This window comes from Mustela lutreola, chromosome 5 (genome assembly GCF_030435805.1).
Source record: "Mustela lutreola isolate mMusLut2 chromosome 5, mMusLut2.pri, whole genome shotgun sequence".
NCBI lineage: Eukaryota > Metazoa > Chordata > Mammalia > Carnivora > Mustelidae > Mustela > Mustela lutreola.
The window spans coordinates 122,122,628-122,266,806 of NC_081294.1; the positions used below are offsets into that span (position 1 = coordinate 122,122,628).

At 36.9% G+C, this 144,179-nt stretch overlaps 1 pseudogene; it reads right to left on the minus strand.

Moving 5' to 3' along the window:
* Positions 1 to 4,875: 4,875 nt before the first annotated feature.
* LOC131831178 (cytochrome b5-like) lies at positions 4,876 to 109,948 on the minus strand (annotated as a pseudogene).
* Between the last annotated feature and the right edge of the window lie 34,231 nt (positions 109,949 to 144,179).

A 144,179-nucleotide genomic window follows, 5' to 3' on the forward strand; every position in this document is an offset into this window, starting at 1 on the left:
TAGAGTCCAATTAATAGTGTCTTGTGGTTTTATAATATGAAGTCTGGCTTTATGAAAAATGCTGATATATTTAATAGAAGATATTTTGTTATATGTAGTGATGCTTTTTACCAACTGTGCTGTGTTAAATCCTATCTTGAATATTAAGTATTTAGTCCACGTATTGCCACAATATACTCTAGTCCTGTAATCATTTACAGACAAATTGGGTGAAATGAATGTAATACAAATCTGACCAGCCCTGGGGGTATTAATTATATTGCAGAATGAACTCAAGCTCAGATATATGTTTCCAAATTGCCCTTTTCATGGAAAGTGATTACTCAAGATTGGAAATCATATGAAATGCTGTAGTTCATTAGATTTGTTATATTATGAAAACTGATAAAAGAAAATAAGAAAATGGATTGTTTTCCATGATTCATGGGACAATAGCACATTAATATCATTGAATTTTAAATCTTATTCTTATATGATTTAAAACTATATTTACCAGTTTAAAAATTTTTTTAATTGGTAATAAAATAGACATACAGTTAAATGCATGGATATCAATTTTATAGTTAATAAACTTTGACAATTGTAAGAACCCAAATAACCATCACCCCACCATAGACCAGCACTATCCAACAGAACTTTCTGTGATGGTGATAATGTCCTGTATCTGTGCTGCCAATGTAGTAGCCACTACACACATGTGATTTTTGAGCATTTGAGATGTAGTAGTCTGCCTCAGGAACTGAATTTTTAATATAATTTGAAGTATTTTAAATTTAATTTGTATGACCACATGTACTAGCGGTTACAGTGGTTACTAGTGGTTACGGTATGGGAATGTAGGACCCTAGATAGTTCTCAACTGGGGCTGTAGGAGAGAATTAAACCCTAAAGCTGATGGCGTATACTATTTCTAATGAATTAACTTACCTCTTGTGCATCTAGGTTGGCATTGTGCATCTCCTAATATCAGGAGAACTGGAACAATAGTCACTCAGATAATTTTATGTGAGACTTGATTCTTTCACAGCACTCAGTTGAAGAGAGTGTCTTAGAAATTTTCCCCATTTCCTTTTCCAGTCAATACCAGCCCCAAATGACAACCATAATTCTTTTATTTATCTCCATTAACTACTTTTGCCTGTTTATAGATTTTGTATAAATGGAAATAGATACTGTATTTTCTTTTGTGACAGTCTCTGTCATTCAATATAATGTTGTATCAATAGTACATTCCTCTCTCTATTGCTACATATCATGTAATACATCCATAATGTCAGCATAACAAAATATATTTATCCATTCTCCAGATGTGCCCATTTTATCAGCATAAAATTTTTCAAGCATCTTCTTATTAACCTTTCGAAGGCTGTATTATCTGTAATAATGTCTTTGTTTCATTTTTGATGTTGGTAATATACTTAATTGGTCTTGTTAGGACATTATCAATTTATTAAAGAGACAACTTTGGTGTTCTTAATTTTCTTTATCTTTTAATATTTTACTTATTTCTGCTTCTATCTTTGTTATTCCTTCCTTTCGTTTATGTTTAAAATAAAATTCATTAAAACAAACTAATTCTATTTTTTCTCCTGCCCTTTCATTTACTATATAAATTCTTAGCTATGCTTTGAAATATCAGTTCCTTCCATTTTTTAAATTGATTCTTCATATTCATCAAACATCTGGCTACTCCATGGAAGGTACTAGGTAGGATAAGCAACAGTGAACATGATAGACATAATCCTTGCCCTTTTGCATTCATAATTTTGTTGAACAGGTGGAGATCAGAAAAGAAATTGCAAGGATGGTAGTTACCATGATGGAGAACTGCAGAAAAATCTGAGAGTTTACAACAGGGGACTTACATAGATTGGGAAAATCATCCTGAGGAAATGCAGCTTGAGATGAGCATGGCTGGGAGTTAGCGTGATGAAAGAGGAGGAGAGAGGAGAACACTACAGGCAGGAGGAACAGATGGGCAAGACACTGGAGTGAGAAGGGGCATGGACGAGGAGTGAAGGAAGGCCAATGTGGATGGGATGTGGAAATGAGAAGGTGTGCAGCTTGGGATGAAGCTTGAGAAAGAGGTGGGGCAAGATCACATGGTCTTACAGTCCATGTGGATAATTTTAGATTTACCTCAATTAAGGATAATGGGGAATCACTGAAAACTTCTAAGCTGAGGAAGCACATCTGGTTTGCATTTCATCACTCTCATTCCAGTTACTGTAGATGTATGTTGAATGTAGACAGAAGGCAAATATTTATGAATAAAGGCTAAATGGGAAGCAATTGTAGGTGAGACATGATGTGATAAGGATCAGAGTATATTCAGAATTCCTTGTGCCCCAGTAACTAGTTCCTGTAAAAATGGAACTCAACGTGATGTAATACCATGATTTTTATAAAATGCTTCCTTTGAGCTGACACTCCTTTCAAGCCAGATACACTAGGCAGTCTATTTCTTTCATCTTATAAATGTTGAATATAAAGTGCTCAAATATGAGACTAACACTTTTATTCTGTATTGTGAGAAGTCAGATGGGGGTGACTGCAAAATGTAGGTCACCTATAAAACTCAACTTTGTAAGATGACTTCTGAAATAAAAAGTAGAAGAAAAATTCTGTTCTGGGTTGACAATTGAATTGCGTCGTTTTTCTGACAGCTTCGCTTTTACGTGGAATTTTTGAACATTTAAAATTGAAGTGGAAAGTTTGTTGGTGTCTCAAATCTTTAATAAAAATAGTTTTTTTTTTTTAAAGATTTATTTATTTATTTGACACAGAGAGAGAGAGATCACAAGTAGGCAGAGAGGCAGGCAGAGAGAGATGAAGGGAAGCAGGCTCCCTGCTGAGCAGAGAGCCCGATGTGGGACTCGATCCCAGGACCCTGAGATCATGACCTGAGCCGAAGGCAGCGGCTTAACCCACTGAGCCACCCAGGGGCCCAATAAAAATAGTTTTTTCAAATAAGTTTTGAATGTGAATTTAAGCATTAACTTATTTTTTAAATTGCCAAAATTCAATATTAGCACAAATTCAGTTATTCATACATATACCTAAAGTGTTGTATCTATTTCTCTCTCTCTCTGTCATCTGTTTATCTATATGCCATCTATCTTAAAAAATTACCATAAAGTTTGTCCTTAATGGTTATTTAATGATTATGCTGGCTAGAAATGAGATTTCAGCAATATATTTATATTTGAAAAGTTGTTTTTAATTTTTTATAACTTACATTAACAATTTTTTATTTTATTTATTTATTTTTTAAACAGAAAGCCTATGAGTACCATTTAAATGACTTTTTTCTTTTTGATATGAATGGGAAATTGAGAACATCTAGCTCATTCTTATTTAGGACAAAATGGGAGCTAAATAGATTAGTTTCTCAGTGGGATTTATCATCTTCAGTACATTAAAGCACAAAGTAAATGGTCAATTTTGTCTAAGAATAAGTCAGCAGATTTTAATGTTATCAAGCTATCATTGATTACTCAGATTTTAAAAGATGAATAACCTTATGATCATTCCATTTTCTAGAGATTTTTTAAAAATACATTTTGAAAGGCAGATCTATATATATAAGTAAATTATGTAGTGATAGGATATTAGAAAATAGATGATGAACAAAAAGGCACATTCTAGGAGTTCAGGAGTAGAAAGAACAGAAGAGTTCTTTTTAAAAAAGATTTTATTTATTTATTTGACAGAGAGATGAAGAGAGAGCACAAGTAGGCAGAGCTATAGGCAGAGAGAAAGGAAGAAGCAGGCTCTCTGCTGAGGAGGGAGCCTGACATGGGGCTTAATCTCAGGACACTGGGATCATCACCTGAGTGGAAGGCAGCGACTTAACCAACTGAGCCACCCAGGTGCCTCAGAAGAGTTCTTTTTGGTTTGTTTTTAATATAGGAGAAAAGGGATATAGATGTATTAAAATTATTTTCATAAGTCAGAGAGAGACAAATACCATATGATTTCACTCATACGTGGAATTTAAGAAAAAAAAAAAAAACAAAAACAGATGCACACAGGGGAAGGGAAAAAATAGAGAGGGAAGCAAACCATAAGAGACTTTTAACTATGGAGAATAGAGTTGCTGGTGGGAGGCAGTTGGGCTAAATGGGTGATGGGTATTAAGGAGGGCATTTGTATGGAGCACTGTGTGCTACGTGAAAGTAATTATTCACTAAATTCTACTCCTGAAACCAGTATTATACCACATATTAACTAACTAGAATTTAAATAAAAATTGAGGCCCCCCAAATTAATAAGGTCAATCCTCTAACTCTCTCAATTGTATTTAAGAAATAATTGTGTTTATAGAAATACCTTCAAGTTGGTTTCTATGCTTTTTGATTTTACAAACTTAATTTACTTTGTGTGGCATTCATCTAGCAAAGTACATAAATATAAACAGTAAAGTTTGACCTGTTATGTTGTGTATAGTTGCACACCTGTTTGTGTTCTAAAAAACTAAGGTTATACACCTGGGTTATTTTTTTTAACTATACATAATCATGGAAACTAAACAGGAATTAATCAACACATTTCATTAAGGCCTGATACCCAGTAAACCTTGCCTCTGGCTGGCCATGAGTCAACGACTATGAGTTAAAGACTATAAATTCTTATTACCATCTAAGTACCATTGGATGGATGTTTTTGTAAGTAGTTCAACTGCATTTTCCCAGCAATTGACTTGAACAACAAAAGTAATCTTTAAAGAATTAAATAGTAAAACATAGTATGCAATTAGAAAATAAACAAAATTATCTTTCAGGGAAAGGTTTCTGTCAGTTGAAACAGTTAACATTGGCTTCTTTCTCCCTGCTCCAAAGCATTCTTGTCTTTCATGGGCTTCTGAGAATGTGTTTAGTCTTGAACTGTGTAGAGGTGAAACAACAAGACTACCAGCAGCGCTGAGATGGCTGGGATCACCCAGTTGGTCCACCTCCTGGAATTAGAAACAAGTAGTAGTGAGAGTTTCTGGAGGCTTGGTTATCCTTGATCTGTCATCTGGATGAGTGGTGTATGATTGGACATTTCTTGAGCATCTGTAATGGGCCTGACATCCTCAAAAATTTTCAGTTGCATCCTCTCCAGCTTGTTCCCTTAAGACTTCTTCCCCACCAGGGTGCTCCTCTGAAAGCTTGGTCAAATCTTACACCTTATGGTACAGGATCAGCCAAGTGCTTTTGCTGTGGTTGTGCTTCTGGATATTTTCCAGGGAGTAGTACTTGATGATCTGGTCCAACTGCCCAGCCCTTTCAAAACAGCCAGCCTCAGGCAGTGCAGAGACCAGGCCGCCCCCACCCGCCAACCCTGGTGCAGCAGAGTATGCATCTCAGCTAGCTGGGCCCCAGACATTCCTGGCATTGTAGCCCCACACCCAGAGCCCCATTTTCTAGAAGTTTTGCTGGTATTTTTTTTTTTTAAGATTTTATTTACTTATTTGATAGACAGAGGTCACAAGTAGGCAGCGAGGCAGGCAGAGAGAGAGATGGAAGCAGGCTCCCCACTGAGCAGAGAGCCTGATGTGGGGCTTGATCCCAGGATTCTGGAATCATGACCCCAGCTGAAGGCAGAGGCTTGAACCCACTGAGCCACCCAGGTGCCCCTTTTGCTGGTATTTTTAAAGAACAATTCAGAAGAGCAGAATATTGACAAGTCTCATTTCAGAAGATTTTTTTGAAGATCAAATATTAAGATATTAATTGAAAATTATTTTATATTGCTTTAACATATTCAAAGTTAATGATTAGCTTACTTAAGTATTAGTGATAGTATAGCCTTTATTTTTAGCAAACACTTTGGATTTTGCATAACCCTTAATACAGAAACAAGCTACATCTAATTTCTTTCTATGACTGTAATGTAGAATTGCATTCCTGGAGTGTGTGATTTTATGGATATTTACTAATTCAGTATTTCTTAAATGTCATCCTACCATAATACATTTTCACTAGTTCATAATACAGTAAAACAGGACACTTTCATAGTCCTACTGTTTCACAGTCCTACTTCCCCTAATTATACATTTAAGAAATAGCCTCTATTTTGAGATTGTATGATTTAAGAAATATGATTATATGATTAATGAAGTAGTCTCTATTTTGAGATTATACTCTTACTGTTATGAATTTCCATAGTCCTGTTACTTAGAAATTATGGTAATTATAGGTGGTGGTTAGCATAGATTTATAAGATATACTTATTTGACCAAATAAAATGTCTGTAACACTTGGTCAGACCTATAAATATTTAATTTTGGAATTTCACCAGTCCTTCAAACTTAGAGGATTAAGAACTACTAATTCAATTATTATGTAGTTCTTCAAAATCCTAAGCAAAGAAAAAAATTCTAAAAAGCTCACCTAAAGGAAATCTGTGTTCACATAGTGATAAAAATGTAATCTGTTTGAAAATAAATGTTCAATTCTGATTCTAGTAATTATGAGCCCTCATTTTTATCTCCATCCTTAGGTAGAGTTGGTCCTCTGTGCTGATGTAGTTTTTAATTAACTAATTTTTAGATTTTACTTATTTGAGAGAGAGAGAGAGAAACAGTGTATGAGAGAGAGAGAGAATCAGTGTATGAGAGGGTCTGAAGGAGAAGCAGACTCCCTACTGAGTGGGGAGCCTGATGGGCTCCATTCCAGGATCCCGGGAACATAACCCAAGCTGAAGGCAGATGCTTGGGCTAACTGACAGGGCCCCCAGATGCCTCCTGATGCAGCTATTGGTCAGACTTCTGGATTTCATTTAGGTTGATCGACTTTGTTTTGAAATTTAGGTGCAGTGGATTGAACTAATGCTATTTTTCAGTCCATGGCTTATCTTTCTCATTGGTCTCTTCAAAGCTTTCTCTCTTTCCTTCTTTCTCTTTTTTCTCTCATACATCACTTTCATTTCCCCCTCTTTGAAAACTAAATTTTTTAATCTATGTATTTTAATTTTGAATATGTTCCCCCCAAAGCATATTGTCCTATATGAATATATTCTCAATTAATATAAGTAGTATTATCTTATATTTTTCATTTTCTTTCTTTTAAAATTGAGTCTTCCTTTTTGAGATTGTTCATGTTGTTAATTGTACATCTAATGTAGCTTCTAACCACTGCTTACAATTCCATAGTCTGTGACAAGAACTTAGAAGATTTCTTAAACTTAAAAACCAGGAATGAGGGGCACCTGGGTGGCTCAGTGGGTTAAAGCTTCTGCCTTTGGCTCAGGTCATGATCCCAGGGTCCTAAGATAGAGCCCCGCATCGGGTTCTCTGCTCAGCAGGGAGCCTGCCTCCTCCTCTCTCTCTGCCTGCCTTTCCCTTTCCGCCTACTTGTGATCTCTGTCTGTCAAAAAACAAAACAAAACAAAACAAAAAACTGGGAATGATAACATTGCCTGAAATTAAATATTCTGTTCAATTAGGAACTCCTTGGACAACAGTCACTGATTGGAAGTAGAAAGCTTCTTGCAAAATCCAATAATAACTGAGGTTTAATATTTAAAATATGCAAGTGACTCTTGCAAATCAACTAGAAAAATACACCCCAGGAAAAAGGTAAAAATAGATTGACACAAAACTTAAAAAGAGCAAACTTAGAAAATTAAGAGGCCTGTGACAAGGTGGTCATAATAATGAGTAACATAAGAAATGCTAATTAAAGAAACATTGAAGCTATGACTTTAAATCACTAAACTAGCAGACATTAGAAAGATGGATACTAGCAGCTGAGACCTGAAGGTGTAAGAATTCTATTGCACTCCTGGTGTTTGTTAGTGGAGAACAATGTAGCATGACTTATTTAGAAGAAGCGTGAGTGTAAACTCAACCATTCTACTTCTGAGTATATATCTAAGGAGAACTGAAGGGATATTCTTTGGGGAAATGTTTGTGGAGGTGAGCTGGAAGCACCCTGGATGTCTATTATCTGGGCAGGGACTGATAAACCTGGATGTCATCACTAGGACAGTGGGTACATAAAATGTGGAGGATATGGGTGTTCAAATGTCAGCCATCATAAAAGAGTTCTCTGATATTTAAAATAGTTTGTATTTTTCTGATTTTAAATTTGAAGTCCTTTAAAGTGCTCATAGGTCACATAAGAAAATAAAAGTGCTATATGTGGGATTTAAACAAACCAAAAAGTACAAAAACCAAGCTCAAAGATGCAGAGAAGAGATTGGTGGCTGCCAGAGGCCTGAGGGTAGCAGGGGTGGGGTGGTGGCAGTGGTGAAATACGTAAAAGAGGTCAAAAAGAACGAAATTCCAGTTAAAAATTAAATAAGTCGTGAGGATATAAGGTACAATGTGGTGACTAAAATTAATAATACTTTATTGTATATTTGAAAGTTGCCAATAGAGTAGATCTTAGAAGTCCTTATCACATATCCCCCAATTTTTTGTAACTACGTATGGTGGTGTATGTTAACTAGGCTTATTGTGGCGATCATTTCACAATATATACAGATATCAAATAATTATGATGTATACCTGAAAGTAATAGAATGTTATATGTCAGTTATACTTAACTTAAAAAAAAGAAAGAAAATGAAAGTGCACTTTACCAAATTTTTAATGTCTGAAGGCTACAGAGTAAGGGCGTGGTTAGGGACTCCTGTGATCTGTCCCTTATCTTCAAAAACTTTCTAAATAAAAATAAAATACATGGAACAGTACTTAATAAAGTGTAATTGTATTAAAAAGATTACAACTTAAGAATGCAGTCTCCTGCTGTATCTCTTTTAATCATCAAAACAGTCTTCCCTGTTGGTTCCATTTTCAACTCTTAGTTATTTTTAAATATTTACCTCCATATTTTAAAATTATGTAATCATACTATCCTCAATTTATGATTTTGAGATATATATTTAAACTTGAATATGCTATTTTGGTTTTTTCTTTTTCAGGCAGTTATGCTGTATTGGAACCCCGTATTCCCCATATTTCATTCTTCTTCCCCCTCCGCCACCCTGCTCCCCTTCCCAGCTATCCACCGTGGTGCCTGGTGTCTCTGATTCTCTCGTTCATCAGGTACAGAGAAGGCTGGTTTCTTAGGATGGTCAGTGGTGGTGGTTACAATTATTCACTTAGAGTTAAGGAGCTAATGGTAGGGGCCTTAATATTTAATTGTTCCTTTTTAGACTTTCCACCAAACTTCCTGTTTTCATTCACTCCTCACCAACTTGTTTAATTCTATCACCTCTGAGTTTGAACTATGAACATCATCATGGATCTGTGGAACAAATTTCTTCCAAGTATTATTTTTGGAAATCTCGGAGGTATAACAGTGACCACTTTGCTAAATGCATTACAGGTCTATTTTCTTCTTACATTGTATTTTGGGTTTGAAGATATCTCCCTATTTTATTAAACATTGTACTTCTAATTTTTTCTACTTGTAAATTTTGGGAGATTACCTATCAAACGATAGAACAGTTTATGTAGAAATTGTACATAGGATTTTTCAAGCATGAGTCTATAGAAACTTTTTGGTCATAATCTTCTAGGACTAGGTTTCCTTAGAGAGCACTTTGTATAAATGTTCTCATAGGGCATTATTATTTCACACATACTTCCTTAGTTGCTCTTCACAACATCTCTGCTTATTAAATTCTATTACTTTCCCAGTTTGACAGATGAAGAAATAGAGACTTAGAGGTTTAGTCATCTGCCCAAGATCACAAGACTTCTAAGGGGGCAACACTAGCATTGGAACTTCTAGCTCCATAGCCCAGCCTTAAACTTCTGTGCTATCAAGAGCAAAGATGATTGTGACTTCTTGCAAAACCAGGGCCGGTGGGTAGATTCAATGAGCTACAAGGTGTATATTATGTAGCTCTCAAAAAAAAAAAAAAATAGCTTCCTCTACTTTCATCTTTATTTTACCATTTAACATGGTATTTTTTAAAAAATACGTGTATCTTATTTCCTTAAATAGATAAACTTGTTTAGTGAGAAATTATTCACCCATTTTGTAGTCATGCTAAAGCCAAACCCATTGCTTTTTAGCTGAATATAGAAGTTACAGCTCAGTAATTACTTTTATAATAAATATTTAGAGATTGTCTTTTGGTATTTAAGATGTTTCTATTAATATAGGTTATTACCCAGGTATTTTTAATATGCTTAAAATATCAATTTTGCAAAACTTTTTTACAGAGCCTGTATTTATTGGTTATTATTAGAGAGGGATAAAACAGATTTGAGTATCATTGTGAAAATTCTGAAATAAAATTAAATTTTACAAGACTCTCTGTAATTATAAAATGTAAATTAAAATAATATTTTTTAATAATTTCAATGTACGAAAGGAATCCATCAAAATCCTTGAGGAGAACACGGGCAGCAACCTCTTCAACCTCTGCCGCAGCAACATCTTCCTAGGAACAACGCAAAAGGCAAGGGAAGCAAGGGAAAAAATGAACTACTGGGATTTCATCAAGATCAAAAGCTTTTGCACAGCAAAGGAAACAGTTAACAAAATCAAAAGACAACTGACAGAATGGGAGAAGATATTTGCAAACGACATATCAGATAAAGGACTAGTGTCCAGAATCTATAAAGAACTTAGCAAACTCAACACCCAAAGAACAAATAATCCAATCAAGAAATGGGAAGAAGACATGAACAGACATTTCTGCAAAGAAGACATCCAGATGGCCAACAGACACATGAAAAAGTGCTCCATATCACTCGGCATCAGGGAAATACAAATCAAAACCACAATGAGATATCACCTCACACCAGTCAGAATGGCTAAAATCAACAAGTCAGGAAATGACAGATGCTGGCGAGGATGCGGAGAAAGGGGAACCCTCCTACACTGTTGGTGGGAATGCAAGCTGGTGCAGCCACTCTGGAAAACAGCATGGAGGTTCCTCAAAATGTTGAAAATAGAACTGCCCTATGACCCAGCAATTGCACTATTGGGTATTTACCCTAAAGATACAAATGTAGTGATCCAAAGGGACACATGCACCCGAATGTTTATAGCAGCAATGTCCACAATAGCCAAACTATGGAAAGAACCTAGATGTCCATCAACAGATGAATGGATCAAGAAGATGTGGTATATATACACAATGGAATACTATGCAGCCATCAAAAGAAATGAAATCTTGCCATTTGCAACAACGTGGATGGAACTAGAGCGTATCATGCTTAGCGAAATAAGTCAAGCAGAGAAAGACAACTATCATATGATCTCCCTGATATGAGGAAGTGGTGATGCAACATGGAGGCTTAAGTGGGTAGAAGAATAAATGAAACAAGATGGGATTGGGAGGGAGACAAACCATAAGTGACTCTTAATCTCACAAAACAAACTGAGGGTTGCCGGGGGGAGGGGGTTGGGGAGAAGGGGGTGGGATTATGGACATTGGGGAGGGTATGTGATTTGGTGAGTGCTGTGAAGTGTGTAAACCTGGTGATTCACAGACCTGTACCCCTGGGGATAAAAATATATGTTTATAAAAAATAAAAAATTAAAAAAAAATAATTTGAAGTAAAGAAATAATAAGGTACACTTGACTGGCCTCTTAAATTTTGGGGGTGGGGTCATCATTGTCTCACAAAGGCACTTGATTATGTCTTAGGTCCAGATTACATGCTGAGTCTCTAACTTAATTTCCATGGAGATTAAAAATCCAGAGTGGGGAATTCAGTCAATAATATTGTAATAACATTACAGTAATGTATAGAATTATTGAATCAATATGCTGTATGCCTAAAGCTAGAGAAACATTGTATGTTAATTAAATTTCAATAAAAAAATTCAATCCAGAACAACATTCTTGGCCCTTCAAAATATGGTTCAGTATGCCTTTTCAATTATATTTTTACATTTTTCCCTACTTGCTATTGTTATCTTGGCTCTTTCCTCCCAAACATGTCTTCTGCTTTCTTTCTGGCTCTACTTGTGTGGATCCTCTGCTGAAATCATGTGCATCTTTCCAGGTCTTTCCCAAATTTTATCTTCTCAGTGAGGACTTTCTTAATCCTTTCGCCTATTTTCCTAATTCTTACAGTCCAGGTTGAATTGGCAGAGCCATTTTTTGTATCAATATTCCAATATTATTGTTATATATTATAGCAGTATAATTCTGATACATATTCTATTTCTTCTTCCCATCTCTCAATTTCCAACTACTCTCCTACTCCATGCTTCCAGACTCTTGAAGCAGGAGCCAAATAATAAATGAATCCTATTGGTCTTTGTGTAATAATAGTGACAGTAACTTTTATAATAATAACAAGAACAACAATAACAATGATACCGGAAATTGTTGAGTGTTTACTAGAGGTAGATGGTATAGTTTTGTTGCAAAATCATAGCTCTTTTGTCTACACAACTTAGAGTGACATAGGTATTATTTTTACCACATTTTCTAGATGGGGAAATCCAGACTTGGAGAAGTAACTTGCTCCAAGACCACACAGCTAGTGAGTGGTGGGATCAGGATTTCACTCCAAGCATTAGGATTCCAGAGCACGTGTTTTGAATCACTACCCGTAATCTCTACAGCTTTATTGCCAATAGTAGAAACTCAGTAATTTTTTTAAGTTGAATTTATATTTCCAAAGAAGTATACATTTACATGTCAAAATATGATGCAACATGGTTAGTCTATTTTACACATGTGCTTTCTTCAGAAACATGCATTGTAAAGGGTATTCACAGTGTATTACTTTTTATGGAATATTACTTTTATAAGAATGGATATAAAAACTCTGTAGTATAGAAGATTAGACAATATGGCTTGAAAAGCATTGAAATCATTTGACTATCATATGACTTGAAGAAATGACTTTTCAAATCTAAGTTAATAACTTTTCCCATTAAAAAGCATTGTTCTTAGAAATTATCAATGATGCATATTGTTATTGTTTATTACTGACCATTTTTGGACTTATCTTTTGCTGAACAATACAAGCTTATTTTCTTGCCTATTTACTTCAGTCCAGGGAGGGCAAATAGATTTTATCTCAAGGATCACCTGTGTTTGTTTAATTAGTAGTAGCTACTTAGAACACTGAGTTAAGAAAAGAATCTTTTTTTTTTTTTTTAAGATATTTTTTATTTATTTGACAGAGAGAGAGAGAGAGAGTGGTCACACGTAGTCAGAGAGGCAGGCAGAGGGAGAGGAGGAAGCAGGCTGTCTGCTGAGCGGAGAGCCCGGTGTGGGGCTCGATCCCAGGACCCTGAGATCATGACCTGAGCCGAAGGCAGAGGCCTTAACCCAGTGAGCCACCCAGGTGCCCCGAAAGAATCTGAATCTTTGCCCAGGGGCTCAGTTGAGTGTACTATGATCAGTTAGAAATATCTGATATGAACGTAGGACTGGTACAAGCACCACCGAACCTGCCACACACTTGCCATTCCTGCTGTAGGCTGTTGTCTTTTAGTGCCCTATAGATACATGCTGGAGTGTAAATGAATTTTGGTATTAAGTAAAACATAACTGATAAGGAAATGCTTGGAATACAGACAGTGATTTGTTCAAAGCTAGGTATTTTTGAATAGGTCACACTTTATATTAATTTATAATGTATGTAAGGTATAGATTTTTAGCATTATCTCTGCTAATGTCTCTGTCATCACGATATTATGACCTATATATTCTTATTATGTATCTTGGCACTATTTTCTTACCTTTTTATTAGGCACTGTTACTGGAGAGCTTTCAGCCACTCTGGGTAATGCCAAAGATACATTTCACTAAAACAGTAATTATGCTTCTGGCTGGACCTTTGCCTGGTAAAATGGAAAACATATAAAATATGTGGTAAGTTTATTAAATTATTATCCAGCTTTTCTCCTCTTGGATTTTTTCTTTTGTTCTTAGAGAATAAGGTAGTCAGTAAAGGTATTGGGTTATAGTGATGACAGTCAATGTTTGTAAATAATCTTACCTGCTGTTTCCTGGGTCCCTTTAAGTCATAATTCTTGGTTAGCTTGGTTAGTCTTTCCTACCCTCCGTCTAATAGTAGTTACACTTAAAGTCACTTTTACTTATAGACTTCGCTTTTTGTTAAGGATGTTGTCCATGTTTTGAGTTTTTTGTTTTTGTTTTATTTAAATTATATAAGAATTTCAACCTGAATGTGAAGATAAATGATTACCTCTTGTTTTTAGGAGTATCATGTGCATTGTTTACGCTTATTAAAGATTAAATCCTACCGATTCACAGACCTGTACCCCGGGGGCTAATAATATATGTTAATAATAAATAAAAATTTAAAAAATTATATAGCTAATTTGGGTTTTGTTGGAAATATACCTAAATTTTGCCACAAGTCTCTCATGACATGTTTCTCTGCCTAGAAGTTTTCATTCACATTAACACACATATTTACCTATTTGAATCCCAGTGACAGAGATTTCCATATGAAGTTCTAATAAATGATAAAAGCCTTTAGAAATATTTACCATATTAATGTCTACATGGCTTTAAGAAGCTGAAACACTATTCCTCATGATATGGGTTTGTTTTTTGCCTAGGGTAATAAAAATTTCAATAAACATTCTCTCACAGGTAACTTTTATCTTCATCCTACATTAGACTTTAATTATGTATAAAATTATATATGTGAAATTAACTTTGTAATAAAAATGTTATTCTCCTTGTGTTCAGGGTTCTTAGCTATAGGCACTTGGACTCACTCTAGCTAGTTTAAACAGAAAAGGATTTATTCAGGTTGTTAGATACCTTGTGGGATCACTGAGGGAGCTGAAGGAATAGACTTAAGAGAAGTAAACTGCTAAGGGAAACTGCTGGGATATTCTACAGGCTAAATGCCCCAGGTTTTTTGATAGATAAACTATTAAGGGCAGAAAGGGTGAAGGATGAACCTATAAATTAAAAAAATACTTAAAAGACACAGCAAAATTTTAAAAGGGGGCTAAGATTAAACTATGGTGTCTAGGGATACCTACTGTTAAAAGATAAATTGAGACATATTAAAAATTTTAAGAGTTTATTTGATCAAAAATCCATTCCAATTGGGCAGTGCCTAACTGGAAGTGGTTAGGAGAAATCCATCAATAGGTGCTGGGATGAGCACCTTTTATAGAGAAAAGGTGAAAGCAAAGTAAGAAAATTATTGAATGGTTATAGCTTAAAGTCTAGTTGGTTATTTGTGACTGGCTGTCTTTAGGTTTCAATTTCATAACTGTGAGACATTTGCAGGGTTAGGCGTTTTGGTTTGCTTACATTCATAGGTCTTAGCATTAGAGTCGTTTTGATCTGATGGTCTCCTTATTTAATTAATTAATACTTAGATGATAAAAATACAATGAAATAGAAGGAAGTAATTGTTATAAATGTTAGGATAATGATAATATTTAGGGGAAAGAGGGACTTGTTATGGTGATGCATCACATGAAGGGGCTTCTGAGTGGCTTGCAAAATTCCATTTTATGATCTGGGTGGTAGTTACAAGTGAGTTTATCTTAAATGTTATTCAGTTTTTCCTCTTTTCTCATATCTGTGTGTAATTTGAAAACAAAAAAATGTGAATAGAATTAGAGGGTATTTGCTAAGCGAAATAAGTCAATCAGAGGAAGATAATTACCATGTGATCTGTGTGGGATTTAAGAAACAAAACAGAGGCTCATAGGGGAAGAGAGGAAAAAAACAAAACAAGATGAAATCAGAGAGGGAGACAAACCAAAAAAACTTTTTTTTTTTTTAAGATTTTTATTTTTTTTGACAGAGATTACAAATAGGCATAGGAGATAGGCAGAGAGAGAGGAGGAAGCAGGTTCCCCATTGAGCAGAGAGCCTGATGTGGGGCTCGATCCCAGGACCCTGGGACCATGACCTGAGCTGAAGGCAGAGGCTTTAGCCCACTGAGCCACCCAGGCGCCCCCCCTAAAAAACTCTTAATCTTAGAAAACAAACTGAGGGTTGGTGGAGGGATGGGGTAACTGGGTGATGGGCATGAAGGAGGGTACATGATGTAATGAGCACTGGGTATTATATAACACTGATGAATCACTGACCTGTACTCCTGAAACTAATAAGATAGCATATGCTAATTAATTGAATTTAAAAAGAAAAGTTAAAAAAATAGAATTCAAAATAAAAAAACATGTCAACATGTCAGTAGTATCAACTTCTTACTGGACAAAGATTACTTATTTAAACATGCTATGTTTGCATATATTATGTTTTCATTGGAAAAGTTATACTGAAGAACTTTTAAATTTGATTTGTACCTAAAAACCATTTTAACATTATTGTATACACCAATGTACTCAAATATAATGTACAAATCTGTTCAGACAAAAAGCAAATACATATATTCTTCTAGTCAAGTTTGAATCATTGAATACCCAAGTATTGAAAGTTAAAATACGTAATGAATATGATTGACTATCAAGATTATTAAAATAGACTCAAAATGGGTGAAGGACGTCAATGTGAGAAAGGAATCCATCAAAATCCTTGAGGAGAACACAGGCAGCAACCTCTTTGATCTCAGCCGCAACAACATCTTCCTAGGAACATCGTCAAAGGCAAGGGAAGCAAGGGCAAAAATGAACTATTGGGATTTTATCAAGATCAAAAGCTTTTTCACACCAAAGGAAACAGTTAACAAAACCAAAAGACAACTGACAGAATGGGAGAAGATATTTGCAAACGACATATCAGATAAAGGGCTAGTGTCCAAAATCTATAAAGAACTTAGCAAACTCAACACCCAAAGAACAAATAATCCAATCAAGAAATGGGAAGAAGACATGAATAGACATTTCTGCAAAGAAGACCTTCAGATGGCCAAAAGACACATGAAAAAGTGCTCCATATCACTCAGCATCAGGGAAATACAAATCAAAACCACAATGAGATATCACCTCACACCAGTCAGAATGGCTAAAATTAACAAGTCAGGAAATGACAGATGCTGGTGAGGATGCGGAGAAAGGGGAATCCTCCTACACTGTTGGTGGGAATGCAAGCTGGTGCAACCACTCTGGAAGACAGCATGGAGGTTCCTCAAAATGTTGAAAATAGAACTACCCTACGACCCAGCAATTGCACTACTGGGTATTTACCCTAAAGATACAAACGTGATCCGAAGGGGCACGTGCACCCGAATGTTTATAGCAGCAATGTCCACAATAGCCAAACTATGGAAAGAACCTAGATGTTCATCAACAGATGAATGGATAAGGAAGATGTGGTGTATATACACAATGGAATACTATTCAGCCATCAAAAGAAATGAAATTTTGCCATTTGCGACAACGTGGATGGAACTAGAGGGTATCATGCTTAGCGAAATAAGTCAATCAGAGAAAGACAACTATCATATGATCTCCTGATATGAGGAAGTGGAGATGCAACATGGGGGGTTAAAGGGGTAGGAGAAGAATGAATGAAACAAGATGGGATTGGGAGGGAGACAAACCATAAGAGACTCTTAATCTCACAAAACAAACTGAGGGTTGCTGGGGGGAGGGGGGTTTGGAGAAGGGGAGTGGGGTTATGGACATTGGGGAGGGTATGTGCTATGGTGAGTGCTGCAAGTGTGTAAACCTGGCGATTCACAGGCCTGTACCCCTGGGGTAAAAAATATATGTTTATAAAAAATAAAAAATTTTAAAAAAGGATTATTTATTTTTAAGAGTGGACTAGTGGCCTGAATTCAGATACTGATTTTTTGTACCTTTTTAGGAATGGCTAGATAACTCACATTAATTGATTTAGATGTAAAATTAGACATTATAGTGAAACCATATTTTCAGTCTGTCCCAAAGTTCTTTCCTTCCTTCTCTTGTAACATGGTAACCACAGGATTTCCTTTAGGGGACTGATCCTTCTCCATTCCCATTCTGGTGAGTTTGTGATGACAGTACACTACCTCTTGCTCAAGGATCAGCCCAGGAACAGGTAGTGGCCAAGATGGACCAGAGGCCTTCTCTGGAGTTTTGTATTTTCCCTTTCAAAGGGCAGAGATCTCTCCTTGCTTGTGGTCATTTGATGAGTTGGTATGTACGTAGAAAAGAGAGTTTACTAACACTCTCACAGAAGTGGTTCTGAGCCCAGGGAGAGAGGGTAGCTAGAGGGTCTGACAGTGTTATTTGAGGTCCCATTTCATATGAATCCAGATCCACTCTTACAGTTCCCAGTTACATGGACATTGCATTTGTACTTACACTAGTTTAAAGTAAGCTTCTACCATTTGTGGATTAAAGAGTTTCAACTACTTTAGGGAGCATGATAAAATATCTTTTAAAAAATTCCTTAATATTAGTTGAAAATGGCCACAGTTATCATCTTTACACACAAAAATAGGACAGAGAAAAATTATATTAATCAAGCATCTGAGTTCTAAACTACCAGCTAACCTGATTTTTTGGGGAGGGGGTGGCGTGTTCAGTCTTTTGGATTCAAGTAAACATTTAATAAAGAAATTTGTCAAATTTAGTCAGTGAACCTGGTGATTGTCTATTAAGCTATCCTGAAATATCTCCTTCTCTTTAGCACTTCTTACACATTCACTTAAAAAAATATATATATATTTATACATATAATCATATACATATTTGCTTATCTATCTATCTCACATCACCTACCATGTACAGAGATTTGCTAATGACAGAAAGAAAGGAGGTTTTACCTTGAAGTTAATCACATATTTTCATCTTTCAGATTTGGAAATTAAGCATGTTTAATTCTCAAAAAGGAAAAAAAAAGTTACTGCATCTGAGGGGTCCATCCATATATAGACCTGATTTTAATGATGAGATTCTGGACTTTGAGCGTTGACCATTGACCATAGTTGAGCTTCTTTTCATATGCCTATCTGCCATCTGTATATTTTCTCTAGTTAGATCCTCTGCCTAATTTTTTAATTGGGTTATTTACTTATTGTTGAGTTTTATGTCTTTTGCTCAGCCTTAAAGCTTTCTTAACAAGGAGTCTGAATGTAGGAAGGGTAAAAAGAGAAGTAAATGAACAGGAAGTTGAGGATCTAACAAATATTTTTTTGAGTGGTTGGTTTTGTTTTCTTGTATGCATCTTAAGAATCAAACATAGGAGAAAGTACCCTGGAGCAGAATAGAGGATATTAGAAAACAAGTGGTGGGGCCTGCTTTAGATCCTGCTTCCAAATCATAGTTTATTTTTGGCACCTTTCATGTACCCCAAAAGTGGGACAGAGAGGTTGGGAGTCAGTGTTGGAAAAGCACCCTCTCTTTCTGAGGTTATAAGAGAAGTGAATGGTAAAGCAAAGTAATCAAATAGAGAACCTGATACTGAAGATATAACCAAGCCAACATCAGTTTGCTTCTTGGTGAGTGAGATACACTGGGTAGAGTTGTCCCACAAAGTCAACCATATTGAATAAGGCAAATAAGGTGACCACTGGGAATAGCTTCCAACACAGTGACTCCCTGGGGGAGGATGAATGAGTACCTTTTGTGTAGGGTAAAGATAAATTTTTAGATAGGGAAGCCTTGGCATGGTACGTAGAGGGGGGCATAAGGTCACGCATGTACCTTAGGGAAACAGACCTAGATGTACAATGTATGCTATGTAAATGAGGATAAGGCTCCTCCTTGGGCAGGGTTTAGTATTAGAATGAGGTAAAGGTAATGGTTGATCATTCCAGAGGTCACGCACGCCATTGTTCATCAGTACAGGCATGAGTGGGAGGTTTAGCTCAAATGGTCTGGGTGGTCTGTGCCAGAAGGAGGTCTCGTCAGGGCAGTCACTTTCACCTGAGGGGTGGTTTCAGGTGTCACTTGTCTGAATTAAGAAGTAAACCAGAAAATAAGAGCTTAAGGAAAAATATAAGACAAAGATTAGTGAGTAGAAGAATGTGGACAGTAAAGGTCAGGTTTTGGGGTCTAGCTGGTGACAAAGGTAGCTGAGGAGGAAATGCTTCCTGGAGGACAACAACAATCTGAGGTTGCTGATGACAGGAAATTAATTCAGAACTTGGGTTAAAACATCTGGTTTTAATCCCTGCTGCTTCCACCAGTATCAGGGTCAGCAACCACTTCAACTCCCAACCCCTAGAACAGCAGAGCTTCTGAGAACTTTTCCAAGTCATAGGATTTCTTGCCTAATCAAGCCAATCAGGTGAAGTTGCAGCAAACATCATTTCTGAACCAGTTCTAACAGTTTACTTCTCCTCCTCCTCCTCCTCCTTCTTCTTCTTCTTCTTTTTAAATCCTGTCAAAAGCAAAGATCTGTTGTTTCTCTCTTGAAAACCTAGAAAATGCTCTTCACCTTTTTGGATCTGTGACCTATACTGAAATGTTATGCTGAGCTAAAAACCATTAAGGTTTAGATAATGTTTTAAATGTTTTTAAGTAATGGTCAAGATGAAAGGTGCCAATATAAAATATTTTTAAGAAAAACATTCTTGTGTTTGATAAGAAATACAGTGTAATATTTATAAAGAATATAGTCTATCCAAATTTTATTTTTTAGGGTGTTTTCATCATACAAAGCATATATAAATTATAGGTAACCGATCCCATGATATATGCTATATGCAATAAGGAATATGGTATATCCAAATTTTATTTTGGGGGATAAATATGTCAGAATATATGTATTCATAACATGTCTTCTATTCTGCTCTATTTTGTCTCTTAATTCTAAAATAAGCTGTATTCCTTATTGCATATAGACCTGTAGCATAATATCTACTACCTATAATGCAAATGTACTTTGTATGAAGAAAAAAATGCCCATAGGAATAGTATTTTTATTGTCCTGGGCAATAATAACACTTAATAAAGTTTTATTCCTGAATTTTGGTCTTATCTCTTAGCTTAGTTTTCTCTGACTTTTAACCTTTCATGTTAACAATTTTTTATCTTATTTTTTTTAAAGAATGTATTTATTTATTTGACAGAAAGAGAGATCACACGTAGGCAGAAAAACAGGCAGAGAGAGGGGGAAGCAAGCAGAGAGAGGGGGAAGCAGCTCCCTGCTGCGCGGAGAGCCAGATGTGGGGCTTTATCCCAGGACCCTGAGATCATGACCTGAGCCAAAGGCAGAGTCTTAATGCACTGAGCCACCCAGGTGCCCCCAGTTTTTTATCTTAAAAAATGAGGCTATCTTCCTGTCTTCCATATACCATATACAATAATCTTGGATTAAAAATAGTATTATAGGATGCTTTCATCTCTCTCTGAGGAAAGATTTCATTTTAAATGAAAGTCTGTATAGGGCCATAATTTGAGTCATAGACTTTCTGGTCCACAATAGAGTAAGATGGCATTTTTACATAAATTCTCCCAGATATTTTACAGCAGGGGATTCTGAGATGATTTCTACCTTGTCAGAAAATTCTAATGAAATTGATTTATTGGGAATTTTTATAAAATTTTATTTTTTCTAAGTAATTTATGTTGAGTAGTATAAAATTCCTTATGTTTCAGGTCTCAAAAATATTTTAGATAGAAAATATGAGGTTACCATGTTGACATAAAAAAAACCAAAAGGGCATTTCTAGTTTCCATTGTGTCAAGTGGGTGACCTTTTGAATCTGAACTAAAACAAATTGGCAATGACAGCTTCAGATTTTCACTGATCTCTCTTGAAAAACATTATTGCAAATTGTATCTTAGCAGAAGTGCTTTTAAAAAAAATAATGAATTATTCATGAAAAATCACTTCATCTCATAGTGCACCTGCTGAGAAGGTTTTGCATTGCCTATTAAAAGTGTATGCAAAAGCTGTGCAATTAAACCTTCAATATCAGATTTATTTTGCTTTGCTAATACCCTGTAATGCATCATAGGAAGAGCAAGACAAACATGTATTTGAATCATAGATCATTAAAAAAATAATTAGTGTTTGAAAAGGTCACAGAAAAGATCAAAGGAAGACTTGTGGTGGCATTTAACCAGAGTTTGAAATGGGGAGGACATACCTTTTTCTTTTGATATGTACTCTTGTCCATTGCATTTGTACTCTTAATAGTATTTAGATTTAGTTCAGACCACTGCACCCAAATTTTGCAGCACTTACACTGATGATGACCCACAGAAGCTATCACAGAAGACAGGAAGACTACCTCATTAGTTGATCAAAAAGGCAGAAGAAAAATCTCATGAGCAGGAGTTTAAAAACTCAACCATAACATGGAGGACATTAGGAGAAGGAAAGGAAAAGTGAAGTGGGGGAAATCGGAGGGGGAGTTGAAACATGAGAGACTGTGGATTCTGAGAAATAAACGGAGGGTTTTGGAGGGGAGGGAGATGTGTGAACCTGGTGGTGGGAATTAAGGAGGGCACGTATTCATGGAGCACTGGGTATGGTGCATAAGCAATGAATCTTGGAACACTGAGAATATGAAATAAAATAAAAAAAAAATGATTGGAATCCTCCCACTTAAAAAATAAAAAAAATAAAAACTCAACAATTTTGTACAGAAAACTTGGGCATCCTCAAAAGACCTTTTAGCTTAAAAATCAAAGCAGTTTTAAAAATTTTTTTATATGAGACTTGTCCCTGGATTTTAGAATTGTTAGAGAAAAATTCTAAGAGAAATTTTAAATTGCCACACTATGGAGTATGAGAATTAACCAAGTATGATGTAAACTGAGAAAACAGGGAAGATAATCTGGAAAAATATCCATGTTTTTAGATATCTTTGTACAAATGCATGAAATTATAGTTGTGATAAAACTCTGATTTTTATAAAAAAAGAAATGTAAGCTCATAATTATTTAAGTTGTTATAGGATGAGAGATATAAGAGTAAATAAGTATGATGGAAAAAAAAATCAAAGCAGTTAAAGTCCAGGTGAAGTTTTACTATAAAACATGTTCCCACAAAATATTTCTAATCCATAAATATACTTCCATTTTGCAGTAGGTAATACATAGACTCAAAAATTGCATATTTCTTGGGGTGCGTGGTGGCTCAGTGGGTTAAAGTCTCTGCCTTTGGCTCAGGTCATGATCCCAGGGTCCTGGCATTAAGCCCCGAATCAGGCTCTCTGCTCAGCAGGGAGCCTGCTTCCTCCTCTCTCTCTGCCTGCCTCTCTGCCTATTTGTGATCTCTGTCTGTCAAGTAATAAATAAAATCTTTTAAAAAAATTGCATATTTCTTTTATCAGGCTTGTGTAACAAAATCAATTCTTTGATCCCTGTCTCTATAATTATATTTAAAAATATGTCTTCTGTTGCATTTGCATTATAGATGTTCATTCACTTATTCATTCTTTCATTTATTCAGTTTTAATCATTTCTTCTTTTATTCAACAAGTATTTATTGTGTACAAGTTTTGTTTTAATTATTGTGCTGGGCTTCAGTGGTGCAGAGATGAAAGTGGGCTCTTACCCTTAAGAAGTGCAATAGACATGTATATTTACAGTTATACTGCAGTTGGGAAAATGCTGTGATTGATTTATGCCCCAAATGTTTTGAGAACTTAAAAATGAGGCATCTAACACCTCCAGGTGTTGGAGGAAAGTCAGTAAAGACTCCCCAGAAAAGACTGCACTTGAGGATATCTTGAAAGGTGAGACTAAGTTAGCTACATGGTAAGGAGGAAGAAGGCATTCTAAGGAGATAAAATATGCAAAAAGGCAAGACACAGCATTTCACCTAGAAGAAACTGCTTACAGGGTGCCAGGGGGTTGTGGTGGGAACTATGGTTGGGGGCCAGATCATGTAGTATCTGGTACTATTGGACTTTGTCCCATGGCAGCAGTCGGCCATTGGAGGACTTCAAACTGACAGATAATGATCAGAACTACCGTCTTAAAAGTTTTTTCTAGTGTAAGTACATGTTAGATTTAAGGTGAGAATAAAGGTTGGAAAATTATTAAAGTAATCAGAATTGGACATGGTAACTGCTCCAGTTAGATCAACAGCAGGAAGGATAATGAGGAGGGAACATACTGAAACATATTTAAAAGTAATTAACAGGGCGGATAACAAATTGGATTTGTAGGACAGAGGATGCTGGAATGACAGGTATTTGGCAAGTTAGGTGATAATTTTCTTCAAGATGGCATCTATAGAATGAGGCAATTCAGGCAATATCTGAACTATGCCAAATTTTGGTCAACAGTTGTATCAAAAAATAACAGCTAATTATATCAGCAAATTACAAAAGTGCAAAGAAAATTATATTTTGAGGAGATTTGGATTTTATTTCTATTTCTTGAAAAAGCTTAATGCATAAACTTGTGGGCCACTTAAATGCTCAGAGCCTCAATTTACCTTCAGATGCAAAAAAATGGGAGGTTTGGTTACATGGTCCATAGGGTCTATAGAAGTATTTCAACACTAGAATTTTGATTATGGAAAATTTCCATATCAACAGTCTCAATTAAATACACCTTTGTTCCTGAATAGCCATCCAGAGGGGCCAAGAGGAGAGGGCTAGGGAGTATGTGACTTTCTGTATGGTAGTCTTTTCTTATAATTTACCAATGTATTCTAGAAAAGGCTGATGTTTTCACCTTTATCCCGGAAAAAAACCGAGGGTTTTGGAGGGGGTTACAGGGTGGGGTGAGCCTGGTGGTGGGTATTATGGAGGGCATGTATTGCATGGAGCACTGGTGTGGTACATAAATAATGAATTTTAGAACACTGAAAAAATAAAATTAAATTAAATTTTAAAAAAGAATGCAATGTTACAGTAGTATTTAGTTTTACCAAATTTTAATTAAACAGTAAATTTAGAAATTTAGAAATAATGAGGTATTTCTTTGCTACAACATTAAAAGAAAAATTAAGATATCTTTAACTATATACCTGTATTAAACTTTTAGAGAAAACAGCTCAAGTATAAGAAATATAAAGCCCTAATATTTAAATGTGAGTACATATTATTATTCTTTAATTATCACTTCTCATTCATTAGGACTTAGATATTCCTTTTTCTGGGCAAAATTTCTGACTACCCTCTCCCTTCCTCCCTTTTCTGACATCCAGGTGACTGCCCTATATTCTGTTTTAACACATTATCCAGTTGCTTTAACCTCTCTTGGCCAGTGCCCTTATTAGAATATGAGCTCCCATGAAGGCAACAACTTTATCTCCTTTATCTCTATTTTGTTTTTTTATTTCTATTTTATTTTTTTATTTCTATTTTATTTTTTACTTCTATTTTATTTTTATTTCTATTTTATTTCTGTTTTATTTATTTCTATTTATCTAATACTATATCTGGCATATAGTGAATGCTCACTAAATATTGGCCAAGTAAGTGAAGGAGTAAGTGAATGAGTGGATCTTCCTGGATCTTCCTAGGAAGCTGTGGCGCTCTCATTTCACCTCCTCTGTTAAAGAAAGATTCTTCAACATCCCTCAGAAGGCAACCTGGATGATAATTAAACAGCAGTACAATCTTTATATTGACCACATTTAGTTCTTCCTGTCCCTCCATTCTAGATGACTAGAAATTCAATTATGTCGCTAACTTTCTCAATCAAGAGATGGAATCAAATCAATGTTGTTGAAGTTACATCTCTATAAACCAGGTGATATTACTGACCTGCTACATGATTGAACCCACAATGGCAAGTTTTTCTTTTACTTCTGAGTTTTGCAATAAATGGATTTTATGAAATATACACACACTATCAAATTATCTTAGATTGATATTCTCTTCTAGTTCTTTGTGACCAGTCTTCAATGTTGTAATTAATATCAAGATTTGAATACAGAAGATACATCAAAGTAAAAACAATTGAGTAATTAATTAGATTTAATAATGACCTATCTCTTGCCCTCTTTTTATTATATTGTCATTCTGCTAGTCCAGGTACTTATTAACTTTCATTTCAATTCTTTTTTTTTTTCTTTTCATTTCAATTCTTACAGTAGGTTCATCACTAATTGTACTGCTTTCTGTCTTATCTATACAAAATCTGTTCTTCCTACTGACCACTAGAGTGATCTTTGCATAGAAAAGACCCAGCATGTAGTATCTCTGCTCAGATTCCTCTTCCAGGTACTTAAAAAATAAAGTCTTGGGGCGCCTGGGTGGCTCAGTGGGTTAAGCCGCTGCCTTCTGCTCAGGTCGTGATCTCGGGGTCCTGGGATCGAGTCCCGCATCGGGCTCTCTGCTCAGCAGGGAGCCTGCTTCCTCCTCTCTCTCTCTGCCTACTTGTGATCTCTCTCTGTCAAATAAATAAATGAAATCTTAAAAAAAAAAAAATAAAGTCTTCAGCTTGGTGTACAAAGAAAGCCAGGTCTGGACTAGGATTCAAACCCAACTTATCTTTATAGCCTCTTCTCCTGTTATGCATCATAGTATCAGTTAAGTTTGAATCTCTGAATTACTTAAGCATAGGCAACGCTTCACTCATGGTTTTCTTTTTATTTTAGCTTGGCATTTTTTTTCCTGCCACTCTGTCGAAATTCAAATCTCAGTTCAATGCCACATTACCTGAAAAAAATTCTTTGACTGATTAGCTGATTCCTTTATGAAGCGTCTCTTATTCCTTCAGTAAAATGTATCTTTTCCTTCTTGATGTTTTCATGGTGCTTGAATATCCATGATAGACTAATCATTCTGTTACAGCATAAATAACTAACATTTTAAGTTCTCTAATAATGTTTGAGCTTGCTGAGAGGTGACCTCTGCATTGGTGACTTTTGGATGCACAATGACAATAAGAAATAACATGAAAACACAGATCCTGGGGTGGAGGAAGGGTCTTTTGGGCTACCTTTCATGATGTAAGATTTCAAGTTCAGAAAATCAGAAAATAATGTTGTTTCTCCATGGGCCTGGTTGAATCAGTCAATTCATATTACCTGAACTCATCGGAGAAGGTTTTATAAGTTGCAGGGCTAACATTAATTTGTTATGGAGATACATTTGTATCTTATAACTAAGACATGACCTTCTAGATGTGAAGGAAGTTGGAAAACAAAATTGACAATTGGAAGGATGCTCTGAAAAATAAGAGCAAAAGGTTTGTGACGATTTAGGGAGATGTTTCATTCACCCTAGGGGAGAGCTTGAAAGAAGTGATTTATGGTATCGAATATAGCTATTTAGTAGCTGAACAGTTTCTCTGGAGAAAGCAAGTATGTATCTCTTAGATATATGGACCATGGTAGACATAAACTTTTTTTTTCTTTACTCATTTTTTCCCTAGATTCTGCAGCTTTTCTATTTTAACAAGACAACAATGATCTCAGACACATTATAGTAATATTAGTAACTGCTTAATTCCCTCTTTGCATTGATCAGTTGGCTTAAGTTGAAGTTGAAAGGCATATTTGTTAAAGTGACAGATTCCTAGAGACAGCCTGGGCTACTCCCTCAAGGTCTGGGGTCATTTTGGTCTCATTTGTAAATACGTTTACAGGAAATCTTTAAAGCTTGCCACATTTGGAGATGAGTATATTTATCTCTTTCATATTGGGTCTTCTTTTGCATCTCAGAAGGTGATCCCTTCTTCTTGGTCATACCTTCTGTGAAGTTTTAGACCATGGTTCCCTTTCCATACCACCATGGCCAATGATCTATGAGTTGTGTCTTACACACCATGGATAATTAGGAGTCTGATCAATAAAGTACTATTAGTTGGTTTATATTCTGAAGCAATGAAATAATTACACATAGATAAAAAATTAGTATAAAACAAAAAACGTACTCTTAGTTAAACTAACTCTATTTGATTTTTCTTAAAAGAGAAGGAATTCTGGGGTAGACCCAGGAATAGATTTCAGCGCATTCCTTTCTGCCATATATGTCACAAAATTATTTTGCAATTTAGTAGAACACTCTTGACTGTTGGAAAGGTTTCTTTAACCTTCCTTTACTAACTCAGCATGAATTTGTTTACCCTTACTTGTAACAACCTCATTGCGTATACTTACCATATTATCTTGAGCTTTTTGAGACCTTTAACAAAAGGACTTTGAAGTTGAGATGGAAGATAACTTTTTTTTTGTGACTCTAAAATGATATAAATATTGCTGATTGCTAAAATTAGTTAATAAATAATAAATTGGACTTCATTTTTACTTATAGTTTGATTAGGAATATCAGCAGTAACTCATAAAATAAAATGGAGAAAAGCCCTTGAGGCATTTAATAATGTATTTATATTGTAGGACACAGCCAAATGAAATAAAAACAAGTAAACAAAGAAAAAAACCTTACATTCCCATTAGCTAAAACATCAAGTAATGATCACAGATAGTGAAACAAAACCATCCTATCTAGTTTGGCATATGTCAGAGCCATGTGTTGATTTGTCTGGAATGGATAACATTTTGAGGCTTAGGCTACTGATAGAAAATGCCCTTCTTTTCCCCTTCACTATGGGGTGAAGTTCTGAAGACCCCAGAATTGTCATGACAGGGCATAGAGCAACAGATGGTCCCTTAGGCAGACTAATTCCATGTTATTTAATGCCAAAAGCAAAACTGTCAACTGTTTCATGGAAAACATAGAGTTCAAAACTGAAGAATTGATGAGTAAACATGAAACTGATTTTGAAATATTTAGTTTGAAATATATTTTATTTTTTCAACCTAAGCATATATTGTTACTGATTTGAAATCCTAAACTGCTGTTTGGATTTAAAAATAAGTTCTCTGGAAATTGCTGGGAAGGAAACTCTCAGGAGGCTTTTCACTAAGAGTTTTTAAATGATCCCCCCCCCCAAAAAAAAAGAATTATAACATTAGCTTCAGTTATTGTTTGAGTGTTCATGTGTTTGAGCAATAGGTCAAAAGAAGTAACCTTTTCAGAAATTTAATAAATGCATTTGAAGCCTATGGCATTTTCATAGAATTTGATATACAGTGGATTCGTCTTGGACCTCTGTGAGCAAGTTTAATTGCTTATTAAGAGGAGAATCTCATTATATTCATAATGTTATGGTGAGATTCTACTATGAAATACTTTTGCTTTCTACAAATAGGCATTCTGCTTTTCATTAAGGTTTCTTTTTTATACAAAAATATTCATAAATTTAAAATAGGAGGAATATATGTGCCTTATGAAAAATACAAATGGCATGAATATTTATAATGTAGGAAATAAACTTCTTCCAGTCATACTCCCCAGAAATCATTACCATTGCCAATTAGATGAATTGCCATTCAACTTTCTTTCCTACATGTGCAATATATGTGTCCTTACACTCACATAACTTTTTAAACTAAAACATGGTGGTGTTGGAAATACAGTTTTGAAATTTGAAATATCAAAAGTTTTAAATCAATTGAACTGAAAGGTAGATTTTAATCTATGGCCAAAACAAACAAACAAAACCTGTCTTATTTTCTAGGGGGTTATCTTGAGGAGGAAAATGAAAAAGAGAGCTATTTTGGTTCTTTTTCATATTATAATACAAAAATTTCTGGGGCACCTGGGTGGCTCAGTCAGTTAAGCGGATACTTCTTGATATCAGCTCAGGTATGATCTCAGGGTCCTGAATTGAAACCCAGTGTTGGACTCCATTCTATGCATAAAACTAGTAAATCATATATATACATATATATGTATGTATATATATGCTCAATCAATCAATCAATCAAATATATAAAGGAAAGGGGGATAAATTCACCAGCTGGCATTCCTTATGAGGATTAAGAAGAGAATTAACACAAAATTATATTAACACAAAATTCTATTTTGTGTTATGAGTACCTAGTCTAAGGGCTGCCAATAGAAGAAACTTTATAAACATTTGTTGAATAAATGAACAGATTAGAGAGTAAAAAAAGGCTAGAACTAAAACTGATTAATATCAATTCATTCTATTCTAAGAATTTGTCCTCATAAAGGATTGAATAGTATTGCTAACATGTTTTTGGTTTGTTATCATGGTTGGAAACAGGGTAAATTCAGAGGCTATTTGGAATTATAAAATATTTTTTAATTAAGTTAACGTGCTGTGAAGTGTTAGACTTACTGAAACCCAACATTCATTTTGTGTTAATCTAGTCTAAAATTGAAATTACCTTAATCTTGTGTGTGTTTGGATTATATTGTGCAGTCTCCTAAAATACACAGATGTACCACATAAGTGTCCCATCCCACTCCAAAGTAATAAACACTCTCATAATGTTTGACATCCCTGCCTTGAATCCAAACAGAAGGATTCGGGAGTGCAGAGTAATTAAAACAGTGTTTATGAAAGTTTGCAAATGTTGCACCCAATTGCTTATTTTACTTGAGACAGAATTTACAAATGCAGAATACAAATGAGATAGAAGTCATTTTATGGATGTTTTAGAATGTACCACAGCTTACATAGCTATACAATGAGAAAGCCTTTAAAATATAATTTAGTTGCTGGGCACCTGGGTGGCTCAGTCGTTGGGGATCTGCTTTTGGCTCAGGTCATGATCCCAGGTCTTTGGATTGATCCCCACATCGGGCTCCCTGTTCGGCAGGAAGCCTGCTTCTCCCTCTCCCACTCCTCCTGCTTGTGTTCCCTCTGTTGCTATCTCTCTCTCTCTATCAGATATATAAATAAAAAAATCCTTAAAAAACATATATAATTTAATTGGAAATACATGATTTAGCTTTCACTGGTCTTCTCCTTTTCCTTTTTTTCAAAAAATTATTCTTTCCCATATATATATTTTTAATTTTTAAAAAAGATTTATTTATTTATTTTTAGAGAGAGAGAAAGAAAGTGAGCAGGGAAAGGAGCAGAGAGAGAGGAGTCTTAGCAGACTCTGGGCTCAGCATGGAGCTCGATGTGGGGCTCAAGCTCATGACCCTCAGATGATGACCTGAGCTGAAACCAAGAGTAATTACATTTTTTCTTCTATTGGAGGATAACACAAATTAACCTTTTCCAGGTATTTCTAAACATATAGAGCTTTTGGTTTAATATTCTGTTTGGGGGCATCTGGGTGGCACTGTGGGTTAGGCCTCTGCCTTCAGCTCTGGTTATGGTCTCCGAGTCCTGGGATGGAGCCCCGCATCAGGCTCTCTGCTCAGCAGGGAGACTGCTTCCTCCTCTCTCTCTGCCTGCCTTTCTGCCTACTTGTGATCTCTCTCTGTCAAATAAATAAATAAAATCTTAAAAAAATATATTCTGTTTGGTGGTCTTTGCTAGGTGACAAAGTCACATTTTTTTGTTGTTGTTGTTGTTCTTGGTTTTGATGTTTTGTTTTGTTTTAGAGAAATTAGGGCTGAGATATTTATTGAGGTTGATAAGGAATAAGTCACTCAGTATAAATTCTAAACCCACCCTGATGAGTAAATATTGAAATAGACCATTTCTGGTTTTATCTTAAAATTTTCTTTAAAAAATTAGAAAAAAATCCCTTAATGTAAGCTTTTTACAGGAATCTTTAAGAATCGCAAAAACTTACTTTGCATTATTTTAAATGAAAACTGAATTGACACTAATTTTCTGCTGAACTTATCAGCAAAGCAGTTGATTTTTTTAGATCATTAAGATGATTTCCCATTTGTTCCACTGCATATAAGCTCTTAATAATATTTATAGAACATTTTGCTTGATGAAACAAAATACTATATCTAAATACTTTAAAGAATTTCTCTCCTTTTTGGGGGGGATTGATTAACTGGATTGACCTAATGATTATAGTATAATATGGGAATGCTACTGTGCTTGTACTGTAGACATTGAAATCCTTATTTTAAAGTTTTATATTCTACCTGCTTTCAAAAAGTTTGGAGGCAAATTGTAAAATTTGGAGGAATGGAAAGTATCACTCAAATGTACGGTGACCAGAATTTTTATTACAATCGAAAAAAATATTTGTTTCAAACTTTTAGATAGTTTTCATGGATAAACTCTGCAAAAGTATGCATTTATTTATTTATTTATGTTTATTTATTTATTTTTTTTAAAGAATTCTTTGGGGTGCCTGGGTGGCTCAGTTCTTAAGTGTCTGCCTTTGGTTCATGTCATGATCCAGGGTCCTGGGATGAAGCCCCACATCAGGATCGCTGCTCAGTGGGAAGCCTACATCTTCCTCTCCCACTCCCCCTTCTTGTGTTCCCTCTCTCGCTGTGTCTCTCTCTGTCAAATAAATAAAATCTTAAAAAAAGAGAGAGAATTCATTAAGTTACAGTTATTAGAGTTATATAACCATTAACATTTCTCTCTTTCTTTCTTTTTTTCTTTTTTAAAGATTTTATTTATTTGAGAGAGAGAGAGGGAGAGCACAAGAGCAGGAAGGGTCAGAGGGAGAAGTAGACTCCCTGCTGAGCAGGGAGTCCCATGTGGGGCTTAATCCTGGGACTCCAAGATCATGACCTGAGGTAAAAGCAGTCATTTAACCAGCTGAGCCACTCAGGCACCCTCCATTAATATTTCTAATGATGACATATATTTAGAACTTTTATAGTATTTCATAATAAAAATTTGGTATTTTTGCTTTAGTATGGCACTATATTCCTTTTATCACTGATTTTTATTAATTTTAATTTTAGTTTTTTAAAGATTTTATTTATTTATTACAGAGAGAGAAAGAGAGATTGAGAGAGTACAAGCGGGGGGAGTGTCAGGCACAGGGAGAGAGAGAAGCAGACTCCCCGAGGAGGAGGGAGCCCAATGTGGGGCTTGATCCCAGGACCCTGGGATCATGACCTGAGCCAAAGGCAGACACTTAACCAACTAAGTCACCCAGGTGTCCCTAACATTGATTTTTAAAAAGAATAAGTAATGCATTGTTTTTGCTAGTTATTCTTATATTAATTTATAGATAAAACCATTAGTTTTCACAAATTTGGATTAAATGTAAAATTTCTTTTTAAAAATAAGCCCTAGAAATAATAAAATATGCCGATTTTAATCAGCATTTTGACTCTAAAGTTAAATCTAAACAGATGACATACAAAAGCTGGAATAGTCAGTTGAGTTCTTCCAGATCTTTTTATTAAGTATTAGAAAAGCACTTGAAAAATAGTTGGATTCAAATGCCTTTTCTGGATCTCCTTAACTCTATGGTCCAAATTCTCTGACTCAAAGTCTATAAATTAAATTCTATGATCATTCGTTTCTCCTATAAAATGGTTCTAAAAATAGCTTCCCCTTAGTGCTGTGAAGATTAAATAAAGTAGAAATTTTATAGTGACTAATATGTTGGTGGCTTTCAGGCAATGTTAGTGCAGCTGGAGATTATGAACAGATTGGTGACGGTAGAAGGGCCCTATTTATTGCATACCATGCCACAAAGACAATAAGACTGTAGATTTGGACTTTCAGAGTGTTTGACAAGGACCACCACTTCCAACTGCTAGTGTCCTTGTTTCTTTGGCTGAGAATTTTTTTCCAAAAGGGAAAGCAACTCTACTTCTAAAGCTGGTCAAAACACAGGGGGAATTAACACTTCTGGGCCAGACCTTTAGGCATTGCCAATGGGAACTAGGGTACTATAGCTGCCCCATGGTTTGGGAGGACTCATGTCCTAAGTTCGAGTTTCTCCAGGGCTATCTGGCTCCACGATGTGAACTTTATTTGCTGTTTTCTTTTGCTTTTCTTGGTTCACTTCTCTACTCTGTATCTGTGATTTCTGTACTTTTCAAATGAGCTATGTGTGCACACACCCTTATCTCAGGGTTTGTTTCTAAGGGTATCCAAACCAAGAGCGGTTAATGTAAATTGAACAGTCACTTCTGCCATTCAGCTAAGCTCAAAATGCATTACGCTAATTTGATAAATGCTGTAAGAAAGGTAGACCAAATCTAATCAGGACACAGATGAGGGTAAAATTAATTATTAAATTTGCCTGAGGCTCAAAGAGATCTATAATATCTGTAGGGACATTTGAATTGTTTGGAGGATGAGAAAGAGTCCATAAGCATCAGAACTAGAGAAAGGCATCCCAGATAACAAGAAATAGCATGAGTAAAGAATAAGAAGTGAAGAGGCATGTCATATTCTGAGAATGATGAGCGTCCTGGTGTGACTAAAGAGAAAGGCAAGATGGGTCCAGGGAAGAATGATTGCTGATGAGGCTGGGGCCGTACTGAAAAAAGCATGAAAGTTTTTGAAGATAACAACGATGATTACAGTTGTGCTTTAAAAAGAGCAGGGACAGTTGTTAAGTGTCTGTCTTCTGGTCAGGTCGTGATCCCAGGGTCCTGGCGTCAGAGCCCTGCATCGTGCTCCTTGCTTGGCGGGAAGCCTGCTTCTTCTCCCACTCCCCCTACCTGTGTTCCCTCTCTTGCTGTGTCTTCCTCTGTCAGATAAATGAAATAAAATTCTTTTAAAAAAGCAGGGAATGAACTGGGCTAGGACATGACGTGGGCAGGAAAACCATTTAGGAGGGTATTGCTATAATGTGGCAAAATAATGACATTTTAATCTGGTACAATGACAATTTGAGTGGAAAGGAGCTTATGGATGTTAGAGATGTTTTAGCTAAAAAATAGAGGATTGGAACAAAATGTTGAAAGAAGAGTTTAAGATGACCCTAAGGTTTCTAGTTTAAACAAATGGGTGTATTGTAACACTTCTATTGCCATGTTAGGGAATTCAGAAAAAAGTGAAGATGTAATCATGAACTGGTAATGAATGCAATTTTGAGTGTGACATATACAGGTAGAGTAAATTAAAGGTAACAGTGTGTGGGGGAAATCCATTATCACCAACAGACCAGGGAAAAGAAGTTCCCTATCCCTGGGTCCTGTGCTTTAGACTGTCCTCCATCTGTGATCCCTCCATTGGGCCAGGGGTTGGATCCATCTACAGCCTATATCCCTTGCCTTTGGGTGCCTAGAACCCCAACTTCTCTGTTCAAATGGCCCCAAACACATTTAAGACCTTTAACTCAAGTGGACAAGGATGAGCAGAAAAGAAAGATATGCTTGTGGCAACCAGAAAGTTTTAAGGTCTTTCAAGTTGTATAAAATGGACCTGCAGAAATGTTTAAGTGTTCTCAGGATGCAAAGTTGGAGCTGAAATGTGATATCAAACCAGTTGCAAAAAGTGTACAGCAGCCATCTCTTGAGGTCAAACCTGGTACCAAATATGCAAGAAAGCTTCAGAACACATAGCTTGTTGGCCTTGTCCCATATCATCACATAATCTGATCACGTGTGAATTTCACAAAAGATTCATATTGTTCTGCTAGTTTGGTATTGAGGATTTGCTCATACTCCTCCTGAATTTTATCTTCATAGACTTTTAAGAGACCCTCACATATTATTCCAACTTGTCGGAGGATAAAGATGGGTCCACCTCCTTCTGAGGGTGGACCTTGTTGCTTTATTCACATTCGTATGTCTAAAGAGTGATGCTATTTGCTGTTGGCACGAAGGGACAGAACGAGGACACACAGGCTAAAGTATCTACACAGGGCACTTCATGGTGCAGTTTGGAGCTGCTGATAGGGGGTTGCTGGATGAGGCTGTGTGCTGGAAACCAGGTGTTTGGAATGAGCTCTTTCTATGCCTTCAATTTCTGGTGCAGAACTTTGAGGAATCCAAAAATTCTAAATTCAAGTGTGGCTTATCTGATCGTTATGAAATATATTTTTCAAGGTAGCAGTAAAGTAAATATTTTATTTAATAATATGTTAGCTTGATATATGGCTATTAATACTTACATAGATAGTGTATGGGTTTTATTTGTATTCTTGGTTCAGGCTTCACAAATTTTAGCAACAAACCTAATCAACAGATTTGTGTAACGATATAAGCTCAAGTTAGATTATAGCAGTTACAATGGAAAGGAAAAGAACCTAAAAGTCACTTTTTAAAAAATTTATTTTCTCTCTCCATAGCACATAACATATACCTTTAAGGATGCATTTTACTATCAATCTTAGATTTATTTAAAGATGAACTTGGGCTTCAAAGTGTCTTTAATCATGGCCAGCAACAAAGAGCAATGATCATTGAATTTTAAAATGATATATTAAATTGTTTACTTTTCTGTCCTTAAGTCACATTTGTATGTTTTCTGTCAAATTTTCTTTTTATTAAACAGTTTGGAACAGAATGAGCACCATGGTTAGTATGATAAAGATATATTAATCACTTTGGGCTTCTGGGGCTACCAAGCAACCTTTCAAAGTTTCTGTTACAGAATTAAAGGAAAGAGGCTTTTTCAAGCTAGATTTATAAATTTCATCTAAGAATATAAGATAAAAATATTACTTACTTTTACAAGATAGTGCAGAAAAAGTAGAAAATTAGGTGTTTTCACATCTGGCTGTGTACAAGTGAGAACCCTACCTTGCTACTCAGTAACAATATGTATCATATCTGGTACCCATTTAGCTCAGGGAAGAAAAAGCCCAGCAATAATATAAAAGTATCATTATACAGTGAGGTTTTTCTCTTCAAAGATAAGTTCAATTATCAGTATTAGGATCTATATTGGTTGGAAAAAAATTTTTTTGTTTTCCTGTGGAACTCATTTTCATCATATTGTATATCTAATTTTTCTAGATTTATACATTTACACATGTGAGTTTGTTTTCTTGGATTTGACTTCATAAAAAGTACTAACAGATCTTCAAAATAATCTCTCATTTTAAGTAAATTAAAGCAGGCTGCCCAGTTTACTGTGTGTCCAGCTGGCTAAAGGCTTAAACAGGAAAGACTCAAGGAGATTCTGTGGTAGGTATAAGATAAACATGCTCTTGTTTATGTTTTGCTGATACTCTCTGATTGTTTAGAAGTTGGGGAATTTTTTTCCTTGCTTTGGGCTGTTCTTTTAGAAAACCAAACAATCATCCAGTGTGCCTTGTGGCTTTGATCTTTGTTTTTATATTTTGTTATACAAGGCTCAAAGTCTTACAGTTTTTGTGTTTCATACTTTGCCAGATCATCCCCTTTCTATATATATTGCCTACAGATGGCTGGAAGTAAAAATAAAGGAAAGGTAGAGTGTCTTAAAAACTGACATCTCCCATAAATCCCAGGAGAATGTTGTATAAATATTGGCATACTTTTGCAGGTGCTAAAATAGAATTCAGTGGCCTTTCACCTGGTGTAATTAACTTCCTTTTATTACTCAGTATTTACCATAGCTTTTCCTAACCTTTGTTTTTTTTCACAGGAATGCCCTTAGGACCAAACCTAGTAAGTTGTAGAGACACCTGCATGCCACAAGGCAAACACCAAACTTCAATCTAGACCCAGAACAAAGGTCCCACAGACTGACTCTACAGATTCTCTAAAGCGCTAGTGTGATGAATTATGTGAGGCTATGTAATCAGTCTCAAAAGGAATGTTACAGTGATTTGCTAATTTTGACACTCTCACAGAAACATTAGTACCTTGGGTGACTTGATAATGCAAGCTTATGCTTTTAAATTTGGTTATGAAACACTCTGTGTATGTGGTTGTCTAGGGCACATATTTTAGTTGTCTCTGGAATCTGGTAGATCTTTAACAGAATGTGGGCTGAATTATGACAAATCTTTTGAAGGTTTGTGTCAGGGAGACAAATGATGTTTACGTTTAAAGTATGCAAAGTCAGTGACACTGGTTTATTTCTTGAGCATACACTTATCACCCGCATGAAAGCACAACATTATCTGGATTTAAAATATTTAATTATAAATTTTAATTTAATATCTTCTCATTAAAAATTACTATACCTTGTCTCCCAAGGTATGCTCATGGGAACACTGATGAAGGAGTAACTTTTGTGAACCCAAACTTTGAATTAAAATTGCATTCCTAAATATTTTCCCATTGTAAATGGTATCATATAAATGTTTGAACTTCACACTCAGTATTTTCCCCCAGCAGTGTCCTATTGAGATAATGTAATGGGAAGGCTGCTGATGAGGCAATCTTGAAAAAGTAGTTTGCAAAGTCATAGCTTAAGTATCAGAGTTGGAGTAACAGAGGGTAAAAGTCTCTTGGTGTTTTCAGAAAGGGAGCTACTGATTCCTACAATTGCATGATCCATCTCAGGGCAATAGTTGTAAAATCCATCTCAAAAGAGGAGGACTCATTACAGAAGAAGATATGTCTTTGCTCTAAAAACCCTATGCTTCTCAGTCCTGTCAGAATTTCTACATAGTATATTTTTGCCATTCTGAGTACCGTTAAATCTTCAGAGTCATAAGGCCCAAGTAGCAGGACATCTTGTACAGGGCCCCGCACCTGCTATAGAATCTTCCCTTTCTCTGAACGTCACTGAAATGTGGCAGCCTGTGGGTTACTCAGCCCATGGATTGGAGCTGGACACTCTAATATGTTACATGATTATAAAATCAAACGAGTACTGTAGATCCTGGTTGACTCATTTATAGCAATAATCAGTGCAGGTTAACAACTAGTCTTTTACTTGATTTCCAGGCATGCTTCAGACCAGTAGACCCCTAGAAACTTCATAGTGACACTCTCTGAGTTTTCATGGGCTTATTTCCCGTCTTGTGGCATGTTTGCGTCTTACTTGCTACTTTTTGCTTATCTGTTCCAATCAGCATGATATCATCAATGTAATGGACCAGATTTCCGGTGAGATGCCAATGTGATTAAGATCTCTGAAGACTAAATTAGGGAGCATGAGAAGTGAGATAGCCTTGAGATGAGACAATACAAGTGTATTTGAAAAAAATTTTTAACTGAAGTATAGTTGACATACAGTGTAACATTACTTTCAGGTGTAAAACACAGTGATTCAACCTTATGCTATGCTCCCCACAAGTCGGGCTACCATTGTTACCATGTGACACTGTTATAACACCATTGACTATATTCCGGGTGGTATGCCTTTAATCCCTGTGACTTAATTCATTCCATAACTGCAAGCCTATACCTCCCACTCCCATTCATCCATTTTGCTCATGTCCCCATCCCTACCCCTCTGGCAACCATCAGTTTTTTTTCTGTGTATTTGTGGTTTGTTTCAATATTATATTATTTGCCTCTTTGGGGTGAGAATGAACTGTCTAATCTTACTCTAAAATTGGTAGAGAAAAAAGAATTGTCAAATCAGTAGCTGTGTACCAGGTGCTAGATTTGTGTAAGAAATTCCAGTAGTATCTTAGAGCTGCAACTGGAGTTAACGCCTGATCAAGTTTTAGTCTCCCAGATCTGTCTGCCGTCTGCACAGACAAAATAGCAAATTAAGTAACAAAAGTCACCACTTTGCATTTTTTAAGTCTTTGATGGTGGCACTAATATAATCAGCTTATTCAGATATGGGGTATTGTGTTTTGTTTTCAAGCCTGATGGGAAGAGGAAGTTCCAGGAGCTTCCATTTTGCTTTTTCTGACATAATAACTCTCTCCAGTTTCCATGTGAGGGGTGATTTCAGCCAGTTGATGAGTATGTATATTTCAATGATATATCCAGAAACTGAGGAATAAGTGACATTATGCTAGGAATATCTGGCATTTTGACTTAATTTATAGGCCGTGATTAATTTTTACTTATTTTCATCAATCAACCAAGAAAGTTGTTAAAGCCATTTCTCAGCTATTTGAGCTAACACATTAAAATCCAGAATCTCTAGTAAGTGGATCTATATCAATAAAATGAACCAATTTAATTTAAAAAAGTAATTCTATTAAGTTATAGTTTATAAAAACAAAATTCCCTCGTTTTAATCTACAAATAAATGACTTTTGACAAATGTCTATGACTATGCAACCAGCCCGATCAGGAAATTTCTCTTGTGCCCTTTGTAGTTAATCTCCCCAACTCCCTGCACTAGACAACTACAGGGAGTATTTCTATCACTACTGGTTAGTTTTTCCTGTTCTCAGATTTGATTTAAATGGAATCATATAATATATTTTTTGTTTATGCTGTGTTTTGTTTTTTGGTTAGGCTTCTCTCACTCAGCATAATTTTGTGTTTTTATTTTGTTTCTTCCTTCTTATTGTTGAGTAATGTTCCACTGTGTGAATATACCAGAACTGGTGTAGCCATTCACTAGTTGGTGGACATTTGAATTATTTCTAGCTTTTGGATTTTCTCTTTCTTTCTTTCTTTCTTTTTTAAGATTTTATTCATTCATTTGACAGAGAGAGAGAGAGAGATCACAAGTAGGCAGAGAGGCAGGCAGAGAGAGGGGGAAGCAGGCTCCCTGCTGAGCAGAGAGCCCGATGCGGGGCTCGATCCCAGGACCCTAAGATCATGACCCGAGCCGAAAGCAGAGGCTTAACCCACTGAGCCACCCAGGTGCCCCTAGCTTTTGGATTTTCTGAATAATGTTGTAACCATCCATTTATAAGTATGTGGGTCTGCTTCAATTATAATATTTGCCCATTTTGGGTGAGAATGAACTATGTCTAATCTTACTCTAAAATTGGTAGAGAAAAAAGAATTGTCAAATCAGTAGCTGTGTACCAGGTGCTAGATTCGTGTAAGAAATATGGGAATTTCCCAAATTGGGAATATTCACAAACATAAATTTTTATTTCTTTTGATAAATAATTTTAGATGTGGAACTGCAAGGTTGTATGTTCATTGCATGTTTAAATATATAAGAAACTCAAATTTAACACAGTGTTATATTCTATTTACCTTAGTCTAAAATATTGAGAATCCATATTCGAACATGTTTTTTGGTTTTCTACCCAAATATGCTAGAAAATTCTTGCAACTCTTTCAGAATATATGCAACCAGCCTTTCCTGACGTTTGCTGGTGTCCACTCTAATTATAGGTACAAATATCCATTCTAACTACAGGTACAAATAGAGATTATAATAATTACTAAGAGAATTGATATCTTCTTAGCAGGCAGCTTCCCAATGTGAGAGAATTTATTACAGTATTTAATAAGAGAAAACTGGTCTTTTCAGATTAAGGAGAAGGTGCTGGTAAGAGCGGCTAATGGAGACTAATTAAATGAATTCCTTGCCCTAAGGCTGTGCCACTATGAAGCTCTTCTTCACTAGGTAATTATCCCACTTGGCTCTCATGACAAATGCTATGGAATAAGTTGAGTTAAAAGTTTCTTCTAAGGGGGGCACCTGGGTGGCTCAGTGGGTTAAGCCTCTGCCTTCAGCTCAGGTCATGATCTCAGGGTCCTGGGATCGAGCCCCACATTGGGAATCTCTGCTCAGCGGGGGGCCTGCTTCTCCCTTCTCTCTGCCTGTCTCTCTGTCTACTTGTGATCTGTCAAATTAAAAAAAAAAAGTTTCTTCTAAGGTTTTTATTTTATTTTTAAAGTTTATTTACTTAATTCAACCTTAGACAATAAAACGGTTGTGAGTTCCTTTTAATGCCTTTGTCAGGTAGTGTCCCAGGCACTGAAGAGAAAGCACTGAACAGAATAATGTATCCCCTGACCTTAAAGAATTTACAATCTAGCATGTGCGTTAGCTTCAAAACACATGAACATCCAAATAAATGCACAGATATGAATCATGGTAAGTCCCATAAAGGAAAATTAAAACATATCAGTAGAGATTATTACTGGGGAATTTACATTGAAGAGTGTTGGGGCAGAGCCAGCTCTTTTGAAGAAGTGGTGATTAATCCAGAGTGGTAAATTAAAGCTAGTTGAAGAGGGGGGACGAACATCCAGGCAAGGTAAAGGGCAAGTGCGAAGGTGCTGAGACAGGAGAGACTTTGTACTTTCAAAGGAACTGAGAAGTCCTGTTTCGCTAGAATAAAGGAAAAAGGCAAAGGGAGTGTACTGAAGAGCTAGGCAGGAGTCAAATCTTGCAGGGTTCATAAGCTTTGTGAAAGCATTTGGGTTTTATTCCAAGTGCAGTGAGGAATGATTAAGGGTTTGATGCAGAGTCATGATTTTAAGTTCAATACTTTAAAATATCATCTAACTGTAGTGTAAAAAAAGGGCTGAAAAGAGCCCAGGCCGGAAGTGGATCATGTGGTAAGCAGTTCAAGGTACGTTAGAGAAAGAGTGACACCAGCAGGATGGAGAGATAGGTGGATTTGAGTTGCCCCTTGGGGGTAGAATCCATAGGAACTGATAACTAATTGGCCATGGGGAGCTGATAGAAGGGCAGTTTCTGAGGATCACTTTGGGTTTCTGGCATGAGCAGCTAGAATTGTGGAGATATCAGTTACTGCCACGGGGAAGGCTGAAAAGAAAGCAGTTCTGAAGAGATGATCAAAGCTTAGTTTTTCACTACATCAAAAACTAAGGATATATTGTATGGTGACTAACATAACACAATTAAGAAAAAAAAACCACTTAGTTTTTGAGTTTGCTTCCTAATGGGATGTATGAGTTAGAAATGGAAATTTTTCAATAGATGAATATCACCTAAGTCAGAAGGAGAAGCAGAGGGGTAATATAAGACTAATGGCTGAATACATGAACCATGAAATGCTACTATAAATGCATCAGCAATTGACCCTGTCTAGTGAGTGTCTCATCACCTTAACTCTCAAAGATGACCTGGTCTCCTGCTTTCCCAAGCAATGATCTTATATCAGATCTTCCCAGTCTTTACCCTATTCCATTGGGAATCAAAACACTCTCAATGCTTTCCCCCCAAATTTCTCTCCACTCTTGATTTTCATGGAGTAAATCCCTCTGGTTCCTTTTATCTTATCTACTTTCTCTTGCCATTTGAGCCTGAAACGTTCATTTCTCTGAGTTTCATCCTGGAACTTCTTATTTCTTACTGTTTATGCTTTCACACCCAGATATAATAAGCATGTAAACATGATACAAGTTAAAATAAAATTCTCAGTTTTTCACTGAGGTTACAGATTTCAAGAGCAAAACAAGAGCTACCAAATACTTAAATAACTCAAATTGAATTGTTAGACCACCTATTCTGAATATATTAAAGATTATGAATTTCCCCCCGTGTTTAGTGATCACATTTCTCTACCCTCCAAGAGAGTGAAGTTTCTGAGGTATTGGAAGAGAATTTTCTTGAAGATGGTTGAGGAATCACCATTGTGGTGCTGGAAGATGGGTGTTTTCTCTTTTTACCTCAAACCAAATGAGGTTCTTTGCCATGTACTGGTAGAATGTAATCTCATAATACATTTAAGAACATTAGATACAATAATTCTTAAAGTAGTATAGTATTAAAAGAAGGAAAGTATTATAAATGCAGGAAGTTGCTATGTCTGGAAGTATGTGAAATGTTTTTGGCTGTCTTAAACACCCTTTTTGTTTTATAGGTCACTACAGAGGCTAAAATAGCTTGCACCGCCCTCCTCCTTTTTAGAGCAAGGTCTTTTCTCTGGTGATGTGTGAAATGATTGGTATAATTCATTGACTGGTATATAAATTAACAGACGTAGGTGCCATTTTCAGTAACTCATTGTTTACAGATGTTGTGCTTTTGATTTTTTTTTTTTTTTTACTTAGTATGTAGAATAACATGATAGTGAGGTGATTGGTTTTTGTATTTTCCTATTTCCTACTTCCTGTGAATGAAGATCTGTAGCTTCATTTCACCACTGTAAACAGGGCTATTATATTTCCTCTCTGTAAATAGTTTCTAAAACAATTAAGATTTTCAGAAAAGTATAGCTGCTTAGACACAGAGACATCTGTCAGTCTCAAAGGTGCCTTCCCTCTAAAAAATCAATGAACAATTTTTGAACTGTCAACTTTAAAAAATAATGATATGTAGTTTCATTTCTTTTTCTGTTGAATCTTGGAAATTATTTTAGTGTTTCATATTATACAGTATTTTATTTACTTATTTTGAAAGATTCATTTATTTGAGAGGGAGAGAGAGAGAGAGAGAGCACAAACACATGAAGGGGTAAGGGCAGAGGAAGAGGGAGAGAAAAAACAAGCTGACTTTGTGCTGAGTGCAGACCCCAGTGCAGGGCTCAAAACCAGTACCCTGATCTCAATCTGAGTGGAAACCAAGAGTTACATGCCCAACCAATTGCACCACTGAGGGGCCCCATATCACACAGTATTTTAGACTGATTGATAGGGAATTACATTAGCCTACAAATTACATAGTGATTTCAGTGATTATTTCAAATATTTAAACCTAAAATTAGATTGACTGACTTTTATTAAAGAAAAAAAAAGCAAGAACCATGGATGGCATATATTCAGGATACACACTCTTTGCAATGTTGCCTGTACCAGTGTTGCTCATAGAATTCTAGGCATTTGAAGGATATTATTCGGATAAACCTGATTCTTATTCAAAATATTTGTATATATAATTTAAATGTTATGAATATATATTGGATTTATAATGCCATAACTGGATTGAGTTGTGTTAGCATGTCTTATATGCATGATTATTTCAAATATTTAAACCTAAAATTGGATAGATTGATTTTTATAATCTTACTGAAAATGCAGGTGGTTTTCTATTCATACTCAAGCCTCAGTAAATTTTTCCCTGATTTAAAAAAAATATCATTTTGTTCTTTTAATATTTATGATGCTTAAACTACTCTTTTCCTTTCTGGAAGCAATGATGATTTGTTTAAGCATGATATCTAAGCCAGTTTTTAAACAACTATACTATATCATAAAATTATTTTTAAGCATAAGCAATTTCTGTGAGAGGAAATCCTATCTCTCTAAATCATACAAATTGCTTCATTGAATATTGTTGTCAAACCCAAAGCATTAAATCATGCTTGGTTTCTTTCTCTCTGAATATAATGCAAGGACGTTTCCTTTAGCTAGGGCAAGCAGAGAAGAAATGACAGAGTAATGTGAAGGCCTTGCAGTCCCTTCCTTGCATACCCAAAGGAGAAAATTCCATTGAATATCCTATTGTTTGGTCATATCTTCTTTTATAGAAAACTCCCACCTTATCTCTTATCCTTTCTTTTTCGACTAAAGACTGAAAACAACTAAATTCATTTAGTAATGTGATAGCAAAGCCCAGACTATATATACAATAGATAAAAATATATTAATATATTACATATATAATTAATGTATATAATACAATATAATGAAGTGCTCAGTACCTAATAACCTTTGGAAGAGATTGCAAAGTGAGTAAGTGGATGTTGTCCTACAAACTGCCTAATGAAAAGCTAGGGAAATTTAATTTTTGTCTTCGGCATTCTCTTAACTATTTCTTTATCTCCAATCCATTTTCTGTCTCTCTCGGAAAATTTTCTCGTTGCTTCTATATGTAAACATTTTGGAATCTGGTGGTGGGCTCTGCACTGACTACTTGCTGATTATGAGGTGTATCTTGGCGCCGTGACTGACGCCTGTAGAAAGCCATTGGGAGGTGTGGATTCAGAAGACTCAGTTAATTCCTTGAACTCCTTCCACAACCAGACTGTCAGTGTTGTAAGGAAAACCATAATAATGAGACAAAAACTCGAGAATTCCAAAGGATTTGATCTCTCCTCACTCCCTCTCTTTCCTCATTCATACTCCAAGCTTTTATTTCCTCACTGACTTAATTTTATTTAAACTGATGCATGTACTTCCATATTCTGGACTCTAACGTTTCTTAGAAGAGGAACTGCGTCTGAATAGGCAACGCAGCATAGTAGTCAAGAGTCTGTCCAAAGGCAGACTGCTTGGGTTTAGATTCTCATCTACTGCTACCTTGCTTGGTGACCTTACACAAGTTACTTAGCCACTCTGTCTCTCAACCTCAAAGTGTGTTTGTGAAAACTATATGGATTAATATGTACAGGATGCTATATGAATTCCTGGCTAATAGTAAATGTGTGAATATTTATAGTATTATCATTAGTCTTTGTCACCTCTGAGTCCAACATGGTCCCTAGCATTGAGTAGGTGTTATAAAAAGATTATAGAAATATACTGTTGAATCCTATTGGCTAGTATTTTGTTGAGTATTTTCGCATCTGTGTTCATCAAGGATATTGGTCTATAGCTCTCTTTTTTGGTGGGATCCTTGTCTGGTTTTGGGATCAAGGTGATGCTGGCCTCATAAAATGAGTTTGGAAGTTTTCCTTCCATTTCTATTTTTTGGAACAGTTTTAGGAGAATAGGAATTAGTTCTTCTTTTGTTGCAACATGGGGGCTTAAGTGGGTACGAGAAGAATAAATGAAAGAAGATGGGATTGGGAGGGAGACAAACCATAAGTGACTCTTAATCTCACAAAACAAACTGAGGGTTGCTGGGGGGAGGGGGTTTGGGAGAAGGGGGTGGTATTATGGACATTGGGGAGGGTATGTGCTTTGGTGAGTGCTGTGAAGTGTGTAAACCTGGTGATTCACAGACCTGTACCACTGGGGATAAAAATATATGTTTATAAAAAATAAAAAATTATATTTAAAAAAAAAGATTATAGAAATAAATGGAGGAATTGAACCCAGAGTGCCTTGCAAAATTTCATTGTATAATCTCTTCGCTAGAAATGTTATTATTCCCATGACGTCAACAGAAGCAGATGATTCTGAAATTGGAGCCAGTTGTGTTGGGCTAAAATATTTGCCTTCATATCAGTTTCAAAAGCTAAAATAGAGGTGAGGAAGGGCTATTAGACAAGTTCTAATCATACAAATTTTGTGAATTTGTATATCTTCTGATATCCAGAACCATATTCCGAACAGCCTACTGAGGCTTTTATATCCCATATTTAAACTGAATCTATCTTTCACTGATGTGGGGAACAAAGGCAGAAGGAAACATAGATAAAATTAAATATCCTTATAACCTGCAGCCTGTTGACAAATCCTTGAGGCAAACAGAGTAAAATGTTCCTTCAGGAAACACCTGTTTTTTGTGTGTGTGTGTGTTTAAAAGATTTTATTTATTTATTTGACACAGAGAGATCACAAGTAGGCAGAGAGAGGGAAGGGGGCTCCATACTGAGCAGAGAGCCCAATGCAGGGCTCAATCCCAGGACCCTGAGATCATGACCTGAGCTGAAGGCAGAGGCTTAACCCTCTGAGCCACCCAGGCACCCCAACTCCTAACTGTCTTAATGGTAATGCCTCACTAGAGGGAAAAACCTTAGCTTGACAATAGCAAGACCTCCAATATCCTATGTCTTCTTTAGCAAATGAAATTCCTTTTGGAACTTCCCTTATTCTTCCCCCAACCCCAAGGTATATAATTAATTGCCCCTCACAATCCTCTAGGAGCAGCGGGCAACAAAAGGCAACAGGGAGCAGCAGTGGCATTGGCTCTTTCTGCCAATGGGTCCTGTCCCTGTGCTTTAATAAAACCACAATTTTGGGGGTGCCTGGGTGGCTCAGTTGGTTAGGCAACTGCCTTCGGCTCAGGTCATGATCCCAGTGTCCTGGGATCAAACCCTATGTCGGACTCCTTGCTTGGCAAGTTGCCTGCTTCTCCCTCTCCCTCTGCCTGCTGCTCTGCCTGCTTGTGTTCTCTCACTCTCTGTCAAATAAATAAATAAAATTTAAAAAAAAAAAAACACGATTTTGCACGAAAGACATATCCAGAATTCTTTCTTGGTTGTCCACTCCAGACCCTACCAAACCTCACCAATATTCAAAAACTACATCATCACTACTCAGATGAACTTAAGTTCTTTACGGTTTCCTTCTATCATTGTCTTAATTCAGCTGGATCATCCTCATCTGGACACTTGTAATGGCCTTCTAACTGATTTATTACCTGCCTCATGACCCCGAGATCTTAATCTGAGCTGAGGGCAGATGCTTAACTAATTGAGTCATCCAGCACCCCCTGGAAAATACCAACTTTCAATCCTATTCTGTCCACATGTATTACACCATATTCATTTTTTTGTTCATTAAATCAGAAAATGCATATTAAGCATCCAGAATAGACCATAAATTGGGCTAAGGATAAAAAAAAAATTAGTGGATGGGAGGAGACATGGTTCTAGTCCTTAAAGAGCACACAGTGCAGTGAAGCACCCCAGTAATCCCCTGAGTACAATACTATGATGAGCACTGTGTGAGAGTGAGTTAAGAGTACAGCAGAGGCACCTGCAGGGACACAAAGAACCAGACATAAGCTGAAGGATGTCTGGAAGTGGCTAGCTTGGATTTAGAAATGTTCTAGGTAAAGGGGCACCTGGGTGGCTCAGTGCGTTAGAGCCTCTGCCTTTGGCTCAGTTCGTGATCTCACGGTCCTGGGATCGAGCCCTGCGTCGGGCTCTCTGCTCGGTGGGGAGCCTGCTTCCTCCTCTCTTTCTGCCTGCCTCTCTGCCTACTTGTGATCTCTGCCTGTCAAATAAATACATAAAGTCTTTAAAAAAAAAAAAAAAAGAAATGTTCTAGGTAAATATCTTGAAGGGTGTGAGAAGGCATACGGGAAAGCATGGAATACTTAGGCAGGGTACAGATCTGCTTGGCAGCTGATTTTTGCCACCTCAGGTATAAAAAGAGTAGACATAAGGTTGGACTAAAATTTTGGTTTCAAAGAGGAGGCAAAATAGAAAGCTGAATGTGAAATTCTTTGAGAGAGAGGGCTTGAAGTGATGTCTTGATATCTGTGCTGGTGAGGAAGTGAAACTGAAGGGAATGGTAGAATGAACTGGAGAAAGGAACATAGTTAAGGGATTTGAAATGTCCTTATCTTATTCGGTGCTTACCCTCAATTCTCTCCATTTCTCATGCTCCAGCCATCTGTTTCCCAAATGTAACACCTGACTCTTCCAAAGTTTTGGTCAAGATACTCCCTTTACTGGAAAGTTTTCTTTTTTTGGAAACTTTGTTAAAGCCAAGCCCTACCCAAGCTAAAAAATTCCACCTCCTCACAGGAAACGTTGGCTCTATAATTATTTACTTTATCCCTTCCTTCACATGATATATGTTTTTTTTTTTTTTTTTACTCATTTTTATTCAGTTCTTCCTTTTTATTTTTTTTTTATTTTTTTTTTAAAGATTTTATTTATTAATTTGACAGAGAGAAATCACAAGTAGACAGAGAGGCAGCCAGAGAGAGAGAGAGGGAAGCAGGCTCCCCGCTGAGCAGAGAGCCCGATGCGGGACTCGATCCCAGGACTCTGAGATCATGACCTGAGCCGAAGGCAGCGGCTTAACCCACTGAGCCACCCAGGCGCCCCCAGTTCTGCCTTTTTAAAGATTTATTTACTCAAGTAGTTGTTTCTCTCACTAGATCATGAGTTCATGGTAGGTAGAAATTTGGCTCATTTGTCTTTGTTTTTGCCTTGACGAACTCTATACCCTCTAGTGTAGTAAAGAAAAATAATTATGGTCTCTGGCTCATAGAACTTATATTCTAGTGGAGAAGAGAGACAATAACTGAGCAAATAGGTGAATAAGATAATTTTCTATTTTGATAACTGTATGCCAGAAGGGAGAGTGGGAGGTGGTTTTAGTTAGGGTGGTCTGGCAAGATGTCCCTAAGGAGAAATAACAGGACTGAGAAGGAGCCTTAGGAAGAGCCCATGGCAGGAAAAAGAATGGCAGGCACTAAGGCCCAAAGTGAAAAAGAACGAGGTAGGCTGCAGCTTTCAGCTGGGTGTGGGCAGAACACTGACCCAGAAAGAATTTACTTGGTTAATGGTCCCAGTGTCATGTCAGTGAAAGAAGTTAACACTGGACAGGAACATTGGCGACCTTGGACACATCACTTTACACTTTTGAGCTTAAGTATTCTTCAGTAATACCTAGCAGTTGGTCTTCATGTCTAACATTAAGGCTCTTTTGGTATTTGATTCCTCTTCATTCTGATAGGTGGAGTAACCTTAGGATTTCTGAGAAGTGTGTGGCCTGGACAGGAAATTAGATTTTTCTCCTTTCCTGTAACTTTGAATCCCCTGTTTGAACACGCTGGCATCTGTGTGTGTTTTTGGAGTACAGATAGGGACAGAGGGAAGGGGAATCCGTAGGTACGCTTCTTTGACTCAAATAAAGCTTCTTTTTAACCTGCAGAGAAGAGTCTGGCTGCTGTTCAAAGGCATAGATGTATTCAGAACAACCAGAGCAGTTTCAAGGAATTTGGGGGTAAAACAAAGAAAGAGAACACATGATCTTCACCTTTGCTACCTGTGAAGATGAACTGGGAAGTTTTTGGTTTAAATTTTTAAGTCTCCCATATTATTCTTCCGCTGATAGACCAGACGGGGCATTCCTCCTAAATAGAATTACCATTGCATTGGTGAAATGCTACCCCAGCCTTACCTCTAATGAAAAAATTCTGATAGATAGATAAATAGTCCCAGGACAGATAATACCATATTTAGCTCCTTCTCACAGATTTGCAGAAAATTAGATCTGAGATGGTACATTTGCTCAAGAGGATAAAAATGAGTGATTGCAATGGTTTATATTTTTGAAGTCAGTGATGAATATATTTTTAAAAGATTTTATTTATTTATTTGACAGAGAGACACAGCGAGAGAGGGAACACAAGCAGGGGGAGTGGGAGGAGAAGCAGGGTTCCCCCAGAGCAGGGAGCCAGATGTGGGAGTCGATCCCAAGACCCTGGGACCACGACCCGAGCCGAAGGCAGACTCTTAATGACTGAGCCACCCAGGCGCCCCAGTGATGGATATTTTTTATCTTAACTTCTTAAATTCAAATTGCAAGGGGTCAGAGACACTTAGTTTTGATTAAAGATTAATATAAATTCAACCATAGATTGAATTTGGACCCTTTTTTTCCCCAGAAAAATGGTTACTTTGTCCAATTAGTATTTGAACTGTTATTTGTGTTAAAGATGAATACATGACAATATATATTGTGTGAAAATGATTTATGAGATGTGAATGCAAATAGACTTTATTTTCAGACATAAAGAAAAACACTTTGTGTTTGGAGGAAGATGATGAGTTGGGATTTTCATGCTGTTCTGATTAAAAGACTGTTCCTTTGATGATTAAAAAGATGAGATATAAAATGATATTATTTGAGATAGTTTTAATTTTCATAATGAGGTTAACATTCCAGAATATAAATTGCCATAGTAATTACAGATCTTTTATTTGTCATTTTCATGCAAACCAGTTAGCTATGGGATAACAAGAGGGTGCTTTGAATGTAGTTCAATTTTTTTTAAAAGATTTTATTTATTTATTTGACAGAGATCACAGGCAGAGAGAAAGAAGGGGAAGCAGGCTCCCTGCTGAGCAGAGAGCCTGATGCAGGGCAGGCCTCCATCCCAGGACCCTGAGATCATAACCTGAGACGAATGCAGAGGCTTAACCCAACTGAGCCACCCAGGCGGCCTGAATATAGTTCATTTTAAGGAAGGTATGTTGCAGGAGAAAATTTTTTTATTCATTTGTACACTACTTTTGTGAGAAGTGAAGATATTGAAACATTTCTGTTTTTTCAACAAAGAAAACTTTCCCAGTCCCTTTTTATCTTAAGATAAAGTAAATTCAAATATGTCTCACTAAATTTTTTTATAGGGTTAGTATTAAATTTTGCCGAAAAGTGATATACCAGGAGATTTAAAATTTCTGCTACTGCAAACCTAATACTGTTATTCAGCATGTAAGTATATTGTTAGCTGAGTTTTTTTTTAATCTTCTGAGTTAAGTAGAGAAATTACCCAAATGTTTTAACTTTTTTGGCTTATGTCTCCACTGGATTATTTTCAGAAAAGAGATGTTATCAATTGTAAATCTACCATCAGAACTAACCGAGAAATGGTGGTATGGTGGTGTCAGTGTCAGTGTGCTTTTAGAAAGACTTCATAGACACATATATTGAAGGCTATCACAGAAGATGTTAGCTTAAAAAAAAAAAAATCTATAGGGGAAGAAACAATTTCATCCCTCAAATACTGAACCTGAAAACTTTAACAGACTAAAAACTCACATTTAAAAAACTTAAAACATAATACTTAAAATCAATAAGAAAAGTAGAAACTACTGAATAATGCAGAGATCCCTATTACTTAATAAATAGAATAACATTTATTTTATAGAAACTTGAAATAGAAACTTGACAGGCCACTGAATCAAATAAAACACATGGCTATCTTGATTAGAACAGTCAAAAATGAATGATTTTAATAGACTTGCCTATCCTTCAGTGTTTCCAACACTTTGTCACCTTCCTTATGACTTTAACACATGTAATGTCTGTCAAAAGTGGTTCATCCAGGACTTCAGAAGAGCAACTTGAGAAGGTAGAATTATTCTTTCAGAATCTACAATGAACTGTGTTCAGCAACAATGGTTGCTTTATGACACCATTTAATTAGTATGTTACGGGGCGCTCAGGTGGCTCAGTTGTTAAGTGTCTGCCTTCAGCTAGGGCCAAGATCCCAGGGTCCTGGTATCGAGCCCCACATTGGGCTTCCTCCTCAGCAGGAAGCCTGCTTCTCCATCTCCCACTCCCCCTGCTCGTGTTCCCTCTCTCACTGTCTCTATCTCTCTGTCAAACAAATAAATAAAATCTTAAAAAAAAATAATTAGTGTGTTACGGAAATTGTAGCCTAATATAAAAGTCAAACATGGCACTATTGTGTCATGTACCTCCTTTTAATTGAGGCTAATATTGATGAGGGATGACCCTATTTATGAAAAGAAATCTGTCTTAGGGGGTGCCAGGGTGGCTTGGTAGGTTAAAGCCTCTGCCTTCTGCTCAGGTCCTGGTATCAAGCCCGGCATCAGGCTCTCTGCTCAGCAGGGAGCCTGCTTCCCCTCTCTCTCTGCCTGCCTCTGCCTACTTGTGATCTTCTCTCTGTGTCAAATAAATAAATAAATAAAACTTTAAAAAAGTCTGTCTTAGGCATATGATTTCCTAGATTGTTCTATTAAAATTTTAATGAGTTTAGAAATTTGGTTTTATTAAACTCCAAGATCTTACGCACTATATCTAATCTACTATTTGTTTCTGAAAGAATTATGTCAATTCTGTAAGGTTAGAGAGATCTTTTTTCCTTCTGTTCCCTAATCAATAAATAACAAATTTTGAAAGGAAGATAACTCATTCCTGCCTCATCTTGATAAAATGAAATATGAGAATTTTATGTATTTGTGAAGATCTATATTATTTATATATATATATATATATGGAATTGGCTTTTATTTTTTAAAGGAATGTTTTGAGAGGAAACTGGCATATATCATGGAACAGAACGGCTTTAAGAATGGGAGATAATACAGTTATAGTACTCTAGAAAGGAACACCGAACCCATCCTTGCTTATCTGTGCATGTGAATTGTAAATTTCTTAGTATAATAAAATAGTTGTGTAACTAAAATTTTGAATGTAAATTAACTCTTTAATTAAGGTCAACATTGAATATTAAATATGTAATATAGTTCTGTGAATATTTTAAGATCATGAATTTAGTACAAGCTAGGTTTATGACCTGCTTGACAATATTTCATAACATATTAATTTTGCATTTACAGTATTTATTCCTAGTTAGCAATTATATATTTATTTGGCTGTGATTTTGTTTATGCCAGTTTTTCTTGGTATGTTGTACTCTCCATGAGGCCCTGAACCATGCTAAACTTGTTTTCTACAGTATGTTCCAATGTTGCCACAGTAGGCATTTAAATATTTGTTAAATGTTGTTTTTATTACATAATCTGTGGTCAGTTGGAAGAGATATGTAGGAAAAACATTTTTATATAGCATGTTGTTGAACCTATATATAGTTTTCTATTTTATTTTATTAAAGATTTTATTTTTTTCAAGGTTTTATTTACTTATTTGAAAGAGTGAGAGAGGCAGAGAGACAAAGAGAGACAGAAAGACCAAGCAACAAGTGGAGGGGGATAGAGGGAGAGGGCAGAGCGCCTGACAGACACTGGATCCCAGGACCTCGGAATCATGACCTGAACAGAAGGCAGATGCTTAACTGACTGAGCCACCCAGGTGGCCCCATACTTTTCCATTTTAATATATTGTCTTTAGGACTTTGTATAATTTGACTCTCTAAACATTGTTTCTCTTGGAACTCTCAGTCATATTTATAATTTCAAATTTATAATTCATATATTCAAAGATATAATTCATATATATATTCACAAATAAACTCTCTCTCAAATTTTAGAACATTTTTTAATAACTCTTGACTATCCTGTCACCTAAACTCAGAATGTCTAAAATCTGATTTGTCATTTATTTTTCAAATTTACTTTGATAATTTTGTCACATATTTCTAAGATCTCAATCAGAAAACTATACACATCTTAACATTTTTCTTTTTGCTTCTTTTATCTGTCCATAACTATACCTAATTAGTCATAAAGTTGTATTGTTCTGTCCCTTGTTATATCTTTTGCGTCTTCATTCCTTTTTCATTACTGTCTTTGAAGCCCTTATTTTTTCACACCTACCATAGCCTTGTTCCCTTCTCTTCACTTTCTCTCCTTCCCAAAGTTCTGGAAATTTCATCACCATTAAACTCCCTGAAGCACCATGATCAACTAATTTTCTGTCCTTTTTTTTTTACCCTTTAGTGAAAAATTATGGAAGTCACTCAATAAATTCTTTAGGTCAACTCATTCCTTCCCCCCCATGCAAAGAAAAAATGAATTTAGACTGAACCACTTTCCTAATATCATCTTCCGAAATTGTCTTGGAAGTTTCTGCACTTTGATCCTTTAAGAGAATGTTCATATTTAGCCTGGTATTCAAATCTACCTACTGATTTTTTTTCTTTTTAGGTTTACTGAGATAACATTTGATTTAATCATTAAACATAGAGACTTGCACATAGTAGATATTCAACTAATATTTATTAGTTTTGTTTGGCACATGGAAGCTAATGTGTGTCAACTTGGGATACTGCTAAAGAACAGTTCTATTTTCATTAAATTAGCACAAAAATTTCTAATCTCTGTGTTTGAGAATTCTTTATGGATGGATGAGAGTACTTGTTTCCTTAGTCCTGGGCAGCCTACAGTGATAGGGGTTATGGAGTCAGTTATCTCACTGGGTTATCTCCCTGTGTGATACAAATAGCATTGTTTTCTACATGTGCCATCTGTGACAAAAATTGAGCAATGCTGGGTAGCAATGCACTGATATGTTCAGTTTATAATAATTCAACTGTTAATATTGCCTTCTGATTTTATTATGGAGGTAAAGCAAAATAAAATTGGTTTATTAAAGGTTGTCTTTTTGCTGTCAAATGTGCCATTTCTGGTTCTTTTCCAGTGTCACCTGGAGGCATCATTTTGGCTACTTGTCCCCTTGGGGATTGTTGCTGTCAAGAGATTAGCATTTCCTCATTTTTGTGATAAACTATTTTGTATGATTTCATGCTTAGTGAAAGACTCTTATGGAAAACATGCCCATGGCTTTTATAAGTGAAATAATATCAGAAGCAATTTTACATATTTTATAAAATATCTATTTTATATCTTTGTCAATTTTATCAGTTCTATGTGCTCACATAGAGAACTTTTTTTTTTTTTTGAAGGCATCTAAGAAGAAAGTACACTTACCATGTTTTGTCTCCCTCTCTGATTTTAGAAACAAACTGAGGGTTACAGAAGGACGGTGTTGGGGGATGGTGTAGCTGGGTGATGGGTATTAAGGAGGGCATGTGTGGTGATAGGCACTGGGTATTATTATTATTTTTTAAATTTTATTTTATTTTATTTTTTTATAATTTAAAAGAAAAATTTTTTTATTAAAAAGCAATTTTATTTTCTACAGATCTTTTTTTTTTAATTTCTCATTAGGGAACAACTATTCATTTATTGTTGCATTACTTTTCCTATATGTCTTCTAGACAGAACAAAGACTTCTGTGGGTTTTTTTTTATAAACATATACATATATATATATATTTTAATTTTTTATAAACATATATTTTTATCCCCAGGGGTACAGGTCTGTGAATCGCCAGGTTTACACACCTCACAGCACTCACTATAACACATACCCTCCCCAACGTCCATAACCCCACCACCCTCTCCCTCTCCCACCCCCAGCCACCCTCAGTTTGTTTTGTGACATTAAGAGTCTCTTATGGTTTGTCTCCCTCCTGATCCCATATTGTTTCAGTTAGTCTTTTCCTACCCCCCAAGCCTCCCATGTTGCATCTCCACTTGCTCATATCAGGGAGATTATATGACAGTTGTCTTTCTCCGATTGACTTATTTCGCTAAGCATAATACCCTCTAGTTCCATCCACATTGTCGCAAATGGCAAGATTTCATTTCTTTTGATGGCTGCATAGTATACCATTGTATATGTATACCACATCTTCTTTATCCATTCATCTGTTGATGGACACCTAGGTTCTTTCCATAGTTTGGCTATTGTGGACATTGCTGCTATAAACATTTGGGTGCACGTGCCCCTTCGGATCACTATGTTTGTATCTTTAGGGTAAATACCCAGTGGCACTGGGTATTATATGCAACTAATGAATCATTGAACACTACATCGAAAACTAATGATGTTATGATGATATGTTGACTAATTGAACATAATAAAAAAATAGAATGCTGGTAAGAACTAGGACAAAGTTTTTCAAATGTTTTTGACATTTGAAAGAAGTTTCACAAACTTTCTATATGCAATTCCTTCTGATATTTCCTGCTCCATTCAATTTTACTTTTTAATATATGGATATGATCCACTAAACTGATTTAATTACTTACAAATATGTTGCAATCTTTAGTTTGAAAAAATCTAGTCTCAGAGTTATGGTATGAGGCAAGGGAAGAAGGCATGGTGGGCACTAAATTCAGTCAGATGCAGTGAATATTTGCATTGTTGGTTGTTCAACAGCTATTTCTATCTTTAATTGTGCCCTCATTTTCTTTTGGAGACTGCCCCTTTTCCACTATGATTGTTTGTGGTGGGCAATTATTTCTAGGTGGCAGGCTCTCATCCTGATAGCCAAGAGGGCAGTCAGATGACTTAAGCTTGGCCCGTAGGGATCTGTCTCTCCAGGGATAAGTGTTGGGAGAGTGACTGAGGAAATGGTCAGAAATGACTGATCTCAACAGCAAAGTCCACATCATCCTGGATCAGGCTGTTCCGATGTCCTGTTTTCCTGCCTCTTGTGCCTCCCTGGGTTCTGGCCAATCATATCTAGCCTTCCAGACTTGGGCCCCAGTGAGTATTTTATTTTATTGATCAGTGAAGTGGCGCAGTCCACCAAATGCTTGTAATACTGTAGTTTTTGCTTTAGTGTAATTTTTTTTTTTTGCTTAATTTAACCAGAATTAATTAGAATGAATTAGAATTTAATTAGAATTAAGTTCTGTTGCTGGCAAATAGGAACTTTAATTGATTCATCAGCTAAAAAGAGGAACTGTTCATTAGGCTGGTATCTTCTTGCCTCCAGGTTATCTTTTTGATATATATGTTATGGAGAAAGAAGGGTGAGTCAAGGAGAAGTTGGAAATCAAACATTTGATATGAGCATGCTACTTGACAGAGGGCATGGATATACAGCACGGTTTCAGAATGTATCATGTTTTGACAGTAATCTAAATATAATGCCAAATGGCAAAGAGGACAGTTGAAGCTGGCTAGGTTATTCAAAGGATAAAGGGCCAAGAGAGATTTGTTTTACCTCTATAAACATTCCTTTCCTTATTAAATAGCTGTTTCAATTAATTCAACTGTTTTTATTTTGTCTTGTTGAATGCAGTTGGACCGGGTTTTTATATGTGGATAAATTTTGTACTTAAGGGAACTCTGTACTTAGAAACCGACAATTTGGTTGTAACTCACAATAAAATGAGTTGATACTTTATATAAACTACCACAACTGAACCAGGAAGAAATAGAAAGCCTGAACAGACCCATAACCAGTAAGGAGATTGAAACAGTCATTAAAAATCTCCAAACAAACAAAAGCCCAGGGCCAGACGGCTTCCCGGGGGAATTCTACCAAACATTTAAAGAAGAACTAATTCCTATTCTCCTGAAACTGTTCCAAAAAATAGAAATGGAAGGAAAACTTCCAAACTCATTTTATGAAGCCAGCATCACCTTGATCCCAAAACCAGACAAGGATCCCACCAAAAAAGAGAGCTATAGACCGATATCCTTGATGAACACAGATGCGAAAATACTCAACAAAATACTAGCCAATAGGATTCAACAGTACATTAAAAAGATTATTCACCACGACCAAGTGGGATTTATTCCAGGGCTGCAAGGTTGGTTCAACATCCGCAAATCAGTCAATGTGATACAACACATCAATAAAAGAAAGAACAAGAACCATATGATACTCTCAATAGATGCTGAAAAAGCATTTGACAAAGTACAACATCCCTTCCTGATCAAAACTCTTCAAAGTGTAGGGATAGAGGGCACATACCTCAATATCATCAAAGCCATCTATGAAAAACCCACCGCAAATATCATTCTCAATGGAGAAAAACTGAAAGCTTTTCCGCTAAGGTCAGGAACACGGCAGGGATGTCCATTATCACCACTGCTATTCAACATCGTACTAGAGGTCCTAGCCTCAGCAATCAGACAACAAAAGGAAATTAAAGGCATCCAAATCGGCAAAGAAGAAGTCAAATTATCACTCTTCGCAGATGATATGATACTATATGTGGAAAATGAGTTGATACTTTTAGTTGAATGCTATTTAATTATCCCAGGGTACCCCCTCCAATTACTACTATGATTGCTGTAATTATTGTTAATTATTTTAATCTCTGGTTTCATATGGTGGGGATATTTTCAATGAACTATTTAAAAAACTGGTAATATGCAAAAATGCATAAAAGACTAATGGTCATTATAAAAAAAATCCCACTACATGTTCTTCATAAATAACTGAGAAGAGCAATAAGAATAAATGGGAAAGTAAAATATCACTTGAATGTCTACCTAGAAATAACCGTCCTCAAAATGTGATAAACACTGTTTCAGATATCTTTCTATACAAATACTGAAAAGATAACTAAAGGTGAGACAGAGTGAGAGTGCACAGGCACAAGTAGGGGCGGGGCAGAGGGACTCTCAAGTCGACTCTGCATTGAGCTTGGAGCACGACATGGGGCTCCATCTCACAACCATGAGATCCTAATCCCAGCTGACACCAAAAGTCAGTCACTTAACCGACTGAGCTACCCAGGCCTCACGCAGGTTATTTCTTAATAAAAGTATTTTTACCTATGAGAATAACTGGACAGAGTTATGAGTTGCCCAAGATATTTTAAAAAACTGGTAATTCCCAGTATTTTTGAGTATATAACCATTGAACATAATCTGACATAATATACTTAGAAGTTCCCCCAAATTCATACCTTTTGATAAAATCAAAGTAGCAAAAATTATTTGGTCGCATAAAATGTCCAAAGATGTGTTCATATAGTTATCAGGATATTTATTACTATGATATTCATAATAGTAAAAAAGTGGGAAAAATTATATTACATATTACCCAAGTTGTATTACCTTATTAATGAAATAAGGTAATGAAATAAATTACCTTATTAATCATTCCATGTGGTACTATGTAGCCTTGCCAAATAATGTTGAGTAAGAATCATTAAAGGCATGAGACGTTATCATACAATACCAAGTGACAAAATACAAGTTGTAAACATATGCAGTTGTCCCTTGAACAACAGATTTGAAATGTGCAGGTCCATTTACTGATGTACTTTTTTCAATAGATACTGTGCAGTATACAATATTGTAAGTATATTTTCCTTAAGATTTTCTTTTCTCTATCTCACTTTATTGCAAGAATATAGTATGTAGTAAATGTAACTAACAAAATATGTATTAATCGACTATGTGTATTATTGATAAGGCTTCTGGTAAATGGTAGGCTGTTAGTAGTTAAGTTTTGGAGGAGTCAAAAACTGTGAATTTTGGGCGCCTGGGTGGCTCAGTGGGTTAAGTCTCTGCCTTCGGCTCAGGTCATGATCCCAGGGTCCTGGGATTGAGCCCTGAATTAGGCTCTCTGCTCAGCGGGGAGCCTGCTTCCTCCTCTCTCTCTCTGCCTACCTCTCTGTCTACTTGTGATCTCTGTCAAATGAATAAAAAAACCCACAACTGTGTGAATTTTTGACTGTGCAGAGCTCAGTTCCCCTAGAACCCATCGTTCAAGGGTTAACTGTACATGAAATCACACAAATGGATGAAGGTGTCCAAAAGGTACAAACTTCCAGGGTTTTTTTTTTTTTTTTTTTTAAGATTTTATTTATTTATTTATTTGACAGAGAGATTGAGATCACAAGGAGGCAGAGAGGCAGGCAAAAGGAAGGGAATCAGGCTTCCTGCTGAGCCGAGAGACCCATTTGGGGCTCGATCCCAGGATCCTGGGATCATGACCTGAGCCGAAGGCAGAGGCTTTAACCCACTGAGCCACCCAGGCTCCCCCAAGCTCCCAATTTTAAAATAAAGTGATGGAGATATAATCTACAGCATGGTGACTGTAGTTAAATAATACTGTATTGCATATTTGAAGATCACTAAGAGAGTTGGTCTTAAAAGTTCTCATTACAAGAAAAAATATTTTTTTAACTGTGTGGTGATGGACATTAATTAGACTTAAGGTGGTGATCATTTCACAATATATACAAGTATCAAATCATTATAATGTGCACCTAAAACTAATATGCTTCAATTATGCCTCAATTTAAAAATCATGTGAAAAGAGACCGCTGAATTGGCCTTGCTACTCCAATCATCATCCCCAGGAGATATCCGCAAAAGTTATAGGCTTCAGGGATATTCACTGTGGTGTTGAGTTCTCGAGCTAGCAAGGAGTGCTGTGGCTTTTCTGTCGTCATAGTCAAGAAACTAAGAAAACTCTTCACAAACTCGGAAAAATGGCGTCAAAGGGAATACCTTGGTGGTGCCCAGAGGAGGATGACATCGGTATCTCAATCTTAAATTCGATATCTGTTCCTGTGGCAGCCTTGCAGATCTACTCTACAGTTACGTAAACAGGGCAAACAGAACAACTACCAGGAGACAGGGAGCTGCGGGGAGGAGCTGTGCTTGTATTGTATAGGGCACCAGGTGGTGGAATTATATGCAAAGCTATTGATGCAAACGAACCACGTGTGCGTGATCACTGCTGCTGGCATTTAGGGCAGGATTGGAAGCACTGAACAAGGTAGATGTTTCATCTCAGAAGGCTATGCAGTGGGGAGGTATCCTTGAAGAGACACTTGATAGAATTCACCTGTGCTCTAATAAAAGGAGGGTTTCGACACCCACCCATGACTGGGAGAATGTTTTCGTCTGGAAGGGGAATAGGACGAACAAGATAGGTAACGACGTTTTTGGCATTTTTCTGTAAGCTCTACATTCTGCTTTAACAAAGAAAAAGCTAGAACCAGAAAAGGGAGGCAGGAAGAAGTACTGAAGAGCTTGAGTTAGGAGAGGGGAGTGTAATGGAGATGAAATTGGTTTTAAATTTGTGTAGGATTGGAACCTTGTAGATTTTGGCTCAGGTTATTTTAAGATGTGGGAAAAGGAGATTCAAAAGGGTGGTTATTGAAGGCAATAAAATCATTCCATAGTTGGATTTCACTGAATTAAGATTGTTCAAGTAATCTGTCAACACTTGAATGCTGTCTAATGCTCCTGCATGCACTGCATAGGCTGTTGGTTTTATTTATCTTTTGGTAACTAGTAAATTTATGGTTATAAACCATATGAAACTTTTTACTATTCTTGATTTAAATCTCAGGACAGAGATCATTGAGTACATAATTCTTATGACATCAGGAAGCATTTAACAACTTTAGTAATAATGATTATCTTTGGTTCGAGAAATATAAATTTTACTAAGAATTCTTTGAGAATTATCATGGTCATGTTGTTAAAAGAACTCAGATACTAAGTCCTCATTTTTCAAGGATATAAGAAAGTAAATTAGTGGTTATGTTTTGAGATTTTTGTCTACATACCCAGAATGTTAAAAAATCCTGTATGTTGTGCCCCTCTTCCTTCTGAAACATTACCCTGTCCCCAGAGCAGAGGTAGGTTGAGCCATAGAGCACCCCTGGGCCCTGGTTTTATTTATTTGTTTAAAGTAAGGAAAGACTGCTAAAAATGTTTACACAATATTTGCTTTATTTTATTTTATTAAAACTCCTGTCTCTGCCAGTAGAATTGGAGAGTCTTGGTAGAAGTGAAGGGGCTGACCCATGGACCCAGGGTCATCGTCTACCACTCTGAGACTTTATTGTATCCTCCCTCTTGGTGACTATTCCATGTTCCCTCCTATAGGCCTTCTTTTTTTGTTGTAGTGAAAGGGATGTTGATACCATCCACTTTTTCTTACTAATTCACCATTGTAACACAAACAGTGCTTCTGGAGTCCTTGACAGATAAAATGAATAGGGAAGAGGGAGAAGAAAACGTGAAGGAAAATTTCTGACAATGAAAGTAAAATGAAAAAGGAAAATAAAAACCGAAAATAAGGGTTGGTAGAATGACATCGGAAGTTGCTTTTAATTTCCTCTCTGTGGCACTGTTATTTCTGGGCCACCCTGCTCTGTGGTTTTCTGGTTTTCATAATTGAATGGATGGAATTGACAGGATGTATGAATGGCATTACTATGATTATGTAACAGTCTAAACAGTTCACTGTTGTGTGAAAGTGAATGAGGACTACATTTTACTGAACTGTTACCCTGCTTTGGCAGCTGTTACACTGTGATAAATGACCACAGAATTAATTGAAGAGGTTATAATACTATAAAAATGTATTTCCATGGAGCAGTAATAATGAGACTTCATTGTTAGTCAATGAGTGCCCACCATTTATTCGAGATTTCTCTTCTAGTGCTAGATACATTGTTTTTGAAGCACCTGTTAAGAGTACATTTTAGAACTTTATTTGGAGAGGTGCCAACTTTTTCTCTTTTCATTTCAGGATTGTCATAAAGGCTCAAGGTTTGTGTTTTAAACTTGGTTTCCTTTCTTTTTGAGTACTCTCATACTATCCCATTTCCCCTAGTTAGTTGTCAACTGATTGACTTAGAGCTGAATTGAATCTACCAATTCATTGTTCTTAAGTTATCTTCACATATTATGAAAATTCCTTGTAAAAAATTCAGAAACTAAATACAATGTAAAGAAGGCATTACCTTTCCTTTCTGCAGTTGTTAAAGAAGTATTCCTTTAAAATTTTGTTCCATCAGTGCGTTTTAAACATTCACATGTGCTCACCTCTATTTCAGATTATCTGGAAATTATAGCAGGAAAACTTGATAATTTTCTTTTCCATTTTAATAAGAGAAATTGTGATAGGACAAGTGACATTCTTAAGTGATGACCTGTGAACCCACTTTGGGTTCACATTGGGCACCCTGCAGGAGAACGTGCACCTAAACTTAGTATCCCACAGTCTTGGTGGTTTCCTTGTCAGTATAGGCTGTACCTGAAGACATGGTCTGTAGGTGGTGGGCAGCCTGCTTTCCTCAGTCAACTCCTATAAATAGCTGGCACTGCAGAAAGATTATCATAGTGTTTGCTCTAGAAGAAGAGAGATCAGTGTGTGGAGCTCCTTGCCCTGGAGTGTGAATGCGTGCTGCCCGTGTAGCAGAGAACCCTGGTCCTCGCTCAATTCTCTGTGAGGTGGTAGTAGGATTGGGGTCTGGGGTCTTTCCTTTCCTTGTTGTCTAAATTTCCCTGGTAAAGCTCGTGTGTGGTGCTGTAGAATCATGGGATCTTCCTTGAAGGACATAATTCCACTGTGTATGAATTGTGAATTGATCACACAATTCACCTCATGAGTCATGAGGTACTACTTTCTTGGTTTCTCTGAGAAGGAATTTCTCCTAAACATACTCGGACTTTTATTATACATACTCCCTATTCTTTCCAGTTGGAGTTAATGGAATTATCTGGCTGGCAGGCAATAACAGTGATTGGCATTTATCAGTTATCAGAAGCTAACTTATCAATAGTCTTAAAGGAATTGGGAATTTGAAAAAAAAATTTTCTCTCTCCACTCTGGGTGAGAGGAAACAATGTTTTGCTTTATAGACTCAAGCTTTGCTTGTGTAGTATGTCCCTGGAGGGGAGGGAGTTTCAGGCCTGGTCAATTTTCACATTAAGTTATATTTTTCAACTCAGCCTTTACCAGTGACACAGATGGAATTTTCAACTCCAGTTTGCCATGTACATTTTTCAGTTGGCTCAGAACTCAGGGGAAAAAGATGGCACTGATAGGGCCTGTTTGGATTCTAGCCTCTTCAACACCCTCTGTAGAACAGGGCTATTCAAGGACAGAAGCATTGCATAGAATGTTGCTCTGCTGCCCAGGTGCTCTTTCCACTGATTGATTCATCGACTCCTACTTAATAGGTGATGCTGGAAGGCATAGAAGACAGATTTCAAATTCCAAATGTTTGAGTTTAACCTCATAAATTTGAAGATGGCATCCTGTTGGAGAAATTTACCGTGCAGGCTCAGTAAAAAGCCAATTAGGTCTTTTGCAGTCCAAATGTTTGACTCAGTCCCATTCTCACCATGGTAAAGACATCTAGAAACAGATTAATACTTACTGTGATGTACAGTCATAGATATTTGATAGTTAGCTAACCTCCATGGTGACGACTGAGAGCTTAAATAATTCTATAAATCTCTATGGAAATAGAGCATATTTTTAAGAAGTAATCAGCCATGCAAATTATGGCATTTAAAAGTCTAAGTCAAAATTGTTTGACTCTATAAACATGATATAAATAAAATGGTTTAATTACCAAATTGGTTTGTTGGGCATAGAGAGTTTAGGTAGAAGAATTTCATTTTATCCATCCCTGAAAGATAGAATGCATTTAATTAAGGTAACTTGATATTGGAAATACAGTTGATCCTCAGACAACAAGATTTTGAAAACTGCATGGATCCTCCTATATGTGGATTAAAAAAATATCGTATAATACTGTAAATGTACATTCTTTTTGGATTTTCTTAGCATTTACTTGTCTTTAGCTTACTGTATTATAATATTACTTATATATAATACATATGGCCTAAAAAATATGTGGTAGTTAACTATTTGTTGTTGGTGGGGTTCCAGTCAACAGTAGAGCATTAGTAGCTTTGGGGAAGTTAAAGTTATGCACAGATTTTTGACTGGGTGTGAGGGTTTGACTATGCAGAGGGTTGGGCCCTTAACCCCCTCATTCTTCAAGAGTAGACAGAATATGTGTTTATTTCTGTGTGTACACATATGTGTGTATATATATATTTATATATATACTTCCATATATGTATTTTACATACATGTACTAGAGGGTATAAACTAAAGTGTTTGTCACTTTAATTTTCTTCAGTTATTAGTTTTTAAGATTCTTATTTCAGAGAGGGGGGAGAGAGAGCATGGGCAGGAGGAAGGGCAGAGGGAAAGGGAGAGAGACTCCTCAGCACAGAGTCCTACGTGGGGCTTGACCCAGGATCCTGAGATCATGCCCTGAGCTGAAATCAAGAGTTGGATGCTTAACTGACTGAGCTACCCAGGTGCCCCTCTTTAATTATTTTATAAGCATATTGTAGTGTGTTAATTCCAAATTCAGGCAAAAAATTGTTAAATGTATTTTTTATACCTTATGTCCAGGATTTGTGTTTAAAATATTACTGATGTTGATTCTATTTCAAATATGCCAATTTATAAACCAGTTGTCAAACTGGAAATTTTTAATGAAAGCCAATCTGGATTTTTTTAATGCCTTAAACTCTGCCCAAGATAATATAAAACAAGACAGAATTTATCCACTAGTCCTTAATTTTCTGAAGTGTAGAAATCAGTGGGTATAGAACACATCTGTGTGTATTTTTAAAATACTGTATGAAAGAAAATAAAGACCATAGGTAATCTCTTTATCCTGAGATAGGGATCATTAAAATTTTGGTGATCATATTCTTTGAGGCATCTTTCTCTCTCATAAATGGAATCTTTTATAAAGGGAATTATATCCTACATCGTTTTTATCAATAGACACTTTCTTCTCCTCCAACCTCTACAACTCCTATCCATTTTAGTCATGTTCATGACCTTGGGTATGTCCTTCCATTTTTTCCAAGCTCGTAAATTGATAATCCACTAAACTATTTGTTCCTAAAGCAATTATGACCTATTGAATTGCTTGTTGTTACTCTATGGTATATAATTTGCAATTCATTCTTTATTCTTTTTCATGTCTAAGCAATTGTTGGTCATTTGCCCTGTATGAAGTATAAGGTTTATCCAAGTTAAAGATAATTCCTGGTCAGATTCTACTCATAATCACACTGAATTTTTACATGATCATGTCTTACCTTTTAATTTTCTCATCACCTTTTAGCTTTCAAGAATTTTGTAATTTTTTTTTATTAGACTATCTTTAGGAAGTTCCTAAATGATTCACAGATTTTGATCTCTCTAAACTACAGTTAGCTTATTTGTAATTTGAGTACTAGCAGAAATCATTTCTAATGTCCCTTTTTAGTAGTAGGATTATAAAATTTATGTAGAAGAAAGGTTTATTATAGTCTTTTGCAGGTTTTTACATATACATTCATACACTATGAAAGTTTCTATTTACTTTGGGTCCTTAGGAAATGAGAATCAGATACTTAATGACTTAACAGTAAAAATGACAAGGTAATGTACTGTTAGGTTAACCATCTATCCTGGTTTGCCTTGGACTGAAGTGTGTTCTGGGATGGGGATTTTAAAGTGCTAAACCTAGGAGGATTCTAGGTAAACCAAGATGGTTATTGATTCGATCTGGTTGGGTGGTTTCTTTAAAGTAGTTTTAAAATATCAATTTGTTTATACCTAAAGATATGGACATTTCTGTTTAAGTCTTTAAAATCAACTTAAAAAATTACTCCTTTCCGGGAGGAGTCAAGATGGCGGAGAAGTAGCAGGCTGAGACTACTTCAGCTAGCTGGAGATCAGCTAGATAGCTTATCTAAAGATTGCAAACACCTGCAAATCCATCGGCAGATCGAAGAGAAGAACAACAGCAATTCTGGAAACAGAAAAACAACCACTTTCTGAAAGGTAGGACCGGCGGAGAAGTGAATCCAAAGCGACGGGAAGATAGACCCCGGGGGGAGGGGCCGGCTCCCGGCAAGCGGCGGAGCAACGGAGCACAAAATCAGGTCTTTTAAAAGTCTGTTCCACTGAGGGACATCGCTCCAGAGGCTAAACAGGGGTGAAGCCCACGCGGGGTCAACATGGCCTCAGGTCCCGCAGGGCCACAGAAGGATCGGGGGTGTCTGAGTGTTCCAGAGCCTGCGGGTATTGGAACAGGAAAGCCGGCTACAGAGACAGAGCCGACAGTAAGCTCACAGCTCGGTGTTACCTTGAACCGGTCGCAGGCTCGGTGAGCTCGGAGCGCGGCTGGAGGTCAGGCGGACGGGAGTAACTGGGCGCTGTTCTCTGAGGGCGCACTGAGGAGTGGGGCCCCGGGCTCTCGGCTCCTCCAGGCTGGAGACCAGGAGGCCGCCATTTGTATTCCCGTCCTCCGGAACTCTATGGAAAGCGCTCAGGGAACAAAAGCTCCTGAAAGAAAACCTGAGCAGATTACTCAGCCCGGCCCCTGGTAAGGGCGGTGCAATTCCACCTGGGGCAAAGACACTTGAGAATCACTACACCAGGCCCCTCCCCCAGAAGATCAACAAGAAATCCAGCCGAGACCAAGTTCACCTACCAAGGAGTGCGGTTTTAATACCAAAGAGAGCAGCAGAATTCCAGAGGAGGAGAAAGCAAAGCATGGAACTCATGGCTTTCTCCCTGTTTTTTTAGTCTTGCAGTTCATATAATTTTTTTCTTTTTCATTTTTTGTTTTTTTTCTCGCCTACTGGTAAAAATTTTTTTTAACTTTTACCCTTTTCTTTTTTTAACGTTTTTTAACTAGTTTATCTTATACATATATTTTTCTTTTTTATATTTTTCGTTTTCTTTTTTTAAATTCTTTTCTTTTCTTTCTTTCTTTTTGAACCTCTTTTTATCCCCTTTCTCCCCCCTCACAATTTGGGATCTCTTCTAATTTGGTTAAAGCATATTTTCCTGGGGTTGCTGCCACCCTTTTAGTATTTTATTTGCTCCTTCATATACTCTTATCTGGACAAAATGACAAAACGGAAAAATTCACCACAAAAAAAAACAAGAGGCAGTACTGAAGGCTAGGGACCGAATCAATACAGACATTGGTAATATGTCAGATCTAGAGTTCAGAATGACAATTCTCAAGGTTCTAGCCGGGCTCGAAAAAGGCATGGAAGATATTAGAGAAACCCTCTCGAGAGATAGAAAAGCCATTTCTGGAGAAATAAAAGAACTAAAATCTAACCAAGTTGAAATCAAAAAAGCTATTAATGAGGTGCAATCAAAAATGGAGGCTCTCACTGCTAGGATAAATGAGGCAGAAGAAAGAATTAGTGATATAGAAGACCAAACGACAGAGAATAAAGAAGCTGAGCAAAATAGGGACAAACAGCTACTGGACCATGAGGGCAGAATTCAAGAGATAAGTGACACCATAAGATGAAATAACATTAGAATAATTGGGATTCCAGAAGAAGAAGAAAGAGAGAGGGGAGCAGAAGGTATACTGGAGAGAATTATTGGGGAGAATTTCCCCAATATGGCAAAGGGAACGAGCATCAAAATTCAGGAGGTTCAGAGAACGCCCCTCAAAATCAATAAGAATAGGCCAACACCCCGTCACCTAATAGTAAAATTTACAAGTCTCAGTGACAAAGAAAAAATCCTGAAAGCAGCCCGGGAAAAAAAGTCTGTAACATACAATGGTAAAAATATTAGATTGGCAGCTGACTTATCCACTGAGACCTGGCAGGCCAGAAAGAGCTGGCATGATATTTTCAGAGCACTAAATGAGAAAAACGTGCAGCCAAGAATACTATATCCAGCTAGGCTATCATTGAAAATAGAAGGAGAGATTAAAAGCTTCCAGGACAAACAAAAACTGAAAGAATTTGCAAACACCAAACCAGCTCTACAGGAAATATTGAAAGGGGCCCTCTAAGCAAAGAGAGAGCCTACAAGTAGTAGATCAGAAAGGAACAGAGATCATATACAGTAACAGTCACCTTACAGGCAATACAATGGCACTAAATTCATATCTCTCAATAGTAACCCTGAATGTGAATGGGCTAAATGCCCCTGTCAAAAGACACAGGGTATCAGAATGGATAAAAAACCAAAATCCATCTATATGTTGCCTCCAAGAAACTCATTTTAAGCCCTAAGACACCTGCAGATTTAAAGTGAGGGGGTGGAAAAGAATTTACCATGCTAATGGACATCAGAAGAAAGCAGGAGTGGCAATCCTTATATCAGATCAATTAGATTTTAAGCCAAAGACTATAATAAGAGATGAGGAAGGACACTATATCATACTCAAAGGGTCTATCCAACAAGAATATCTAACAATTTTAAATATCTATGCCCCCAACTTGGGAGCAGCCAACTATATAAACCAATTGATAACAAAATCAAAGAAACACATCAACAATAATACAATAATAGTAGGGGACTTTAACACTCCCCTCACTGAAATGGACAGATCATCCAAGCAAAAGATCATCAAGGAAATAAAGGCCTTAAACGACACACTGGACCAGATGGACATCACAGATATATTCAGAATATTTCATCCCAAAGCAACAGAATACACATTCTTCTCTAGTGCACATGGAACATTCTCCAGAATAGATCACATCCTCGGTCCTAAATCAGGACTCAACCGGTATCAAAAGATTGGAATCATTCCCTGCATATTTTCAGACCACAATGCTCTAAAGCTAGATCTCAACCACAAAAGGAAGTTTGGAAAGAACCCAAATACATGGAGACTAAACAGCATCCTTCTAAAGAATGAATGGGTTAACCGGGAAATTAAAGAAGAATTGAAAAAAATCATGGAAACAAATGATAATGAAAATACAATGGTTCAAAATCTGTGGGACACAGCAAAGGCAGTCCTGAGAGGAAAATATATAGCGGTACAAGCCTTTCTCAAGAAACAAGAAAGGTCTCAGGTACACAACCTAACCCTACACCTAAAGGAGCTGGAGAAAGAACAAGAAAGAAACCCTAAGCCCAGTAGGAGAAGAGAAATCATAATGATCGGAGCAGAAATCAATGAAATAGAAACCCAAAAAACAATAAAACAAATCAACGAAACTCAGAGCTGGTTCTGTGAAAGAATTAATAAAATTGATAAACCCCTGGCCCGACTTATCAAAAAGAAAAGAGAAAGGACCCAAATAAATAAAATCATGAATGAAAGAGGAGAGATCACAACTAACACCAAGAAATACAAACTATTATAAGAACATACTATGAGCAACTCTATGCCAACAAATTTGACACTCTGGAAGAAATGGATGCATTCCTAGAAACATATAAACTACCACAACTGAGCCAGGAAGAAACAGAAAGCCTGAACAGACCTATAACCAGTAAGGAGATTGAAACAGTCATTAAAAATCTCCAAACAAACAAAAGCCCAGGGCCAGACGGCTTCCCGGGGAAATTCTACCAAACATTTAAAGAAGAACTAATTCCTATTCTCCTGAAACAGTTCCAAAAAATAGGAATGGAAGGAAAACTTCCAAACTCATTTTATGAGGCTAGCATCACCTTGATCCCAAAACCAGATAAGGTCCCATCAAAAAAGAGAGCTATAGACCAATATCCTTGATGAACACAGATGCAAAAATACTCAACAAAATACTAGCCAATAGGATTCAACAGTACATTAAAATGATTATTCACCATGACCAAGTGGGATTTATTCCAGGGCTGTAAGGTTGGTTCAACATCCGCAAATCAGTCAATGTGATACAACATATCAATAAAAGAAAGAACAAGAACCATATGATACTCTCAATAGATGCTGAAAAAGCATTTGACAAAGTACAGCATCCCTTCCTGAACAAAACTCTTCAAAGTGTAGGGATAGAGATACCTCAATATCATCAAAGCCATCTATGAAAAACCCACCGCAAATATCATTCTCAATGGAGAAAAACGGAAAGCTTTTCTGCTAAGGTCAGGAACACGGCAGGGATGTCCATTATCACCACTGCTATTCAACATAGTACTAGAGGTCCTAGCCTCAGCAATCAGACAACAAAAGGAAATTAAAGGCATCCAAATCAGCAAAGAAGAAGTCAAATTTTCACTCTTCGCAGATGATATGATACTATATGTGGAAAACCCAAAAGACTCCACTCCAAAACTGCTAGAACTTATACAGGAATTCAGTAAAGTGTCAGGATATAAAATCAATGCACAGAAATCAGTTGCATTTCTCTACACCAACAACAAGACATAAGAAAGCGAAATTAAGGAGTCAATCCCATTTACAATCGCACCCAAAACCATAAGATACCTAGGCATAAACCTAACCAAAGAGACACAGAATCTATACTCAGAAAACTATAAAGTACTCATGAAAGAAATTGAGGAAGACAAAAAGAAATGGAAAAATGTTCCATGCTCCTGGATTGGAAGAATAAATATTGTGAAAATGTCTATGCTACCTAAAGCAATCTACACATTTCATGCAATTCCTATCAAAGTACCATCCATCTTTTTCAAAGAAATGGAACAAATAATTCTAAAATTTATATGGAACCAGAAAAGACCTCGAATAGCCAAAGGGATATTGAAAAAGAAAGCCAACGTTGGTAGCATCACAATTCCGGACTTCAAGCTCTATTACAAAGTTGTCATCATCAAGACAGCATGGTACTGGCACAAAAACAGACCCATAGATCAATGGAACAGAACAGAGTGCCCAGAAATGGACCCTCAACTCTATGGTCAACTAATCTTCAACAAAGCAGGAAAGAATGTCCAATGGAAAAAAGACAGCCTCTTCAATAAATGGTGCTGGGAAAATTGGACAGCTACATGCAGAAAAATGAAATTGGACCATTTCCTTACACCACCATCAAAATCCATCAAAAGGAATGTGTGAAAGGAATCCATCAAAATCCTTGAGGAGAACACAGGCAGCATCCTCTTCGACCTCAGTCGCAGCAACATCTTCCTAGGAACAACGCCAAAGGCAAGGGAAGCAAGGGAAAAAATGAACTATTGGGATTTCATCCAGATCAAAAGCTTTTGCACAGCAAAGGAAACAGTTCACAAAATCAAAAGACAACTGACAGAATGGGAGAAGATATTTGCAAACGACATATCAGATAAAGGACTAGTGTCCAGAATCTATAAAGAACTTAGCAAACTCAACACCCAAAGAACAAATAATCCAATCAAGAAATGGGCAGAGGACATGAACAGACATTTCTGCAAAGAAGACATCCAGATTACCAACAGACACATGAAAAAGTGCTCCATTTCACTTGGCATCAGGGAAATACAAATCAAAACCACAATGAGATATCACCTCACACCAGTCAGAATGGCTAAAATCAACAAGTCAGGAAATGACAGATGCTGGCGAGGATGCGGAGAAAGGGGAACCCTCCTACACTGTTGGTGGGAATGCAAGCTGGTGCAGCCACTCTGGAAAACAGCATGGAGGTTCCTCAAAATGTTGAAAATAGAACTGCCCTATGACCCAGCAATTGTACTACTGGGTATTTACCCTAAAGATACAAACATAGTGATCCAAAGGGGCACGTGCACCTGAATGTTTATAGCAGCAATGTCCACAATAGCCAAACTATGGAAAGAACCTAGATGTCCATCAACAGATGAATGGATCAAGAAGATGTGGTATATATACACAATGGAATACTATGCAGCCACCAAAAGAAATGAAATCTGGGGCGCCTGGGTGGCTCAGTGGGTTAAGCCGCTGCCTTCGGCTCAGGTCATGATCCCAGGGTCCTGGGATCGAGCCCCGCATCGGGCTCTCTGCTCAGCAGGGAGCCTGCTTCCTCCTCTCTCTCTGCCTGCCTCTCTGCCTGCTTGTGATCTCTCTCTGTCAAATAAATAAATAAAATCTTAAAAAAAAAAAAAGAAATGAAATCTTGCCATTTGTGACAACATGGATGGAACTAGAGGGTATCATGCTTAGCGAATTAAGTCAAGCAGAGAAAGACAACTATCATATGATCTCCCTGATATGAGGAAGTGGTGATGCAACATGTGGGCTTAAGTGGGTAGATGAAGAATCAATGAAACAAGATGGAATTGGGAGGGAGACAAACCATAAGTGACTCTTAATCTCACAAAACAAACTGAGGGTTGCTGAGGGGAGGGGGTTTGGGAGAAGGGGGTGGGATTATGGACATTGGGGAGGGTATGTGATTTGGTGAGTGCTGTGAAGTGTGTAAACCTGGTGATTCACAGACCTGTACCCCTGGGGATAAAAATATATGTTTATAAAAACTCAAAAATTAAAGTAAATATACCAGTAAAAAAAAAAAATTACTAGTTTCCTTGGAAAATTTGTCATCACAAAATTTCTAAGGAAAGGAGAGAGATTTATAGGATCAAATAAATTTTGATGTTAAAGGTAAGTAACAGTGTTCAATATTTGAGTTATAATAGTTTAAAATGTCTTATTAGTTTAGAAATAGGTGAGAAACATTTTTTCATAATTCTATCAAATCTTATGAAAGTATAAATAATACATATACATATAAATGATAATCATCTTAAAAATGGTAACTTTTGAAGGGTGAAAATGAACAGGAGTTGAAGCCAATAATTGATATTTTTTATGATAATCCTATGTATTCTCTAGAAGTTATGTTCCATAGGACTCTTGAATTAGTCTTTTTGGTCTGCTGTAACAAATATACCACACACAAGCTGCTTGGCTTAAACAGCAGTTCTGGAGACTTGAAGTCCAAGGTTAGGATGCCAGCATGATTGATTTCTGGTGAGAGCTCTCCTCCTGGGCTTTACATAAGGCCTTTTCACTGTGTCCTCACCTATCAGAGAAAGAGAAACCACATCCTCTCTGATATCTCTTCTGTACAGGCACTAATAGCACTTTGAGGACCCCACCCTCATGCCTTAACTAAACCTGAGTGTCTTCCAAAGGCCAATATCCCAATACTGTCACCTTGAAGTTTAAGGCTTTAACCTAAGAATTCTGGGGAGCACAAAATTCCGTTCATAGCAGATCTCATGGAAGTATACACACCATGAGAAACTGATGATTTATTGCAGTTAATTTAGCTTAGATAATAAACTGCTTAAGGGTCTCAATTCTGAGTAATCACTAAAACATTATTTATGGAAATAAATTTTAGTATGCTTATGTATGAGTATATTGGAACAGTTTTGATGGACTAAAACACAAAGATGACTGTACATAAAATCCACAAAACTATCAGACAATGAAAAGCTTTCTAGTAATCAGAATTCAAGTTATATTGCATTTACATTTTCATTGGCTTATGAAAATCTTTAATGGATTTCAGTATAGTGTACTAAGGCAATGAATATTTGTCCTTTACAAAGTCATTTATTTTATGTAAATTTTTGTTAGGCCTTGCTTTCCTCAAACCACCATTACATTGTTGTGCTCTTTGTAATAAGGGCGGGGGGCTGTGTCACAGAATGTGGCACGAAGTCATTGATTTGTGACAATGCCAACCTCTGTACTCACTGCCATTCTTCTTAAAGACAAGTCTAAGAAGGAGAATGTGTTTTTTAAGAAAAAGGGAGTTCAATGTCTTTGAGTGAAGAGAAAACCTAAATGTGATGGTATAATATTCATACAAATAGTGGCAAATATAAATAACAGGATCTTGATTTCTTTTTTTTTTTTTGATTGTTATTTTATTTTTTTATTTTTTATAAACATATATTTTTATCCCCAGGGGTACAGGTCTGTGAATCTCCAGGTTTACACACTTCACAGCACTCACCAAAGCACATACCCTCCCCAATGTCCATAATCCCACCCCCTTCGGGATTTCTTTTTTTTTTTTCTGAGTTTAGAAAGTCTGGATCCTTGTACTTAGCTTTTCACTATTTTGAACTTGATTGTGTAAGTTTGTCAGCATACTTTGTAGGTCTGTTTTAATTGCTTACTTAATATAGATCTCTACTGGAGCCCTTTAAGATTGCTTGAGTGTTGATCTGTTTATTTGTAGAAATTCAGTGATTGAATAATGAAAGGGATTTTTAGGACTTAGAATATTCTGTCTTTGTGATTTGAATTATTTCTCCATGACTGTTTTTCAACTATTTTTGATATACAGAAGACCGATGCTTGCATGGTGGAGATCCATGTGGGTGGGGATGGAACTAATTGGGGGTGGAGGGAGGTTGTTATTGTGGAGAGAGAGAAAATCACTAAACCATGTGGGTAGTTCTTTGAAATACAAGGGTACATTAGCATGCAGATTGCATCTGATGCTCTCATAAATAATATGTTTATAGAAAAACAACCATTTGCTCTAAGTAAATGGTAGTGCATCCAACACTTCTGTAGATGATTTGTTGAACACGCAGTGGTGATATGTGATATTATTTCTCCTGCTGAGCATATATTCCCTTAACTATGTATTCAGGAAAATGTATAAATCACAAATGCAAAGTAAGCAAAATATAGCAACCCACATTTATTTTAATTATGTGGTATTGAAATGTGTGCTCTTTAATATTTTTCATGACTGATGGCTTGTAGAGGTACCCCAGAAAATAAAATTAAGCTTAAATATTACATAATTGTGAGTATTCAGTCTTGCCTGAACTTGTAAAGCAATAAAGCCATATTTGTATTACATTCTGATGGGTTTTTTTTCCCCCTGTGGTGATTGTTAGCTTTTTCTCCTGAAATTTGTCCTAAGTTGAGTTTAGGCTGCATTTAGCAATGTCAGGAAAATTGATAATGTTTATTTCTTGACACCAGGCAGTTTATGATCTTACTAACTATGTGTTAATATTTCCAAAGAAGGGTAACAAAAGGGGCTTTTAGCATTTACCCTTTGTTCAGTAAATCAAAGATAAACATGGTCTGCACATAGCTTTTCAGCGAACTCTGCCATTTTATTTCTCTTTTATCTTCAAGGTTTATTGCTTTACATGGCTTAAAGTGATTCAGGCTCTGAACTGTTTAATCTAGAATGTTTAGGTTACTGATGTCTCTGCTGGAGTGTATGACAAAGTCAGATGTTAAATTCCCTGACCATGTACAGTAGGTGCAGTATTGTGTTTGGATGATAGATACCTTAGCACATGAACTTTGTTCTGCCCTCCCCCCCCCCTTTTTTTTTTTTTTTTTTTTTGACTTGCATTGCATTTCTGAATAATAAGCTAAAATAGTGGCTCTTTGCTGTGGATTATTTTGTTATCTTCATGCTGAAAACTTTGGACATTATGCTCGTTCTTTCAGCTTTTCCACTAGGATCTTGCAGGAAAAAATCAAAGTGATAGTGAAGAGTTTACTAATCTAGTGATTTCAAGATGATGACACAACAGAAAATTTTTTCATTTACAGTTTCTTTCCTTTCCTTTTTCCTCTTTTAACATTACTAATTGTCCAGTTTCTATAATTTAAGTAGGCATACAGCTCTTTGGATAATGACTGATTAAGTGCCTCTTTCTTGTTTTCCCTACTAGGGAAAATTCTTAGGGAAGCAAAAAGGCACAATGCAAGTATAAGCAGAGGGCTGGACCCCAAAGAAAGAAAACTTACATTCAATGAATATTTAGTAAATAGACACTATGCTAGGAACTTTCATGTATGCCTTGCACTTAATATGTGGTTGAACATCTACGCTAATGCTTTTAAATTGTAATGTAGTAAACATGTATATACCAGTTTGGTAAAATTATAAACTTGAAAAGTGAAGTGATTTTTTTTATGGACCTGAAACACCACAGGAGTCCTTGGGAAAGAGCAGTCAGGGTAGTTCTGGTCTGGAGAGGTAAGGCCCTGAGAGGACTTGGGATCAGGATTCTGAAGGAATGGTGATGTATTTGTTATCATTGCTTTAAAACAAGGTAAATGGAATTTAAAAAGAGGAACTAAATTTGCACTTAAGTGACCCAAGGATGTACCAGCATTATTTCTATGACACTGTAGCTCCATCCTTCTACAGCTGTTAAAACATCCTGATGGCTGTCCACCACGCTTTAAATAAAATTTAAACTCTGCTCCATGATCTTTGACTGCCTTTTAGGAACTGGCTTTTGTCTACTCCAGACCCCACTTCCTATCACTCTCCATTCCCTATTGACCACTCTTGACACTTTGAACCATCTTTCTGTCCTCTAATGCATCCAGAGTTTTTCACGAGTTGTTCATACTGGATGCTGTTGACCTCCTGGGTAGTCTCCATTCATTTTTAGCCTTTTCATGATAGCTTCCTGTTTCTTGTTCAGGTGTTTACCTCTGCCTGGTTATATTTTAGCCACACAGTTTCTGGGATTAACTCCTGCTGTAGGGGAAATTCAGAGTAGTCAAAGCCAATGATGATGTTCTCAATTTTTTGTTAAGGCATTGAACTAGGTGGCCATGCCCATGCCAGGCAATGAAAAAATTTCCAGTTATAGAGACAGAGTCAGGAATGAGCAAGTGACTTTATTCAGTCCAGTTGCACGTGGGAAAAGCTTGCCGGGAGTTTCTTGGAAATGTATTCTTGCTCTTAAAATAGAGCAATGTCAAGAAACCATCTCTTTGTTGGATATTCCATGCAAAACCTAGGATTTTGGTAGCTCTCTTGCCTCAAGTTCAGAGTTGAGGTAGTCTCACAGAGGAAGACCAAGTTGAGAAAGTTGTAGAGCTACAGTGAATAGGCAGCCATGAACTATATTCCTCTTTGACCTCTGCTCATCTGAGCCAACATCTATCTGTCTTTTGTTTAAAGTAGTCTTTTCTTTTTCCTTTTTCTGATAGAATAAAAGATCCTTCCCCTGGAATTCTTTCCTGAAGATGTTAAATTCCTACCTCCTGCCTGGCATTCAGATCTCAGTTCAACTGTTGGTTATTCAGAGAGCCTTTCTGAGATACACAATCTAAAACCTCCCTGTCACTCACTTATATCAATAATCTCAATACTGTTTTATTTTCTCCTAGCATTTACTACTTCTTCCTTATTTGCTAGTGTATTGTAGTGATTCCTCAAATGTAAGCTCCATGAGAACAGGAAGGTTATCCTATTAAACCTAGCTATGATTTTAGCAATTTTAATAGTGCCTTCATCCATAATAGATTCTCATTATTTTTTGGGTAATTGGAAACACCAGATACCAAACTTTTACTTCCAATTCCATTGTTGTTTCCACTGCACTTTGTTGCCTGGCAAGGAGGAGAATGGTAACCACATTAGAAACAAAAACAGGTTTTTTTGTTTGTTTCAACCAATCTTTTTGTTTATTGAGAGGAAAAAATTAATTAAAATTCTAAACCAATATCCATGTATGTTAGTTAAAGTATAATAGTTTTAACCAAAATCAAATATATTTAACCTAAATCAAATATATTTGATAAATCAAATATCCTAATACGTAGGGTACTAAAAATTAGGTACAATATACACATAAGAAAAATGCAAGTGATTTTACAGAGTGAGCATTAAATACATTGATTTGTTCCATGACTGCAAGTGACTTACATCACAGAATTTTATCTGCAATGAGTGGCTTGTGACATAACAACATCCTAGAACCTCATATTCTAAACACAATAGCCAGAGGGAGGCTAAATCTCGAAGAACCTGTCAATAGGAAGAAACAAATAAGTGGAAGGTTCATAAGAGCTCCAATGGTGGAGCAAAATCATGTCAAGGATGGTACTCTACTCTGGGTTGGGTAAACCGTAGCACTGCTTTAAATTGGTGAAGGGATGGGAATGGTTGGAAATAAACTAAGTTAAAGGATCATTCTGTTCACACTTTCGTTCTCTACCCAACACTATTAGTCAGATTTTCTACCACTATTTTTCAGTCATCTGCCTAAGATGGGCTTAGGAGAGGCAGTTTATCATACTGGTTAAAGGCCTGTCTTGATACCATAATCCTTGGGACTGAATTTCTGTTCTGTCAACCTGCCAACTGCCTAACTTTGCTTGACCTCTCTGTGCCTTAGCTTCTTCATCTGAATATGTGGCTAATAGCCATTTTATAGGATTGTTGTAAGAATTGCAGGAATTCATATATATCATGAACTGTTAATCATCACCTTTTGAGTTGCTTTAATGTGAAAAGAATGCAAAACACTGCATGGCATATATTATATATTGTATGATATTGCCTAATATTGCAGAGCTAACTTTATTTGAGGGTGCTGACCTAGAAAGGTTTGTTTGCTAGCTAGAGGCAAAATCTGAAGGCACAGGTGGGTGACTGAGAATGGGGAGAGGTGATCAGAGCTCTCTTGTTACCTCCCTCCAAACAGGTATGTTCAGTTTTAGTGATTTCCTTCAATAACTCACTGGGGTCAGCAGGATTTTTAAAATGCTATAAATATTTTAAACAGTAAACAAATAAAACTTTTGGGATAGGGAGATATTTCTTGTGGGTATTTGGCAGGCATTGCTTACTTTCTTCTGCGATGGCAATATGTGTAACTTACATCTCAGAGTTAAATAAAACCAAAAACCATTGGCTTCGACCCCTTTCTAATTGTGTGACCTGAATACCTCTTTCTATCTCAGTTAATTCATTTGTGACATGGATACAATAATAAGGCTTTCCCCATTGGGTTACAGTCAATATGTACTTTTAAAGATTTTATTTATTTGACAGAAAAGAGAGCATGGGAGGGTGAGCAAGAGAGTGAACAAGCAGGGGGACCTGCAGGCAGAGCCAGAGGCAGAGGCAGGCTCCCTGCTGAGCCAGGAGCCTGATGCTGGGCTCCATCCCAAGACCCTGGGATCATGATCTGAGCCAAGGGCAGATGCTTAACCAGCTGAGCCACCCAGGTGCCCTGGATTATAACCAATACTAAGCAAGCTAATATATCTTAATTAGTATCCAATATTTATCAAAACAATATTTGCCATGAAATAAGCAATTGGAGTATACCCATCCCATGAATAATAGAAATCCAAATAAAGGCTATATCTGATCGATCAAATCCTCTTTATTGATTTTTGAAAGCCAGCATATTCAAGCCTCAAATCCGTCTGCCATTGCCAAATTGCATTAGAAACACTGAAATCCTTACTCATAATCAGTGAAATGGCATCATCTTTGGAATGGGGCAATTACCCTGAGTGATGTGGTGGTACAAAGTCACATGATACTGGAAGTAGAATAAACCAGACCAATACCAGAGCCTAGATTCTAGGAGCATCCTAGTTCTTCACAGAAAGCTCTACAACAGCTACTGGAAAGTGAAAAAAAGCATGAAAGCATTTTGAGATGTGGACCTCTTTAAAAATGGTCTGTTAGTCAGTTTATTTGTTTTATTGAACCAGTCATCATATATGTATTGGATGTATATTGTAAGTGTGGAATAATTTATAGGGGAGAAATAAGGCTTAACTTTAATGACCTACAAGGTAATAGGGGAAAAAAATCCACATTATATTAACTAACAATATTATGCAAGGTTTTAGTAGCAATTCCAAGGCAACCATATAGAATGGTATAGGATTACTTATTTACCTTTAAATAGAATAGGTGTTTGGAAAATAGATCATTTCAGGCTCTGGTGATGAGGATAGCTATTATATTCTGCTTAAAGAGCATATTTTTTTGTTTTATTCAAGCACACATACATACATACTCATTTCTCTTTCCACATATCCCAAGCTAAATAGAACCACAAATGTTTTAGGTTTTCATCACTATTCTTATAGCAGATGTTCTATGGCCTTCCTTTATTCAAGTTACCATGCTTAGATTTTGGTATTTTATATTAATATTACAGACAAAGAATCATTATGTCCCACACACAGTTAATGAGTAGCTGACTGACAAAGACCCATATTTACCTTTCTTTGAATTACTGAAGCAAAAAAAAAAAAAAAAAAGACATTAATGGTTCTGGTCTGTTGGTGACTATAATTGTGATACATTAAAACCATGGTAACACTTTCAACCTAGAAGCTCTGTAAGAAGCATTATGGTCGAATTGTCAAGCGACTTGTTCTTTTAAAAACCTAAAACAAAAAACCTTGATGCAGAGTTTGAAGCAAGTTTGCTTGAGCTACATGTACAGTATTGAAAGGCAATCTAATTTTTCTGGGAACATTGAACATAGTTCAATGTTAAAATTGCTGAATGTCTATTTAGGTGTGCAATATAAATGTAAACACAAAGAAAAATCTTTGAAAAGTTTAAACTTATAAATTAACACCTTACCAGATTTCAAGCCCATCAGGAGGTCAACATTTTCTAGCTGTCAATTCTCTTTAACTTAATATCTGAGGAGGGTAGCATTAATTAAACCTTTGTTATTTACTCAATCTATGGCCTTCAGAAGTTCAAGACTCCCTAATTAGTCAGACTTCATGGAGGTTCTGTGATCAGCATTAAGATGATGTTACTCGATTTAACTTATGACTTGTTAGCACCATGTGATTAGAACACTAGTCAGTTTATTTTACCGTTTGGGGAGAAATGTACTGAACCATTTATATAAAATGTTGTTCTAAGAAGTTAATTAAAAAATGAGTGGTGTTTTCAAGCCAGTATTCTGAAGTAGCACATTCTGTCTTCAAGAATGATTTCTCAGCAGGACCCTATTTCCACCGCAACTACATAAGGACGTTAGCCAAGTTTCCTGGAAGTAACATATGAAATTAAACACATTTTTCATAAGGTGTATTTATCTAGAGGACCAAACATAGTGTGAGCAAATATATTTAGTTATTCACTTAAACTTGAGCTCACTGGAGTGCTCAAAGCCCGACTCTACGTCCTTTTAAGAATGTGTTAATTAAAGAAGTTAGAGTCAGTAGTCTTTTTTTTTTTTTTTTTTTTGGTTTGTTTAAAGGAAATAATAACCACAAACAATGTAAATGATAAAAAATAATCTGAAATGATTTCAATTTTCTTTTGGTAAGTTGGATAATGTTTCTTGGTTCTGAACCAGAAGTACTCAAATCCTCACAAATGAGTTACCAGTAAAGGAAATTAACACCTGTTGTACTTGCATGAGATGTTTCCATTCTGTTAAGATCAATCAGAGGAATGCAAATATATATACCTGGAAGTCACTTGTACCTACATATTTTTAAAAAAGATTTTGTTTATTCATACGAAGGAGAGAAAGCTCAAGTAGGAGGAGGGTCAGAGGGAGAAGGAGAAGGAGACTCTCTGCTGGTCTAGGAGCCTGATAATAGGGCTCCTTCCCAGAACCTGGAGATCATGACCTGAGCCAAAGGCAGACGCTAAACTATTTGAGTCATGCAGGTGCCCCTGTACCTAGATATTTTTAACCATAATTCATATCTTGTAAGTTTTTTCTTCAGTGAATTATTCATTGTGTTTTGGAGTGACAGAATTCAAGTCAGTCCAGTAATATTATTGAACACACATAAACTGAATACAACTCCCTTACCAGCATGGTGAAACAAACCAAAACAAACCCCCCTCCCCGGCCCCAAAGCAAAGCAAAACAAAACAAAACAAAACAAAACAAAGAAAAAGGTTGGGTCCTATATTTAGAGAATAAAAAGCAGCAACTGTATACATTTGATTATTTTAAACATAGTCCTAGCTTCTAAAATGGAGAGTAATCAGCCTCTTAATTTCTTCAGCTACTGACTGGTGATATTATATTTATGTCTACAGTTATAAAAACAAAATAGCCTGACAAGTAGATAATGGAAATAGCCTAAAACAGCATTCTTCCACAGTGATGCTCTTGATACTTTGGGATGGATAACTTTTGTTTGGCTGTCCTGTGCACTGTAGGATATTAATCAGCATTCCTGTTACATGCCAGTAGTGCCTTCTCAATTGTGACAATAAAAAATGTCTCCAAACACTACCAAGTATTACCTAGGGAGCAAACTCACTCCTGGTTGAATGTCACTATCTTAGGAAAAATACCACATATTGGGATGGATGGTCTTTCCTGAAACTTGTTGGGTCTCCCTTCCTCCCTTCCTCTCTTTTTTCTTTCATTTTTCCTTTCTTTCTTTTCCTTCCTTCCTTCCTTTTTCTCTTTCTCTTACCCCTCTTCTCTTTCTTTCTTTGTCTCTGTCCCTGTCCCTCTGTCTGTCTCTCTTTATCCCCCTCAAATAAACAAATAAAATCTTTAAGGAAAAATAAAAATGAAAATAAAATTGTTACCAAGACAAGACTGATAACACACATAGTCTAGCTGTGAGGATTACCTTTCAGGCTGCCTTATTAATGAGTAATAAAATGATTATCCAAGAGAGACTAAGGTGTTTCTTTATAGTAAATTCTATAACAGATTTTTCATCGGGGCCACCTCCTCCCCACTGGGGCATGGAAAGATGCAAGCAAAGTTCAAAAGTAAAACCATACAGCTTATTTGTATTACCTGACACTTCATTCAACCCATCTTAGCTTAAACCTGAGAGTGTATGGGTGTTACACAAACTGAATTCATGTGTTCCTGGACACTGCTAAGTATGGTCCCTCTCACTTATTTCAGACAGGTCTGGTTGGCACTAAAGAGTTGGCTAAAAGTTATACTCTCTGAAGAAGATTTAGAGTGCTTATTCTTTATTCCTCTTACTGAGAAAGAAGCCACAGGTTGGGAACTATATAAGCATGATCAGTACAAGAAAAATCATACCAGGGACGCCTGGGTGGCTCAGTTGGTTAAGCAGCTGCCTTCGGCTCAGGTCATGATCCCAGCGTCCTGGGATCGAGTCCCACATCGGGCTCCTTGTTCAGCAGGGAGCCTGCTTCTCCCTCTGCCTCTGCCTGCCATTCTGTCTGCCTGTGCTCACTCTCTCCCCCTCTCTCTCTCTGATAAATTAAAAAAAAAAAAAAAAAAAAAAAAAAAAAATTTAAAAAAAAAAAAAAAAAAAAAAAAAAAAAGAAAAATCATACCTAAGCATATGATAGCAAACAGGTGAAAACTAAATATAAGGAGAAAAATCTCCCCCCGTTTCAGCTTTATTGAAATAAAAATTGACGTATAACATTATATAAGTTAAAAGTGTATAATGTGATGATTTGATACATGAGAAAAATCTTAAAAGCACCCAGAGGGAAAGAGCTATGAATCATGTGCAGGACTACAATGAAAAGAAGGACATCCAAACAGGAACAGAACAGAGCACATTTAACATTTTTAAAGTGCTGAGAGGAAAGTAAAGAGCGTCACTTTTGAATCCTGTATCTACTGAACAGATCCTCCAAAAATGATAGTAAAATAGTTACTTTTTTGGATGAAAAGGTAATTACTTAGATAATATTTTTAAAAATCATTTCTCACCAACGGACCTGTAACAAAAGAAATGCTGAACAAAGTTTTTCAGGATGAGAAGAAATGATACTAGATTGAAAATTTAATGTACATAAAAAATGAGAAGAACTAGAAATGGCAAATTAGGGGTAATTACACAAGAACCTTGTACTGAAATACAAATGAAGGCCATTAAATGGAAATAGACTATTTTTAAGGTTTTCATTTTATATAAAGTGATAGTATTCTTAATTCTATGAAAACTGTTAAGTTTGGGATACATACCATGATTCTGAAAGCAAACACAAGTAAATAAAATTAAGTATAGGTAAAAACCCAATTGAAACTGTAAAATAGAAGACTAAAATTTTTGCTTAATCTAAAAAGACAACAAAACAAAACACACACACACACAAAACAGGGGGCACCTGGGTGGCTCAGTGGGTTAAGCCTCTGCCTTTAGCTCAGGTCATGATCCCAGGGTCCTGGAATCGAGCCCCACATCAGGCTCTCTGCTCAGCAGGGAGCCTGCCTCCCCCTCTCTCTCTGCCTGCCTCTCTGCCTACCTGTGATCTCTGTCTGTCAAATAAATAAATAAAATCTCTAAAAAAAAAAAAAAAAACAGTATAAGAGGGACAACAAGGGACCAAAGAACACAATGGACAAATAAGCATCTTCCTATTTGCTTTCTATAAAATACATCAAATGTAAATGGAATAAACACTATAATTAATGGATAAAAAGGGTTATGTTGTCTGTGTTTCTTTACATACAAAGACTCAGACAAATGGAAAGTAAAAGAATGGAAAATACATGCTGTGTAAATAATAAGCAAAGGTACTTGTGTGCTTTGATTAAATCAGACTGTAGACTTAAGCCAGGTATACTGCCCGAGATAAAGGGAGCTACATCATAATAGATTTGCTTTAAAATTATTGAAACAATTTAAGGGACAAATGAAGGACAGAGGTCTTCCTGATTATCTTTTATTTTTATTCTAACTGTATATACATGTGTACTTAACAGAGTTTCCAAAGTAAGGAGCCAACAAAAAAAAAAAAAATCAACCTGATGCGAGAAGTATTAAGTAGTTGGAGACCTGGGACACCTAGGGGACTCAGTTATTGAAGCATCTGACTCTTGATCTCAGCTCAGGTCTTGATTTCAGGGTGGTGAAGTCAAGCCCCACACTGGGTTCCATACTGGGCATGGAGCCTACTTTAAAAAAAAAAATAGTTGGAGACTTTAATAGTTGGAGACTCTCTTAATAATTAATTGAACAAATACATTAGTCAGTCTATAAAATATTTGAATAACACTGTCAGCTACCTTAACTTCTAATTTACAAAACACGACCTTCGACAACTACAGAGTACACATTCTTCTTACAAACTCACTGAGTATTTAACAATATAGGCCATAAACTGGATCATCATATCAGCCTCAATACATTTGAAAAGATTGAAATCATGTGGAATATGTTCTCTGACTATAACAAAATTAACTTAGAAGAAAATTAATTTAGTAATAAAAACAAATTAACAAAACATTTGGGTTTTTCTAAATAAAAAGTCTAATCAACAAATAGGTCAAAGAAGAAATCACAAAGGAAACTTAAATATATACAACTAAATTCTAATTGAGAGACAAAATACCAAAATTTGTAGAATGCTACTACAACAATGATTAGAAGAAAAGATAAGCTTTAAAAGCTTGTATTCAAAAAAGAAGGGTATGAAAGCAATGGTGTAAATCTCCATCTGAGAAACTGGAGAAAGAAAGCAATTGAAACCCAAAGTGAATAGAAGAAAATAAAGATAGGGGCATAAATCAGTCAAATAAAAAACAACTGAGGAAAAGAATAAAACCCATCTAGAATTCTTACAACACTCTTTGTGGATTCAGGCCTTTAGAATGAATTGCTCCATGTGCAACATACTGTGAAGTTACATAAGTACCTAGAATTACCTGAGTGATTCATTCATGCCTCTTTGGAAAGATAACATTATTTAGTACAATGGCAATTTTAGTTACAGTTTATTGAACCCCTGTAATGTGCAGATGTATTCAAGCCCATTTGTTCTTTTATTTGAATGTTGATAAATCTGTTTTTTATTACTATTTTTTGTTTCAAGTTTTTATTTAAATTCTAATTAGTTGACATATAATATTAGTTTTACAAGTAGACCTTAATAGCAATGTTGTAAAGCTTATATCCTATAATTTTCATTTTATGTGTGAGGAAGCCAAATCTCGAACTGAAATTGTTTCCTTAAAGTCACACAGAAAGTGGTGGAAACAGGATTCAAAACAAGGACTGAGAGGTGTCTGGGTGGCTCAGTGGGTTAAGCCTCTGCCTTCGGCTCAGGTCATGATCCCAGGGTCCTGGGATCGAGCCCTGCATCGGGCTCTCTGCTCAGCGGGGAGCCTGCTTCGTCATCTCTCTCTGCCTGCCTCTCTGCCTACTTGTGATCTCTGTCTGTCAAATAAATAAATACATCTTTAAAAAAACAAAACAAAACATAACAAAACAACAAGGACTGATCTGCCCTCCAAACCTGTACCACTTTTTCCACATAGCTGTCTTGATTGATAGTTACCTGTTTTTTATGGGTCTATTGGTCTTTTCCTTTTTATTACAGTTCTTATAGCTCTTTTGTTATTGGCAGTTTAAGACTCTTTTGGACATCTTATTTCTACTCTATAGTTTAGTACTTTACCCAGCTTATTTTTTTTTAAAGTGAGGTTAAATATATTTAATATGATCTATTGATATTTCTCTCTATAGAACATAGAATTTGGTTAATGTACATTTAATGTTTACTTTGTCTCTGTGCTGTCCTCATGTCAAAATTTACCATGATTTTTCTGAGTCACTGCAAATAAGATGTTAAATCTTTGTAAAGAGGACTGTTTTTTTAATGATAAAAATAGTGAATTGAAAAAAAAAGTATTTTACTGATGAAAGCATTTTGAATATTTTTATTTTAGTAAACTTAGTCATATGATTAAGATGTTTGATCATTAACCTTGTTTAGGTGTTTTTCTATACTGAAAAAGGACCCAGACTTCCTTGTCTTCCAGCTTTCTATTACAACTCATTTCCGTCCTTTAAAATGTGATGTCTGCTATTATGCTTTCAAAATACTTGAATGTCTACATATTATTTGCTGTGATACATGCTTCACATTTCATTATTTCCTTTAATCCGTATTATGATCTTTAAATAAATGGAAACCTCCTTATTTTAATATATAAGGAAACAGGTCTGGGTTATATAAATGGAAAAAAACAGAATTTAGTTGAGAGTCTATTGACTCAAATCTTGTACTCAAATTTTTGCTAAGTCACATTATTCAATTAAAAAAATTTTTTTTTCTTAAAGGTCATGGCAAAATTGAGAGGAAACAACAGTTATTTTCCTTTATCCCCTGCCCCCAAACATAACATAGCCTCCCCTATTACCAACAGTCCTCAGTAGAATTGTAGATCTGTTACAATGGATGGACTACACACTGACATATAACCACCCAAAGTTCCTAGTTTACAGTATGGTTTACTGTTGGTGTTAGGTGTTTTATTTGGTTTGGACAAATGTTTAATGACTTGGATTCATCCTTATAATATCATACAGGGAATTTTTACTACCCTAAAAGTACTTCATGTTCTTCCTATTTATCTTCCTCCCTATACTCCCACCTACGGGCAATGACTGATCTTTTTAATGTCTTCATAGTTTTGCCTTTTCCAAAATGTCATAGAGCTGGAATCCTATAGTGTATAGCCTTTTCGGGTTGGCTTCTTTTGCTTAGTAATAGGCATTTAAGATTCTTCAATGTCTTCATGGCTTGATAGCTCATTTCTTTTTAGTGATGAATAATCTACTTTATAGATGTACCAGAATTTATCCATTTACCTACTGAAATACCTGTTTGTTGCTCCCAAGTTTTGGCGATTGTGAATAAAGCTGCTATAAATACCCATGAGCAGGTGTTTGTGTGGATTTAGTTTTTCAGCTCCTTCAGATAAATACCAACGAGCATGGTTGCGGATTGTATGAAGAGTAAGCTTAGTTTGGTGAGAAACTGTCGACTGCGTTATTGGATTTTGATATACCACACACAAAGAATGTTTGGAAACTTTAGGCCATTTAGATATATCATTGTACTTCTTTGAAGTATTTTGAGATGAGAAAATACTGTTGTGCACTTACTACCCTGGTGAAAAGTACAGCAGGTTTTTGTTTGTTTGTTTGTTTTGTTTTTTAAATTAAATCCTCATGAGAGCTTATGTGATATCTTCTTCCTGTGATTGTGTCTCAAAATCTAGTTCGAGTGTAAAATACCAATAGAAGTTTTTAAACACTTAAATAATAATTGAATTAGTTGATGCGTTGTCACTTACTGAGTTTACTAACTCTGAATGAGAAGTTAATCCCTTAAAAGAATTAAGCAGTTTGTTGAAAGTTTTCACAAGTACAAGGGCTGGAAGTTTGAAACCAAAAATGTAATTTTGCTTTTGTTGAACTTTGAACTTTGTTAAAAATCACATGATTTTCTTTTCATAGGTGCAAAATACTGTACTCTGGAAAAATAGAAGTAGACAGTTTTCATTTTAAATAAATTTACTTTCTAGTTACATATGAATGAATATTTTTGTCAGTGGCTAATTATCTTGCATTTATTAAATAATTGAAATATCTTAAATTTTTTTTCTCCATAATAAACTTATCAGCGTATCATTAATCATGAAGATATAAATGATTGGATTGAATTTTTGAAAATCTTTTTAAGTTATAAAGTAGATAAAATGATATAAAACTATTATATAGCTTAGCGAATAATTTAATAGTGGTCCAAAAATCACAATTCACATTAAGAAATCAGTTCTTTATCCCTTATTATACATAAAACAGATTCAGAATAATAACTATACAACTACTTTCAATTTCATTTTTGCATTATTCTCCCCTATCCTTCCCTCCTTATAAAAATAGTTGTACCATATCCACATCGTCAGAGCACACATTCTTATTATAGTCCCTTCCTCTTAATCCCCATTTAGCATTAGTTCTACAGTTGACCATGAGAATTTGTTTGGAAAGCTATGTAGTTATTTTGGGTGACAATTTTATTCTGTAATAAAGTCCTCAGAAGAAGTTCATGGGAACAATAGTATGTGAGTCTTTGCCTATTGCTAAGATTATTTCTGTGGCCTTTGTAATTGAAATTCAGTTTTCCTGGTTATAAAATCTTTGACATATTATCTCTTTCTTTGTTTATCTTAAATATATTACCCTTTTTTCTTAGGGTATAGAAACATAGATGCTGAAAAATGATGATTATTTTTCTCTCCCTTTTAAATTACTTGTTCTGTCTAGATTATTTGCAGACTTTTTCTTTATATTTAAAGTTGAACAGTTCTACTAGTATACATTTTGATGTTGATCTTGTTGGTCAGTTATTTGGAACACTTGTTCAATAAGTAATTTTAGATCAGTTATACTTCTAGGAATTTTTTCTTGAGCTATAATTTTTAGTATTTCTCCTATTTTACTTTAGTTTTCCTCTTCAGAAACACTTAACTATTTTTATATGCATATTTTTTTTGTCTATCTTCAATATTTGTCACTTGTTTCATAGCCTTTAACTCTTCTACTTCTTTTATTGAAAAATTTTCTTCCTTTTTAGCCTTTAAGATAAATGTTTTTGTTTTTGTCTTTTTAGTTTAATCTGTTTCTTAAATTATTGTTCTTTTGAAATCAGTGTATTCTGAGTTCCCTCAACTTACTGTAGTCTCATTCTTTCTCTTTTTTTTTTTTTCTCTCTTTCTTTCAGATTTTATTTATTTGACAGAGAAAGAGACAGCAAGAGAGGGAACGGGAGAAGCAGGCTTCCTGCTTAGCAGGGAGCCCCATGTGGGGCTCAATCCCAAGACCCTGTGATCATGACCCCAGCCAAAGGCAGATGCTTAAGGAATGAACCACCCAGGTGCCCCTGTAGTGTTTCTTTCTAATTGTAATTTGTTTATGTCTTGAATCATTCACTTGATAGTTTAGCTTGTTTTTAAATAGTTTTAATTGTTTTGTGGACTTTTCTTTCTGACGTGCTTTTGTTGTCTTAAGGCAGTTACTTAATCTTGTCCCTTTTTAATTTTTACAGGATGTGACCATGATCTTTTCCTATCCATCATATTAATGCAAAACTGATTTCCATGAACTTTAAGAAAGAAGTATATTTAGTTCAATTTAGTGTTTTAAAATTTTACTGGGTCTGCAGCTCCTGTTGTTTTTGTGGCATATTTTAAAATATGGGGGGTTATCTTTCTGATATTTCCTGGCTTTTGGCCTTTTCTACTTTTATGTCTCTGCCGTCCCTAGCTAGTTAATTTCTGAATCTACTCCCAGTTGCTTCTTTTGCATGATCCTGTTTGGAAGAGAGCTCTTGGATGGTTAGTGGTGAGAGTTCAAAAGTGCTCATCCTGCTTGAGCCATTTTTAGACTTAGCTTTGGCTCTATGTTCATCTGTTACCGGTTTAGATCTAATCACCCCCATTGTCAGCTGTTGTTCTCACATTAGCCGCTGAGCTTTCCAGCAAATACCAATCTGGTTGACATTATGGTATCCTCCTGTTCTCAGGTGATTTTCCAGGCTCTTGGATTTGACTTTTTTTTCCTTTCTATGTCAATGGTACTAGGTAGGTTTTGTGGCTGTCAGGAGTTGGTTATTTGCTTTTATTTTGGAGGTTGAGATACTTTGTTACCAAGTTACTTTATCCATGTGTTTTTTGGTTTCGATATCTTGTTATCTATTTTTGTTGTATTTTTGAGGGGTTATTCAGAGATACATAAAACTATTCTGCTACCTACACAAGAGCTTTGGGTTAAAGTATTTAGACATTATTACTGAGTCTTGAAATGCCTTGGTATTTTTCCAAGTGCATGTGGTCAAAAATTCCCTTTATACCATTTACAATTTTCAAAGGCTTCTGGGTGCTGATTTCAGTAGGCTAGTGTACCAGGGCTATTAGCTGAGACAGATGCCAGTCATAGTATAAAATGGGGAGGTGAGCTCAGAGCATCCCCACAAGGTCAGTTGTACATTTCAGGGTTACTATTTGGAATTGAGTGTGTCACCATGCTCAAGTACGTAAAAAGGAAACAATTTTTTTCTGAGTATTCTTGGAACTATGAAGCCTGTACTCAGTTTTAGTGTTTTCTTCCTATATATTCCCTGTGATAACACATGCATTCTTAAGCTATGGTTCAACCAGAAATAGAAACACCTTCAGTATTTGTTCAGATGTAAGTGTAGAGTGTCTATAATAATTTCTTGGATTTCTAAAGCACTTAAGACTTTACAAACAGCTTTAGCATCCATGCTCCTAAGGGAAGCTCATTAACATGGCTATGATGAAGTTGATGCCAGTGCTTGATGCATTTTCATTCTTTTATAGCTGAAGAGACTACTAATCCTCAAATCAAGTGACTCGTCCAGCGTCACACATCCTGCATGCTGCAAAATTACAACTAGTACTAGTATTTCCTGATTCTCAAACCATTGTTTTTCCACAGGAGGGAGTTTTGGGGCCTCTACCATTATAACCGAAATATATTTGCAACATGGTATCTGAATGCATTTGCCATAAAAGCCATTTTATCCCTTTATTCTCTATGCTTAGTAAATACCCAAACCATGTGATAGCAAAGGGATTAAACGTGGCAATAGAATTGCACACCTCACGTGATTTTTTTCCCCTCAACTTAAAGCCATTCCCTAAATCATTTCTTGAAAGTCTTAGTATCCAGTTTAACCCTAGAAGTAATTTATAAGGCATTGCTACAAAAATAACGATAAAAATGCAGTCATCTAAGCTCTTTATTTCTTTACCTCAGTGGCTAAAGCTGAAGTGATTGTTTGGAGCTTGTGTTTGTTCATGTGTATCTTAATTTGTATGGGGCTGAAATCCCCTTGGATTTCTGTTCTTGATGCATTTGTTTAGGAGGAGGACCTCATGTGGGTAAAGGATGTTGATTGCTATATTTGGAAATTTGATTTGACATATCTGTGAAGAGCTCATTCAATAATCAGATTCTTGTCCTTGTAGGGATATCTCTTTGCTTCACAGATTGGTTTTATTGCCAGATCTTAGTGATTCATGGATTCAGTGTCAGAGTGGATAATGTTCCTAGACATTATTGACTCCCACTATCAGCTTATAGGGGAGGCGATGGCACTCCAGAGAGCATGGCTTTCTCACATATCTTACCACTATCTCTGTTGCAAGCTTTTTCCACTCTCTTTTCTTTACTATACATGGAGCCTCAACAGACAGAAGGCCTACCAGACCTGGTCCGGTTTACCTGCTTCTCCTTCCACTCTCATTTTTCCTACTACCAATGCTGCTAAGTCAAAGCACTAATCAGGCTAAAATGCTTTGAACTCCAAACAAATACTGTTCTTATATCCTAGGTCCTTGGCATTTTCTGTTTCCTCAGCCTCAAAAACTATCCTTCGTTGCTTTTCATTTGGTTCCTATGGGAGCTTTAGGGATGAGCTCCACTGCACTTCCCCAAGGAATTTTACCTGGACATCCCAGCCTAGTGTTGCTGACTGTCCCAACTGCTGCTGCTATAGGACCCAAATATATCACGTCATAGCACTTAGCAGGTAATGCTGACATAATTACTTTTTATTTATAAGTATTCCCCACTGGAGTGAAAGCTCCAAGAAGTCAAGAACCTTGTCTATTGAATTTACTGTTCAGTATGCTAGTACTTATCTAGCATAGAGTGTAGTATGAAAAGGGGTTCCATGAAATGATTATTAAATGAATGAATTCATGTTCATATTATTATTACCTTATACCTGTATATATGTGTACATACAAACATGCATGCACACATTACAGGTCTAAGTATTTTCTGACCCTTTACCTTTATGCATAATATTTTCAATTTCTGAATCAAATAAAATTTCTTTTATTCAAGATCATGTACTAATGAACCCCTCTCCATGTCACAATCCTAAATCTTCAGTAAACATTGTTACTCAACAAGTCATTTATTAGGTTACTGTAACTATGGCTATTACATACTTTCTTGAAAGAATTTTAATGTCCGGAAGCATAAGGGATTTCAAATATCAGCATAAACAATATAGAAATTGTTCTAAAACTGATATGTTTGTCTCACATCTTCTCAAGTACATTTAATTCTCAGGAGTTAGTTTAATTCAGGAGGACAGCAAGGATCTGAGGTGGGTTGCTATGATGGAAGTTGTTGATTATAGAAAGGTCAAGCACCACAATATTACTAGACTAACGCTTACTAACATATTATTTGAGGAAGAGTATACTCTGAATTAGCAATTTATAACATTAATATAGAACTCAAGGTCCTATGAATGTCTGCTCTTCCTTGTCTGATCTTAGAATCTTAAAAACACTTAGCTTAAGGGCTTGTGAAAGACAGGAAATCAATGACAATGCTCAGAATTTTGTTCATACTTCTCTGTCCAGATAACTTTCCTTGATCCTCTGTAGTTTAAACTTACTGTTGAAACTCATTTTTGTCACCAGAATTCTATTTTGTTGGCTTTATTACTTTTTTATGAAAGCAAAGTTGAAACTGAAATACTTACATAAGGCCTCCTCCGTGACATTAGCGGGGCTGGATATAATTTACAGGCTATTTCTGAGAACCAGACAGTGGTTTCCTTAAATTAATTGCATTTTGAGAAAATGGAACAGGTTATTGATAATATTATTTTAACATACGAAGTACTCAGACAATATGCTTTATATCTTCATGTAGAGCTTTATTTAATGTTCTGTTTTATTTACTTTTTGGGGGTATATTTTTACTAGATATAACAGAATGTGTACATGAGTACATTAAACATTTTTAATGAGTTTTATTGCTATTTTATGCTTATAAGCTAACAGACATTAAAATGTTTAAATTTTCTTTATTTCATGTATATGTGATATTTATGGATATGGTGATAAAACAAATTATAATGTTTCTTTTTATCTTCCTACTAGTAAATTAAGTTTGATTTTTTTTCCCTTGGCTTTTTTTCTCTAGTTCTGCCAGTTGATTGGTAATTAGTTTTGCTACTTATGAAATATTGTATACTGTTTAAATATGACCAAATTTTTTCAGAATTAAATCAAAATATTCTGGTGCACAGGAATGGGTGCTATAAATTGGAAGTATATGCATTAGTTTCGGCAGATAACATAATAAATTCAAGTGGATTTAACAGTTTGGGCATGGAATGATTTATCCATTAACTTGTTACAACGTTTGCTACACTGTTACAATGTAACAACATTGTTCTGTAGTAAGTTAACTTGGAAGGAGGGATCCCATCTCATTCATTTTTCTTTCTTTTTTTTTAATGTATTTATTTGACAGAGAGAAATCACAAGTAGATGGAGAGGCAGGCAGAGAGAGAGGGAAGCAGGCTCCCTGCTGAGCAGAGAGCCCGATGTGGGACTCGATCCCAGGACCCTGAGATCATGACCTGAGCCGAAGGCAGCGGCTTAACCCATTGAGCCACCCAGGTTCCCCTCTCATTCATTTTTCTATCCCTGACAGTATTTTTTCTTTTACACATTAAATACTCAAGAAATAGTTGAAAAGAGGTGACATTAATTTGGATGAGTTATGAATTACTTATTTGTTATAGCATATTTATAGGGAAGAACAAAGTTAACTGTGTGGTTTTCATCATTTTTCTTGGGAATTTTTTACATTGTGCTATGCTGGATATCTTTTTGCTCTGCTAGTTGTACTTTCCACCCTTCATCTTACTCACTGCTCTGGAAGGTTGAACTGAAGGGAACACATCAACAAGGCTTTTAGCTCTCTTTGGATTTGGTTCATGGGGTGGCAGAAGACCAAAGTGAGGGTGAAAAGTCAGGTTGGGGTATTTATTCCCTTGGTTGCTTCTTGGAGGTCCCCTAGTCATGCATCTGCAGGTTACTGCTTTTCTCCAAATATGTTCCAAATTTGGAACAATTGGAAAACAATCTCCAAATGTTCTGTGACTATCCTGCCTGGTCCTGGGAACCTTTCTCCCTTCTAGTCATCTGTATAGGCCTAGAGGTGGTTAACACTTTGCTCGTAGCCCTGAATTTATCCTCTGTTCCCTTAGTGAAAAGTCCTTTTGTAAATAAACTTTCCTTGAGGGACACTAATTTGACTGTGCCATCTAGTTGGCCTTGCAACTTGAATGACAGAGCATCTTACTGTGACTTTGTTTTAAAACTCTTTTTTCTGTCAGCAGAACTTAATTTCCATAAAAGCAAACACAATTTACATATTTGATATAACTGAAGAACTTTTTGAAGGTGTAAAGGAAATTTATCAATCCTTCTAAGAAAATGGTATCTTTAATCTGTGTACTCTACCATAAAGGGAGTTGTAGACCATTTAAAATTAATATATTCATTAATCCAATAAATAACTGAATACACAGTGTGCTAAGAGCTATAGATACTTCTTTCTATGATGGAGGTTTAGGATGTTGCATGCTTCTTCTGAGATGGGCTGAGATGACTCTTCTGTACCAGTAATATAACTAATACAGGGGAAGTAAACCTGCCACTGCTGTCGACCTAACCTGCTTGCCTAGAATAAACATCATCAGGAATAATCACCTGCCTGGCTATTGTATCTATTTTTCAAGTGATTTCCCAATTCAGACAGGAATAAGGGAGGTCACATACTTACCTTCCCAAACCTGTGCATCTGACAACTGAGAAAGGGTATTCCAGACACAGGTATTAAATGGCTTGGCATATTTGGGTATTTTGCCAGATTTTGACCTGTCCATTCTTTAACATGACTACAGGTTGAAGGTCTGACTGAGACGGAATTTGTATTTGTAATCTCACTCTTGTATTTCATAGTCGGTATTTTATAAACTCAATGTGTAGGGAGTCATCGGTAGGAGATTTTAGGAGAAGATAACAGAAAAGAAATTTATGAAGAATAAGTGGGAGATAGTATTAAATGTAGCAAAGGGGTCAAATAAGAAAGGGAGTCAATGAGTTTATTGGTACTGACAGTAGGGAAATGTCTGTTGTATTTTAAACAGGGTTTTACGGATAGAAGCCAGATTCTGATAGTTTGAACAATAAGGGAGAGGCAAAAAAAGAGCAGATGGAGGGTCAATGTCTCTCAGTAGACTTACAAGTGAAGGAAAGAAGAGGAAACTTTAAGGAGCTACAGTGACACACAATAACTAGGAATTTATTTATTTAAGGATGGAAGAGATTTGGAGATGATTCTAATCTCTAAAGAAAGCCAGTAGAAATCTTGAAAAGATTAGGAAAGGAAAAAGGAAGAACAGAATATCAGATCAGCTGAGGAAGGCTGAATCTTGGGCTGGGAAGGACCTTTTACCCCATGGTCTAGAGAGAAGATGGAGATGGTGTGGATACATGTCTGTATTCATTACTCAGTAATCCTTAACTTGTCACACTCTTTCCCACCACTGATCACCAACTGAAAACATTACATGCTTTTAAATTTGGGGAGGCAATTTGAATCCCTGCTTGAAGAATATATACTAAGGAGTGTTCCTCACAATTGAAATCCATGTTGTAAATCTGTACTTGCTCACTGACCAGGATTTTAAAAATAACTTTTTTTTTTTTTTTTCCTGGATGCTTTCTTGTCTCTTATTATAATGGTTTCGGGTAGTGGTTCTAAAAAGTGAACATGAAAAGAAAGGCAAATAGAGGGAGAGGGATCATCAGGGTGTGATTCCAGTGGCTTCCACAGTGGAGAACTATTGATATAGAGCCTTGTAAAAATAAGATTTTCTTTGTTCTCCAGTGTAGGTCCAATTTTGTTGTATTCCCAGTCCAAAGCACTGTTAAGCACCATTAGGATATCCTGCATGATGCTTTCAACTCTGTAGAAGTGAAATTCCTTGGAAGGTTCTTATACAGTTAATTTGATTTTATGGGTAGATAAAAGGGTTTTCTATGGCCCTCTGCAAAGCCTTGAGGCAACAGCTTTTGGGAATACCATATTGGAACCACTTTTTTAGAACTTCTGAATTGGTGAGGCTGGGGTGACATCATGAAGCTCAAGGAGTCTGGTTTTATGTGACATGAAATCATTATCTTCTTGCCTCAGGTGGAGCCTAAGAGGCAGGGTATTATTATCTCATGGAAACATAGAAAGCAAGTTGTTACAATCTCCCAACAATGAGACTCTGATCAAAGGATTTTTTTAGGGATTTCATTTTCTCTTAACTGTGTATATTTTATCTTTGAGGAAAGGGACACATATGGAGCTTAAGCACAATGGAAAATAGTTCAGACTGTGAATTCCATCTGCTTCCCAGAAGGGTTCCTAGTGGTAGTGAAGAGGCCCAATGCACTTTGATTATCACCTGGTTTTAGATGTGTTCATAGAGCTTGAATGAACAGTTCTTCTTGCTGCCTCCTCTTGGTCACAACCTTTCAGCTTGCCCTTATGTATGTCACATACATACACATATAAGAAGAAAACACTGTCCATGGCAGCGGGCATGAGTCCAAGAGGAGGGGCCTTCTAACTGGTATCCTTTCCTGAACAGTTACTGCTTTGTCATTTGTCTTTATTCCCATGCTTTGTTTCTGTCATAGAAGTTTTTTGGCCAATATACTGCCTATTCTTATACTAGGTCTGTTTCTTCAACTGAAAATCAGTGTGGCTGAGTCCCCTATTGTGCCAAACGTTCTTCCCTCTGACTGCCTTTTTCTTCTATAATCTCCCTCCAAGCTGCCAGCACCTAAAAGGCAAAATCAGTGGCAGGTAGATAAATTACACCTGCTGTACTTTTTATAGGGGTCTTTATTTAGTCATGTTATTGCATGATTGCTATTATGTGTAGGCTTCATAACCTTAAGAATTTTAGCAACTTGATTTCTTCTATGATCTTCTAAAAAAGGGGGGGGGGTCAGATTATAAATGGTCTGTAGAGAATTTTAGTTCTTTGCTTCTCTTCAGTGACTGGAAGTATGTGATTATACCATATTTAAGCCAGCAAGATTTTCTTTTAAAAACCTGGCATCTATGAGGACCATATTTAAAATGAGTGACAATAAAATCTATAAAATTAAATCTCATAGTAATGTATTTTCTTGAATTTTAAAAACTTAGGAGCTTATTATTTGTCAGATATTTTACTTATTGCCAAATGAAGATATTTCATTTTGATATTCAAATATCAAATACTGATAGTACATCATTAATTTAGAAAGCAGTATCTGATATTTCCCAGCTGAATAATCTTTTTCTTAAAAGGAAGAATACCAAACAAGATAAAGCCATGCTTCATTACTTCTACACCCAGACAAGCAAACTCATTTACATCTGAGCTCTTTTAAAGCCTCACAAAACTAAATATTTTCTGTGTTTTAGTAGTGCTCCGCTGTCAGTCACAGACTTACTCTCTGGAGAGTGTTTTCCTCCAACTCCTGCAGATGTTCTTTTCTTGTATGGAAACCTTAAAGTGCAAGCTTCAGATAGTCCTGGTGAAAATATTTTTATTTTAAAAATCAATTTGAGCCCATCAGAGAATCAGCAGCACAAAGGTACCAGTTTACTTGTTTAATGTGAAATGCTGCAGGATGAAAAATCACCTTTCTAGTTCCTCTGATTTTATTGATGAAGTAGCCATCAGAAGAAAGCTACTTGTCTTCACTTAAGCTGTTGTTCAGGAATATATAAATGTGTATTTCTGCTAGAAACCAATTTCCAAAGTGATCTCTGTAGTAAGACATCAGTTATAGAAATTCTGCTTTATTATCCTTTCTCTTTAGTTAAAAGAAGAAATGCTTAATGATTTCAAATAACAGCATACCTTGCTTGAGTCCATGGATAATATGCTGCTGTACACATTTTCTTCAACAGAACTTACTTTAGCAGTAATGTATTAACTTCTAAAATTTCTGTTCTTTGCCCTTTTATTCATTATGATGGTAGACTGATCTTTGCTAATTGCACATTTCTGTCACCGGTTGCCAGATCATGCTGCCTGAATCTTGAAATGATTCAGAGGGATAAGAAAATCTACAAAAGCCTTTCCCGCTCCATGATTTTGGCTTTGTGATTTCTGTATTGTAAGAGTCTAAACACAGGAAGCATTTTAATTCCCTTGCTTGCTATCAAAATAGCTGGCTTGCACAGCTTAAACATTGTGTTTTTACCCTTATTTTTGGCAGGGAATGAAAATGTCTTCCTCTAATCAAGAAGCACCTTTCATTGTTACTCCATTAACCTTTCAGCAATTATTTTAGTTGTAGTTGCTTGCAAACACTGAATTATTTTTGTTGTTGTTGGTTTTGTTTCAGCATAATATAAGTCCTCTGCTTTCCAAAAGACTTATTGCTTCAAGATTAGTTTTATAATTCACTAATATGGTGGTTTTGGCAGTTACAGGTCCTGAACAGTTAGAGATGATAATTGGACAGTTTAATATTTGGGTTTATGGAAACATTTAGACCATGCCTTTGAGTATAAAACAAAATTTAATGACAATACTAACACAAAACTGATGTTGTGGAATGTTTTTGGTGTATTTTGATCCCCCCCCCCTTTTTTTTAATGGCTACAGAGTACACTAGTGCTCCCAAAAGTGGATATAGACCTGGATATGGCTGCTTAGATCTAATGGACAGTGTACCCACATAAACAGCATTTTTCCTGCATTTCTATTAAGTAGTCTCTCCTTGATTTTCTAGCATGAGAGAACTGGAAAAGACAAATCCTTACAAGTAACATTAGTCCACAGATTGGTAAATATTGGAAATAATACCTATTTCCGTTCTTAAATCTCCCACAGGAGCAGTCATATCAATGTGAAAGAGTAGTCGTATTGGGATTGGCCAGTGGCCATCTAGGAAAAAAAATTGTCCCATACCTTACATCAGAATAAATTTTAAATGGATCAGATATTTACTTTAAAATATGACACCATAAAAATACCAGAAGAAGCCATAGAGTAAGTGTATTTGACTTAGGAAAAGCTTCTTTAAAAATACGAAATTCAGAATACAAAAAAAAAACACGGATAAATTCTTTTTTTTAACATTTATTTTTGTTTTTTTATTTTTTATTTTTTCAGCATAGCAGTATTCATTATTTTTGCACCACACCCAGGACTCCATGCAATCCGTGCCCTCTCCAATACCCACCACCTGGTACCCCAACCTCCCACCCCCCTGCCCCTTCAGAACCCTCAGATTGTTTTTCAGAGTCCATAGTCTCTCATGGTTCACCTCCCCTTCCAATTTACCCCAACTCCCTTCTCCTCTCTAACTCCCCATGTCCTCCATGCTATTTGTTATGTTCCACAACACTGATAAATTCTATCATATACAAAAAAAAATTTTTGCCTGGTAGAAACTGAAAATTCAAAATATGCAAAAAGAATGACTTCAAACAGAAGTCATTTGCAAGTCATATTAGCGGAAATAGTATTAATTTCCTTAATGTCAACAACTCAGCAGAAATAAAAATAAGAAAACAGCTACCCAGCTAGCCATTGCAAATTGGGTAAAGGGTATGCATTGATAGTTCCTAGAAAAAGATTTCTTAAAAAGCTGAAATTATTCAACTTTATTCCCGATAAAGTAAAGGACATCTAAGAAGACTAAATTAACATATGTTCATATATAAAGTAGGCAAAATCATATAAATTTGATAACAAGATGTTTTAAGAGTACATGAGGAACCTAGCGTTTTCACCTGTATGGTAATATAAGACTGTGCAACTCCCACAGAAGAAAGTTTGGCATTATCAAAATTATTACTGCTTATATCCTTTAAATTAGTAAATCAGTGTCTGAAAATTTATCTTGTAGACATACTCATATATCCATGGTATAAAAGTAAACAAGTCTATTCATTGCAATAATGAAAGATTATAAACCCAATTGTTTATAAGTTATGGACTGTTTTAAATGAGTTCTGGTATTGCCAGATTGTATGGAGTACCATGCAACAGTATAAAATAAATAAAATGACTCTTTACTATTATGTAAAGACCACCAAGATATATTAAGTAAAAATAGCAAAGTGAAGAATGGCACTGTAGTATATTAACACTGATAATGAAATATGTGTTTATTGTATGCATGCGTAAATATTCACAAGATCTCTGGAAGAATATCCCTAGTTGAAACTTAAGTATGTATTTCCTTCTGAGAATGGGGGAAGAGTAGACTGGAGGCCAGAAGACATATCGCATTCTGCATCTTAAAAATTGTGAATCGTGGGATGCCTGGGTGGCTCAGTTGGTTAAGCAGCTGCCTTTGGCTCAGGTCATGATCCCAGCGTCCTGGGATCGAGTCCCACATCGGGCTCCTTGCTCAGCAGGGAGCCTGCTTTTCCCTCTGCCTCTGCCTGCCATTCTGTCTGCCTGTGCTCACTCTCTCTCCCTCTCTCTGACAAATAAATTTTAAAAAATCTTAAAAAAAATTGTGAATCGTAAATACTTCTAACTCAAAGATTGAAAATACACACAAACCCACACCCTACATGCACACTGCCAGAAACAAAAAAATCTCAATGCATTCATTTCTCAAAACTCTTACGTATGATTCTAGTTCTTTGTAACAGATGAGTCTTGAGTTTAAGAAAACTATGAACTGCCGAAATCTTGTGAAGATAGTTAATACTTCTTCAACAAGATAGAGAATATACCGTAGAAAGTCTTTATACATTCTTACCTATGCTGAAACACTTGTAATGAGTATATTGCATTCACTTAGGACAAAGTGGTAAGGTAGACTTTCCTCACTGAAACAAAGCAAAGGAGGATTTAAGAAAAGTTTAGGAGAAAGGAGCTAGAATAATATGTTCTAAGAAGACATTTGGAGAAGGTTTATATGTTTAAGTATACCCCAGAGCTCAGATGAGTGAGACATAATAGGATTAGGTAAATAAATCTATATAAATATATTGCTGACTTAGTTTTTTATTAACCAACTCATCTTTAGTATTCTGTATCACCTTTTTTTTTTTAATTTTTTATTTTTTATAAACATATATTTTTATCCCCAGGGGTACAGGTCTGTGAATCACCAGGTTTACACACTTCACAGCACTCACCAAATCACATACCCTCCCCAATGTCCATAATCCCACCCCCTTCTCCCAAACCCCCTCCCCTCAGCAACCCTCAGTTTGTTTTGTGAGATTAAGAGTCACTTATGGTTTGTCTCCCTCCTAATCCCATCTTGTTTCATTTATTCTTCTTCTACCCACTTAAGCCTCCATGTTGCATCACCAATTCCTCATATCAGGAAGATCATATGATAGTTGTCTTTCTCTGCTTGACTTATTTCGCTAAGCATGATACGCTCTAGTTCCATCCATGTTGTTGCAAATGGCAAGATTTCGTTTCTTTTGATGGCTGCATAGTATTCCATTGTGTATATATACCACATATTCTTGATCCATTCATCTGTTGATGGGCATCTAGGTTCTTTCCATAGTTTGGCTATTGTGGACATTGCTGCTATAAACATTCGGGTGCATGTGCCCCTTTGGATCACTACATTTGTATCTTTAGGGTAAATACCCAATAGTGCAATTGCTGGGTCATAGGGCAGTTCTATTTTCAACATTTTGAGGAACCTCCATGCTGATTTCCAGAGTGGCTGCACCAGCTTGCATTCCCACCAACAGTGTAGGAGGATTCCCCTTTCTCCGCATCCTCGCCAGCATCTGTCATTTCCTGACTTGTTTATTTTAGCCATTCTGACTGGTGTGAGGTGATATCTCATTGTGGTTTTGATTTGTATTTCCCTGATGCCGAGTGATATGGAGCACTTTTTCATGTGTCTGTTCGCCATCTGGATGTCTTCTTTGCAGAAATGTCTGTTCATGTCCTCTGCCCATTTCTTGATTGGATTATTTGTTCTTTGGGTGTTGAGTTTGCTAAGTTCTTTATAGATTCTGGACACCTAAAGCAATCTACACATTTAATGCAATTCCTATCAAAGTACCATCCATCTTTTTCAAAGAAATGGAACAAATAATGCTAAAATTTATATGGAACCAGAAAAGACCTCGAATAGCCAAAGGGATATTGAAAAAGAAAGCCAACGTTGGTGGCATCACAATTCCGGACTTCAAGCTCTATTACAAAGCTGTCATCATCAAGACAGCATGGTACTGGCACAAAAACAGACCCATAGATCAATGGAACAGAATAGAGAGCCCAGAAATAGACCCTCAAATCTATGGTCAACTAATCTTCGACAAAGCAGGAAAGAATGTCCAATGGAAAAAAGACAGCCTCTTCAATAAATGGTGCTGGGAAAATTAGACAGCCACATGCAGAAAAATGAAATTGGACCATTTCCTTACACCACACACAAAAATAGACTCAAAATGGATGAAGGACCTCAATGTACGAAAGGAATCCATCAAAATCCTTGAGGAGAACACGGGCAGCAACCTCTTCGACCTCTGCCGCAGCAACATCTTCCTAGGAACAACGCAAAAGGCAAGGGAAGCAAGGGCAAAAATGAACTATTGGGATTTCATCCAGATCAAAAGCTTTTGCACAGCAAAGGAAACAGTTCACAAAATCAAAAGACAACTGACAGAATGGGAGAAGATATTTGCAAACAACATATCAGATTAAGGACTAGTGTCCAGAATCTGTATCACCTTTTGGACCTCAATGAAAGAAGGGATCATAGGAGATGATCTTGAAGATCTTCTCAAGAATCTAATATTGTTACTCTGATACAAATTATTGATAGGCTTTTCACTCTATGCAATGTGTTAACGATTCAAGCAAGCATCTTTTTATTGTGAAAGTGGACAAGATACAGTAAATGAATAGCTTTATTTTGGATATCTTAATGGTGTTATATAATTAACCCTAATGATAGCCTAATGATGATAGATTTTTTTTACACTCACATATGACTTTAAAAAAATTTTTTTTTAAAGATTTTTATTTATTTATTTGACAGAGATCACCAGTAGGCCGATAGGCAGACAGAGATAGATGGGGGAAGCAGGCTCCCCACTGAGCAGAGATCCCAATGTGGGTTTCGATCTCAGGACCCCAGATCATAACCTGAGCTGAAGGCAGAGGATTAGCCCACTGAGCCACCCAGCTCAGTCAGCACCCCTGTCTTTCATGTTTAACATGTAGATGCTATATATGACCTAGTGTTTAGCACATATAGTAAGTTTTATAGGTTATAAAGGTCATAAATATTAGTTGTTTTGATTTTCAGTCGGAGAGATGCTTAAATCTTCCAGGATTTGCTAGAGAGAGAGTATCAGAGAAATGATGACACATTTATGGGTTTCGAAGCACCTATAGAAGTATCCAAGAGTGGTTGTCCAGGAAGACTTAGGGCCAAGAATTGGGTGGGCATGGCCAGTGATGTTAAGAGGCATGAAAGATGATCAAACATGTGGAGACCTGCAGTTGGTTGGGAATTTACAAAATATTAAGTACAATGAAGGAGTGGTAGGAATTTTAGGGAAGGGAAAATACTAAGGAACATGCTGCTGCCTGTAAAGGACTTGGGTTTGTTTTGGCAGTGGTAAGTCACTTCAGTTTTTAAAGTAAGTGAGTAGTAAGCATTTTAGATAGATTTTCTGAGCATTATAGTCCAAGGATTTGGAAAATGGGATATGGGAGGCAGTTAGACCAATTAGGAAACTTTGTAATAGTAGGTAGACAAAGAACTATAAATGGGTGAACTAAGATAAGATCAGACTCTTAAAATTGCGTTTAGGGGTGTCTGGCTGTTTACTATGGTGTGAGTTTATTTTAACTAAATCTTGGGGATTAGAGGGAAGCCAATGACTTCTCAGAACAGCAGCATTTCTTTCCTTTCTCTCTCTCTCTCTCTCTCTTACTTCTTTCTCTTTTTTTTCTCTTTCTCTCTTTCCTTATCTCTTTTTTTCCTTCTCTCTTTCTTTCCTTTCTGGCTTTGCCAAATAGAAATAATTTTTGCAGGTATTTCTTTGAGGTTTTGTGACCTCCTTTCACATTTTTGTCAATGTGTTTGTGTATTTTATTATTATTATTTTTTTGCTAATAACTTGATAGAAAAACATAAAATTTCATAGTATAGTCTCTAAAACTAACTGTAGAAATGTTCTCCCTAACATACATAGTTAAAAAAGAAAAAAGCATTGGCTTGTCTGGGTGGCTCAGTGGATTAAGCCTTTGCCTTTGGCTCAGGTCACGATTCCGGGGTCCTGGGATCAAACCCCACATTGGGCTCTCTGCTCAGTGGGGAGCCTGCTTCTTTCTCTATAAAGTATTTTTTAAAAAAATTAAAAAAAAAGAAAAAAGCATTGACATCAGGAGCAAGCTGAAGATGCAGCTGTTGATAGTGGGGATCAGGATTAAGTTATAAATGCAGTCAACCTTGATGAACGCTCCCTTTGGCTGATCTAGACACCAGTATTGTTCTTCTTTCTTTCTCTTAACTATCTGGACTGGCATACATGAGTAAAGCTCCTTCAAAAGAAGCAAAAAGGAATGTGTGTGATCCAAAAGAAAAGGATTCCTTTTAAGCAGTATTTTGCTTTCTTACTTTGAATTTTATTTATTAGGCTTTATATTTTCAGAAAATTCTGCACTTAAATAAGACTCCATTAGATAGCCCAATAAAGAGTATGAAACAAAAAAAAAAAAAATAGAGAGAAAGGAAAAACAAAAAGAGTACAAAACAAGTTATTAGCCTGGGTCTCTAAGACCCGTTGAACTATGTTGAAAATATTCCTCCAATTAGAATCTGGTTCTTTAGCTTGATTCCAGGTGCAATCAACATTCCACCAAGTGGAACCCTAAAAATAGTTGAAGCATTCAAAATTGTAACCATCAGTTCTACTTTAGGGTACATATTCGTCACACTATTTCTTTTTAAGGGAGTTACTGAGTGAGGTAAAATTTGAACTTTACCTAAACTTTTTTTCTGGCATCAAGGGCCAAAAAAAAGTGTTTTGGAATCTTTTTTCTTTGTGTTCATTCCAGCTACTTGTGATGGGTCAGTGTGTTTCTGAGTTGAATATTTTCTTCTCAGCATTGATGCTTCCCTAAGAGAAAGAACAACAAGATTTGAACACCAAATAGCTTGGCTTCTTGTTTCCCATCCTCTCTCCATCTGCACAATGGTAGTAAAACACAGAGACAGACACACAGAGACAAGCACATGTGATCAAAAATCTTGATCTCTTGCTTACCTGATATTTTAGCTTGGAGCAAATGAATGAATCAGCTGCCTGGCCCTCTTGAATGAAGGTAGCTTTTTGCCTGTAGGGATCTCTAACCCACTGGCACCATCAGAGCTAAACATGTGCTTATAGTGTCAAATATTATTTTCTTTCAATACCGAATACACCAAAAGTCAAAGTTATTGAACCTATGGATTAAAAAATAAAATCCAGTGAAATTACACTCTGCAAAAAATTGTTTTGTCTCGATTATTTCAGGATTTGTTCTATGTTCGTATCACTATGGATATCATTGCTTACATTGTGACTACTATTCTTTGGGGTTGGCATAAGTAATCTCAGCAGACAACAGCTGGAACCAGAAATTCTAGCTATGCTTCTTTATGTGGTAGTGGATTTCATTTTACTAAGGCAGCCAGCAGACTTCCTTTCTAAATCCAGGAATATCTAGACACTGGTATATGTGGGTAACTGTTTAACTATGTGTGTGTGTGCACATGCACACACACAGAATTGAGGGAGAGAAAGGAAAATCACTGGCATCTTGTAATTTATCAAACTGACATTGAAATGTATATTTTGAGCATTACATGGTTTCATTTCGTAACTCTGAAAAATATCAGGGTATTTTAGGGATATAATATAGTGTCAAAGTACTTTATTATAATAAATAGTCCATAGTAAATTGATTACTTATAATGTCTTTATACTTAGTAGAGCTCTAAGATTGAATCATAGCCACGAAACATTGCATTTACTTTATTCAAATAAACAGGGAATATTTTAGGTCCAATGAGAAAGAGTCCTATAAGGAAAAAAAACACACATTTCAAATGACTCAAAAGTAAAGCTGCCTAAAAATTTCACAAACTAGCATTAGCCCTTGCAGAACTTTAATTTAGGTTTATACTTAAAATTAGGCTATGATCTAGTTTTAATTGAACAATTGCTATTATCCAAATTTTTTAAAAAACCCTTTTTTATCAATAGTAATTGTTCTTAGAAATATAAAAACATCTAGTCAAAAAATGAGCCAATAGTTGTCATAGATCATTCACACACTCAAAATCTTTTTTTTTTTAAGATTTTATTATTTATTTGAGAGAGAGAGAGAGAGAAGAACAGAGAGGGAATATGAGTCGGGGGAATGGGAGAGAGGGAAGCAGGCTCCCAACTGAGCAGGGAGCCTGATGTGGCGCTGGATCCCAGAACCCTGGAATCATGACCTGAGCCGAAAGCAGATGCTTAATGACTGAGCCACCCAGGTGCCCCAACACACACTCAAAATCTTAAGATGTATTTATAAATGCTTTATTTGACTCATTGAAAAATACTCTCATCCATCTTCATTGACTTTAGTCCATTTGGCCCACTATAACAAAATGCTATAAACTGGATAGTTTTATAAACAAATTTATTTCTCACATTTCTCAGGGCTGGAAAGTCCAAGATCTAAGTGCCAACACATTCAGTGTCTGGTGAAGACCTGCTTCTTAGTTCATGTAAGGCACTTGCTGGGACTGCTTTTATAGAGAGCACTAATCTCACTTATGAGGACACAAATATTTGTATCTTAGCAATATGTTACTTTTCTATAAAGTCCCCCAGAACTGAAAGAACTGAGTAATATTATGAGAAAGAATTCAGGGAAACAAAACTTAGGAATATTCTTCTGGAGACATGTTTATAGCATAAATGAAAGAACATCATTAAAATAATCTTAGTAATTACAAGTAAATTTTTCTCAAAAAGTCCTATAGATGACAAGTTTTATTCCTTTAATAAAAAGTTATTGAATATTTATAATTTTCCAGGCACTATTACCTATCTAGGAGATGGGACCTTAATGTCTTCTCATGGAGGGAAACTGTGGTTGTGGGAGGGGGACACAGATAAAAATTGTTAAATGATCAAGGTAGTTTCATACAGAGACAAGTGGAATGAAAGAAATAAAACAATGTAATCAAAGAGAGTGTTGAGGAGAGATTGACCAGTTAGACCAGTAACAGGGCTTCTTCACTGAAAAATTGATGCTGGTGCTGAGGCTGAGATACACAGATCTCATGAATAAATAGGCAGAGGGACCAATCAGGTATTTCAGACATCTAGTTAATACATCAGTTGGGAAGTATGCAATTTCACTAATAGTCAAAGAAATAAAAATCAAAATGCACAAATTATACCTCAAATCAAATCAAATCAAATCAATCTTAAGATATTCTCACCTAAGGAAACTGTGAGGCAGTAATTGGTTATTCCTTCAAGCTGGTGGGTTTATGGTTATTTAAGACAGTGATAGAGTCTCCTTCAATGATGGAACCAAATAAGGAAATTTCTACTTCCTGGGTTAGCTATAGGCAGGAGACTCTGCCTTGGTCTTTATTTAATGTGATATTTATACATATCTAAGTTATCCAATTATTTATTCTCTACATTGCTGCAGCCATAATATTGATGTCCCTTCACAAAAATGATACCTAATAAACCAAGCACTTTAAAACTTAGCCATCTCTCTCCATAGAACACTAGCTAGTAGTTAGCACTAGCTAGTACCAGGCCATCCATTCTTGCTATATATCAGCATGATACGGATGTAGGGAAAGTTGATTGCTCAGTAAAATGGCAAGTCTTAGAAAAGACATAAGGTTTCACAAAGGTGGTGAAAGTGATATTGAGACTTCATAAATTATATCTTGCAGAATTAGACCATTTAACTATTGAGGAAAGAAGAAATCAAGGCTGTTGGTAGGATGGTAGATTAACTCCAAGTGAACTACCCCCCCACACACACCCTGGCACTAATGACTAATTATGTGTATTTAACCAACACTTCAAGTAGAGTGCCAGTTGCCCTGGATTTAATTTTTTCTGGTTCCCCATCCAGTCATCATCCCACTTTTCTAGGGATAAGATTCTGTTAAGCCTAGTGCTTTGAGTGGATTTCTACTACCATTTTGGCTTCCAAGTGTCTCTACCATTATGTTCTACCAGTTACTACTGTGCTCCAGCTGCTAAATTGGATCTCCTCACAGGAGCTTTAAGTGGATTTCTATTACCATTTTGGCTTCCAAGTGTCTCTACCATTATGTTCTACCAGTTACTACTGTGCTCCAGCTGCTAAATTGGATCCCCTCACAGGAATGATTACCTGAATGAAGCATGGTTTTGCCACATCCATATTCTGCTGCAGAACCCACCAGTTTTCCTTTTCAGGGCAGCTTCTCTGCTGATTGAATAAAGGCACTCACACTTTCCCTAGGGAGACCTGAGCAGCATATCTCTGCTCATTTCCCACTTCTATCCCCTTCTTAGCCATCCATAAGTTACTAAGATGTTGGAATGTCTCATCTAAGAGGTAAATTATTATGTGATCTTCTGAAAATGTTTTTATTTTTATTCATCCAATGCTGCATTCCCTTGTAGACAATTTTTGCTTTGCTGTACTTGCACTGCTTTCTGAAGATAAAAACAACTCCTTTGTGGCAAAGTCTGTGTCCTATCTGTTCCCTTCTTCTCTCCATGAAATAGAGGTGTCCCTCCCTGTGTTAGCTGACCACGTGCCTGTGGAGAGCCATTCAGCAGATGCAGGAGTCACATAGACAGCAGTGCCTATAGATTGAGGAAATGAGAATGATTGGTTTAGGAGGATGTGGGTGCGCTCGTGGCTGACGTATGAGCAGCACCAGGAGCCAAGAGAGAAACGCATGATCACCGCTAGAGAACAATAGAGTCCTGTATGGTTACATAAGAGTGCCACGAGGACGCTGCGTGCGCGGCATTGTGATTGGGCGAGAGGGGCGGGTGAACGTGCGTGCATAAATATCGCTGTGTGCTTGGTTGGCGGCGGCGGCCATTATTAAAAAAGAAGCTTGCCACTCACCTCGTCTGCGGGTCGTTCTTGCGGGCCGAGAACGACAACTGGTGCCGAAACCCGGGATCCCTGCCTTTAGACGCAGAACGAGGATCGAGGTAAGAGCAATGATAAGATAAAGAGTGCACCAATTACTGTCTGTTGACAGGGAAGCTCCCCGTAGACGATCGGACGTTAGGTTGCTTGTGACGTTCTACGGGGACGATAAGGTAAGTTTCCTCGGAATGGGGAACGATCTTGCTCACTTGGAGGACTCCTTAAAAGATGTCCTCAAGACGAACGGTACCCCCTTAAAGGCAAAAACAGCGAGGGCCTTTTTGAAAGAAGTAGAAGAGATTGCCCCCTGGTTTATAGAAGAAGGGCTCCTAAATGTGCCACAATGGGAAAACCTGGGTGAGGACTTAAAACGCTGCCCCTCTACATCCCCAGGGACTCTAGCTGTGTGGTCCTTGGTGAAGGTATGTTTGCAATCCCCCCGAGGGCCCTTGCAGCGAGCTGTACAACAGGGGGGCAAAGTCCTTGAGCAAATGAGGGAAGAGTCCCGTAAGGGCTCCTCCCGAGATTCTGAATCCGAAAGCGAAAGCTCAGAAGGGATGTCCGAACGCGAGTTACAGGAGATAGGAAAGATAGAGGCAAGTAACAAGAAAAGGGAATCTCCCGGTCTCCAGACAGACTTGGAGACCGTGAGGCAGCAACTTGAGGAAAAGAAGGCGGAATTGCAGAAGGCATTAGGAGAATTAAGAGTGCAGGGAGAAATAATGGCGCAGCTGAAAGCAGGGGCGGAAGCCGCAGTTGTGGCGCAGTCGAAATTAAAAACGGAAGTTACACCGCTTCCGCATTCTAGCCCCATGGCGCCACCCCATGAGTGGCCCCCGCCTTATAGGCCCAGCTGCGCCAAGACGTGCTATTGTTCGGGCTGTACCGCGGAAAATTGGAGAGAGGTCCTTGGCCCGGGAAAAGGCTTTTTTCCAGTGTTAGAAGATCAGAATCAGCAGAGGTACCACCAGCCACTAGATTTCAAGTTGGTAAAGCAGCTTAAGGAGGCAGTCAGCGCCTATGGACCCCAGGCAGCTTTCACTGTCTCCCTTGTGGAGTCGCTGGGAACACTTTACCTCACTCCTGAGGATTGGGCTAACTTGACTAGAGCGGTATTAAGTGGAGGGCAATATCTAGAATGGAAAATCCAAAATCAGGACAATTGTCAGGACACAGCTCGGAGAAATGCAGCCGCAGGTAACCCACAATGGAGTTTGGAAATGCTGACGGGCACGGGGCCATACCTTGGGGCCCATGTGCAGAGTACATACCCCCCTGCGGTGTATCAACAGGTAGCCACGGCAGCCCTCAAGGCTTGGAAGACTTTGAGAGGGGCAGGAGACCTGCAAGGCCAATTATCCAAAGTATTGCAAGGGCCTAACGAGCCCTATGCTGATTTTGTGGACAGGTTGATACAGACCGCAGGTAGAATGTTCGGGGATGTTGATACAGCAATGCCACTTATCAAGCAGTTAGCCTATGAGAATGCCAATAAATGGTGTAGAGAGGCTATCAGACCCTGGAGATCAAAGGACTTATCAGCCTACATTAAGGTCTGTAGAGATATAACGGGGCCTATAGTTCAGGGACAGGTTATGGCAGCGGCTTTCGCACAAGCCATGTATGGCCAGGAAGGAGTCCGCCCCAAAGGATGCTTTCAATGTGGCCAGGAAGGACACATTAAGAGGAATTGCCCGCAGCGTGGAACCCAGACTGGAAAAGCGTACCCAAAAGTACCGCCAGGAGGCTTAAAGCCTCAACGTTGCCCGCGATGTAGGAAGGGAAATCACTGGGCACATGAGTGTCGCTCCATGGAGGACACTGAGGGGAACCCGTTGCCTCCTAACAACTGGGGGAATTCAAAAAACGGGAGGCAGGGCCCCACCCCCCGGGGCCCGAATCAAATGTATGGGGTGGCAATGTCCCTACCTACCAAGCCGCGATGGGTTTTCCCACCCTCCGATCAGGGGAGTCAATCCACGCAGGGCCCAGGAGAGCCACAACAGGTTCCGCTGGACTTGACGTCTGTGCCACCACCCGAATGGTCCTAACGCCTGAAATGGGAGTGCAGGCCGTGCCATCTGACCTGCATGGAGGGCCTCCTAAAGGAACGGTGGGGCTCCTCCTTGGTAGGAGCTCCTCCACTATGCGGGGACTTCAGGTCCACCCGGGAGTCATTGATCCCGATTTCGAAGGGGAGGTTAAAATTTTGATTTCATCTCCGAGGGGTATTAACATTATAAATCCAGGGGATAGAGTCGCACAGCTCTTAATTTTGCCCAGCGATCACGAAAAAATATCCATCCACAGGCCAGGCGAGAAAAGGTGGCCTAGGATCCACAGGATCTTCCCTCGCGTGCCTTAACACATGAAAATGATGATTGGGCCATTTTGACGATCGCTTATCCTGTCACATTTGATAATCATTATCCCTCACACCCCCTAATTGGATTTTACAAAAATACACCCCTCATATGGCCCAAATCCTGCCGATTAGAGCCATTGGTTGATGCCCTCACGGTGTTTACAGATGGTAGCAAATCTGGAACTGGTGCCTACGTGGTGGAAGGAGAGATAATTCCGGTTGTTGTGCCATCAACCTCAGCTCAAAGAACAGAATTGTTGGTAATTATGTGTGTTTTACAAAGGTTTCAAAATCAACCTGTCAATATTATTTCAGACAGTAAATATGCAGTTGTAGCTACCAGATCTGTTGAGACTGCCATTATCTCAGCCAGTCAATCAGAAATTTCCTCCCTACTGATTGAATTGCAAGACCTCATTCTCTCTCGTGGTGCCCCTTTTTATATCGGACATCTCAGAGCACACTCAGACCTTCCAGGGCCTATGGCTAGGGGAAACCGAATGGCTGACACGGCCGCACGCTTTCATGTCTGTAGCGCCTTGGAAGACGCGAGAACCTATCATAAAAGGTGGCATGTCAATGCCCAAACTTTAAAGATGCGTTTTAACATCTCAAGAGCTGATGCACGAGACATCGTGAGGTCTTGTGGTAATTGTGTAACACATTTGCCTATGCCCTCCCTAGGGGTAAATCCCAAAGGGCTCTTACCTAACCATCTATTGCAAATAGATGTAACACATGTTCCTTCCTTCGGACAACAAAGATACGTCCATTTAAGTGTAGACACTTGCTCGGGGATAGTTAGCGCGACCCCCTTGCGAGGGGAAAATGTCAAACATGTGATGTCCCATTGCCTGTGCAGCTTTGCCTGCTGGGGAGTGCCAAAGCACTTGAAAACAGACAATGCCCCTGCTTACACTTCTGCAAGCTTTCGCGGCTTCATGGCCTGCTACAATATCCAGCATGTTACAGGCATACCATATAATCCTCAAGGCCAGGGCATTGTGGAACGCGCACACCTGACCTTTAAAACTACCTTGCAAAAAATACTAAAAGGGGGAATTGGAGAGGAATATCGTACACCCAATGACCTCACCAATCTGGTCACCTTTATTTTAAATTTTCTCACGGTTGACAAGGACGGCACTTCGGCCGCGGAACGTCATTGGGGCCAACAGAAAATGCAGCAGTCAATGGTGAAATGGAAAGATGTCCTTACTGGCTTGTGGAAGGGACCTGACCCGGTGCTTCGGTGGCACCGAGGTTCCCTTTGTGTTTTTCCACAGGATGCGCCTGCTCCACTTTGGGTGCCGGAACGCCTCACCAGGCTGGTGGCCGTGGAACCTGTGGAGGATGCTGGTGATGATGATGATAGCGACGACGACTGTCCTGCAGCCTGTTCCCATGAAGGCGGAGCCAGTTCAACTGTGGCCGAGACAAGAGACTGCCCAGCTTCAGGCCCTTCTTCAAATGGTTCAGCATAGAGTGCATTCTTCTCACCCGAACTCATGTTTGCTACTGACGCTTATTTTAATGCAACAGGTGTTGGCAGCCCAGGGCTCATTATATTGGGCATACGTCCCCGATCCACCCCTGTTACAGCCCGTGGGTTGGGATGTGAGTTCTATTCCTGTATATGTTAATGATACTGTCTTGCTAGGCCCTCCCTCTTCTGTTCACCTCCGGCCACAGCAGGCTGCCATATCTTACAAGGGCTATTCTGATGTATATCCCATATGCTTTGCGATGAAGCGCACAATACCACGCTGTTTGAGTGTTTCCCCGCGATCTGGTTATAGTGATGTGAGTATAGCTGGCCTTGACACTACCTATAGCACCATAGTGACTTCTGGTATAACCCCACGGGATATTCCACTTTGTGCAGCTAACTTAAGTATAGCTAAGGGAATTGGAGTACCCTGGAGGCTCTGCCTAGGACAAAAAGCTACTAGTACTCACTAGAGGATAGATTTGAGCTTTGGGATTGGGGGCCTATAATATCTTCCGGATGTCCTGAATGCCGTCCGAAAATACCCCCAATTCTCACTCCTCAACGTGGCTATCCGGTGCAAACTGAGATTTGGAAACTTATTGCCGCCTTTGGAGGCGCCACCCTCCTTGTTCCGCAAACCAGTAACGCTAAGACCATATTTGGATATGAGAATATTGGACTAATACTCAGATACCCCCAAGCCTGCGTGCCCCATCCATTTATGCTAGTTGTAGGAAACCTTACAGTAAAAAAGGAAAATGCCACTTATCATTTCTCTTGTTATAACTGTACCCTAACCAATTGTATTCGAGGAATGCTGCCAGGCGATGGATTATTAGTGGTAAAACAGCCCCCATTTATTATGATCCCAGTTAATATCTCCAAACCATGGTATTCTAACCCCGGCTTAGAGTTGTGGGAGCGTGTACAGGCTGCCCTAAGCCGACCCCGACGAGAGCTAGGATTATTGTTACTCGGGATAGTTTCCTTAATCACCCTAATTGCAACAGCTACCACAGCGTCTGTGTCCCTTGCTCAGGCTGTGCATACTGCTGATACTGTGGATCAGCTCGCACATAACACTTCTGCCGTGCTGGGAATTCAGGAAGATATAGATAAAAGGGTTGAAACCCGGTTAAATGCACTATATGATACTGTTAGATTTCTAGGGGAGGAAATTCAGAGCTTAAAATTGCGCACCAGGATCTGGTGTCATAGCGATTATCACTGGATTTGCGTAACCTCTAAAAAATATAATGCCTCTGAGACTTCGTGGGACCGAGTACAACGCCATCTCGAGGGGGTATGGTCTAACTCTAATCTATCCCTTGATCTGTTGCAATTACATCAAGAAATATTAGATATTGAAGAAGCTCCTCATGCCAAGTTAACTGTTGCTCAGCTTGCTGAAAACTTTGTAAGCTCCTTGTTTTCTCACTTCCCTTCCCTGACGCACGCATGGTATGTTGTAGGAACAATTATAGGAGTGCTAGTGGTAATTGTTCTTTTAATGTGCCTCTTGCCTTGTGCGGTTAAAATTATACTCGCAGAAGTTTATAAGTTAAGAGCCATCATACGTAACCATCAGCTAATCAACCGCGGTGGGTTCAGAATGTCATCTTGAGCGCCACCCAGGTATTTCTTGGCTCCGTCAGCGATTTGGTTAGTATGTTGTAACAATCAGTCTCATTCCTCAAAAACTGGACAGGCATAGGAGCCCTGATTATGTTGATGATTCTGGCTCAAGTGCTCCGCGCGACAACAATGGCTACAGCAACGGGCTTTGGTCTAAGCCATGACGGCTCTGGAGGCTGGCACCTCCCCCCCCAAATATGGCTTAGCATGCTGGATCGGTAGCCAAAGACGGGTAAGACTGATCCCTCACCATAGCAACCTAAGACAGGGGCTCCTCGGCCAGGGGGAGTACCCGATGACGGGTAAGCATGTGTGCTGAGGATTGGCAACCTAAGACAGGCACGATCCCTGCCGTATAAACAATAAAAAAGGGGGAGCTGTGGAGAGCCATTCAGCAGATGCAGGAGTCACATAGAGAGCAGTGCCTGTAGATTGAGGAAATGAGAATGATTGGTTTAGGAGGATGTGGGTGCTCTCGTGGCTGACGCATGAGCAGCACCAGGAGCCAAGAGAGAAACGCATGATCACCGCTAGAGAACAATAGAGTCCTGTATGGTTACATAAGAGTGCCACGAGGACGCTGCGTGCGCGGCATTGTGATTGGGCGAGAGGGGCGGGTGAACGCGCGTGCATAAATATCGCTGTGTGCTTGGTTGGCGGCGGCGGCCATTATTAAAAAAGAAGCTTGCCACTCACCTCGTCTGCGGGTCGTTCTTGCGGGCCGAGAACGACACGTGCCCATGCTGAAGATAGATGGCTAAACCCCCTTATAATTGGGTGGGTCCATTTGACTATAGTTTGGCCAGTGGGAAGTAAGAATCTTGCAGAAATTGTCTAAATGAGATAGGGCATATTTCTCTCTGTTCTCTTTCTGTTCTTGAGTGGAATATGGACGTGATGATTAAAGTAGTTCAGTCATCCTGGACCACAACATTGAAACAACAGGACAGAAGGAGCCTGGAGTTCCCTATGATTTTGGACCTGCCTGGCTATCCCTGGACTCCTTAAATTTTAATGAGACAAAAAAAAAAAAATTCCCATCTTATTTACCATGTGGATATTTTGAGTTTTCTGTCACTTAGCAAAATCTGATCCTGTATTACTAATTTACTTAGTGTCTAAAATGACAAAAAATAAGATATATTGATACTTCTATTTTAAGAGCAAAGAAACTCCCAAGTGTCTTGTCATTCTGACACCTCTATTTTCTAAAAGTGCCATTGTTGTGTTACTCAGGTGTGTATTTTTCTTGGATTTAACTTAAAAAAAATGTGCTCTAGTTTTGTAGTTACAATGGCTATTGTACATTGTTTTATACCTGATTGAGAACTGAATTCTAATGTTTTCAATTTACCTGCAGATTTCTTCCTTCCTTTTTTTTTTTTTTTTTTTTTTTTTTTTGGTGTATGCGCTGTTGCTTTTCTCCTCCTCATATTCCACTTGCTCCTTCTCTATAGAGGAAAACTTTTTTGTCAATTTTAAGAGAATCTCTTTCAAAAACAAGGAAATAGACCAATCTATGGGCAAATACCTGTGGTGCTACCATTTCAGCATTATGATACACCCCTTGAGGCTTCCCACTTTGCACTGGCAGAGATCAGGGTGATAAGCATACAAAGCATATAAGTGAAGGGTGGTTGATATCCACTCTTAATTCTGAAGTATTAAGTCCTGAGGATTCTAATGAATATATCCAATGGGTACAATTTCTTGTTTATCAAATACTTTTGTGTCTTTTAGCAATACTAGATGGACCCTGAAGAAATATCTATGCCCTTTGTGTTTCTGAACACCTCAAAGAATAGTTGGTGTATTATTCAATAATAGAAAGGTAGAAGTAGACTCTGAGTATGAACAAACTGTCCTGATGTATTTCTTCATCTTTTAACTATTGAGTACTAGGGAACAGTGGTTCCACATGGTGGACATTGTGCTTGGTTCAGTTTTAGTGCTGTGTCTGAGACTTTAGGGAAAGTTAAGAGCAGCATGACTAGTACTTCTCTTGTCATTGTGTGTGACCTTGTACTAAAAACCTCAGTCAGTGACAATGGATAGTGTTTTCCAACAATGACTTTGTAGAAATAACAAAATGTTCATTATTTGGATGATTACTTCTGAGAGCAACATTTGATAAAATAAGGGAAAAAAAAGAACACATAACCTTAAACCATAATCGGAAGAATTTTTTAAAAAGATTTTATTTATTTATTTATTTGACAGAAAGAGACACAGCGAAAGAGGGAACACAAGCAGAGAGAGAAGGAGAAGCAGGCTTCCTGCTGAGCAGAGACCCTGATGTGGGGCTTGATCCCAGGACCCCGAGAGATTGGGTTCTGAGCTGAAGGCAGACACTTAATGACTGAGCCACCCAGGCGCCCAGTTGAAAGAATTTTTAAGCTACCTTTGTGAGATGTAGCTATCTGGATATAGCTTATAACTTCTGGTCATTGACCTTGATGCAGGAAGGAAATTTAGAATACCTTGTACAGCTATGGATGGTGTGTCCTGTACTAGCCACTCTGACTTATCTTTGTTAGACCTACCAGGACAAGTTAAACACTCAGGTGAGCTCCTGAAACACAGGCATTTTGTACAGTTGTTTGGGTTGACTGCTACATAAAACTTTTTGAAGTTTGAAAACTTTTACAGTAGAATGATGAAGTCATTCAATGGGAATAAAAATAGTAACTTTGACAAAGAAAATGAAAAGATACTCAGATTTAGCTGTCTACTGGTCTGTGCTTAACTTCAGCTCTAGTTTCTAGTACACAAAGTGGAAGAAGTGAGGTGAGACTAGTGATTCTGGTTAATCTTTTATTTTTTTCAAAGTAGGTTTTATTTTCTTCATTCTTCTATCCATGAATTCCATTTAATTTTCTTTCTTTTTTATTGTGGTAAGAAGATTTAACATGACCTCTAACCTTCCAAGGAATTTTTAAGTACGTAATTCAGTATTGTTAACTGTAGGCACACTATTGCATAACAAATATCTCGAACCTATTCATCCTGCACAACTAGAACTATATGCCCACAGTGTGTAGGAATACAGTTGCATACTACATAGCAACTCCCATTTCTCCCTCCCCAGCCCCTGGGACCATCATTCTATTCTATGTTTCTAAAAGTTTGACTATTTTTTTTTTTAAAGATTTACTTATTAGAGCACACAGGCAGGGGGAGGGGCAGAAGAAGAGGGAGGAAATCTCAAGCAGATTCCAATTATCCACTGAGCAGGGAGTCTGATCTCACCACCCTGAGATCATGACCAAAACTGAAATCAAGAGTTGGCTGCTTAACCTCCGACAGAGTCACCCAGGCACTCCAAGTTTGACTCTTTTAGATACCTCATATAAATGGAATCATGCAGCCTTTGTCCTTGATGTCCTTCAGGCCCATCCATGTTGTCACAAATGGGAGGGTTTCATTCTCTTTTGAGGTGGATAATATTTCATTGTATGTATATGCCCCATTTTATGTATCTGTTCATTTGTTTAGGGATACTTATGTTGTTGCCATATCTTGGCTATTATAATTAATGTGGCACTGAACATGGGATTATGAGTATCTTATGGAGATTCCAGTTTCAACTCTTTTGGATATATATGGTTAATTTTTTATTCCTTAAATTCTGCTACTCATCAGATAAAGCTGCCTCCCAATATCCTGTTTTCTTCTACTTTTCTGTAGGTAGCAAACTGAGGCGAGAAGAGAGGATTACAATTCTTTTTTTTTTTTTTTTAAAGATTTTATTTATTTATTTGACAGAGAGAAATCACAAGTAGATGGAGAGGCAGGCAGAGAGAGAGAGAGAGAGAGAAGCAGGCTCCCTGCTGAGCAGAGAGCCCGATGCGGGACTTGATCCCAGGACCCTGAGATCATGACCTGAGCCGAAGGCAGTGGCTTAACCCACTGAGCCACCCAGGCGCCCCGAGGATTACAATTCTTGTCACTTTTCTTCAATCTCAGTTTTCCATGTCCTAATGCCTCACAGCTGTCACTTGAATCTACTGATCTCACTCTCAGGGAGAGAAAGTGTTTCTTCAGAATAGGGACATCAAGGGAAATCAATTTAGCAGTATTTAGAAGAATAAGACCTATTACACATAGATGGGTTTCTTTTAACATTATGGATTAAACTCAATCAAGTATATGGTAAGATATATCACAGTAAAACATTCTTAGTATAACCAACAACATCTTAGTTTTATTGCTATTTACTTTAAGTTTGTTATTCCCCTTTTTATAGGCCCCTTATAAAGCATCAAGATTTTATGGAATTCATAGTCGCTTTAAATAACGTCATTGGCTTTGGGGCGCCTGGGTGGTTCAGGTGATCCCAGGGTCCTGGAATCGAGCCTCGCATCAGGCTCTCTGTCTGGCGGGGAGCCTGCTTTCTCCTCTCTCTCTCTCTCTCTGCATGTCTCTCTGCCTACTTGTGATCTCTGTCAAATAAATAAAATCTTAAAAAAAAAATGTCATCATTGGCTTTCAACTACATATTAGCTCTGCTTACCTTTAAGATGATAAAGGAAACAAGACAAAGAAAAATCTGCCTTTATAGGAAGGTTCATCTGAAAGAAGCTCCAAATTACTAGGCTTACCTACCAACAACATGTATGAAACAGCATCTGTTGGATTTTCAAACTCCTTGCTGAAAAGTTTCTAATTTTTTTTTCATTTCTCATATTTTACCTAAGAATTACTTGAGTCCATGATATCAAGATCACTTAATAAAAAATTTCTGTGACTGGTGACAATTAATTTGCTCAGTTTATCTTCCCAAAGTGAGAAAATTCCCTTTTAATCCTTTTTTCCTCTCATCCACATGTCTTAGCATTCAGAAGATTCTAAATAAAACTTTTTAAAAAAAATCGTTGTACTGTACATTGGTTTCCTTCTTTAGTGTCCTGCTAATATTCCACCATCAGCTGTCATTTAATAAGAACAGGACCAGTGCTTCCTACTTGAGAGTGATCAGCAGTCATTAAAGAATTGAGCATGAAAAAAGGTGAAACCCAGACTATCTCTAGAGATGTTTCCTTCTACAATGAGCACTGTTTCCTTTCCTCAGTTGTAATTTTATCCATTTAGGCTCAACTTAATAAGGCCCTGATGTTACATATGAAAGATCAAATTATGTAACTACCTTTGTAAGGCCAAGTTCTCAGGACAAGTCTTCCAGCTGAGAAATGAGAGACATAGATTCCTTTTGCCCTTAATGCTGGTGGCAAATACAAAGCAAAGCAGAAAGAGCAGCAACGTCAAGTTTGCAAGACTATTTTTTATGGCACAATTAAGTATTTTATAACTCATGCAAACTGAATTAAGTAGGTTTTGAGGGGAGAAAAACAGTATAATAAAATCAGGAGAAAAAAACCCAAATCTGCCATCATATTTGTCCTTGAATGCTTGATAGGAACCTGTGATCCTTTATGCAGTGTTTCTAAAGGAGCCACTAACAAGCTTCTCAGAACATCAAGTCCTGGCATAATGACAGGACCTTGTCACAGGTTCCTGATAGGTGTGTGATCTTGGCCCTTATTCCCAACCAACTGCGGAACTCCACGGCCACAGGCATGTGCAAAAGGAAATTTGCATAGCATGTTAAAAAACATTTTTAGATATCACCTAAATTAGGAGAAAAGACCATGTAAATTGTTGGTTAGCTCTGAATAACTTATAAGGTTTATGTACTCAGTACATTCATTCATTGCTTTCACATGTTAGTAGTTATCCACCCACTGTTCCCTCTGAATTGCATCTTAACAAGATTATGCTCCTTTTTCTAATTTATTGAACTAGCATGGAATATATTTATATAAAAATTAGCTTCTTAAATACTTCCTTGATGAAAAACATAGCTGTTGTAATTTTATTATGAGTTTTAATCAAGGAAAAAAATGACCTTTGAAATTTTCTTCTATCATTTTATATTTTGTGTGCATGTGCTTCTCTCTCTTTATGTGATTAGAAATCTTTGTGATTTAATTAAATTTTAAATAGAAAACATGTGACAGGACAGCAAAAGTTTATTTTATAAAAAAAAATTTAAGGAACCAGTTTATAAATTAATATGACTAACAGACTATTTTCTCTGAAAATACTAATTCTAACAGTACTGTGCATCTGCTTTACAATACAATGCATTGTGATTTTTTTGGTTTTGGAAAAAATCCTCTGAAGTGAATCCAAAAATGCCCTGCACTTTGTTTCTTATGATGCAAGGTTCCAAGCCTTTTGGGGACCCACTGTAACTATTGTCGGTCAAACAAATACCTTTTCATACCATGTCAAATGCCAATTTAGGAAGATGTTTATCTGATAAGGGAAAACTTTTTTTTTTTTTTCCCCTTGCCTCCTGGAAGATTATAAGAACCTGTGTGCTGGGTGGAAGGTTTCAATAAACTGGTACCCCTCAAACTTTATAAGAATATACGGGAGGTAAAAAGTTTTCCTTGATCTTATTAGGGTCACTGGCTGAGTCTGAATATTAAGTTGACAAAGAAAGAATAACAGGAGAACAACATAGACATGTATTACTGTAAGTTTTATATAACATGGAAGCCTTTATCAATATATGAAAAAATGGTTAAATCTGAGTATTTCAGTGCTGAATTTGATGAACAGTGGACCGTTGTGGAGAAATATAATCAGGGAAAGCGTATGAGGCAAGTGTAGTAAACTTGGAGAAACGTAGCAGGATCAACTCATTCACGTTCTTCTTGCTGTCCCTTTCTGTCCCTTTGTCTTGGAGATACACATATCCTTTTCTTTGGGTATAAGGAGGACATCTTTCCCATGAGAACTTTATGATCTCCTTTTGGGAAAGGTCAAAGACTCCATTCTGACTGTGGAGCCCAGTTTCCCAGGTTCCAAATGAATCTGCCATTTTCTCAAATCACTTTATAATACTCAATTTGCCAAGATATCATGTGTGGGGGTATTGGGTTCTGAACCTCCTCAAAAGTACTCACTTGTGGATGTTGTAAAGAATACATTTAAGCTGCAACACCAAAAATTCTGATCTGGACAAGTGTATGAGAATATTAAGTACCCCCAAGTGATTCTGGTGGCTGTTCCAGGAACCATTTAGAATGTAGAGAATGCTAATTAAATTATTAATGCAGTTATTCATTTCTATAGCAAGATGGTAATTGGTTAAAGTTATGTCTACTTGAAGAAAGAAATTACAATATAGTATGTTTGGTGGTGACTTTTCTAACTTAAAGCTGGCAGAGAGTCAGAATTTGAGGTTAAGAGATAGGAAATACTGGAAATGCAGAAAGGATAGTTTTAAATGTGGATTTTTTTTTTTTAAGAGTTATTTGAGAGAGAGAGTGAGACAGCACAAGCGGGAGGAAAAGGGAGTGGGAGAGGGAATCTGGAGCAGACTCCATTCTGACCGTGGAGCCCACATGGGGCTTGATCTCATGACCCTGAGTTCAAGACCTGAGCCAAAAGGAAGAGTCAGATGCTTAACTGACCCTGCCACCCACATGCCCCATTTTTTTTTTTAAAGTGATCTCTATACCCAACTTGGGTCTTGAACTTTCAAATCCTGAGATCAAGAGTCACATGCTCTAGTAACTGAGCCAGCTAGCTGCCCCTGGAGATGCTTCTTTAAAAAAAAAATCTAGTAATAAAAAGTTGAGTTGGCATAACTGGTCCTCACACATCAAAACAATCATTTTTTATTCTTGTTCATAGAACAAAATAGTTGACATCAGAGGGTTGTGTTTGAGAAGTATAGGTAATTAAAGAGATTAATTGGTCACAAACATTGCCAATTTGAACGACTTCATCTTGCAAACCCTAAAGGTGATATTTTCTTTTCCATGCTTTTCCATTTCAGTGGTTTTTCAGTGCCAGCTGGGCATATCACAAACAGGGGTAGAATTACAAGGTTTTTGTTTTTCTTCCCCAAAAGAAACAATTATTGAACCTTAGAAGGAAAAGGAAACTGAGATCATGTATTTCATTGGTCCTGATTAATATAAGAATCTGACTTACAGAGTGATTATTTCTCCAACTTTCCCAGAAAGCACAGGTCCTGGGGCAAAAGTTGATGTGATGCTAATTTATTAGGGGGTACAATCTCAGGGAAGCCAAATGTGGAAGACCAGAGAAGGAGGGACTGGGTCACCCAGACAGCCATCTCTTGGTACTAAGTTAAACTGATGGCTTGGGTTTGCAGGACCATATTCTGAGACAACATATGAACAAATGTTTCTCAAGACAGTCTGCCCAGGGGTAGAAGAGATGGAATTTTCCTTTGGCTTTTATCTCTAAATGGTTAAAATTCTGTTTGAGGGCTGTCAATCTTCTTGTATTGATATCACCAGCAATAGAGAAACCCTGGGGCAGGAAGCCAGAGTCCTATGGGAGAGACATTAGAAGATTTGTGCTCCTGTGAGGTTGGTATCTATGTGTTTTTTGTTTTGGGGGGTTTTTGGGGGGTGTTAAGTTTGAGAAGTTCTTCATAGATCTTGGATATCAGCCCTTTGTCTGCAGTGTAATTTGCAGATATCTTCTCCCATTCTGTGGGTTGCCTCTTTGTTTTCACTTCTTCCTTTGCTGTGCAGAAGCTTTTGATCTTGAAGTCCCAAAAGTTCATTTTCGCTTTTGTTTTCTTTGCCTTTGGAGTTGTGTCCTGAAAGAAGTTGCTGTGGCTGATGTTGAAAAGATTATTGCCTATGTTCTCCTCTAGGATTTTGATGGATTCCTGCCTCATATTGAAGTCTTTCATCCATTTTGAGTTTATCTTTGTGTATGATGTAAGAGAATGGTTGAGTTGCATTCTTCTGTATGTAGCTGTACAATTTTCCCAGTACCATTTATTGAAGAGACTGTCTTTTTTCCATTGGATAGTATTTCCTGCTTTGTTAAAGATTAGTTGACCATAGAGTTGAGGCTCCATATTTGGGCTCTTTATTCTGTTCCATTTATCTGTGTGTCTATTTTTGTGCCGTTAGCATGCTTTCTTGGTGATCACAGCTTTGTAAAGGGGTGGAGAACCATTTTTGATGCCAATGGACATCAAAAGAAGCTGGGCTAGCAAATCTCATATCAGACAAATTGGATTTTAAGCTAACGACAGTAGTTACAGATAGAGGACACTATGTCATTCTTAAAGGGCTTATCCAACAAGAGGATCTAGCAATTGTAAAAATCTATGCCCCCACCACAGCAGTCAACTACATAAGACAACTTGTAACCAAAATAAAGAGACATATTGATGATAATACGTTAATAGTAGGAGATCTCAACATTCCACTCTCAGCTTAGATTACTAAGCGGAAAATCCACAAAGAAGCAAGAGCTTTGAATGGCACACTGGACCAGATGGAGCTCATAGATATATACAGAATATTCTACCCTAAAACAACAGAATACTCATTCTTCTCCAGCACACATGGAACTTTCTCCAGAACAGACCATATACTGGGTCACAAATCAGGTCTCAAATGATATTAAAAGATTGAGATTATTCCCTGCATATTCTCAGACCACAATGCTTTGAAACTGGGACTCAATCACAAGAAAAAGTTTGGAAGAAATTCAAATACTTGGAAGCTAAAAAAATTCTGAACATAATTCTTCAGCCATGGCACATAAGAAAAGAGAAAACAGGTCGCCTATGACCTATATATTGATAACTGGTGTCCAGAAAAATTGATTTTATCTTCTTAGAAAAGGAAGAAATGGTATATGTCTCTGCCAAGATGACAGATAGTTGAAAAATCCCTCTGATTAAAAAAAGTTATATGAAAAGATAGCAAATGTACCTTCACATATACTACTAATCATGTGAGAAGAGGATGCACTAAACTCCTGTTTATCAGAACACATCATTAAGATATTGAAAAAGCAAGACAATATAGAAGAGAAAATATTTTATGACCTAAGAAACAAAAAAGTGTTTTTACCCAGAATATAAGAAAGAGTCATCAAAAGAAGCTTAAAAAAAAAAAAAAAGTAGACAAACTGATAATAAAATGGGAAAGAGTCTTGATTTTTACCCCCAAAATAATGCCCAAATATCCAATGAGGATATAGAAATCTGTTTTGTATCAACAGGAATATATATGTTAAACCAACAATGAGATATCAGCATATGCTCACCAGCATAGTTAAAATTTAAAAAGATTTATAATGGTGAGGCTATGAAAAAGCTGAAATTTTTGCATGACTGATTTGGTGGTGGTATGCATTATTAGCATAATTACTCTAGAACACAGTATGGCTATATTAACTGACCGTGAACATTATACATATATTCTCTGACCCAGAAATCATATTTCTAGGATATAGTCAACAAAAATGCATACACAGAAGCATGAGCAGACACAGGCACATTCAGAGCAGCTTTATTCATTAAAATATGATGGGTAAATAAATTGTGCTACAGCATTGTCAGGAAGGAAAAACTTTTCTTACCCTTTTAGGTTCAATGTTTGAGGGTCTATGAATTAAACTGACAAAAGACAGATTAGCAAAAGAAAAAACAGGTTTTTGTTTACATATGTCACTGAGGGTTCACAGAAAAATTTGACTGAAAGAGGTGGTTAGATTGGGGGCTTAGATATTAATAGTGGAAGTAGAGGGAGAGAAGGCATACTTATAAGAAAACAAAAGGATTTTAAGAAAGATAAGCTCTTTAGAGAATGGATGGGGTATATAATAGTTTGTGACAATGTCTACTTTGGTGATTTCTTATCTGGAGTTATCTCTGGTGATAGAAGTCTATCTTCCCTTATTGTGACTTTTAGGGAAGGGACTTAGGACAGTTCAGTTCTTAAAGGAGACTGCTTTTAGGCAGATAAATGAAGTAAAGGAAAAAGACAAAGTCTTCATACTGATATATTCTGTATCTCTTCTATAATTAAAATGAATAAACTATTCCTACCCATGACAACATTTTAAAATCTAACATAATGTTGAATAAAAGAAACTATATAAAAATGGTATATATACATATTGTATAAAGTTCAAAAACAAGGTAATATATGGTGTGAAAAGTCAGTATAGTAGTGGAAAGAGCAAGTGGGGTTTCTTTGGGGTACTGGTAATACACTTTATCTTGATCTAGGTACTGGTTATACATATGTGTCCTTTTTGAGAAGTTTGCTGAACTACACACATAATCTATGCACTATTCTGTCTATATTTTACAGTGTAGCAATTAGTACCAAAAATGGAATAAATAAAATTATAAATTTGTTACTTGTAATAAGGCTGTTAGGCATGTAAGAAATGTAGAGTAGCATACTTTTGTTTTTAGGAATGGATGTCAAGATGCTTTTTTTTTTTTTTAAGATTTTATTTATTATTTGACAGAGAGAAATCACAAGTAGACGGAGAGGCAGGTAGAGAGAAAGGAAGGGAAGCAGGCTCCCTGCTGAGCAGAGAGCCTGATGCGGGACTCGATCCCAGGACCCTGAGATCATGACCTGAGCCGAAGGCAGCGGCCCAACCCACTGAGCCACCCAGGCGCCCTGTCAAGATGCTTTTAATTGAACATGCAATAGTATAACAGCAGAGTATGTTTTTAAAAGTTATGAGTCTCGGGGCACCTGTGTGGCTCAGTGGGTTAGAGCCTCTGCTTTCGGGCTCTTTGATCAGCAGGGAGCCTGCTTATCCATTTCTCTCTACCTGCCTCTCTGCCTACTTGTGATCTCCACCTGTCAAATAAATAAATAAATAAATCATTAAAAAAAAAGTTATGAGTCTTAAATATATATCTTCAGTGAAAAAGAAAAAGGGGAACCAATTTGAACATTTTATAAAATGGACATTATCTAGCAAAATCTTGCATATCAAACTGACTAAAGAGGAAATAAAAGATTGAAATCATCTTATAACCAGTCAAGAAATTTAATCAGTAAATATAAATATACCAAAAAAATTTACAATCCACCAGACTATTTTTTTTTTTACCACCAGATTATTTTTATTTTATGGTATTTTATTTTTTATTTGACAGACAAAGATCACAAGTAGGCAGCAAGGCAGGCAGAGAGAGAGAGGAGGAAGCAGGCTCAATGCGGGGCTCGATCCCAGGACCCTGGGATCATGACCTCAGCTGAAGGCAGAGGCTTTAACCCACTGAGCCACCCAGGTGCCCCACCACCAGATTATTTTTAAAGAGAGTTTTACCAATTGTTCAGAGATAATTCTAATCTTATACAAAAAAGTGAAAAAAGTGAAAAATGAAAAAAGGGAATATTCCTTGAATCATTTGATCAGGCAATATAATCTTGATATGAAAATCAAATAAAGGGATTTAAAATTTAAAATATGAGGATATCATGAAGAAGGATGAAAAATCATGAAAAACAAAACAACAACAAAAAAAACCCTAAGCTGACAAGATATTGCAAGATACATACAAATATTCATTAGGACCAATTTAGGTGTATCTAAGAAATTGAAGAGGGTTAAAGTATCTTTAAATGTGGTCATCTTCAGGGTACCTGGATGACTCAGTCATTTAGGAGTCTGCCTTTGGCTCAGGTCATGATCCTAGAGTCCTGGGATCAGCCCTGCATCAGGTTCCTTGCTCAGAGGGAGCCTGCTTCTCTCTCTCCCTCTGCCTGCTGCTCCCCTTGCTAGTGCTCTGTCAAATAAATAAAATCTTAAAAAAAAAAAAGTGGTCATCTTTATAGAAACGTTTAATAAAATCTAACACTGATGCTTTAAAAAGAGATTGGACAACAATAACAGATCTTAATACTATACCTCAATAGAAGGAAAACTTAATGTGATAAAGATGACCAAGGTTAGCTACCAAAACTACACCAAAACACATAATTAACAATGAAATGATAGAATCATTTTTTTTCAAAGGAGAAATGAAGCGGTGGTGCTTCCAATCACTGCTTCCATTCATTTTGGAGGTCCTAGTCAGCTCACGAGGACAAGAAAAAGATATAAAAAATATAGCATTAGAATAATAGAAACATGAGAAAATACTGCTTACAAAGGAAATTCAAGGTAATCTACCAAATATTAAATTACCAAATAGTAAATCTACCAAATATTAAAATCTCTATCAGATTGCTATTTTAGGATTAATATAAGAAACTAGTAGCAAATTTTTAAAAATATATTAAAATAAACTATAGAACATGTGACTCTTGATCTGAGTTGTGCATTTGAGCCCCATGTTGGATATAAAGATTAATTAGAAATAAAATCTTAAAAAATGTATCTATATATCTCTATATCTCTGTGCATATATGTATATATATATATACATATATATATGTGTATTATTTACATTAGTGACTCAAACTATAAGATACCCAGATTTAAGTCAAAGGTGTGTGAAGCTTGTATAGAGAAGATAATCTTTCCTGAAATGTTAGAGATACACTATTGTCCTAAAGATGTTTGTTATCCCCCATTTAATGTTAGTCTTATTGAAATGTCAATCACAATACCAAAGGTGTTTTTGTGAAAAACAAATTGATTTTAAAATCTATTTGGATGAAAAAAGCCCCAAATAGTCCATTTGGAAGAACAGGGGGAGACCTAGCTTAGAAGATGTTAATGTCACAAAGCTATAGTAATCATGTTAGGATGAAATTAGTGCCATAGAATATTCAGTTAATTAGCAGACTTCCATATACACGGAAAGTTGTTAAATGACAGAAATGAAATCATAATATGTAGAAAGAATAAATTATTCCACAAATGGATACACATAATAGAAAAATTGTCTTATAGCATGGTACTGGCATAAAAACGGACACATAGACCAGTGGAACAGAGTAGAGAGCCCAGATATGGACCCTCAACTCTTTGGTCAAATAATCTTTGACAAAGCAGGAAGAAAGTCTCTTCAATAAATGGTGCTGGAAAAATTGGACAGCTATGTGTAGAAGAATGAAACTCGACCATTTTCTTATACTATACACAAGGATAAACTCAAAATGGATGAAAGACCTCAACGTGAGGCAGGAATCCATCAGTATCCTAGAGGAGAACGTAGGCAGTGACCTCTTTGACATCGGCCACAGCAACTTCTTTCAAGATATGTCTCCAAAGGCAAAGGAAGCAAAAGCGAAAATGAACTTTTGGGACTTCATCAAGATCAAAAGCTTCTGCACAGCAAAGGAAGCAGTCAAAACAAAGAGGCAACCCACGGAATGGGAGAAGATATTCGCAAATGACAATACAGACAAAGGGCTGATATCCCAGATCTATAAAGAACTCCTCAAACTAAACCCACATAAGATAGATAATCATGTCAAAAAATGGGCAGAAGATATGAACAGACACTTCTCCAATGAGGACATACAAATGGCTAACAGACACATGAAAAAATGTTCATCATCACTAGCCATCAGGGAGATTCAAATCAAAACCACATTGAGATACAACCTGATGCCAGTTAGAATGGCCAAAATTAAGACAGTAAACAAGGTATGTTAGAGAGGGTGTGGAGAAAGGGGAACCCTCTTACACTGTTGGTAGGAGTGCAAGTTGGTGCAGCCACTTTGGAGAACAGTGTGGAGATTCCTTAAGAAATTAAAAATAGAGCTTCCCTATGACCCTGCAATTGCACTACTGTGTATTTACCCCAAAGATACAGATGTAGTGAAAAGAAGGGCCATCTGTACCTCAATGTTCATAGCCGCAATGGCCATAGTCACCAAACTGTGGAAAGAACCAAGATGCCCTTCAGTGAATGAATGGATAAAGAAGATATGATCCAGATATACTATGGAGTATTATGCCTCCATCAGAAAGTATGAATGCCCAACTTTTGTATCAACATTGACGGAATTGGAAGAGATTATGCTGAGTGAAATAAGTCAAGGAGAGAGAGTCAATTATCATATGGTTTTGCTTATTTGTGGAGCATAAGGAATAACAAGGAGGACATGGGGAGATGGAGAGGAGAAGGAAGATGGGGGAAATTGGAGGGGAAGATGAACCATGAGGGACTTGACCCTGAAAAACAATCTGAGGGTTTTGGAGGGGCGGGGGGTGGGAGGTTGGGTGAGCCTGGTGGTGGGTACTAAGGAGGGCACATATTGCATGGAGCACTGGGTGAGGTGCATAAACAATGAATTCTGGAACACTGAAAGGAACTTAAATAAATAAAAAAAGAAAGATTGTCTTATTTCATGTGATATATAAATATCAATTCCAAGTACATTAAGTTTAAAATCTAAAGGATTATACTTCCTGAAACTGGCACATTGAAAGAACGTAAGTCATAAAATAGTCTCAGTAATTTTATTTTTCCTTAAAGTTATCCCTACAAATAAAATTCACAAGACCTTTTTCCTTGTTTTCTTGAGTTAACAACTTGTCTAAATGCTGTAATATTACTGGTTACTTACTGGGAGAAGAAAACATCTGTTTAGTCATATATATCTTATATATATTATCTCTCTCTCTGTATATAGATAGATAATCTTACAATTGTGAAGATGATAACCTCTGATTATATTCAAAGTTAAAACTTCTCTCTCCAAGCTTGTGTAAATTGATGAAAAGAAACTTGAAGTAAGAAACAGGAACATGTTTGGTTTCTTTTCTCTTTTCTCAGGTGTTCTCTATGGTGACCAGCTACCCCAATATGTCTAGAATGGGGGTGTCAAAGGGTCCCTGAGACATGGGAGTTTAAGTTTTAAAATGGGCCATATAGCTCCTTCTCCCACCTGTCCACTAAATTCTATGGCTTCTGCTCTTCTGAATATAATGCAGAGTTTTGGGAGAAGGAACCAAAGGATTGCAGGGAGAGAGGTAAAGTCCCACTTGACTATTAAATTCTGACATTGAGTTTCCATTGGCCATGACAGGTGTTTAAAGACAATGCTTCTGATAGTTGCTTAGTGGGTTCTTTGGTGAAATGAGATTTTTATTCCACATTACTGCAAATTTGTCATCTGTGGTATTTAGTCTCTGTTATTAGTGCCATTTATGACTCCCAATCTACCCTTAACTCCTTGTGATCTATGTTCATTCATACTTTCTGTTGAAGTCCCATTGTCTCCTCAGGTTGCTCTCTCTGGTAAAACCCCTTTAAGATGCTTCAAGTCAGTTTTGCCTCTTTTTTGATCATGCAATGGCGTCCAATTTTAATTAGTTCCTATCTCTTTTTGGAAGTAGTGTTTTTTTTTAAAGGATTTTTATTTATTTATTCATTCATTTGACAGAGAGCTCAAGTGCGTGCTAGCAAGAGTAGGGGGAGGGGCATAAAGAGAGGAAGAAGCAGACTCTCTGCTGACCAAGGAGGCCAATGCAGGGCTCCATCCCAGGACCCTGAGATCATAACATTAGCCAAAGGCAGAGCTTAACTGCCTGAGCCACTTGGGTGCCCCTACTTACTTATTTTTAAAATGAAGTCTTTTTATTTACAGAGCTGCAAGTATATGTACTGTTAAAAACAACAACAACAAATCTCTCAGGAAGCTTCAGAGCATTTAGAGGCAAGGTGTTGACCTCAGATAGTTGGCATTTCTTATCCCAGCACTACCATTTAACTGTTGTATATGAATCTGGGCATTTGAGGTCTCTCAGTCCTGATTCTCATTTCCTTCATGCATAAAATTGAAATATTAATTGCATCATTGCTAATATTAAGTGAGATAATAAGTCTAAAGTATTTAGAATAATGGCTGGAACTTGAGTATTTAATAAAAATATTAATTTTGGTAATTGAGTATGTGACCCATTTTAAAGACAAACATGCAGAATGATTTCCTCAAAATTATTATTCAGTGAATACTGTCAGTATTTCCGAAAGGACCAAAGAGAATCTTAATTTAGGTGTTTTTATCAGTTATGAAAAACTAGATTTTACTGCAGGAAATACCAATAGCTTTAAGCAACAAAGTTTTACTCTTTAATTCCTGCCAAATACCTGTTGTATGCCAATAATGACAGTGCAGCAAGAAGTTCTATTTTATACCATCCTCTCTGTGACTGAAACTGGTGGAATCTTCACTGTTGGGAAAGTGGGTCACAGTCACAAAAGGAATAGAGGCTAATTTATGCATCAGCAAATGCTTTCACATGGAAAATTCACACAGTTACTACCACTACTCAAATTCCATGGGACAAAGAAACTCCAATCACTGTGATGTGTAATCCTTCCATATGCCTAAGGGTAGAGAAAAAACAAACATTGGTAGACTGTGAATGTGATGGGCATTCATAGTAGGGTAAGGCAAATGGGCTATGAGAAAACTAGGCTCCAGAATTCTCTAACTGTAAAAACACACTTACAGAAACAAACGAATAAGTGATAAGCTAAGCATTTCATTTCTATGTCATAGTTTACTTATTTTATATAATTGAATCAAATTTATCTTTTATTAATGCCTAGAACAAAACACATTTGTGATTCTTGAGTATAGTAGAAGTGATAGTCCAACCAATACAGTTCAAATTTGTAATGATCTCTCAGTTCTATATTTTAATTAACTTTCCCTCAGATTCCATTGAAATAAGCACATTTATTTTATACAGTCCGTTGCCATTATTCAGTTTCTGTATTTGCAAGTTTATTAAAATTTTTTGTAACCCACAAATTAATCCTCAGTATCTCTGGTCCTTTATGGTCCTTCGCAGACAGGTGAAGAGCCACACATGAAAATTAAGTCCCTGATGTTCATATTCTCAGCAGAGTTTGAACAAGGCTCTGTTCTGCCTTCTTGTTTTAGCTCTCTTACTGTAAATAAGTGTCTGGGGGTTGGGGGTTGTCTATATAGGGTCATACTTAGTTGTGTTATTGTTGGTTTTTTCTTTGTTTTGTTTTGTTTTTTTGATTTTGCTAAAATAGTGTATTGTGCCAAAATGTATTGCTCCTAATGCTCTTAAGCACAAGAAGGCTGTGATAGGTCTCAGGAAACGAAACTTGGACACTTAAATAGAAATACTAAAACAGGGTAGATCTGGGGCACCTGAGTGGCTCAGTCATTTAAGTGTCTGCCTTTGGCTCAGGTCCTGGGATCAATCCCTACATCAGGCTCTGTGCTCAGAAGGGAGTTTGCTTTTCCCTCTGCCCTCTGTACCCCCTAGCCCTTGCCCTGTGCACTCTCTCACTCTCTCTCAAATAAATTAAGTCTTAAATAAAAATAAAATATAACAGATCTTTCTGTCACCTGAAACAAAGTAAGTTCAAAATCAGAAAAACAATTGTGTCACTTAGAAGAAAAGAATAGTAATTATTAAGTTGACCTGCAAAAGCTGTAGTCTCTATAGGTGATATATTAGTGTTAAAAAATAGTTATCTTCTTACAAGTTAAAAACCAAAATTGCTATGTTCAGAATTTTATTTTCTTAAAGTTAGGTACCTTTGAAGAAAAAAAAAATTATGGTCTTTCTGATTTTTAAGGTTTAGGCTCCCATGTGTAGGTCTTGCCATCTCAAACTAATTGCTAGCTTTTGTACTCCACCAAGGAAGAAAATTTTTCTTACCATTGCTTTATTTATTTTTTTAAGATTTATTTATTTGAGAAAGAGAGAGCGAGTGAGTGTGCATGGGAGCACAGGTTAGAGGCAAAGAAGCAGCAGCAAGAGATGGAAAGAAGGCGTACGTAGACTCCGTGCGGAGCCCTATGTGGGGCTCAGTCTCACAATCATGAGACCACAATCGGAGCCGAAGCCGGAAGTCGGACTCTCAACTGACTGTGCCACCAAGGTGCCCCTTACCACTGCTTTCAAGTGACTGGATAGGGAGGAGGCTTTGTTAAACAGCCAGTTGACTTCCTTGTGATCTACCTTTTTAAAAGAATTATACGAGATCCTGATTTCTTCCACTTAAACTTAGCTAATTAACTAAAACTTGAAATGAAATGAAAACACTAATTTATATGAGAAAAAGCTGGTGTATTAGAAAGGGCTGTCTCTACATTCTTTATCACCCCCTTGGCAGCATAATCTGTTCTCAGACAAATCCATCCAGGTAATTACAGTGCTCTAAAATGTGATGAATGACCATCCGCCATGGTTACATCATGAAATATGTTAAGTAGTGCAACTAGTTCTCATTTACCAATAGGATTGCAGAGTCCCAGTTTATCTTCATTTCACACCCAGAGCAATCCCATTTCATGGCTAATGGGGCATTCCCACACTTTATCTGTCTCTAAACAAGGGAAGATTAGTCATATGATATGCCAGTGCCTGTGACAAAAAGACATGTTGTCACTTTCGTTATTGGCCTCTCCCTCACCTATCCATCCCGTTATATTATAGACAGCTGCCTTAAAGAAACCACATGATCATTATTTCAGGTCACAAGATGAGCAACAATCCTACTTGTCATGTAAGTTAAAATGCAAACCTCTTTTCTATGAATTCATTCTCAGATAATAATTTAGAGGGAAATTGGCCAGAACTTTTACATGGTTTTCCATTTTTAACTATACCCTGCTCTGCCAGTGTGAATTTCTGGCCCCGAGGACCTGGGTGGACTTTGTGCTCATCAGTCGTTGGCTCCTATTGTGCTATGTTGGTAGTCTGGTAATAAATCTCTGCCCAGGGGGAACATGAAGAGATTGTCAGATTTGGCAATAAGCATATGGAGGAGTCAGATTTCTTCTGTGTCAGAATCCTATGGCAAGACAAAGATGGGCCACCGGTTATTATCTGGGACACAAGTTACTGATTTGTAAATTTGATGGTACTTCTCTACTTACTACTTTAAAATATCATAATGATTAATTTTAATGTTCAGTGTTAGGGTGTACTGCTTTTTCTTGCTCTTAATTAGAAATGTCATTTAGAAATTAGTACGTAGATACTGATGTTATATATAGCAAAAAATGTGGAGTTTCTGAGTACTTAAAAAAAGGTGGTGGTAGCGGGTGGGTGGGCACCACAGGGGTAACTCTAAGATTTCTAACAAAGTTGGGCTGAAGTGATTTTACTCTTTGACTCCAGTAGTAATGGATTTAGTTTTAGGGGAAAAAATGGTGAAAAAAAAAAAAAAAAGAGGAAAATAGTAGTACTAATGTGTCCTGATCAGTCAAGTCAGCTGAAATATACTGTGGCATCAGGACAAAGTAGAAAATACACAGAAAAGCCTGATGAGTTTATAACTTGGGACTTGGAGGGCCTAGACACAGATCTAGAAGATGTGGTAAGAATGGAAAGATGCGGCTTCCTAAGTGGGCCTCAGGGCACATGATGAGTCTAAGAAATCTCTTTCCTTACCAATGACTGGGAAGGATATGGAAGCCATATAAAATGTTAGTATTTCCTAAAATAAGTGTGAGTTAGCAATCTACACAGGAAAAAAAATCTGATGTTATTAGCTTGTTTAACTTCATTTTAACTCTGTCTTGAGGGGTTCTTAAAAGTAGAAACATCAGTTTTTAAGATTTTAAAGAAGGTGAGACCTGCTGATCCACCCTCTCCTTAACTCTCCAGTCATTCAAGCTTGTAGAGTATCTGTATAAGAGTTGGAACCATGACGGTCTCAAAGGGGAAGTAAAAGTATTTTGTTATGGTAGATTAAAAAGGGCTTGGATTTGACATAAAGAGGAGTTAGGTTGAATTCTGGCTCTGTCACTTACAGGCTACTCTTTGAGTTTCAGATTCCTTATGGCTAAAATAGCACTAACAGCACTTACTTCATGTTAGTATTGTGAAGATGAAATATTAAATGAGATTACGTATGTAAAATACTGAGTGAAGTACTTCATATAGAAAAAGTACTGAATTAGAGGCTGCAGTTACTACTTCCTCTGTGTGCTCCTACCTGGAACCAAGGTTCTCCTGCATGGATGTTCACTAACCAGAAGTGTAATTCAAAATCTTCTGGGGTGGGGACCAGGCATTTGAATTTTGATTCTGAAGATTCTGAGGTTCAAGAAGATCAGATTCTTGAGAATATCTATAACTTGTAAGATCTCCTTGAACCTGGACCATACTCTGCTTTGAGGATACCAGCTGCCTACGGGTCCTCAGAAAGCTGCTGTGGGTGAGGAGGAGCCTCCTTATACTCACATGTATGGCTGGTCTGCAGTCCTGAAGGTACAAGGAAAATCCAGGCTCTGATCTTTATAAATTATATTTATAAATATATATTTATAAATTATACTTATACTTATAAATATATATTTATAAATTATACTTATAATTTATAAATATATATTTATAAACTCTTGAAACAGACTAGTGCTATTTTTCAAGTGTCTGTTTTCCAAGGGCTTTCCCTATTGTTTATCTAAAGTTGCCTCTTGTAAACCTGTTGTTGGATGTTAGGGACATGTGATGAAGTGTGATGCCCTCTGTTCTTACCTCACCCCACCCCCAGTCCCACACCCTTGACAGCAACCCTGTCTTCATCTTTCCCAATATATAAGCCCTCAGTGCTCTGGGGTTAACTTACTATGGCAGTTCAGCACAGTAACTGAACCTAAAATTTCTAAAAATGGGCTGTTAAAATTTAATGCCTCTCCTCTACCACAGGCATTGGATGTTACATAGTTCATGCATATGAGTGATGGTTTGTGTCCTTATTTACAAATGTCAACATAACCACCCATCCTCAAAAGCTTTCTTATCCTTTACCTGGACAAAAATAAATTAAGATTGCTGCAGTGCCAAATTCTCTCTGCAGAGAAGAATGGAAAAGAAGGATGGAATCATGGTCTATTTAGAGGGTAGACTGGACAGGAATTGACTGGCAAGGAGAGTGAAGATTGAAATTAACTTTCCAGTTTCAAGATGAATCCAAAGTGTGGACTTAGTGGCTGTAAAATATGACGTGATTTTAGAGTGTATCCTTGTCCTCGTCACCTGCACTACCCAAATCTCCTCTCTATCCTCACTGATGTGTGCAGTTCATGCAAAAGAGGACAAAGGCTCTTATATAGACCGGCATTGCCTTTCCAGCTATTCTGCCTGGTTGGGCACGATAGTGTCAAGTAGGTGAAGAATGGTCATATACTTCAAGGAGTCAAGCAAAGGAAATATTTCAGTTCCATCTATTTGGTCCCACTAGTATGGGTAAACTTAGGGCTTGAAAAAGACAATCAAGCTATTTTTCAATTGTTTAATTGCTCAATTCTACCATAAAGAAAAATTATTACGAGGTATTAGAGAGCCTCATCATATTACTGGAGCTGCACATTCTCAAATAGGCACTTTTCTATTAAGGAAAGCCAGTTTGCGAATTCTTTATCTCTGTACTGACCTTAACTTCAGCTAAAAATTATAAAATAGCAATTGAGCTTTTATTCCTACTCTATAACAGTGGCAAAACAAAGCACATAATTTTCAGAAACAAGGACAGGTGTGAAATCTAGAAATTTAGCAAACATTTACTAGAACTTGGTGGAAAATATCTTTTTCAGAGTATATACATAACATATTCTGCCAAATCTCTGCCCTTTATACTTTCTCTTTAATTCATTTATTCCTCAGAGTAGAACACCTGAAAGGTCAGAGTATATAAGAATTTACTGATTGGATGCATCTACAAAGCAAAGTCATACAGTGCCTCCTTTTGTCCTTAATAAATGCTGATGGTATTGACATTCAGTTGGTATGACTTTGCTTTTCTGTTACCTTCTTCCTTAGGCAATTTGCTTTGTCATCTCATTATAGTCATGGCTTGAAAGAGGAACCTAGTTCTAAAGCTTGAAGTGGTTTATTGATCCTGAAAGATGAGGTAATTCACTGTCTGACATAATTCAAGCCTCCATAGAACAAAACTCTAAAGTACGCTTTTCTCATGAAACAGTCTCTAATGGAAGTATCAAAATTCTGGCCCTTGCTTGGCATCCTCAAAATCGTTTATTTAGATTAAAATCCAGTCCTTAAAATTCATTCTGAATCATTCTCATGACCTATTCCCTTAAGTAGCTGTAAGATCCTTCCATTTGTTTAACACTGGTAATTACTGCTAATTGTCCTAATAATGTTAACTAAATCTAATTCATTCCTATCATTGTATCTCCTACCCTGTGATTTTTACCAGGAGCTGGGATTCTGTATATATTAAATATCTTCTTAAAGGTTATACCCTGGGACTGTGAGGGAAAGCTTGATGGCAGTGAGATAACATCTAACTAGAGGATTGACACAGAGTGACCAGTAAAAGGACTTACATGCATTCTAAGTCACCAGCATGAACCAAATTATCATTTTGTTTCAGAAACAGGAGGATGAGTGTTTATAGTTGACATAAGGTAGCACTTGAATGGAATGTTGAATCTCTTTATTCTATTTGGAGGACATCATCAGAAAAGATATGACTTGTTTTTCTTTATATGATCTTAGACTTCAAATATTCTCTCCACAAATATGGCTTTGGGTAGAGAGAGTTTTGTGCCTCAGAAACTAATAAAGCTTTTGAGCACTTAGTACCTGCCAGTCACTGTTTTAGGGAATGTTTAAATATAATCTCATTTTATTCTTAAAGAAGGTACATTTATGTCCCCATTTTATTGATAAGAAAACTGACAAAGAGAGGTTAAGTAATTTGCCCAATATATTGCAAGTAAGAAGTGTTAAAACAATTAAATTTATGCAAAGGGGATCCAACAATCTCTCTCTCTCTCTCTTTTTTTAAGATTTTTATTTATTTATTTGACAGAGAGAGGGAGAGAGGGAGGGAGATTGAGAGAACAAGCATAAGCAGGGGGAATGCCAGGCAGGGGAGAAGCAGGCTCCCCACTGTGCAGGGAGACCTAGATGTGGGGCTCAATCCCAGGACCCTGGGATCATGACCTTAGCTGAAGGCAGCAGCTTAACCAACTGAGCCACACAGGTGCCCCCAACAATCTTCCTTGACAACTAGGTTACACTGATTCATCTTGCAATCGGAAACAAAAAGGATAATGTTCATGAAAAAGGCTTATTTGGATGGTAGGAAAGGATAAATACAATTTTGACAGAGGGAGGTGGCAGGGCTAAGGTAACAGGCATTTTGAGTTAATGAAACAGCATGAGAACAAAAGAAAATAGGAAAAATGCAGAGCATCTTCAGGAAAATATTAAAAGTTAGTGTGTGTATATGTGTGTGTGTGTGTGAGAGAGAGATAGAGAGAGAGAGACAGATGCTGGCGAGGATGCGGAGAAAGGGGAACCCTCCTACACTGTTGGTGGGAATGCAAGCTGGTGCAGCCACTCTGGAAAACAGCATGAGGTTCCTCAAAATGTTGAAAATAGAACTGCCCTATGACCCAGCAATTGCACTATTGGGTATTTACCCTAAAGATACAAATGTAGTGATCCAAAGGGGCACATGCACCCGAATGTTTATAGCAGCAATGTCCACAATAGCCAAACTATGGAAAGAACCTAGATGTCCATCAACAGATGAATGGATCAAGAAGATGTGGTATATATACACAATGGAATACTATGCAGCCATCAAAAGAAATGAAATCTTGCCATTTGCAACAACGTGGATGGAACTAGAGCGTATCATGCTTAGCGAAATAAGTCAAGGGGAGAAAGACAACTATCATATGATCTCCCTGATATGAGTAAGTGGTGATACAACATGGAGGCTTAAGTGGGTAGAAGAAGAATAAATGAAACAAGATGGGATTGGGAGGGAGACAAACCATAAGTGACTCTTAATCTCACAAAACAAACTGAGGGTTGCCGGGGGGAGGGGGTTTGGGAGAAGGGGGTGGGTTTATGGACATTGGGGAGGGTATGTGATTTGGTGAGTGCTGTGAAGTGTGTAAACCTGGTGATTCACAGACCTGTACCCCTGGGGATAAAAATATATGTTTATAAAAAATAAAAAATTAAAGTGTAAAAAAAAAAAAAAAAGAGAGAGAGAGAAATGCATTTGAATTATGTAAAGCAAAACACACAGGCTCTGTAATGAAATGGAAGTGGAGAGCCAGAGCAATTGGAGAACAGCAATAGCAAAGCAGTGGGAGCTTAGACCTGATGAGCAGTGGAGCCCATTTTAGTATAAAGCGCTTGACAGGGGGTCTTTGGTGTTAACTGAAAGAGGTCACAAGGCCTCCAGTATTTGATCCTGTTCAAGTTCTCATATTGATCATCTTGACTTCCCAACATTTGACCTATTTATTGTTTATTGTCTAAACTGATCACTCTAAGCCCTCTGAAATACATTTCCCACCCACCCACCCCTGTCTAGGAGAGGATATTTAAGAATATGTCAGTGCTTTCTCTACTCACTAACAACAGATGTTAGAAAGTAGCTCAGGCCTGGAGAAAAAACCCATAACCAGCTGTTTCATAGCTGAAATTACAACCTTAATAAATGAATCATTTCCTTCAGTTGGCACTAGTTGGGGTCTGAGCCTGGTGTTCTGTGGGTTAGCAGTTCTGGAAGCATTTCCTTGTCCACTGATAATGCTTTAACATGGAGGTTTGAGAAATGAGGCACATAACAAAAATGGCCCTTGCTGTGTATAAATGCAAGTTTAGCGATTGGTGGTGAGCTCATATAAGTAGGAAGAAGTCATCAAGTCCTCGGTAATATAATTGGCTTGACTTATTAGGTTGTAGCTTTGAATTTAAAAATCAAACTATAAAACATAATCTGCTGTACAGTGTGCTAATTAACCAGCTGGGCCAGCTTTTATAGACTTAATTTTACAGATTTCCTCGAGGACCTAATCTAGTTTGGTGACTCAGAGCTATATCTCCCTCCTGCTAAGTCTTAATAATCACGGTCCCTGGTTTTTTTCCTTGGTATGTCAGAGATCTCATCTTTGTCTCTTTTGTTAGATGATATCCTTCCCACACAGAAATCTTTTTTGTAGATATCAGTATTAGACATTGCATTATAAAACCACAGATTTTGATACTTCCACCCGAATAATTTTCTTCTGTGATTAATGCACATTTTTCAAAATAATGTATCCTAATCCCAAACAAACATGCTTGGTCATAACAGAAGAGTTAGAAAGAAGTAACAGTAAGGGTTGAATTTCTACCAAATGTTTGGTAGAAAGGCAAAGATGAAGTGGGAAATCATTCAGTTGCAAGCTTTCTCATAACGATAGTAGTAGGGTATGTAAAAAAAAAAAAGGGGAAAGGGGGGTGGAGGGGGAGAAACAAACAATAAAAATCAGTTTTCTTCCCAGCTTTAAGTTCACAAATGTATGTAGCTAAGGAGGCAAGTAGAACAATAGGAACAACATAAAGCCTTAAATTAACTTTTTAAAATTGAAGTACAGTTGACGTACAATGTTACCTTGGTTTCAAATGTTGGATTACAGTGATCCAACATCTTTATACATGCTATGTTCACCTGAAGTGTAGCTGCCATCTCTCACCATGCAACCCTATTAATGCCTTTGAATTACATTCCCTATACTGAGCCTTTTTATCCCCAAGTCTTATTCATTCCATATCTAGAAGCCCATACTTCCCACACCCTTTCACCCACTTTGCCAAACCCTCCTCCCTTAAGGCAACCAAAAGTCTGTTCTCTGTATTTGTGGGTCTGATTGAGCTTTTTATTTGTTTATTCATTTGTTTTTTGGGGTTTTTTGGGGGTGGGGGAGCAGGGATTCCACATTTAAATGAAATCATATGGTGAAATAAGAGATAAACAGCAACTTTTTAAATGATAGAGATAGCATATGCTGATATAAGAAATATATAAACTGTAAAAGAATTACCAAGAGATGATGATTATGAATATTTTAATGTATTATCATCTTTCTCGACTCAAAATTTTCTACTTATTTGCAGTCATCCTGGGTAGGTAATTTTGTATTCCCCTTGTTTTCCCATCATTATCCTGTATTTTCTAAAGTCAATATAAATTTTCTGACATCTGTGTCAGAAATTGACATGTGTCAATTTTATTGTTGTTTTTTCTAAAGTCAATATAAATTTTCTGACATCTGTGTCAGAAATTGACATGTGTCAATTTTATTGTTGTTTTTTCTATCAACAAAATTGACAATAGAAAAATTTAGAGCATTAAGTTGACAAAAGCTACTAATGCTATGGATAGTGTGTGCATGTATACATTTATATTAATTCTATAATCTAAATACACCATTTTTGTGATTACATTATTATTTTACAGTATGGTTTTGTTAGCAATACACTATGAGTATTTTTGATGCATATATGTATATACATATTATTTTAATAAATAAATACTATTGTATGGGTATTCTATAATTGATTTAACCAATCCTCTACTATTGGTCTTTAGTATGGATTCCAAATGTTTATTCCAAATGTTTATGTTTACATATAATACTCTAATAAAAATGATTAGGAATATTTTGTCATTCTTAATTTTTTAAAAAAATACATTTTTAGAATTTGTGCATTTGTACTAATAGAATTTACTCCAATCTGATGGTGTGTATGAAAGTAATGGGATTCTTTGGATCATATCCAATTTAATATGTGGACATTATCTTCTTGTATTCCTTTCTTCTTAACATGATTTTTTCATGTAGTTATTGCATATTTATATATTGGTATTTCTTTTGTAAATGGTCTATTTTTAGTTTTCTATTTTTACATTGGGGGATAAGTCACTTTGAATTTAACTTACTTAAATTAATTAAAAATTTAAATTTCTAGTTATTTTATTTGGTTACATGATATCATATATATTTAGCATAATTCAGGAAGGGAGTTTACTTACTACTTCCAAATTTATGTTAAAACCTCAAAGCTGAGAATGTTGTGGAAAAGTGTCACCGTGTTTTTAACAAAGGAACTAGATACACCCTATACATCTTTAGGATATGAGTTTTCAGAGGCCTATCACCATCAAGAGCAGTCAGAGATTTATTTTTGATTAAATAGTAGAAAATACTTTGAAAGGGTTTTGCAAGAAGTAGAGAAAAATACTTTGCCTCTCCTTTTCCAATCTTCATGTCGAATGAAGGCAATACCAACAGGGCTTGACTTCATCCTTGGAGTCCATGGGGCACAGATAGTGGAAAGTCTGAAGTGGATCACAAAGGCAAAGCCATTAGGGAGGGCAGCAGGAACATGTGGCTAGTAATCTAGAATTTGGCAAGGTGATTTGGAATGTTTCCCTAGAGCCAAATGGTGTTGTGAGGATATCAGCATATTGGCATTCTTGTTTTCCAGATGTTTAAGTCCCACATCTTGAAATCATGGTTAACTGCTTTATCTCCTTCATAATCTACAAGCAATCAGAAAAACCTTGTCAGTTTCAGAACACAACCACCACCTTTAAAATGACTTAAATGTCATCCAATGACTTGGATGTCATCCAAGCCACTAATACCTTCATTCTAACTGGATTCTTGTATGTTTACCCTCCCCAATCCTCCCACTTAATTTCTGCATAACACTCAGAGAGGTTCTTTTAATATTTAACTTGAATCACGTCATGGTTTTGGTCAAAACCTTATTCATAACAGCTTTGCATCTCACCCAGGGTAAAAGCTAAAGTCTTAAAATTGACCTCTAAGGGGGCGCCTGGGTGTCTCAGTGGGTTAAGCTACTGCCTTCGGCTCAGGTCATGATCTCAGGGTCCTGGGATCGAGTCCTGCATCAGGCTCTCTGCTCAGCAGGGAGCCTGCTTCCTTCTCTCTCTGCCTGCCTCTCTGCCTACTTGTGATCTCTCTCTGTCAAATAAATAAATAAAATCTTAAAAAAAAAAATTGACCTCTAAGTTCCTATGTCATCTACCTCCCCATTCATTTCTTTCTGAGCTCATTTCCTTCTGCTTTTCCTCTTCTCATTGTGCCATGTACAGGGGACTTCATAATA